We start from the raw sequence: 144,179 nt of genomic DNA, 5'->3' as shown, positions 1-144,179 counted from the left end.
ACGTAATCAAGATAATCATCCTTATAATGACCATTAACTTGAACATCTTACCTATTTTATAGGTGAAATGGAAGAACGATAAAATCTATAAAATGAAAAAGATATTCCAATTGTGAAAATTATTTATTTTATTAAATATATGTACATTTCAGCTCTAAATTTGAGAGTTCACACATCACAACTCACAATACTACATATAACAGAATGACAATATGGCAACATCAACCTACAATCAAAATATTAGACCATTGTAAGCACGGGAGAAACATAAGATACACTCAAATCAAAATATTAGACCAATAAAGTGTTAGTACTTTTGTAACCTGATGATCAGGCAGCCCATCTTCCATTAATCAGTAGGTATATTGCAATAATATATCATCAAAGTATAATTATGTTATGTATATAACCACAATTTACTAAAATTTGCCACGGATTATTAGTATTTTGCCATGAATATTGTTACATTATTAGTGTTTTGCCGCGATTATTGTTATTATTGTAGTTGTATTCGAATTTTTTCGTCTTGTTTATTATACTCCTTTCCTCCCGGTCATTTGTATATTAAAAAAAATTAATGTTGATTTTGTTCATAAGATTTATTCTAATAACAAAATCTCTAATTGTATTTGTTTTGATGTTTAATGATTATTTAATTTACTTTTAAAATGAAAAGCCAAATTTTAATGATTCTGTTTAATGGTACAAATTCTTTCAACATTTTCTCTTCTTTTTTTAAAAAATAAACAAAAAATAAATACATGATGATTTGGCTTACTAAATTTTTTTTAAGGCCCCCAATTTACACTTTCGCCTAGGACCCCAAAAAAGCTTAGGAACGGGTCTAATAACATATATATGTTGTGTAATCTTTTGCTTGTTTATTTTTGTAGGGTCATATCATTAAAAATCTCAATACTCTAAGAACCAAGAGTATCATGAAAATCCCATGTGGTTTTCGTATTATTGTGACTGGCACACCAATACAGAATGACTTACAAGAGTTATGGTCCCTTTTTCACATGTGCCATCCAGATTTATTGGGAGATAAAAAATGGTATTTTTCCCCGGCATTTTATTTTCTTGATTTTTGCAATTACAATTCTATAAAGTTTCTAATTATAGAGACCACAAGTACATAAAACAATATAAGAACCCTATTAATAGGGGAAATGATATAAATGCCTCAAAGAAGAATATACTTGACGGCTTAGCAGCTACCAGGGTAATGACGTATGCATATTTATGTACTTTTTGACTATTTATGCGATACATATTCATTTGTTTAATTATATCATGTTCTTGTAGGAGCTAACAAGTCTTATTAGGCCTTATTCCTTCGATGGATGAAGGATAAAGTGTTCTCTAATGACAAATCAGTACCTGAAAGGGTTGGATTGGAAGCGTGGATTAAGTTTACCAAACTACAGGTAAGGCTAAGGCTTCTTTGTGAGAATTTTATTAATGATTCTAGGTTCTTAGAATTGGTCGGCTTATTATCTAATGTTGTCTTTCTTCTGTTGTTTGTTGTTTGTTTCAGAAACAACTTTACGAAAAATTTCTCAACACACGTGAACTATCCAATATAGCTTGCAAATACTTTATACATTTGCCACAGTCACGTATGTATTTGCAGACTATGTACTTTTTTTTGTCTATATCTTAACTCTTTCTTTACCTGCTCTATAAGAACTTTAGGTCTTGGTACACTAAGACTCAAACCTATATATGAGGGCCTGAATGCTGGCCCGAGTTCGAATTGAGCTTGTTTCGTCTTTATATTATTTTCATTTTCTCACATTGAATCTAACTAAATATTAATATTTTTAAATAACAAATAAGATATCCCAAGTGTTTGTAAAAATAACTTGTGAATCTATCTGGGGGCTTTGTCCCTGAATAGAGAAGGTAGCCATTTAATTTCCTCTCCAAAGACAGGTTGAAGAAGAATGTCCCTCATTTCATCAACTGTCCTCGCTGAACAGTAGGGAAGTGCACAGGAGTTACCTCCGTATTACACCCTAAGATATCTTTGAAGAATACTTCAAAAGCATCATTAATTTCTTGTGCATGCTTGTGCACTTTACCATCACTGCCTGAACCACCTTATTTTTGCTTCTTCTCTGCTTAATACTATGATGAAAGTATGCAGTAAACCATTCAGCCTTATATAGAAATTGATGCTTGGCCTTTAAAATAATAAACGATAATCTTTTGAGATGGTTCTCTCAGTCTCAATCAGCACAGGATCCATAGGCTTATAAGTTTCCTCTGAATATCCTTTAATACCTCAGAAGTAATGTTTTTATTATTCTCCACGTCATCAAAGGTAGATCTATTCAAAGCTCTCAAACCCTGTTTCAGCTTCTTCAATTTTATACCACCTGGTACATTTTGGTTCCAGAAATGTTTGTGTCCCAATGCTCCCTGACTAATGCTTTAAAATTCTTATCCAAGGACCACATGTTGAATAATTTGAAAGAATACTTCTTCTCTGAACCTCCACCTCCATTTGAACAATACAAGGGCAATGATCAAAGTTGTCCTATGGCATGAAGTGAGCAAAAGCCTCAAGATAGGCTTCCAACCATTCAGCCATTATAAGCAGCCTGTCTATTCTACTATAGACCCTAGTATCCACACCATGTTTACTAATCCAGGTGAAAAAATTCCTAATTGCCTTGGTGTCTTGAACCTGACAATGATCTATACACTGCTTGAAATAGGCAATATCTGCATTGGTAACCTCGGAACCTATGCAGTGAGGACATTGTTAAAGTCTCCTCTAATCGCCGAACCTCATTTATAGCAGCATTATATGTACCAGAGAATCCCATAATTCCATTCTTTTAACAAGTTTATTAAAACCATAAACTACAGTTAACCAAAAAACCTTTTTATTTTATCAAAAACCTTTGAGTGAATAGTTTGATTGGTAATGTCTTTGATGTCTACCTCAAAAATTTTGGGATTCCTATCTCTTTTCTGTCTCGTACTATTTGTGCAAATAGACCAATTAGCACAAATATTATTTCTAATACCATTCCATCTAACACTATTAACTTTAGTTTCTACTAAACCACTAAGTCTCCTTCTGTTTATTAAGGCTATTTAACCCTCTAATATTCCAAAAACCAATATTATCCATGTTCAATTTCAGTTGTCCCCTCTGGACCTCTCCCTTTATCAACTGAATTCTCTTTGTTCAACTTTTATCTATTTCCTCCTTTAACCACAGAAACGGATTTTTATATTGCAGTGGTAAGAGCATCCATAAATGTCAGTTTGGCACCCTTTGAGAACCCTCCATAAAAATCTTGAGTATTCATCCTAGATTTAATTATGGTTGGTGTAGAAGCAACACTAGAGGCTATAGGAATAGAATCTTTAGGAGCAGCCATCTCAACTTAGACAAGCTTAACTACACCTTGCTTAGATCACCAAACCTGCTTCACAGTTGGTTTAATGACACCCTCATTCTTCTAGCAGACAAGTGTAGAGTGAACTATCCCTTTGCATTTTTTACAGATAATTAGCAACCAGTCATATAATACAGTAACATGTCGCATTTTCCCCTTCTCGTCCTTGAAATCAATGGATTCCGGGAACTTCTGATTCAGCTTAACTTTAACCATAATCTTAGTATAATTCAACAGGGTTTTATTGTTTGTGAGTTCTTCACACCGTAAAAACTCACCAACAGAGCTCACAATCTTCCTTAAAGCCCCTTGACCCCCAAACTTTAGCTCTAAACCTTTCAGCTTAATCCATATCGGAACTGATTCAACCTCATGTTTGATAAGTTCTACCTCAGGCGCCCATTCATTAACAATGACCGGTTTATTATCAAACATAATTTAATCAGAATTTATAAGTCATGTTGAACTTTCTCAAGGGATTTAAATCTCACAATGAATATTCCGTTAGGCATAAATGAGATTTTGTCAACCTCAAATTGTTTCCAAACCCTATTGATAAAACCAGATACCACCATCCATGGTGGATTAACTCTTAATATGTAAAAATAGACAAAAATTTTCCAATAGGCAATTTCACTCGCAACATCATCAGGGAAAAGTTAGAATCAATAACTTCTGTTCAGGCTTTTGTGCAGAATTGTTCACTTCCTTCCAGTTTTTGCTATGAATCACCTTCATCCACGTACCATCTTCATTCTGATAAAGATGTTAATGCATCATTCAACGAAAAATCATCTAGTATTTCTTCCTCCACAAGTTTAGGAATATTTTGTTTATTATTTGATTTATTGAAATGTTTTTTATTTCTGAGATTTAGCCCTTGCAACAATCTAACAATAAAATGTACTTATTAAAGATTATGAGAAAAATATGTAACGATCCATATTGCTTGGAAAGTGGAGGAGCAGATGAAGATGAAGAGGACTCAATCTGTGAAGAAGGTGGAGGAGCAGATGAAGATGAAGACGATCCAATCTGTGAAGAAGGCAGTGCAAAGGAAATGACAGTTAAACTAGCTAACCCGGTAGGAAATTTTCGGAAGAGAAATGATAATAATGATAAATTGTCTTGCAAGATATTATTTATATCATCTTTGTTGGTTAGTGGATATGTCTTATTTTGGCTTTGTTTATTATTTATAGACTCTTTGTTTGGGAGGGGAAATGAAACGAGAGATTGTTTATTATTTATAGACCCTTTGTTTGGAAGGGGAAATGAAGCGAGAGATTAATCCCTCCAAATCATTTTTATTTTGCCTCGACCCAAACCTTATTTTGCTTACCAAACAAAGGATCATTTTGCTTACCAAACAAAAGCTAGTTTTCTATAAAAACTCTTGTAGAAAATCTTAATTCCGAGGAAGTGCCTCGACTTGAACCTCATTTTTCTTACCAAATAAAGGAACAAAGGATCATTTTTATTTTGCCTCGACTCGAACCTCATTTTTCTTACCAAACAAATGATCATTTTGCTTACCAAACAAACACTAATTTTCTATGAAAACTCTTGTAGAAAATCTTAATTCCGAGGAAGCACACAGTTCTTGTATTTTCACAATCAGTGATTATGCTGGATCTCATCCAGGTTAGTTTTATTACAATTTAAATTTCATATGCTTGTTTTGTACAATGGTGGTAGTGTTGATGTTTATTCTTTTATCTTAGAAATCAGTTAAAGACCTTGGCTACACGTATCTCCGTATGGACGGCAAGACCAATGACACTGATAGACTAAAATTCATCAAGGTAAGTATTCAACTTTAACTCTCAATGAAAGTATGTTGGATAGAAGGAAATATTTCGTGATGGAGATAGATTGATTTGTTTGATTGATAATGAACAAGAATTTCAAGAAGGCAAGGCATCTGTCTTTCTGTTGACCTCTCAGGTTGGAGGCGTTGGGTTGACATTGACAAAAGCGGATCGTGTGATTATAGTAGACCCGTTTTGGAATCCTAGGTTAGTGTATATATACATATATTCCATAGTATTCTACAATTACCATGATTCTATTGATTGTGCCTTTCCATAATCTGATCATCGGATGAGAATGGGGCGGGTTAAATGCATGGTGAGGAGATATATTCCATAGTATTCTACAATCACCATGATTTTATTGATTGCAAATTTTTTATTATTTGTGAGAAACCTTGGCTATAATTCTTTAAAAAGATATGATAAAGATTTCTTTCAAAGAGTAGTAGCAGACTAGCAGTAATAGAACTCTTTATCCTAACAAGGATAGTACTCCATATTACAAGGATAGTACTCCGTATTAATCAGTATTTAAAAGGATGATTATTGAACTATTGTATATTTTAGTAAGTAGTTTCTAAAACTTGGAATCTTGTCCCTTCAAAAAAAATTGGAATATTTAATATCGCTCGAAATCTCTTTGTCACTAAAAGCACTCAAAGTTGTTTGCGGTTGTTCGATATTTTGTATAATCTCTCATGATAAATCACTAAGCACAAATGCTGAAATTATTTCCAAATGCATTGGACTCAAATTATGTTCTCGGTAAACTAATAATAATAATAATAATAATAATAATAATAATAATAATAATAATAATAATAATAATAATAATAATAATAATAATAATAATAATAATAATAATAATAATAATAATAATAATAAGGAGGAGGTGGGGCCCAGATTATCTTTCGGCTTCCCACCAATTTCATGTAAACTTCTATTTTTCTATCTATGAAAACTGCGCGCATCCCTTTTTTTTAAAAAAAAAAAAAAAAAAAAAAAAATAATAATAATAATAATAATAATAATAATAAAAAATAATAATAATAATAATAATTTTTTTATTTTAAAAAAATAATAATAACAATAATAAACATGATAAGATTACAAAATCCTTTAAATTAAATAAGATGGGTAAATTATCTATTTTTTTAAAAAAAATTAGTTATAACAGCTGACATGAATCATCATATGAAACCTACCGAGGCATTCAATAGGGCTCAATAAGATATGGAAATTTTGTTAGCATCAATGTATACTACAAGTTGTATGTTCATTTAATATGCTCTAACTTTAGTGTCTAGTAAGATTTGGAGTATCTAATATTACTTCAAAATTGCTCTTAAAAGTTGGGTTCTCTAATTTAACTCCTAAAACGAAGTTATTTAAAGTCGGCTAATTGATAAACTAAAACAAAGTATAAGAGTTTAGCTAAGCATGACTCGACTCTGGACGAAATTTGGTCTTGGAGAGTAGTTATCATTTAAGACTACATGCATGTAGATCTTACAAAGCCTATGTATAATCTCATAAAATTTGGTCATCATATTAAGCTCAATCGAGCCACAATAAAGCCTTGATTGACAGAATTTATATCCTTAAGGACATGTTGACTTTGAGCGGTTTTAACCCCTATTAGCTCTAACACACCAAACCAGTGCTAATTTTAGTTGCTATTGACATGGTTTAGTTGTGAACCTCAATAATGAACATAGTTTTACATTCTAACCACCAAATCTTTAAACGCGCTAAAATTCCTCGCAAACCACTCATCATAAAAGTCAAAAAAAATAAACATCTGGCTTTATTAAGCTTTTGTTATTGTTGTTCCAGTGCAAATAAGATATGTGGCTTTTGAGAGTATAACAATTAACTCGGGGGTACGAAGTAATAAGATAATTTAGGTAAAGACATGAATGTTAAAATCCCTAAAGTAAATCAAATTATCAATTTAAGCGTAATGCATAAATCAAAAGTACTACTCAATATTAGGGACACATAAATTTGAAAAATAAACTGTGACTATTTGATTGCAGTAATTACTAATTAGAGACATTATTTACACAAACCGTGAAGCATAACTATTTTCAAATCTTATCCATTTCAGTAGATGATTTTTTGTAAAATTCATTATTCTTCCTAAATTATTCTTCAAATTATTCTTCCTAAATTATTCTTCAAATTATTCTTCCTAAATTATTCTTCCCAGATGGTGTTTTGGTTGTGATGACGGTTTGTACCAAGAGGGTAGTGGCCAAGACGGGTTGGCTATAATTTTGGACTTTTGGTAGTGATAGTCGATAGGACGGTGACCAAAATAGATGGTGGGTTGGATGTAATTCTAGGTTGACAGCGAAAGGGGATTGTATGTGTAGGCTAAGCGAAATCGGGTTTTAGGTGGGTGGTCTGGCCTAAGGATCTACTCGAATAATCTAAACTATTGCATCAATTAGCTTGTATTGAACTCATAAACTGATAAGCTTAAGGTAATTAGGTTGTGAATCCCTATTTTCAAGGCAATGGAAATGAGAAAGCTCGTACTAATAATCTACATCAAAGAAGAGATAAATAGATTAAAAAAAAAAGATAAGTGACCATATGAATTTCTAGTTACCTTTTCATGCAAACTCCACGTGAATAGTTTCCATATCGCCGTTAGTCCAAAGAGCATCCTATTCTTCTATTGTTCACTTTTTAAGTGACCTTTTTTATTGACGGGGAGCACAAGAGAAAATAGATGCGCGCTTTGGAGTCCATGCCTATGTTATTATGTTAGTTTGGTTATGTTAGTTTTCATTAACGAAGGGGTAAAAAAACCAATATATAACTAGTGTAACACCCGTGAAAATTCCCGGGATTGTTTTTTAGTATTTTAAATAAAATTTATTTATTATAATTGTAAAATGAATGTATATCTAATTAAGGCAAATTTAACAAAAATAACCCAATTTTCATTTATTCTTTCGAAAATAACTCAACGATGACAGTAATAATCCGACTTTTATACTTATTTAAAATGACACATAAAACGCTGGAGGAAAAATCTTAAGTCTATTGTAAAACCGATTTAACAATAAAACCAATTTAAAAAGTACCTTAATGTCCTCCTTACCCAAGCATGATAAGTAGTGGGAGATTATTTTATTGGGGTCAATTAGGTAAATTAATCTATTATCTTACAATAACATTTGTGTGCAACCGTTTTACCTCTTCAAAGTATACTGTAGCAAATGGAACTTGCAGCAACTCTCAATACTAAAATACAGTACAAGCAGTGGTCCTTATATGAGACCGTCTCGCATGTGAGACTAATCCAAATCCATCTACATTCCTCCATCACATTATAGGGATAACGGGTATGTCTTACATGTAAAGCCATCTCATATAATACGGCAAACATTAAACTCCAGAAATTACGAGCACAAAACATTCAGAACAGTATGTCTGTCGCAAAATGAGATTCTGGTAATCGACATGGTTAAGTAAGACGGGAGTGAAGGACACGATACAAATGCTTATACGACTAACTGAAAATAAATAGGGAAATTTATTGATATATCAAACATAACTCAGAATGTATGTCTCTCGGAATATTTACAGAAGTAGCTGAGAAACCAAACCATGCAGCACAATACAGGTTGCTGAAATAAATACAAGCAGTGATCCTTATATGAGACGGTCTCACAAGCGAGACTAATCCAAATCCTTCTATATTCCTCGATTAAATTATAGGGATAATGGGTTAGTCTAACAAGTAAAGACATCTCAATTACAGAACATGTTTTTTTTTTTTTTTTACGAAAAACAAGATAAGATTGAAGAGTGTCCATGCAAATCTGAAATTCACAACAAACCGGAGTTTGCAGATACTGAAATCAATGGCAATAGTGGCCATACCAAGAGTGACCTCCTGGTCCATAACGGCATTCTTCATCATCACCTCTGCTATGAATCCACCATAGAAGATTCGAGAGGGAATTACCATCATCGAACCCCTTCAAGTTTCTAATCTTATTTAGGGCACTATCTTTATCATACAGTCCCTCCAAGGTGTAAACAAATCCCTTCCAACCTTCACCCACCCCCTCTCGGCTCAAAGCCGGCATTGTCCAATTCACAAGATCCTTGACAAATCCGGTATCAGGAAACAAGGCCTCAGTGATTGGCAATATGGGTAAAACTTGAATCCCGAGCCTACATTCTTTCCAGTCGGGTGGGGCAAACCAAAGTCCGCTATCCCTTTTGTTTCCCCAAAGAACACCCACCATCTTGTTTTGTCTACTAAAGTCATCCTCATACATACCCTCACCTTCCCTCACATGCCACCAAGTTTGGGCCGCTTGCATCTCAATTGCTGCAAGTGTTGAACCGACAGCAACTAGATGCGTATCCCCATAAGCAAGCCCCATTAAAGCGGCTGAATAGTAACCATTTACCGCCTCACTCGTACTTTCCTGATTCCTCCCATCAGCAAATTCAGTCAACCCACTAGCCCAAGAGTGAAGTTTATACATATCAAAACATCTTAACCTGGTGTAACTCGAGTTAGCCCGTTTCCCCAAATTCATGAAATCCGCCATCAATGAATAAGCCTGAGGCCTATACTTCCTCCCCCAAGCGGGATCAATCTTAGCTAGTACCGCAATGCCATACAGGAAGTAACCTAAATGGTAATGATGATCATTATAAACCCCAAACCCGAAATCAGCTCCTGAATCAGTAGCTCCTTGTTTAGTCACTATCCCACCCCATTTCCCGTCATATAAAAACCCGTTTCCATTAAAAGTCCCATCTAACCAAGGCTGAATTGCATCCCTTAAGAACTTCCTAACAACAGGAATAGCATCACTATAACAAACCTCCTCAGCAATCAAAGCCATCCTAGCAGCTCTAGCAATCAATTTCCCATAAAAATATGATGAAGTGGTAGAAATAGACGCGGCATCCAAACTCGCAACATCCTTACTCAAAGCAGACACAATTTCATCATATGCATCCTCCCTAACCCCTTTATTAGAATGCCAAGTAATTGAAACAGGATCAGTCCTCAATGACCATGAATCCCCAACAACACCCACAAGATCCCCATCAATACTCTTATACTTAAATTCATCCAAAACAACCACATTATTTCCGTCATCATTTGACAACAATTTTAAATGCAATGGATGAGCAAGCATCAACAAATCACCCCACCCTCTCTTTTCAAACTTATAATCCACACCAAATGGCTTACACAATACTGCATTACCACTAACAGGATAACATGAACTAAATCTATCAAGAATTGGCTCATAATTACCATCTGAATTGGGTATAACTGCAACCCTAATAATCCCACAAAATGCATCAGAACTAATATTAGACAAATCATGGGTAAAATTAATAGGTGAAGAAGCATAAATTACCCAAGTTTGACCATTATTTAACTTAACAACATACTTAGTATTAGTAACATTAGCAGTAATTGATAAAATTGCATGAATAGTTGAAATGGTAAAACTAGTTTTACCACATGGAACAACACAGGTAATAAAAGGGCTTCCTCTAACTAAGAAAAACCGTAAATTTACTGCAGGGAAATCAACAGTAACACTAAGATCACTAAAGTTTGAAACTTTATGCGATTTGCGATTAGGGTCATCGAAATTGGATCCAGTAATGGTGAAATCAGGGTTAAAAACTTGGTAAATGAAAGAAGAATTAGCAAATCGAGTTGGGTATGAAACCGAAAGCGAAGAATTTGAGAGACGGATGAGATATGGGTGGATGTATTCAGGTTGATCACCATTTTTGAGCACAAAGTTTTGAAAAAATGAGTTTGTTGGTAATGGTGAAGAGAGTAATTCAGGGGTAAAATGGGAAGAAGGGTCTGGTAATACTGTTGAGTTTGTTGCAGGGAAACGGAATGGGGAAGGGTATGATGGTCTCATTCTTTGTTGTTGTCGTGGATATGGTGGGTTTTGGGGTGGAAGTAGTGGAAAAAATGGAGGGATGTTGTTATTGTTGTTGTATGATGATGAAGGAGGAGGAAGAGGTTGAATTGGAAAAGTTCTTGGTTTTTGGAAGGGTCTTGTGATTAAGGAAGTGATCTTTCCTTTGGCTTTCTTAAGTACCATTATTCGAGATAAGACGATTTTATACAAATTTATTGTAAAACGATTTCTCTTAAATACTATTTTAATTAGTAATAGAGTTGTGTTTAGATCAGTTGTATATTAATATAAACCGTTTTATACAAGACTAGTTGTTGTTTGAAAGGGATTAAATTAATGATTAATGATATAATTAAATTGATGATGTGATTATTAAATTGTGTAGGGTAGGTGGGAATAAATTAATGGGTTTGGAGATTGTGGTAGTTATTATTGCCTTAGGAGGTAAGAGATGTAGGAAGGTGGTTTAGGAAGGGGAGAAAGTTGACTAATATTTTGGAGGGATGTAGAAAGGGTAGATTCAAAGTTATGTTAACATGTACATTATGGTAAAGGTTTTGTGTGTGTGAATTTGGGATATTGAGGAGTGTGAAATGGGTAAAAGGGTGTTTGAGTCCATGGTGTCAAGCAAGGTATAATGGAGGGGGATAAACTTGAAAGCAAGGTGAAGTTTGTACATGTGTTTTAACTACGATTATTTAAAGTTGGTTATGGATCATGATACGAAAATTGCGCGGAAGCGGTTTCAAAGAATAACGAACAATAATTAAAAAGGGATATTTGCTTCGAAATCTGTCTTGAAATCGAAACAATGGGATATTTGCGCGATCTAGACCTATAGATCGAACAATGGTGATTGAATCGCAAGACCTATTGCTATCAATCGGGTTAGAGTCTGAAAACGCGTCAAACAATAACAAAGCTTGGAACGAACGCGTCGATCCGAAATTCACAATTGCACGCAGCAAAGCAAAGTTCTGTTTTTTTTATTATTATTATTAATTCTCAATCTGTGTGATAAACAATACATTAGACCTCCTTATATAGGAGTTAGAAACCAACCTAGTTAACCTAAAACACAATCTGAAACTTACCTAAAACCGTCTTGCCCTATTCTGTTAACTAGTAAATAAAATAAACTAATAATAATCTCTAATTAGGAAATAAACTAGTCCTAATAATTTATGGAAAACCTTTATTTTGTATCATACTCCCTCTCTTCAAAAGAATCGTCCCGATTCTTAGAACCATGGAATCCACCGGGATCGAATACAATCCTAGCAAATTCAGATGCAAAATTGACTAAGAACATGAAGTTATTCGTGAAAATCATTGCTCTCCTTTTCAGCTTGTCATCTTCAATGCAGCCTTCAAGCTTATCCATCTTTTCCCATATGAGTTCGTGCCTTCCACCCCACCACCCTCCTTGCACGACACCAAGCTTTAATCCTTTTGAATCACCTATGTCAATTACAGGGAATCTGGTTCATAAAATAATTATGCCCATCAGCATTACCAAATAATTTTCCATTGACACACTTATTAACTAGATCTTGTTCTTGAAAAATAACATCAGCATTAACCTCAATTGTCTCTTTATCATTATAATCATCAAAAATAGGAGGCAATTTCGGATCAAACTGAACATTCTCCTCATAGAACCTTTCAAACGAGAACACCGCCGACATATTTTTTTTTCAGTTCTTTTTTTCGCGGATGAACAGTACCGCGTCGTGAACAGTAATTTATAAACTTTCGTTAATTCGCGGAAGCCAACCAACACACCTTAGCCACAATAACACCAACAACAACACAACACCAGCAGTTCCAGCAATTAACGGAACCATTAACAATGGGTTGAAGGTCGAATACGAAATTAACACGAGATGAAAACAGCAATAAGTAACACAAGAATAACGAATCAATAACAGAGAACAACGAACCGGATATTTGCTTGGATTAGACCTATAATCCAACCAATGGTGATCGATGTTGCAAGACCTATTGCTAGTCGATCTAGTTTAAGCCTGAAAACGCGCGTCGACGAAAACCGGGTTTGGAACGAACGCGTCGAACCGAGGTGTTTACACAAACTTGTAAACGTGAAAGCTTCAGCTTTTATTTCTTGAATCAAAAACGTGAATTAAAGAATACAAATAGAGTCCTATTTATAAAACAAGCAAACCGTCCTAATGGCTGCTAAACACTTCCCTAAACCTTTCCTAAACCAACTAGAACAATATTGCCTTATTCTATTATTATGAGATAAATAAACTTCCTTATTCTAAACTTAGGAAATAAACTAATAAGCTGAAATATTAAACTTGCTTATTCTAAATAATAATATTCTAGTAATAATAAAATTAGCTAAACTCGAGTTATTACGTTTCCATGAGCTGCAATGTCCCAATTTTAGCTTGGCAAGCTACTCCGTCTACTACCTCATTTAAGCTTTTTATTTTTGGATCATCCCCTCCCCCTTGGAAGAGAATTGACCTCAATTCTTGTAGCATTGCTTCTCCGGGATCAAAGTTGAACACGACAAGCAAGATAGCGAAAATGATGATGAACAAGAGTTTTCGTTGCCGTACTTTCATCATGTCCTTGTGCCATCCACCCCACCTCCCTCCGTGCACAAGCATAAGCGATTTACCACGAGTTTCTTTGCTGAACCAACGATACAAACTCGACCATGTCTGCAAAATTGCAGCATGCGATTGTACCTGTAAATCAATCAAATAGCTGCTGGATGTAACTCGTACTCCACAAGGCTTGAAAGTATTCCCACTTGGATTAACAAACCTCTCGAATTTCGGGTCAGAATCGAACGAAACACACAGGTCATTAACATTGGGACCGAAATGAAACTCACAACCCGTACCACATGCCTCCTCAACTCCATAGTTATCAAATATTGGAGGACGATTCAAGTCCAACGCATAACCGTCATTGAAGTCAGAACGTTTCTCACCTTCATATACCTCCAATCGACTCGTGTAAGCAATAGCAAACATAGACAATTTTGGACTCTTACCATGACCAGAATGCAATGCTTGGACAGCCTTTGTTGTCATAGGCTTCAACACAACCATCTTCCCATTAGAATTCAGCACATACTCATTGCTCCTTCCCCGATGCTCCACATCCCGATCATATTGCCAAGGACGCCCTAGCAATATATGACAAGCATCCATTGGAAGCACGTCACACAAAATCTCATCACTATAGGAGCCCATGGCCAATCCTACTCGAACCTGTTTCGAAACCTTAACCTTCTTACCATCATCCAACCAATGCAATGAATAAGGCTTAGGATGAGCCATTGTCTCCAGACCAAGCTTAGACACCATCTCACTTGATGCTACATTTGTGCAACTTCCACCATCAATAATCAAGCTACACCATTTGTCTTGAACTTGGCACTTAGTATGGAAGATTAGATCTCGTTGCTCCAAGTTTTCCGGTGCTGAATTAGTTTGCAAAGAGCGAATAACCAATGTATCATACATAGGTGCAATGTAAACCTCCTCGGCCTCGGCCAGTTTATTCTCCTCCTTGGCTTCATTGAGATTAAATACTCCTCCCAAAGTCTCATCTTCTTCATTAAGTAACTCGTCCCGAACAGCTACTGCTGCCCTCAACGCTATGTTACGTTTATTTGGGCAAGCATTCTGATAATGTCCAAATCCCTGACATTTAAAGCACCGGACTTTCATTACATTCTGCTCCTTAGAATTTGCAGCGGTTTTAGACACCGTAGGAGCTGTACTAGGCGTTAAAACAGGAGTAAAAACTGTGTTAGCATTAGAACTCGAACTACCTGTTTCCAACACGTCAGTTTTAGCCCAAGTTGAGGCTTTATTCGAATCATTAGACCCGTATCTAGTCCTGCCCTGAGCTTCAACTTTCAGACTTAAGCTACAAAGTGTGTCGAAATCAGAATACTGTTGTAGCTCAACTGTATCAGCTATACCCCGCTTAAGGCCACGCAAAAATCTAGCCATCTTTTGTTCTTCGGGCTCTTCTACTTCACCCATTAACGATAATTTCTCAAATTCGTCAATGTACTCGCTAACATTCAGTTTTCCTTGCATCAAATCAGAAATTTTCCGATACAAAGACAGTTTATATGTCGAAGGCACATACCTCTTTCGCAATTTGCCTTTCAAAGACTCCCAGGAAGTGATTTTTCCTTTTCCAGCCCTAGTCCTCTTTACCTTCAAACTTTCGAACCATAAGGAAGCACTCTTATTCAACCTCAAGATTGCATACTTGCAGCGTTTCTCATCGTCGAGATCCTTGAAATCAAACATGCGATCAATTTTACGCTCCCAATCCAAATAGTCTTCAGGATCAGTTCCACCAACAAATTCCGGCAACTCCGTGATTTTGAACTCATCCACGGGCTTCTGTCTCGGTCCACTTCTGGGTCCCGTTGGCCTATTACGTAGGTAATCTCGTACTTCAGCCAGTATGGTGTCATCATCGAGCTCAGCCATCGAAATAGAATCTGTAACCTATGCTCTGATTACCACTAATGATACGAAAGTTACGCGGAAGCGGTTTCAAAGAATAACGAACAATAATTAAAAAGGGATATTTTCTTCGAAATCTGTCTTGAAATCGAAACAATGGGATATTTGCGCGATCTAGACCTATAGATCGAACAATGGTGATTGAATCGCAAGACCTATTGCTATCAATCGGGTTAGAGTCTGAAAACGCGTCAAACAATAACAAAGCTTGGAACGAACGCGTCGATCCGAAATTCACAATTGCACGCAGCAAAGCAAAGTTCTGTTTTTTTTTTTATTATTAATTCTCAATCTGTGTGATAAACAATACATTAGACCTCCTTATATAGGAGTTAGAAACCAACCTAGCTAACCTAAAACACAATCTGAAACTTACCTAAAACCGTCTTGCCTTATTCTGTTAACTAGTAAATAAAATAAACTAATAATAATCTCTAATTAGGAAATAAACTAGTCCTAATAATTTATGGAAAACCTTTATTTTGTATCAGATCAGAACCGGATCATCTAATTCTAAAAAGGGGCATGTGAGGATGAGTTGATTCACGTCTGATCCTGACCTAACTTGAAGAAGGTTTAACGGTGAAGTGAGTGAGAACATAATTGTTTTAACATTTTAAAGAAAAAAAGGTAGGATTGGCAAAAAGTCAAGGCCAGATATAATGGAGGGCAAAGAGTCGTTGGTTATGTTAACATATACATTATGGTAAAGGTATTGTGGGTGTGAATTTGGAATATTGAGGAGTGTGAAATGGGTAAAAGAGTGTTTGAGTTATGGTGTCAAGCAAGGTATGATGGAGTTTGAAAGCAAGATGAAGTTTTTACATGTGTTTTAACTAAGATTATTCACAAGTTGGGGTAAAGCTGGTTATGGATCAAGACTGGATCATCTAATACTGAAAAGGAGTATCAGAGGTTGAGTTGATCCACGTCTGATTCTGACTTAACTCGAAGAAGGTTTAGCAGTGAAGTGGGTGGGAACATATTTATTTTAACCTTTTAGAGAGAAAAAAAAGTCGGATTGGCATAGAGCCGAGGTCAAGGCCGGATTTAGTGGAAGGTTAATGTGACACCCTCATTCATTGCGGAAAAGTAAACACGTAACTCTAGAATAAAACTGCATGGATATGTTTGTAATATGTTCATTTGGGTAAAAACCTGTAATTTTTAAAACCTGAACCTGTTATAAAAATATCCAAATGGGAAGGTGTCAAACATGCAAGGTCTAAAATAAATCTCATAAATAGAACATCGTTAAAGTCGCGAAACAAAGTTATACAACCCAAATATGAAAAAGGGAGACATATGTCCCTAAAAAGTATATGACATAAAAAGTGTTTAAGGGTCACAATAAAATAAAGCCAATCTAGGTCCCAAGGTTACTTTGCTCGCTAGCTCGTCCATGTACCCCATATATGCATCACCTACCTGTCAATCGCATTTTATACAAATAAGAAAGCCACAGTCAGTGGGGAGTAACTATAATACTACGGTTTTATGAGTCTCTGGGTACTCTATCGAGTAGGTCTTACTCTGTCGAGTAAGGGTGTTTTGCATTTTTTTAAAATAGTTTCTGACCTGTAGGGTACTCTATCAAGTAGCCTTAGGTACTCGATAGAGTAGCCGGGTACTCTATCGAGTAGCCTTAGGTACTCGATAGAGTAGCCGACACTCGATCGAGTATGTCAGTTACTCGATCGAGTAGCCGGTTTACGGGTGATGTTTTGTCGGGTTTTGTTAATAACACGAATTAATATATATAAATCTTTCCGTCATCTTTACAACACACTTTTACAAACCTAATCACATTGAAAAGAGATTCAAGTTACGTTCTTCGCATTCATCCGTGTTACTGACAAATCCCGGAGCTCGAGAGGTCGGATTCCATCGTTCTTTATACCTTTGTAATCCTTGTGTCGAGGTTAAGATCTACATACCAATTTTATAGTATTTCGTTAAGTTTCGTTAAACCCTAATTTTGGGATTGAGGGTTTTTGTTATGTTTCTTGATTGGTAACAATTGCATGATTATATGTTAGGAGGAGGATTCGTAGGAGAGGAATATTGATACAGATGTTGAGACCATCTGATTGTGTTGCTATTCCAGGTAGGGTTTTCCTACTCAGTATTACTTACATGATGTGTGGTGATTGTGCTGTAATTAGTGTGATTGATTGATTCAGACGGTTGTGCTTATACATTGTGGATTGATTCAGACGGTTGTTGATATTGTGATTGTGATTGTTTGTCTGTGGTTCTCGAGATGCGTTCTCGGCTGAGTGGAGTCACTTGCGGGAGTGGCTTCACGCCCTAGTTTCGCCCTCCGTGGAACCCGCTACGGGAGGGGATATGCACATTAATGGGACAGGGTTATCGCTCGGTATGATGAGCGGGGCTTAGGTGGGAACGGCTGCGGTCCCCCACTGGCAGGGCTGGTCCAGTGGACAGTCGGTGACGGAGATGGAGTGGAGTGCCTGATTGTGTATGATTGCTTGAGTTTGTGTTGGTTGTTGTCTTGTTGATATATAACTTGTTTAAATAGTCGACCCCGTTTAAATGTTTTAAAAATGTGGTGATCCATTCGGGGTGGTGAGCGATTATTGAGCGGTATGATATGATGCGTACGGGATAGCCGGGATGAGTCATCACGTTGCGCTTAGAAGTCTTCCATTTGTGTCGTCGACGATGTCTAGTAGCTTGATAGTTTTATCAGTAGACGGATTGAGTACTTTGTAATTCCTTTGACAGTTTTGGTTTGAGATATGTAATCACTTAAATTATATTTACTATTTAAATATGTTTCTTTATTGTCTTATGATTATCATTGCCTCGGGTAACCGAGATGGTAGTATCCTTATACCTGAGTGGTCCTGGTAAGGCACTTGGAGTATGGGGGTGTTACAGTAACTCCGAGTTTTCCCAACCACGAAATGTCATAATTAATATAACATGTAAACATAAGAATATGAATATGAATAACACATAGCCTTAGCATATAGAGGCTAGACAATCGTGCTTATCATGTGAACAACAATATAACAACACATAGTCCTAGCATGTGAATACTAGACCGACTCATACTACAGTATCATGTGAATCACATAACATCCAGGTATCCAAACTCTATCAATCATAGCCGGCTTGCATCTCACCTTCTATGATTCATAGAATCATCAAACAAGAAAGGAAAATATATCTAGAGACAGGCATAAGTTCTTAGGACGGTCAATAGTCACTCTGTAACTCGAATCTATACCACGAGGTAAGGTAAACACCCTAGTCCTAAACCTGCGCAGACCTAGCGACATGCGGAAAACTACCGCATCCAAGACCCATGATATCAACACATGAGTACCCCTAAGGAGTCCACCAAAGGGTTGGCTAGTACTTAAGCCGACCACATACTTCTAAGAGTACGTCAGGAGGTCATGCCCTAACTTGAATATAAACCCACCAAGCTAAGACACAAAGGCTATTAAGCCGCAAACATACACTCGTCAAAGACTATAATGGCCTATCTATGACGAAGGCCGAAATACTCACTTAGGACCTAGTCCCAGCTTGAATACTTTAGCCCACGCCACACAAGACAAGTAAATATATAATCATGTGTACTACAACAATGTGTGTCTATTATGTACAAAAATTTATACCAATTGACAATTGCAAACATTTCTTCAACATAAAACAAAATAAATATGCCTTGTACTTGTATTTCTATACCTTAATTTAAAGATCCAAAAAATACTAAGATTTCACCTTTCATTCCTTAGCATCTCGAGCAAGAAATCATTACAACTATCAATAGGCCCGGGTAAGCACCAATGTACACAATCGTTGGCCAATTTTCCATTATATTCGGCCGGTCGCCCGTATTTGCTTGGGTGCCCATCCGGCCTCATTAACATGACTCGGGTCATATCCATAAGTCGGAATTTAACACCACGTTGGTGGCCCAACTTTTGGGCCTCTTTCAATTCTTCCAATTGGGCTGTAAACATGTCCAAGTTCCACCCTTCCAATGTAACTTCACTGTTGTTACTGGGCCTTGTCCTTTGGCAATCTCCTTCTTTGTCCCAAGCCCCACCTTTAAATATAAAAAACAGGAGCAAGACTGTAATACTTTGTATTTTTATTTTAAAAAAAAAAAGATGAAAATTTAGGGGTGATACGAAGGCTCTTCGACACGAATTTTGTATAACATCACATTCATAACTATTTAATAATTGATCGCTCTTAACATAACTAAGGGTTATTCGTTCACTACATGTAACTCGTTCACTCTTCATTATAAAGCCGTTTCACGATAAATTATGTACACCGAAGCAATGTTGTTAGGATCGGGATCCTACTTTGGATCGATGGGCTTAGTAGGATCGAATCGGTAGGATCGGATCGTAGAATCGTAAGATCCTACAAATTAATTAAAATACATAATTGTATTATCAAAATATGTTCAAATCTCGTATTTAAATCTCAAAATACCATTATTTGAGCATGTGTCCATAAATTGTTCCCGTTTTTAGTAAATTTCTATCTTAAGAGTCATATATAAAATTCTGGTAACAGAAAAAATTGATATGTTAATAATGTCGATCGGATCGTATAATCGTGGGATCGTAAGATCGGGTTAAGATTCTACTTTAGACAAATTTGAGACAAGTTGAATCGTAAGATCCTACAAAATAAAGATTCTACCTAGGATCGGGATCGGTCTCCACTTTTTGCATCGTAGAATCGTAAGATCCTACGATCCGGATCGGGAGTTTAACAACAATGCACCGAAGACTTATATTACCTTCAAAATGCGAAGGAGCAAACGTTCGCAAAAACACGGTCCCTTTAAACCCTCCACTCTCCAAAATAGCCCGAAAGGCAGTCCGAAACGCGTTTCGGTACCCGAATATGAGGGAGTACTCCGTAAGATTTTCCTTGTCACAATAACGGCATCCCATGAAATGTCGGTCCATATAATATATCATGGGCCGGAAGAACCAGTGGCCTGCAGATATGATTATGTAGTCAAAATTATCAATTTGGGCCTTCCAGGCCTCATCTGCCTCGTCTAGATAAAGCCCATAGAAACTAACTCCTTTTTTTCCATTTGGATCATTATTTTGGGATTTTACCAAGTATGGACTCCATAGAATAGCTAGTGTGAAATTATAGGTCGGAAAATGCCATCGTTTGAAATCGTCGTCTTTTGCGTTCGATAAGACGTCGATCGGGTTCTCGACCTGTAATTTGTAGAGGATACAAACTTTACACAAATTGTTGTATAAGATGATTTTGTAAGTAAAACAACTTAATAATAACAATAAGCACGAATGGCCAAACTACTGATATTATATTTTCAATTTAATTATTTTCACAATCTGATATTTTACATTGATTACTGATATAGGTAGTCATCATAAATTACCAATTTTTCAAAATGAAGTTCTTCCCTAGGGTGAAATATTCTTATTGAGACAGTTATACTCGAACGGTGAAATGATCCTATAAAAAAGTTTTGGGAAGGTAAATTTAATACGATTATACTACAGATTTTATACTGTATCATTCAACTTGTTAAATGTCATCTCTGACTTTACAGTTAGCCTTGTATAAGACGGTTTTACACAAAAATAATGTAAACAAATCAAATACAACCATATTAATAGAATCCGTCTTACAATAAACTTTAATTGTGCTGTCGTGCTAACTTCAACTATTTATTGTAATAAATAACGAAATAAGTAAAACTTGCATGGTAAAAGTCGTCTCTGACTTAAACTTGAACGTGCAATCATTAATCATACAACAATCAGCACCAATTTAGGGCATGGGGGGCCCATCATATGCATTATTAGCTCGTTGTGTGACTCAATTGTGCACTAAAAAGTAACAACGACTAATCTCATGCCTTACCGACTCTAATTAGTATTAGTAAATTACCCCCAAAGTAAACGCTAAATGCCTTAAAGACTTAAAGTAACAAAAACTACAGCATATATTCTTAATTAACTTTTAATAAAGTGCATATATAAAGGAAATTATTCAATCGTCACGTACTATTTCCCTATCCGCTGTCCTCGACCATTTATTTACATTTGACAAAATAAACTTTCTTAAGGAATCACTTGTAACTATCAAGACTAAAGCTGAGTCAACATCGTCTACTAAGAACGAGCCAACAACAACAAACTGGAGTCCGTTCTTAGTAGACGATGTTGCCTCGGCTTTAGTATTGACATTAACGAACCAAACGACAAATAATCGAGACAAAAGGATTATATATTATTGGAAGATTGTGATGGGAGTAGGAGTATCATTTAAGTAAATCATCCAAGCATAGTACATTACCTACTACTACCAAATATAGTTAACCTTAATAGACTACAACTCTATTATTTACCTTTTATTGCCGACAATTAAGCTAGAGAATCATAGTACCAAACATACAAATTTAATAAGGTATATTATCATCTAGGTACTTATATAAGAAAATGAGACAGCTTAATCTATTTATACCCGATTATGCTACATATAACAAATAATGAAATTGAGATAGTGTTAATAAGTCATCTATTATATTGAGTATGGTTGTAGAAAGTGTAGTGTTAACGAGTACGATAAGTTGGTAAAATCATGAGCGCAATACACTCATGATTTGTTTCAAATCCTGTCAGCATTAAATCCGTTCTCATGAGTCCCGTTACACTAAAAAGGGATTAACGAGTAGGATAAATTGTGAACTCATCTTATTATTTCTCTATCTTTATATCACCTGTGACAACTTATCTGGTTGTGGATTAAATAGTCTCTTATATACCCACACTAAATAAAATTAACGTACGACTTACCTTAGACAAGAGACAAATCAAGGATTGCATATGATTCCTAGCCACATAATCTCGAAAAACGGGTACGGGTCAAATACGGGCAATTCACATTCATTGGGCCTCCATCTCCACTTCATGAACTCACTATCCGGTCTCTCATACTTCATGCAATTTTGGTGTTCTTGGATCAACCCACAAGTCTCATTTGTGTAATATGGACCCTCCGGATTCGGGACCCATTTACCCGTAAAAAGATCACAATTTGGACTTTTTATCGGGCCGGTTATATTTTGTTGGTCATTTATTGTATTTAAGTTAGTAATTGGCGCTTTTCTGAAGGGAGTTATTATTTTCGGTATCTGTATTAAAAATGTAGAGAAAAGAAATAATGGAACAATTATTTGTACAGCAAAATTTGCACTTATTTTCAGTTTTGATTGTTGCTCCATAGTTTTAGATTTGGAAAATGATTTGGCGACACCGGGTGTTACTCAAAGTGAGCGACACCCGGGATATTATTGTAACTTACTCATGTATTTTGTGTTCCCTCCATCAACATTCAAATTTTAAACTTATTGGTGGTAAAGGGTAGTTTAGGAAACTAACATTAGTTAGTTAATTTAAGATAATAATAATAAATTAAAAAAAAAATCCCTTCCAAAAAAAAAAAAAAAAAAATAATATTCATAACCAATTAATCGTTATTTGCGTACATGGAATACTCACGGTGCGGACCTAGGTGGGGGCGGGGAACGTGCCCCTGTAAACAATATAGAAATAAATATCTAATATAAACTTCCATAAGCAGCATTGTCTTCTTGTTCAGTTGGTAGTTGTCTCTCCTTGTGATTGAATGGTCGGCAGTTCGAATCCAGTTTGCAGCAATTTTTGATTTTTATCAAGATTTATTTGCTTTTTCAGACAAGCTCCATTTATTTACTTATTTAGAGTAAAAAAATGTTTGAAAGAAGATTTGATCCTTAGACCTCTTAGCAATATATAAAACTCTAAATCATTGAACAACTAATGTTAATTGTTAGAAAGTTTAAAAAAAGGTTATATCTTAGACTAGTATTCCACTTTTTAGAAATATTATTTGTCAATAAGTTCGTTTATTTAATTTTTTTTTTCTATTTCTTTTACTCTTTAATGTTATTTTACTTAAACAATTCTAAAATAAAAGTTTTTAACTGAAAAATAATTATTAAAAACAAATGTATCCCTGTGGTATATAAATCATAGGTCCGCTACTGGGAATACATGTTCATTATCACGTGCATAATTAGTGATCTTTCCTTGTCTTTGGCAAGACCATGACTTAACTTAAACTTAGCAATAGATGATTCAATTAAGAGCACATAAAACACATGTCATTGTGGTATTGACTTATGTTAGGTAGTGACTACTGACTAGTCAGTAGGGAGTACTTGGAGGTTCGAGACTTGTTAACTTATTATTTTGTTCTTTTAAAAAAATATTTTTGTTAAATTTTGGATATTAATATGGGTTTACGTATTTAAGTAATTGAAACCGATATTCATATTAGAGTGACTTATTGTTTTATAGGAGACAAAAAACAAAAGATTTAAAGCATACTTTATCTTATACACTCTTTGTGTGGTCATTTGTTTACATATTACTCCCTCCGTCTCGATCATTTGTATGCCTTTGTAAGGGGACAATTATTAGATAACAAGTGGACGAAATTGTCCACGTATCTTCAAATTGTTCATTAAAAACATTCCCAAAATAGAAAGTTAAACAATTCATTAAGACACTCAAAAATGAAGTAGGTGAACTGATCTGATTTGATATGAACTCAACTGAACTAAACTGAATTGAAATAAAAAAAGATAATAATAATAATAATAATAATAATAATAATAATAGTAATAATAAAATTAATACCAATAATAATACTAAATATTATAACAATATTATTCATTATTATTATTATTATTATTATTATTATTATTATTATTATTATTATTAATATATTAATATAATATTGTTCCGGGTGTAATTCCAGAGCAAGTATCGTTACCACCCGTGGCTCGTAGAATAATGTCTTGAGTTGGATTCCTCGCGTCTCTATCGTTCCTCTCGGCCTCTCCTGCAACAATGAACGAACTGAGGGCTTGGCTTTGTGCCAAGCGTACTCACTCCGACGCTCAAGTCAGTAAACTCAAAGGATTAAGCTGTGTTACTTGGCTAGATATGTTGTAGAGAGATAAGGGAGATATTACCAGATGAATAGTGTATTTAGGTTCAGTTTCTTGGATCCTTTCCTCAATGAAGGTTGAGGAGTATTTATAGACTTTCACCTTTTGTCACGTAGTGGCCAAGTGGCCAAGTGGCTAGCAGGTGGAAAGACCGATCTACCCCTCGGCCGAGGGACCTATGGCAGGTCGGCGGGCCATGTTGACTCACCGCCGAGGGGTCTTGGATATGAGTACGCGGATATGTGTCCCGGCGACTAGTTGTCACGCCGAGACCCAGGCTAACAGGCCGATGGGGTCGCATCGGCTAGGGTCAGTATAAGTCGTTGACTTGTTGTGGACATCTTTGACCTTGCTCAGTATGTTGACTTGGTCAGCGGTGCAGAATATGCCCCATCAATTTGCCCCCAACGTAGTCTATGCCGTGGTATGGGCTCCGATGTATGTTGAGCATATATTCTGCATATTTCAGAAAATTTTCCTGTATCGGCCTCTTCTTCTTCGCATCGGGCGTGGCTCTTGGTAGGCCGTACCGTATACCATATTCCCCCTCCACATGGATGCATAAAGGGTATCCGATGTGGAAAAGAACATGACGCCGGCGAGACCAGGGCCGAGAGTCTTAGGTTGATTTTGATTGCCCCGCCGATGCTTCCTAGCTTGGTTGATCGGGTGGCCGGCGGAGGCTAGATACCTAGGAATTTGTTGAGGAAGATGATCAGTCGAAGAGATGTGAATAGGCGTGTTGAAGACGCTTGGTCACTGTTGCATTGATTGACGTTCGACTGTTGCAACGATTGACATCCCACGGTTGCATGTTTGACACGTGTATGTTCGCTGATTGGTTGACGCTTCATGGGCTGTGCCCTGATTGGCCCTTCTTCATGGGCTTTTCTCTATAAATAGGTCAGTTATTCCGTGATTTTTGGCCTCCATTTTATTTTCGAAAATTTTTCCCAAAATCTTCATCTCTCCAAACTTTCAAGGGTTGTCTTCGTCTTCTTAATCTTCGGAGTATTTGATCCGGCGAGTGTTTTTCTTTAAGGTAAACAAGCAAACTTTTTTATTTTTCTTGCTAGTAATTTGTTGTGAATCATGTCCTCTGATGCCGGATTGGTACTTCGCGCGGGGTTCCCCGTCGCGTCTTGATGAGGAGGAGGGACTGGAGGCCATCCCGCTAAGGTTTGGGGGCCCTAGGTCTCCTTCTCCCGTAGGCCGATCCGCCCCTCCCGGAGGAGTTGGAGGGTGAGGATGATGCTGATGATGATGAGGGGGCTCCCGGTGATGGTGGGAGGATTACTATTCCGGATCGTGGTGAGGGGGCTCCCGTTGATGGTGGGAGGACGACTGTTCCGGATCATGGTGAGGCCTGCACGACTGGCCTCGACCGTGTCTGGACAAATAAATTCGCAAGCAGCTCCGGAGAAACTCTTTTCGGAGATCATTTCTTCCTTGGTGAGGGGTATAAAATTGTTTTCCCTGGGGAGGGTCAGGCGGTCTGCTGTCCTCCCCCGGGTCATATCGGCGTGTACATCCGGCATTTGGAGTACGGGCTCCGGTTTCCTTTGAACGAACACGTCATGGCCATCATCAAAGCTATGAATCTTGCCGTGGCCCAACTGCATCCGTTGGCCATGAGGACGATAATCGGCTTTGTGTGGCTCTGTCTCTTCAAAGGGGAGGTCCCTACGGTCAACTTATTCCGCCGACTTCATAGTCTTCGGCCGTCATTCGCCCGAAAGGTGGGGTGGTACAGCGTGCAGACGGAGCCAGGATATGTCTCCGTAAACAAGCTTACTTCCTGCAAAGACTGGCAAGAGCGATGGGTGTACGTCCAAGTGCCGGAGGACTACCCGTTGCCTCGGTCTTTTCAGAGCCCCGTTCACTTACGGTGTGAGACCCGGGAAGAGTATGAGAAACACGTCTCCCGGGGTAGCAAGGTTAAGATGGATGCTTCTTTTGTCCCCCTTACTGCGGATGAGAAGCGGGCAATGCAGCTATTTGATGCTGAGGAGGGATGGCTGCCCCCGACTCAGATTATTCTTCAAGACGAGCTGCTATGCCGCGTCGGCCTCATACCGGCCCTCAACTGGGGTGAGTGGGGTCGGTGTGAGGCCCACCTTTGCTTGTTATGTTCCTTTTCAGAGCCTTGTTTTACTTCCTTTATGTAACTCTTGTTTGATTTCTTGCAGATCGGTTTGGGCGGGGTCTGTCTGAGAAGGACTTGAAGAGGCTAGGGCTTGACAAGGACGGGAAGGTTGTCCAGCGGCGTCCTACGGTTGAGTTGAAAGATCGCCGACTGTCCCCTAACGAACTCATGGACAAACAGACGAGGGCGTTGGATCCGGAGACGGCTCAAGCACGGGTTCTTGGTGGCGTGCCGAAGAGAACAAGGAAGGCGACGTCCAAATCGGCGGTCAGATATCAATGGCAACTCCCTCTTCGACCCCGGTGGTCGAAAAGGGTCATGTGGAGGTGATCAACATTACGAGGGGGGAGGTGACCGTTGCTAAGGTCCCTTCTCCGAAGAAGAGGAAAGACCCACCGTCCGCTTCCACCGTTGCCGAGAAACCTGTTTCCACCACCCTCCAACTAAGAGGATTCGAACTGCACGGATTTAACCTCGTGGTTCGATTTAGCCGGCTCGTTGGACATTCCCGACGACAGGCTTTCGACGTGTCAATGCATGGTGACATGGATGCTCAGTGTAAATTTCTTGTAGATCCACCGTCGGCAGCCGCCGCCGTTCTCACCGATCGGCAAGTAGGGAAGCGACTGAGAAGGCGATTGAGAAGGCGGGTGGCCAAAACGTCGTCGTGGACTCTTCACCCCAGAAGGTTACTCCCGCCGAGCTCGTGGCGGAGGGCGAGAGAATATATAAGAGGCTGGGGAGATGGAGTCGTCTAGCCGCCTCCCTCATCATGGAGCAGGAAAAGGCCACGGCCCAATCTGGGCCGCTGATTGCAAGGCTCAAGCTTGATCTCTCTGCCGCGAGGGGGGAAGCCGGGAAGGCTAAGCTGGATCTTCTTGCTGCCAAGGGGCGTGCGGAGGAAGCTGAGAAGCTGCTGAGGGCCGAGAGGGCCAAAGTTGAGGATGCTGATGGCGCCACGGCCAAGATGATGGAGGAGCGGGACAGGTATAAAGGTGCCTACGACGCTGTGGTTGCCAAGAGGGACGAGTGGGAGGATCGGTTCCAGAAGCAGGCGGAGGTGCTCAGGGACGTGCAGGCTATCCTTGCTCAAAAAGAGAAGGATATTGAAATGCTTCAAGATGATCTCCTCCCCAAAATGTGCGTCCGATTCGGGACCAGGCCGAGAAGGCGGCCAGGGAGGCAATCAGAAGGGCTGTCCCCGACGATTCCTTCCCGTGGGATAAATTCGACCAGCTCCTGGATGAGATAGCCGATGCTGCAGAAGCAGCGGCTACAACGAAGGCGGAGACAGCGAAGGCGGCTCAGGTAGATGAGGCCAAGGAGTTGCTTGGAGATGGTCAGCCTTCCTCAAAGCCGGCTACCGAAGATGCTGTTGCTACCGATGGAGGGCAACAACAAGCATAGGGAGACGGGCGGTCGTCACCAGACTCACCCGGCGTCTCGGATAGCTTCAGCTGTTCGGGGGCCAATTATTGAGCCTTCTCTCCCTGCCATCCTTTTGGCGCTTCAAATCCCAAGTCTGTAATCTTTTGCTTTTTTGCTTCTTCGCTTTTTTGTAAAGCTTTGGTAGGTAGAGTTTAGGCTACCCTCACGGGGACGGCCGTCGTTTGTACTCTCCTTGCAGTCAATTTTAATGAAGTTTTATCTATTTGGTCCTCGGCTTGGCCGGGACTCTGATCACGATCCTTTACTCTTCTTGTGTTATCAACTGTCTTTGTTTTTACACTCGTCATGACCGAGGCGGTTTGAATGTATGTCTCAACTGTGTCTAACGTCTTTAGCATTCGTAACTGTGTAGGCATATTGACCGCTAGATTGGCGTCTCAATTGCACTGAGTATACGTTTCTTTTTAGCGTATCGGCCGACGTGTTCCCCGTCGCTCTCGGTTTTGGCCGAGGTAATCGGGGTTGCGGCTTCGATAGCGTTCGTAACTGTGTAGGCATATTGACCGCTAGATTGGCGTCTCAATTGCACTGAGTATACGTTTATTTTTAGCGATCGGCCGACGTGTTCCCCGTCGCTCTCGGTTTTGGCCGAGGTAATCGGGGTTGCGGCTTCGATAGCGTTCGTAACTGTGTAGGCATATTGACCGCTAGATTGGCGTCTCAATTGCACTGAGTATACGTTTATTTTTAGCGTATCGGCCGACGTGTTCCCCGTCGCTCTCGGTTTTGGCCGAGGTAATCGGGGTTGCGGCCCGATAGCGTTCGTAGAATCGTGTAGCATATTGACCGCTAGATTGGCGTCTCAATTGCACTGAGTATACGTTTCTTTTTAGCGTATCGGCCGACGTGTTCCCCGTCGCTCTCGGTTTTGGCCGAGGTAATCGGGGTTGCGGCTTCGATGGCGTTCGTAACTGTGTAGGCATATTGACCGCTAGATTGGCGTCTCAATTGCACTGAGTATACGTTTCTTTTTAGCGTATCGGCCGACGTGTTCCCCGTCGCTCTCGGTTTTGGCCGAGGTAATCGGGGTTGCGGCTTCGATAGCGATTCTTCCCTTCGAGTTTCCGTCGGTGGCGAATTGTGTAGGGGACAGACACTTTGATGGATAACTTGGACGATTCGTTTGTTTGTCATGATCGTGCGTTGGGGTGTCCACAATGGGTTTGGACACCTCCGCCGCTATACAAAGTATTTTCTCAGGTTATCGGTGTTCCAATGGCTCATCAAGGGCACACCTCCCATGTCTGTCAGCCGGTATGTACCCGGCCTTATCTCTTCGACCACTTTGTAGGGACCCTCCCAGTTAGCCGTCAGTTTGCCGTGAATATTTCCTTTGTTGGTGGCAGCCGACTTCCTTAGGACTAGGTCTCCTATTGTTAAGTCCCTTTTGTGGACTCTTCGGTTGTAGGCTCTCTTCATCCAGTTTGCCGTGAATATTTCCGTTTGCGCTCATGAGCGGACCCACTGCTCTCGTTGTCCCTGATGACGACATTGACTACTCCTACCCGCTCAGAGGCGGACTTGCTATTCGATCCGCCGGCATCTGGTTTTTGGCCTCTGGCAACATATTTGCCGAGGCTCCCCATCCGGATTAGCTCTTCAATGGCATCCTTCAGGTGTCGGCAATCGTTGGTTAAGTGTCCGGTGTGGCCGTGGTACTTACAGTACTGGCTCGTGTCACCGTCACTCCTCGGCCTAGGGAGTCTTTCCCATTTCTGGCCCTCGTTCTTGCTCAAAGCGAAGACCTCGGCGGCCGACACGACTAGGGGGGTGTGATCATCGTACCGTTTTTTATAGTACGTCCCCGAGCTCCCCCCGGCATTCGCCGAGCTTTGTTTTCTAGCAGACTTTTCTGACCGTGGCCTATTACTCTCACGGCGTCTTTCATCAGACCGTGACCCGTTGTTGTCACGGCGTTTTTCATTCGGGTTATCCTCCCGGCGGCTCTTTCCTTTCTAATTGCTCGGCCTCGGGGGCCTACCCAGTCTTGTGGTAGTCTTCTACTTTGATGGCTTGGTCGACCAACTTCCCGGCGGCGTCCAAACCTAGGCCTCCGCACTTGATGAGCTCGTTTTTAAATCTCCCCTTGGGAGGCCCTTCATCGGTCGAAGGCCGCCGATTCGGGATTGATTTCTCGAATCTGCTGGACCTTTCCGTCGAACCTCTTCACATAGTTTCGTAGAGACTCGTCTCCCTCCTGTCTGATAGTCAGGAGGTCAGATGTCTCTACGGCCCTTCTCTTATTGCAGGAGTACTGGGCTAGGAAAGCGCCCTTCAGGTCGGCGTAATAGTACACCGAGCCATCGGGAAGCCCTTTGTACCAGCTTTGAGCCATCCCATGCAAAGTTGTTGGGAAAATTCGGCACCAGACCTCATCGGGCTGCTCCCATACCGACATGTAAGACTCGAAAGCCTCAGCGTGGTCGGCTGGATCACTATCTCCCTTGTATGACAGAGGTGGCAACTTGAGCTTATGCGGCACCGGGACTTCCAGGACGTAGGCGTTGAGGGGCTGCCTAACCACGTGTCGAACGACACGCGGCGATCGGCTCCTTGCATCTCTAACCTGGCTCCTCCCCCCGCATCGGGAGGGGCTCCTTCTTCGACTCGGACTTCTTCTCCAACTCTGCTGAGTCGGACTCCTCTGGCTCCTTTGGGGTAAGCCTCTTTCGTGCGGCGGGGACGCTGTCCTCCCACGAGTGCGGGAAGGACTTAGGTCTACCGCGCCCACTTTGGGCTCCCCGGCGTCTTGGGTCGGGTCGGCTTCTCCTAGTGCCCCGTTCAAATTTCTCGAGTCACGTTTTGGGCCCTAGCCTCCCGGGACAGCTTCCGCCGCTCTTGTCGGCGTGACGGTGTGAGCGGGCGTATTGCTTGATTAGGTCCAGGAGCATTTTCGGCTTTGCTACGTCAACCACCGTCCCATGATGGTGACCTGGTTGGTCGGCACCGGTGTGTCGGGTATTATTGGCATCCCGAATTCTGGTTGGATTACTCCGCCGGTGGAGGGTTGCACGACTCCAGATTTGTGGACGGTATCATCGTGGTAAAATTCGGTTTCGTCCGTCACGAATACCTCTTGTTGTTTCGACATTTTCTTAGCTTTTTGGGCGGGTTTTTGTTGATTTGTTTTTTTTTTGGGAATGAATGTGACTAGCTTCTAGTGTCTTTCCCACAGACGGCGCCAATTGTTCCGGGTGTAATTCCAGAGCAAGTATCGTTACCACCCGTGGCTCGTAGAATAATGTCTTGAGTTGGATTCCTCGCGTCTCTATCGTTCCTCTCGGCCTCTCCTGCAACAATGAACGAACTGAGGGCTTGGCTTTGTGCCAAGCGTACTCACTCCGACGCTCAAGTCAGTAAACTCAAAGGATTAAGCTGTGTTACTTGGCTAGATATGTTGTAGAGAGATAAGGGAGATATTACCAGATGAATAGTGTATTTAGGTTCAGTTTCTTGGATCCTTTCCTCAATGAAGGTTGAGGAGTATTTATAGGCTTTCACCTTTTGTCATGTAGTGGCCAAGTGGCCAAGTGGCTAGCAGGTGGAAAGACCGATCTACCCCTCGGCCGAGGGACCTATGGCAGGTCGGCGGGCCATGTTGACTCACCGCCGAGGGGTCTTGGATATGAGTACGCGGATATGTGTCCCGGCGACTAGTTGTCACGCCGAGACCCAGGCTAACAGGTCGATGGGCTGCATCGGCTAGGCTGTATAAGTCGTTGACTTGTTGTGGACATCTTTGACCTTGCTCAGTATGTTGACTTGGTCAGCGGTGCAGAATATGCCCCATCAAATATAATAATAATCTAATAATATAAATATAAAAAATAGCAATATAATAAATACAATAATAATAACAATAATATATTAGTTTTTTTTTTGTCTAAACCATCCGGTAATCCGAACCACATTGGGTCGACTAATCCGGATTTCGGGGCGTGTCCAAGGATTACGGTATTTAAACCCCTCCCAATCGCAGTTGTGGAGGATCGATCCGCAGACCTCCCTACCAAGCGCAGCCCCATGCTACCATTGCGCCAACCAACGATTGGTAACAATAATATATTAGTAATACAAACGAGAACATTATTACTAATAATATAATATTAAATAATACAATATATTAAGTATAATAACTAAAAAAAGAAATACGATAAGTATAATATAATATAAATATTATAAATAATTTTAAAAATTAATATAATTAATAAAAATATATGTAATATAATAAAAATAAAAATAAAAATAAAAATAAAAACAATAATAAATATGTTATTAATAATATTATTCAAAATGAATATATTAATAAATAATAATAATAATAATAATAAATAATAATAATTTATACTACCTATATTGCCATTAATCATAATAATATAATAATAAATAAATATATTAAATATAAACAAAATAATTAGAAAAAAATAATAAAAACAATAGTAATATAATAAATATAATAAATATAAATTAATATAATAATAAAAAATATTAAATAGATTAATATAATAATATGATAACAGTAAGAATATAAAATAAGAATAGTATTATAAATGTTGAAATCGAATCAATCAATCAATTGAATGGAGTTGAATCAACTTAACAGAGCCGATCGATTCGATTCGATTCATTGATTGATTGATTGATTTAGTTCACTCCATTCATCGATTCACTCCATTGATTTAGTTCATTAAGTTCGATTCGATTCGATTCATCGATTCGATTCGATTCACTCCATTCGATTCGATTCGATTCAAACTCAGCTCCATTCGATTGATTCACTCCATTTCAGCTTTACTCATCTTAAATTTAATAGTTATTATTAATTTTGTTATCAATAATACTATTTTTTTAATATTATTATTTTTTATTCTTTATTATTATTATTATTATTATTATTATTATTATTATTATTATAATTAATAATATTGTTAATAATAATGTTATTAATAATTTATTTATTATAATTACTATTATTATTATTATTATTATTATGAATATTATTATTATTATTATTATTATTATTATTATTATTATTATTATTATTATTATTTTAGTTGATTTCAAATTCAATTCACTTTATTCGATTCATTTACTCAACTCTATTCGATTCGATTCATCCATTCGGCTCTCTATTGATTCGATTCGATTCACTCCATTAAGTTCGATTCACTTCACTCTCCTTCATTCGATTCACTTTCAGTTCAGCTCTAAAAAGTAAGAAAGAACAGGGCCTAAATTGAGTTTAGCTAAATTGATGAGCTACATGCCTACACATAGACAAGGCAAACTAATAGGGTTGTGTCGAGTTCGTGCTCGTATAACAAGTAAATAGTAAAGGTGGACAAGTGCGTTGGGCCGGACATGAGCGGGCTAACGTTAAATTTCTCGGTTACAGAGAAGCGAGTTTGAGGGCTTAGGACGGGTCAAGAACCCCTTCAACCTAAACCTAATCCAATTAAATAATAACAACGTTAAACTGAATTGAACTATGTTAAACTGAATTATAATTTACATTTTATTATTATTATTATTATTATTATTATTATTATTATTATTATTATTACCGACATGTTTTTTAGGGTCAAAGACCAGTAAATCTTGACTTGTGACCCGAAAGAACTTGAACCTGAAACAACCCTTTATTTTAGGCTCGAAACTCGACCCGACCTATTCGACCCGACCTTTATTTCGGCGCCAAAGTTAATTATCTGTTGAATCTTATCAGTTGAATCTTATCAGTTGAATCTTATGTTTTTGAGTGAGACTCTATCAGACTATCACTCTTCACGTTTTTTGCGGTAACAAGAAGTATTTGGCGCCAAAATCATGTAACCTAGATGATTTATTAGTCCAGCAATTTTATACGTAGATGATTTCCCCAACACACGGTACAGCCTTTCGGTTTGATTATTTCATTCGGCTTCTTCTTAACCTGGTACCTACATAGCAAAAATGCGAGAGCAGTACAAAAATAATAGCGCATAATAGGAACTAATATTATTTAAAACTAATCGACTAATATAAGATATATGACTAAAATGGGTCAATGAAGCTAACTCGAGTTATTAAATCGACTAAATTAGTGATAAAATATGGGTTAAAAATACGTAAAATACGGTGTTATCAACAGTACAATTTTTTTTTTTTTTTTGATAATTGATAAACGTATACCTAGCTTAGTTTGACATGAATACAACTATCGATGATCAAGAAGATATGAAGATATGTGTTTGTTATGATTATTGTTGTCTATTAGATAGGAGATATTAGATTTAGTTTAGTTTTAATTATTATCTTTTATATTTTATGTTATTAATATAATAAATTTGCAAATTACGGTTTTATCCCTAAGAATTTGGCGCAAAACGAAAATCATTTTTCTGTTTTTTTATTTTTTTCTATTTTTTTTATTAGGGTGTTACCGAACTCAGTAACACCCGGTGTCGCCCTAGCACTCCCCTTTAGATTTAAGGTTTAGGAATTGAAAATAAATTATATTTGAGATTTATATAAGAAATTATTAACGATCATATTTTTTTTCTTAATAGAGGTTAATGTGCTGTCACTAGTTATTTGCTCCACTATATTTTCCCTTTTTTGCAATAATCTAGCTATCACCAATTCATCATTATCTATTGGTATGAACAAGTATTTTAGATAAAATCATTGTACAATGTATATAAATTTTACTAATGTAATAATCCTTTTTTTGCAATAATCTAGCTATCACCAATACATTTTATTAAATTATAGTAATAGCATGAAGTAAGGACTAGGAGTATAATTTTATGTTAATTTGACGGAGTTATAAGAGATTATCTGATTTATATGTCGAAGGCTAGAAATAAGACATACTCTCTAATACTTTTATCTTCAAAACTTGGGAGAGACATCTCTCACTAAATTATTAAAAGTCACTCTTCTTTACTTCTTTATCTGTTTTTTATAACCAATTTATTGCTCATCGTGACCTAAACTGATTATTTAATTTCGTATCTATTTACATAATGAGGGAACCTGTTTATCTTTAATCACACCTATATCATCTATAATACCGCTTTTTCTTTAAATTGTAAAATGGTTTCCCTTGGAGACTTACTCTACTTTTGTTTGCCCTTTTATTAGGTAAGACTTAAAAGTACAATATTTTGTTAATTTAAAAGCTTTGGATGTTTCTCTTGTACTACCTACGGAGTACAATTCATTACATAAAATATTAGATTTCTCTTTTTAAATAACACGAAATACTAGATAACAAACAGAAAAAGCAAATTGAAAAGGGAACAAAAGTGAGCAAATAAATATAAGTATATGTATATAATATATGATTAAATTTGATGCATACATTTGCATAACGAGCACTTTGGTAGGATATAACACGAAACAAATATAATAAATTAACACGACACCTTAATTTTAACTCAAAACCACCCCAATTATTTAACCAATAATTTGACATAATTAATCCCTTTGGTAAAAATACAATTATACAAACATTATATATTATTCCCCGATAACATCTATCTACTTTTCGACTTCCTTTGTGTAGCAAGAAGTGCCATTTTTTCTTCTCTAGACTTAACTCCCTCCGTCCTCATCATTTCTAGAAGGAAGTCATTCCATGTATCAATAGGCCCGGGTAAGCACCAATGAACACAATCATTATACAACGTTACATTTTCATGGGGCCAATGTCCATACGTACTCGGGTGCCCATCGGGCCTCAATAAAGACGGTTGGGTCATGTCGATTAGCCTTAATTTTAGCCCTCGTTTTCGGGCTGAAATTTGGGCCGACTTGAATTCTTCTATTTGGGCCATGTATATGTCCAAATCCAATCCTTGTAAGTTAATTTCATTGCTTTTGAATGGCTTTTTTCTTATGCAATTCCCACCTTTATTCCATTCCCCACCTATAAAAAGCAAACACTTGTATTAGACAATTTTACATATCACTAACCTTTCTATAAAACCGTCTTATTATAAACCGTCCATTTAAAAGTTAATAGATTTTATTGATGTAATATTGGATTAAATAACAAAAGAAAAATAAAGGATAATCTTATGACGATTTGATGGTACCGCGGTACCATCAAATCGTGTCATAAAATTATTTTTTTATTAATAATTCTCGTTATATTATGTATATAAATGTGGAGGAAAAGGAACATACATCGGATGTACTACCTCTAACTTTTTTGTTTTTTGAGCATATATGTATTTTTTTTGAGCTTATTTACTCAAACTTTATTTGTTTTTGAGCATATTTGTATTTTTTTCGAGCATATTAAAATTTATAAGTTAGATTTTAATATTTTTTCCGTCAAAACTCAAATTTAACTAAACTTATAGTAATGTTTTTGAGTTTTATTGCAATTTTTTAGAGTTTAATGTTTAAGTGAATAAACTCAGAAACTTCATAGTAAAACTCAGGAACTTTAAAATAAAACTCAAAAACTTTATTAGAATGCTCATAAACTATAAAATTGGAGGTAGTACATCAGATGTATAATCCTCTTACTGTTGAATGTGTGTGTACGTTTTTAAGCTGTGAAATTATAAAACAATTTTACAAAAGAAGATGTACCTTCAAAATGTGAGGGAGCAAAAGTCCTCAAGTAGACAATACCCTTGAAAGTCTCTCTTTCCAAAATGGCCCGAAAAGAGGTCCGAAAAGCGGCCCGATACCCGTAGACGATAGTGTACTCTTTGATATTGGGTATTTGACAATAACGGCACCCAATGAGTTGGGCATTCTCATAGTACATCATGGTCCGAGTGAACCAATGGCCAGCTGATAATACAATGTAGTTAAATTCATCTATTTGGTCCGTCCATGATTCGTCGGGCTCGTCTAAATGAACTCCGAATATGCCTGTTCCGGTCGGGCCATTCGGGTCGCTTTCTTGTGCTTTGACAAGGAAAGGTGACCAAAATACAGCTAGTGTGAAGTTGTAAGATTGGTAATACCATCGCTTGAATTGTTCATTTTTTGTGTAGGAGGCATCTATTGGATATTCAACCTGTAAAACAATAAAAAATTATATATAAAAAAAAAAAACAAACAAAAAACACGACTTTCCACACATAATTTATTTGATAAAGAATTTGATATATTTTAAAATAATGACGTAAAATATGAAAACTAATTAATCCGTAGTTATAAAAAATAAAATTCAATATCACTCTATATTTGAATCGAGTTTATGTCATCAAACTGTTCTTTTCCTAGCAAATAATTTGGCGACGACCTTACACAAGAATATCATAAAACGAGTTAGTATTGTCCCGCTTCTTTTGGGCGATCTAGAAAATACATCGAATAATTACCCAAGATATAACGGACTTATCCGTGGCAGAGTCCGAATTTTCTCTTAGGAGGAGCGATAAATTTCAAAAGGGCGAACAAGTAAAGCAAAACTTGAAAAATGTTCAAAAATTTAATTAAAAATTTTAGAGTTTTCAAAGGAGACGAGCGCCCCTGTTAATCCCGTTGCTTCCCATTGGGCGTATCGAATAAGATATTGGACCCATGCAAAAAAGTTTATCAGTTACGTAAGCGAGTGCAGAGGCAGGGGACAGGGGCCATGGAACAAGTGGTACAAAATCCCAAAATTTTACGAATCATACAAAATATATAGTCCATAATATAGTTGTAATTTGTGATGTAATATATTGTTATGTACAGCTTTACTAAATTATCAGCTAGCTACACATATTCGTTCTACATGCTAGAAGCTACTGACCAACTAAAAGACACATGCAATTATGCAAATAATGCCGATTGAAACGAAAACTACAACCATTATATGCAATTATGCATGGATGGATGTAACCCGTTAAAGATGATCAAATAGTAAGAGTTGATTGATTAGTTAATACAAGTAATTGATTTAGGTCCATGTAGACCACACAGTTTTATCATATTGTTTTTTTTGGCGGATCAATGACAATAGAGGATTTTAGTCATGTCGGGAGGAGGCAGGTTTAGTCTCCGTTGACTTTCTAAGTCCATAAACGTTACTTGAAAAGATTACCATTTGTCCCTCTTAATTCGGTCGGCAAATTAAATTTACCGTCTATATTTACCGACCGATATTTGTCGGTGGTAAATGCCCATAAATCGGTGGGTAATGCTACTTACCGACCGAAATATAGATTTTCCGAACGTTCAAAACAGACGGTAAAGGAGCCGTTTCTTGTAGTGGAGGTCAACCAGACAACCACCCTTTTTAGTATGGAGGTGACATGCTCGAATTTTAAACGGCGTAACCAATGTATACATCAGTTCATAGACTATACAACTGGATGTACAATGCTATTGTACATCCAGGGTTATTTTAGTCTTTTTCTAATACAATTATTAAATCCTAAAATAATAAACCTAAAACAAATCAAACGTAATCCTTCCTCTCCATAACTGCTTCCCTATTCTAACTACTGATCTCCATCTTCTTCCCTTATACTTAATTATCTTCCCCCTCTAAATTATTCAATCAACTATCACAACTCTCATTCTTCAATCAAAATCATTAAGAAATTAATCAATTTTTACCATCAATGGTGGACGGAGCTTTATTGGTTGATTGCCGATGGCTCGAATTCTTTATATATCCATCTTTTTTCCATTATGCCTTACATAATCATCCTCTCCCTCTAGTTTATTTAATCTATTATAACTCTCTTTCTTCAATCGAAATCAATTTTTACTATCAATGATTGATGATGGATGGCTCGAATTCTTCATATTTAAGCTCGAGTTCTATTGTCAATAACGCATCTAGTATGTGTAATAGCTCGACTTCTTAGATAACTTGGAAAAGCCCTGGGAAATTCAATTGGCAAGTCACGCATCAGGTGGAGCTTTAATGGCTAATGATTGATGGCTCGAATTTTTTTTATATAAGCTCGAGTTCTATGTTCAATAACACATGTATTATGGGTAATAGCTCGACTTCTTAGATGACTTGCAAAAGCCTTGGGAAATATAATTGAGAAGTCATGTTTAGTTATATCATACTGTTCAGCAACAGATCAATAAGGATATAAAAGTAACTTAAAAATAGTTTGTATATAAAATTTCAACAAAAAACTCTACATTACAATTAGAACTAAAAGACTAGATATAGACTCAAAATCTCATGTAAATAATATTTTGTTGAACCATTAGTAGATGTAATGCCGAGAACTCGAAACATATACTAAAAACATGAAGAATTGTTGAAATGAGTAAACATAACCTCAAAATATATAGCTCGAGTTCTTTAAATATTAGCTCGAATTCCTCAAAATATATAGCTCGAGTTCTTTATATATTAGCTCGAATTCTAGCCAGATGTATAATGAGCATTATACAACTGGATGTAGGATCCTATTTGTGTGTATACATGATTGAATTTTCTAAGTCCAAGTTTTAATTACTAAAACTTCACAATTACGGACAATTAACGGATGGAGTTATTGATACAAATTAGACCTGTTAAAAGGGGTCTTTTGCCAAAATGACCATTCTAGTAAAACTAATTACCATAATAACCATTTTCTAAAACTATTTCCCAAATCAACCAAACTAACATGAATTATTTCCAAACTATTCATTCATTTAATCTTCTTTTACCTTAGCAACTAATACTCCTACTAAGTATAAATATTGTTACAAATTCAATAACTTGCGGTTCTCAATTTCTTTTACAGAATACTTGGTCTTGTTTTTGAACAATTTTGTATAGTCGTAAATTTATTAATTCACTACAAGTTGGAAGTCAGTATCACAACTTTCAAAGTACTTCTTGGCTGGTTGCTCTATTAATCCAACTGGACTCATGAATTTGCAATCATAAACCATATTAGTAGGATTAACTAGAAACAGAGATATTATTAATGGAGAGTCCTGAGAATTGCTAGTATTTAGTTTGACATTCAATGGTTACCTTATACTCCGTAGTATCTTAGATGTTAATTAAGTAATGAACTTATATAACTACCTCTTCATAGAGGAATAAAATAACCAAGGAATTGCAATATCGATAAGGGAGATAGAAGAAAGTTAGAACGAGATGAGTTATTTTCTAAGAGAAGAGAATGCGAAACATTAGCAAATACGAGTATTACTCTAATTATCAACCAATGTTGTCAAACACTCATGAAAACTGGAACGAAATAAGAGGGAGAGAGAGGAAGATTATTGGCACAATGTAGTTGGTAAAAGAATGTTAGGAAGTATAGTAAAATGGTTATATTAGAAAATAATTTTAAAAAATGGTTATTTTAGTAAATAGTTTTACTAGAATGGTTATTTTGGCAAAAGACCCTGTTCAAACAAGTGGGTTACGGGTTTGGTAAATGCGGATAAAATGAGTCATATGAATTTTGGATTGGGTAAAGTACAGGTAAAGTTTATACAAATTTTGGATCGGTCAGTTTTTATTTGACAGGTCTCCTACGAGTATATTAGATTCTCTCCTCATCGATCGTATTTGTCAATTACACATTATTATTGCATAAACAGTCTGATTTAGTGACAATAGGTACAATATCAGACCGACAAAGTAGTCAATTATTAAATTAGTTAGGGTGCTAATCAAATCAAAATCTATGTTAAATGCACGAGATTATGAAAGGTGACCTGTCAATATCCAATCCTAATAATAAAATGACAAATAATTCTATTTTCAGAGTATCGTGTTAGCCTAAACACTAGTTTGTTATTATTGATTGATGACATAATTTCGGCCGCATAATATTGTATATTTCGTTTAATTTAATTCATTCAAACTAATAATTCCTACTTCTGCCTTGTTCTTTTGGAGTTAAATTCAGCTCATTTCAGTTTAGTTCAATCAGCTTTATTCAGTTCAATTCAACTTATTTTCTTACAAATTAACTTTTACTTTAGTTCAGTAAACAAACATAAATTATTTAATAAGCATAGGTTCTCTAAATAAAATATCACAAATAATTACATAATTTCTTATAGGACGGTTTTATACTCAGAAGAAAAAATGGTTACAAAAATCACACCTTAAATATCCACAAATTAAATCTAATTATCACATTTCGATATAGTAGCTAGACTTTGAACTCAACTAATTTTCTGTCCGTGTTGTTTTAAAACCATTATACTATAATACGGATTATTTTTCTTCTACATTAGAAATCCCTAAAAAAACACGAATTGTTACAGAGTAAATAAGACAATCAACGCGTGATATAAAAGTTACTCCCTCCACTTTTTTATATATGACGTTTTGCATTTTACGAGGTAAGCCTTTGACTTTAATATTTACAAAAATATATTTGTTCAAAAAATATAAAAATAGTACCATTAAATTCCTTACGAAAAACTCTTTCATATGAGTATACATATCATAATATTTAGTCTTATATTTTAAGAGATATTGAAGAGAGAAGAGAGTGTCTCGAAATATGAGAAAGTCATATATAAAAAAATAGAGGGAGTATTATAGAACTTACCGTTTATTACTTACATCGATATTAATGTTACAAGTTAAACTAGAAAGATTTTTTATTTTTGAAAAAATTGTAGAACAATTTTACGTAAGAATAATTGTCGATTTGCCGGGTCATGAGGCCAATTTTTGTAAGTTGGCATTATATTGAGGTTAAGACAAAGATGCTACTGAACACTCACATGTTGTGGTGTAGATCTTTAGGTAGAGTGTATTGTGCTCTGCCCTAGATCACATAATGCGACATTTTATTTATTAATTATTTATGGTATTTTTTGGATTATTCCTCCATTTTATGTAGATTTAATTTCATGGATAATATGACATTTCTCATCCCTACAATCTTCTTTGCAAAATGCCATTTGTTTACAAGCCACAAAACGAAAACGCCACAATGTAATGTACAATGTACTACGTCCTCAGTTACCGTTATATACAAATTTTTATGTAAGACGGTCTTTATAAAAGAATTATAAATGGAATCTAATACTAACTATGTTGAAAATACTGACCATAGTGGTTGTCCAAGCTCATCGTCAAAAGAATATGATAATCCCTAGGATGATGGTGCCAGCCACTATAGTCAGTTTTTCGACAAATTAACTTTTTAATTAATGGGTCACGATACTTGTTTTAAAAGATCCGTTTTACTTAACTTTTGTGTAAAACTGCCTTACATAAGAACATCTGATCATTCTAAGTAAGTTTATGATATTAGTCTTATTGTTATCCTTTCCTATTTGGTGATGACTGTATATACGTTTCTAGATGGTTTTACACAAATTTGGTATAAAACTGTTTTTCATAGAATTGAAGATCGAATGTAAAGCAAGACTTAAAGATTTAATGCCACCTTGACTCCTTGAGTACGCAATGGTCTATCCTATTTCAAAGTGATAGTGAGCCACTCATTATCGACAAAACATTACCATATGAAAAAGGGCACTTTTTAGAACCTTGGAAATTGAAACCATTTATTTTAAGGACAAAGGACTTTTGTTAGATTCTTAAACAAGAGTAGTAAAATAAAATAAAATTTGGGGAAAAAGAAAGAAGTTTGAGTGAGCTAAATATGCATGAACATGGGATAGTAATCATAGTATCAATCACTTTGTGATCTAGAGGGGTTAGTAGGAGCGTTCGTTTTCGCTGGTGGTCGAAAATTTCAAAGTTTTCAGTTAAAATTTTCCAATTGTTTTCAAATTTCTCTTAAGCCATTACCCATTGATCCCAACTACCCATTCGCCCCCGTTGGGATCAATGTCCGACTCCGCCACTGGTAGAGGACTATTAATAAAGACTATGTTATATTCGTACAACCGTCGTACCCAAGACATTTATATATGTTGATTAAGGTAAATATATGGATAGAAGTATAAACTCGCTTGTTTTTATACCATTTTGTCTAACGTAAGATTTGTTTTAAGGAACAAGGGAGGCCGAAGCCAGATTACAAAGTTATAAATCGAGCTTGTCTAGGGCCTATCTTATTTTGTTTTATCATCATGCATAATAATATGATTGAACGTAAAATATATCACAAATTCTCATTTGTGACCCACTTTTTCTCTCTCTGCAACACTATTCATGTGGTCCCCTTTCTCCACTAACCCATTTTGTTACCATTTTATCTCACAAAATATCCGCCACAAATGATAACCCGTCACAAGGAAGACCAATTGAAAATATATAGCTAAGATCACAATAAATCATTCATACCAAAAAGTTTGCTACTTTAGCATCTTTAAACTATTTTTGATTTTGAATAGCTAGTAGTGGTTTGATATATGATTGTGACATTTTTACCTAAACCTTTACCCCTCCATATGTTTGTTCAACTAACCTTGTCCTTGACTTAGCCCCTTTTATATATCTACCCCCACATTATTGCCTTGAATATATACTAATTAAAAAAAAGATATGAATTAACTTGATATAATAAAAATTTAAGACAAAAAATGAGGTTACAAGATCTACTTATCTTTACAAGATCAAACTCTTTTCGTCTCATTCTTTTATTTACCTTTTATTAAAATAATCCTCGCAGAAACTGGAATATCAAATACGAATATGTCCACTTTATGTCGTCAAAGTAACTTTTACACTAACTCTCAAGAAATTGGAATCAATGATGGTGCAACTTAGCCTCTTGTAATATGTTGCATGAGTAACATGACGTATTGATTATTATTGTCATGTAGGTGTAGCATGGCTATTGAATGGATGCATGAAATAAAAGGGAGAATGTTAAATTAGTAATAAACGTTTGTGTCCCACCAACCTATATGAGTTAGTAATTAATCCATTTTATGCTTAAAATGAATATGGTCGTTTTAAGGAAAATCTGCTCTAAAATGAGATATTAGAGTCAAGTTCTTCCCAATATAAAAGTTTGTGTATTAATATAGTATTTGTATCAAACCATGAAATTAAACATACAACGCATAAGTTGGATGCATTACGGATCTAAAATATACTCCGTATTTATTTTATTGATTTACGGTGTATATTGTAAAATTATCTTACACAAGACTTCTAGAATTTTTTTACTGCGACTCACATAATTAAACTCATAAAAGTTTCTCTAACGACTTTTTAATGTTAATTATAGCATTCCTCATGACTTAAACACGAGATCTCTACTAAATTAGTGATTTCGTACATCTTAAATAAGTGCTCAAAACTTCGCAAAATTTTGTACTTTCTCTGTTTCATTTTATTGTTTATTGGTTGTTTAATTGTCTTTTTATTTTAAGATTATTTTACATGTGTAATTATATTTGACCTTTTTTGTGTCCATGCACAAAAGTATAACCAAACCATCTGTCATGAAAAACATAGCCACTTTCTAAAGTCTCACTCATTTCCCAAAAACTACATTCAAAAAAATAACTAGGACCATGCATGTAGGTTATAACCTTGTAGCTATCAAACTCTCGTAATTTTACGATTCTGTTTTGATCAATAGTTATCTATTTCTTTTCTTCTCGGAGAAATTTCAAACAGGAAATTAAAAAGATAACCATTCATCGGGACTGAGGGATTTTTTTTTTTATTTTCGGACGTAAAACATATTTAATATAACCATCCATGCATGAGTTAACAAGAATCTTACCCGAGACAAGAGGCAAATTAAGGATTGCATTTGATTTCTAGCCACAGAATCACCAACAAAAGCCAAAGATTTACCCCTAACAATTTCCAAAAATTGTCTAGGGTTAAACAAAGGTAAATCACAACCATCCGGTTTCCACTTCCATTTCATGAACTCACTATCCGGTCTTCCATATTTCATACAATTTTGATGTTCATGTATAGCCCAACAACTTGTATTAGTATAATATGGAGCATCCGGGTTCGGAACCCATTCGCCCGAGAAAATGTCGCATTTCGGACTCGTTGTTCGAGGCAACGGTCGATGTCTAGGTGGAGCAAGAAATTGTTGAACATTGTTATGGTCATTGATGAATGAAGATGAACTACTAGGGGAAATTATGTCTTGTTTAAGAGAATTCTTTAATGTGATTATTTTGGCTAATTTAAATGGGATTATTGTAAGAAGTATTAATGGAAATGCTATTTGTAGAATTAATTTTGTATTAATTTTGAGTTTTTGAGGTTTTGCTAAGGGTACATCCATGTCTTTTTAGTTTAAAAAATGAAGAGAGATTTTGTGAGGTGATTAGAGAATATGGTGTAGTTTTCAAGAGATTTTAAGGGGTTTTTAAAGAGTTGGTAATGTATTATTACAATTATATATTATGTTTGGTACATGGTCTAATAATGCTTGATATACATATATGGTTTACACTTGATATATCACAAGGGTAGTAAAATCTAAGGTGTAGTATGAGTCAAGCTAGTGTAGTATATACCCTAGTGGCAAATTAATTGAATTTTTAATAACATTATTGTACTAATAATTAAGAAAATTGGACTTGGGACAAAATCTATTTTTCTAGCATAAAATAGCTGAGCTCGGCCTTGTTCTTTTCGGCAAAACCACAAAACTGAAAGTGAATGGAGGTGATGAATTAAACTGAGTTGAGCTGAATTAAAAGTTAATTTGTAAAGAGATGAGGTGAACCGAACTGAATGAAGCTGAACTAAATTAAAATAAGCTTAAATTAAGTTTAAATGAACAGGGCTTTAAGATTACTTCTAATTCTAGTATAGTTACTCTGTCTTCCATAATCAATGTAAGACATTCACTCATTCACATATGACTTTTAAATGGGTTGGAAGTAATATACTTTTTACCAATGTTTTTCAGTCACTAATTATAATATTCTACGAATTACTAAAACTTTCGGTAAATCATAAGTTATTTAGCACAAACACAAAAGATAGATTAAATTGAGAAACATTTGAAAATGGGAACGCTTCACCATATTACTCTATTGTGAATTCTAGCTTAGCTATTTTATTATGTGGATTTATTTATTTCTACTAATGGTTCATGTGAAGGTATGGGGATCCATTTATCTATTTGTCGTGTTCTTCCATTTTTTCTATCTTATACGTATTGTTGTATGATTCCAATTTTCAATATTTGTTCATAAATGGAGTATGATAATTAAATTTTCTGAAAAATTATTCTGAAAATCAATATTTATCTCACTAAACTAGTTTAATTGCCCGTGAAAATTCACGGGTTCGTTTATGACATCTTACGACTGAGTGTTAGCCTTTTTTGTGTTATCACATATAGTTGATAGTGTAACGGGGGAAACACGTGATTAACGAAAATATCAATCATATATAAAAAAATTATGGTTTAGCATAGTTGTAGATATGACGTTTGCATTAAAGTAGGAATATGATTGGAAAATTAGCCAAAGTAGAAGAGGATAGGTAAGACGCTCGAAAATTATAGTGTATCTTTTATTAGTTCATTAAAAATAAGGAATAAGCTTATCATACAATTAATAAAAATAAATGAGTAGATTAATACTGTTACTTCAAACCATGAAATTTGCTGAAAATAATACCGAGAGTACAAGATGGAAATTAAATCATATATAAAAATCCTAATGTACAAAACAAATGAAGAATCAAAATATGAAACTTTAAGATCTTGTTTTCCAGATTTTGAGACTCTCTAAACTGAATTAAACCTAAACTAAATTTAAACCGAGTTGAATGTAATAGACAAAACTGATCGTTGAACTGAACTGCAACGAACTGAAATTAAGTCTGGAAGATCACCATGACTTAAGCCATGTTACATAAGTAGCATAACATTCTGGAGTTGATTAAAATCCAAAATTGTTGTTGTGTAGGATAGATCTGGCATCTATGCTAAAGGCACAATAATGATCACAATTATAAAGAATAAGTACAGTGCCCTAATTTGGAATTTTGCAAATGTATCTATGTATTCATAAAGGAATATTATAATTTCACGAGATCTGATACACTGCTCACTTATGTTTGAATTTTTCACTACTCTTTTTAAATGCTTTGTTGTACGAGTAGTCGAGTACCATTTTTAGCAAATCATAACTTTTTTATTCTTCAAACCATAATTTGGGTGATGAAAGTCATCCAAATAATAATTTTGCAATTAGTCTTATTAAAGGTGGATTTACATTAACATATTGTTAAACGGACCCAGTCATCTAAATACAGCCATATTAATACAAAAACAAATCGTAAAAAAGAACCAGGATCAATAGACGGAATTTTAATGAAGAACGGACCAAAATACACTCTAAACTAGACCTGACAAACATGTCAATCAGGTCGGTCCCAGTCAGGACAATTCGTGTTTTGGTTTGCAAGAATTCGGGCGGGCTAGGTAATTTTGGGTGAGTTATGTAGTTATTTGGGGATAAGGATCAGTATGCGGTAATAAACATTTGTGTCGAGTTTAATAGGTCGTCGGGTCAACTCGAGCTTTGGGTCAAATTCTAGTCCTCAATTCGAGGTTATTTAGGCTGAGTAATTCGGGCCGGGCCTATTTTGTCTTGTCTACTCCAAACTTCAAAATCTTATCAAAGTATTTCCACCTTTCATAATTAACATTTATAATCCAATCTCTATTATCTTTTTTATACAAAACTAGTTTTGTGACCCGTGAGAATCACGGGTTTGATTGTTTTTGTTCTATTATTTTTGCGGTATCGTTCATGAATGCGTTATTCGGCTTGTTTGTCTTCTTGCTTATTATTTTGGAGATATATTGGTAGGATACCTAAGCAAGGCAATAAAGAGGGTCCTGTCACAGTTCATGAGGTAAGATATATTATAGCACCAAAACCCATGAATTCCTCATTTTAAAGAACATACGAATGTCCATTATCTGATTTTGAAAACTGGTATTGCATATAAATTAAATGGGAAATTGTATTGCCTTGTGTTTCATTAGAGCACTTTAAACAACTTATTCTCAAAGCCTATAAGCAAAGTCAACACAAATTATGGGAAACGTAAAATTGCATTCAAACAGTGGAATATTAACTTTGAAAACTACTCTTATTTTCCTACGGTCCTCATTGTCTTTGTCCTTTTACTGAATGTTATCTTGTTGTGTTAATTACTGTTAGTCCCTTTCTGTTTTTGTTCTGTGCTTTTCTTTTTACGGTGTTTAGATTGTCTCTGGATTTCGAGGGCGCTTGGCTTTGTCATGGTGGTTATTCAGTTCACTCAACATTGACGGCTTTTGGCATTCTAGTACTTGATAAATTGTTTTTAGTGTTGTTTTGGTGCGTTCGGAGAACCTTGGTCCTATTTTATCCGACAAAGAAACAAAATATTGGACACTTGAACATCTAATTCTATTCCTTATTACCTAAGGTATTCTAATGAAAAAATAAATCTAAAGTAAAGTAAATATGTAAAATATATAAATGAATGAATGGTAATGATATTTTATAACTGAATTTTACATATTGCCTTTAGTCAATTAGAGACGATATAAATAATGCGCAGAAAGCGCTATGTTAAAATACAACTTATGTTTATCTTACTAATTAGGCTAAAATTACAAGTTTATTTTCTTAAATGCAATGGAGTTTGTTAAAATTTTAACAAATAATACATTTATAATTCTTGTCGGCTCGTCGGTCTTGCAACATCGTCCTTGTAAATTCAGTTGATTTCAAACGTATTGGGAAAAATGTTATTGAAATGGTTTTTGTATAACGAAATACCTAAGTGATATGCTTAAATTATTAGGAAGGCGTTGATGACATGTGACTTGTACAAATAAAATTTTAGACTAAATACGCATTCAATAATTTTAAAAATAAATTTCATGTGAGCAATTTTTGAGAGGATACACTAGAAAATGTATTTGTTAAACAATGGACATCATTCTAGTTTCATTTCGACTATATCTCTTGTAAATTAGAGTTATCTCTATATCTTTTGTTGTTGGTAAACTTTTATGTGAGGAGTTTTAACACCTATCCCAATGAATTTCAAAGAAATAAGGATACACAATTTGTATTATTATACTTCTTCCATTTTTTTTAATTATCACCTCATTTGCTTGTGTGCAATAATTAATATTAATAAAAGATAAAAACCAATTGAAAATAAAAGGAAAAAGTTTGCAATTGGTGGAGTAATGTGAGAATTTTACCCTTAAATGATGACATTATTTTGTAATTTTAAAAAAAAGTTATAAGAAACATTGGTAAAAAGTAAGTCCCAAAGTAAACCAAGTGGTGTTAGTCCAGTGGTAGCCGGGTTAAACCTTGAAGCTTGCAGAAATGCAGGAGTTGAGAGGTCCCGGGTTCGACTACCAGCTGGGGCAATGATCACTTGGCCACTGCAGCCCCCGAAGGGGGTGGCTTACATGGTCCATGTGGTGGTGCGGGAATGCATGGGCCCGGGGGGGATTCAACCCCCTCGTCATCAAAAAAAAAAAGTGATAATATATAAATGGACAAAAAAAAGAGAAGTGGGATGATAATTAAAAAATATTCGTAACTATTGATTATGAGAAAACAAAAATATATACAAGCAAAAAAAGTAAATATTTTTCGAAGAAATATTGAGAGTGCTAGAAGAAAATATTTGATGGAAAACAAAAAATGATTTAAAGGCTTAAAGCATTCAAAATGGAACAATGGATTGGAAAATGATCATTGGATTTCAATAAAAAAAACCATGCAAAATATTTACCTTGATCCCCATTAAAAGATCCGATTTATATCCTTGGAGCATATAACTTCAACACTTCCATTAAGACATTTGATTTATAATCTGTTTGTAGACTAATATATTTGATTTATAACCTGATTTACAAAATACAAGTTGAAGAGTACACGGAAAACTAATAAAGTGCACGAAAGGGTATAAGACAATTTAGTACAATTTATAAAATTTGTCAATTAATATTTCAAGGGTTGGAATATATAATGTAACATGTCACCAATAATTAGAGATTTATAGTACAATTTGATATTGCGCATACATCATATTAATAATAAAAAAAGGAAAACTCAATGAAACTGAAAAATATATTGAAGTCAAAAGATAATTGCAAAGAAGTTTCATAACCATTATTTCCAGATTTCATGCAATGTTTTTGATATGTGACTATGTCATCCTCTTGTAATTTTAATACAAATACAAAAATAATAATTAAATACGATTCTAACTATTAATTAATTCAAAACATAATAAGAATAAAAAAGTTAAATAATTCAATTGGTTATATATGCATACTTTACCTACGAACTTTTTGGATAAAAATGAAAAATTGGATTGTTGTAATATTTATATAAGATTAAAACTATTAATTAATTCAAAATATAATAAGAATAAAAAAATTAAATAATTCAAGTGGTTATATATGCATATTTTACCTACCAACGTTTTGGATAAAAATGAAAAATAGGATTGTTATAATATTTATATAAGAAAATTTTTGTAATTAATTTCAATAATTTATTTGAGTGAAGAAGAATGTTGTGTGAACTAAGGGGGAGATAAAAAAAATGGTGAAATAAATACAAAGTATAATAATTGTGAGGAAAAACCAAAAGACCATCTATTAAATAAAACAAAAAAAGTTAAATGAATAGGTAGATTAATACCAAATTTATGAGAGGAAAATAAAGAGTTTGTATTAATTTGTTTTTTGTGTTTGCCACCATTATTTTTTTATTTTGTTTGTGTTTTATAAGCATGTAACACATGGTATTTAGAGATTACTTTTAGTTAGATAATTACTTACTTTTAGTTAGATAATTAAGTAATTAATATAATTAAATTATTAGTAACCAATAGAAAAATTACACGTGGATTAAAAGTAAATGCATTAAGTAGGCTTTTAACTATATTGTATAGATGGATTGAAATCAAAATTGGTCAATTTATCCCTATCTCATTTTTGCTTCTCTAGCTTTAAGTCTTTACACTAGTACTTTACCCTCCAAAAGAGTACGACTTTACGAGTGCATGAAGACTTTACCTATTTACGTTACAAAAAAAATAGTAACCTACGAAACTTTTTGTGCATCTTTTTAACTTGTATTATATAATTCCTATGAATCATGTAAGATTAATGATCTTTTGTAGGACCATTAAAAAGTTAGATTATATTTATCAACTTTTGTCTTTAACAATTGCTTTGATAATTAAATCAATCAATCAAGATCTTGATTTTGTAGCTAAATTATTTGATGAATTCAAGACAAATAGTTTAATCTCATGATTATGGGTACGATTAGTTTTCTCTCTTTTCATGACATAAAAAGACAACAATAATTATAATCTTGTGGTTGATATATCATATATGTATTCGACTTATCTTTTATGCATTATTCATTACCTTTCATTATTCTTTATATTCTTATCCTTAAACGAAATACAATGATTGGAAAAATGAATAAAATTTAGATTAATTACGAGTATCCCGTATTCCCGTACTTGGTTTGTTTTCCCCTGTTCTTTTGGACTGAAATTATCTGAATTGAACTGAACTTAATATAACTGAACTGAACTTAATAGAGCTAAACTGAACTAAAGTAAGAATTAATTTGTGAATAGAAGAGCTGAATGAAACTGAACTGAAGGAAGCCGAACTGAATAAAGCTGAATTGAACTGAAATGAGCTGAATTAAGTCCAAAAGAACTTGGCCATGTCAATCGATTATTGATGCAAGAGCTACCGATAATTATCATATAGAAGTACATATTCCCTTTGTAATTCGACATTCATCTGGTTTTATTTAATTCAGATTCTAACATAACACTTCGACTTTATCTTTTTCTATTTATATACTCCGTATTTTATACTCAAAAATATAATCTTGTAAAAGAATTTAAAATAAATAATGCTTTCAAAACTCACGATTATGGAGTGTAGAAGAGTACGACTTAACAAAAAAGGTTAAAACTACCGGTATTTACTTGCCTTAATTTGGGCCATGCCATAAATCGTTTTGGTGCTAGAAGGCCAACTTAGAAATTCCTCATGAGTCATAACGATTTTAACAACGAATTTAACTAATTAACATATATTCGTATAGTCGCGATTATCACCACATCTACCATATGAAATTCTAGTGTCGCTTGTTGATTCTATGAGATAGTTTAGCCTAATTGATACGGAGTACGTCTTATTCATAGTTAATTACTCCAAATAGTTAACTTCGTGAATAAATACCCAGAAATGACTATGTATAACAAAAGCTGGAATAGCTCAGTTGGTTAGAGCGTGTGGCTGTTAACCACAAGGTCGGAGGTTCAAGCCCTCCTTCTAGCGTTTAATTTTACATATTTTTATTATATAGTGTAGTTTTTACTCCGTATTAATGTTTTTAATCTCTTTTTACTCCGTATTAATGTTTTTAATCTCTAAGGTTGATTTTCTTTTAACATTTTCACACATTTTACACTAAAAATATTAATTAAACAGAGAGAAGAAGAAACCAATACAACAAAGGCGACATCTCCTCTAATCTTCTAGTTATTTTCTCTCCATTTCACAGTAAAACATTATTACTTGATGACGAACAATGTGAAAACTCGAAAAAAGAACATCAATAATCTAAAACTATCAAAATGGTACAAAGTGAGTGATAAAAAAGTGTTTTAAGGTTTGGTTGTATAGCAAACTTTACTATAATGGTCAGCCTTGTGCTGTCGGAAAGCTCGGAAACCAATGCTAAAAACGGCAATTACAATGAAAAGAAGTGCAACAAATCCCGGAAACAGCCTTCGCCATAGCTCTGTAACCTGTGCCAAAAAGCCTCCAATGCAAACATCACAGTAATAACACATTTTATCCTTCTCCGTGCTCCAAATATGACAGTCGGGAATAGTAGCATTGTTTGGATCGTAGATGCACCACGGAGGCAGCTGACAGCATGCACCCTGTATAAAGAGGAGAAACAGTCGCGTAACTGCGTAAGGCCAATGTTGTTTACAGATGACCAATAATGAAAATTGCATCAACAATTACATCGAATGATATGCAGCTAAACATTAAAAAAAACCGCTAACAGATTTAGTGAGCCATTTTTCTATGCATGACTACGGTATCATAAATTGAGCGCCATGTAAAAATTTTCACCTTTGCAGGCTAATTATTTACTGATATGTGAATAACCTTTTGGTGGTCAAGGCAGATAATTGACCGACGTTCTATATTTTGCCCTGATATATAAATGACTCAACTGTAACTGAAAATTGGTTAAAAAAAAAACAAGCGTGACAAAGTGAAGTGAACTGATAGATGAACCGACTCAATCAAAACCTTAAGGTGATGGTCGAGACCCAACTATTATATTTATTCCTATTACGCGTCCTCACTCGAATGCCCATTGGGCTTGAAGAGTGGTTAGTGGACAGGCATGTGCTGAAATTCCAACTTCGTGAGTTATTGGAGGCTGCCAGGATTTGAACCCGAGACCTTCGGCCACAGTTGGCTCTGATACCATGATAGATGAACCATCTCAACCAAAACCTTAAGGAAAGTACGGATCATATATAGTATGCTTTTGTGGTTCGCAACCATTACCATGATCACGACCAATACTGACAAATTGTCAAGAGCATCTACAAGACATCATGTAGAAAAAAAGAAATGATGAAGGAAAGTAAAGGACCTTCAGTTTGGGAATCGAATAGAAATAACTTTTGGTACTGTCGTCCATAAGACACAAATCTCTATCCATTATACACTGCCTGATTTCAGGCCAGTCCGCCGTACCAAACACAACATCCTTAAACCAAGACGCAAACTCCTTGAACCTGTATTCTTGTCCGACATCAAGCTTAACATGGCCTTGAATCAAGACTCTAAGCCAAAGGATGGTACCAATGGTCATTGCGATTATGATGATGAAACAGAAAACCAAATATATCCACAAGAGGAATGGGGACCGGCAATAGCTCCCTAGGACACCGCACAATGAGACCACCACAATCATGCTTCCCCATTTAACACAAGACGAGACTAGGAGGGTATGACAAGATGAGATAGAAGTCACGGCCATTGTGATCCCGACTGTTAAAATACCGATGCCAACCAATAGGATGCCAAAATTTATGCATGCCGTGAGGTTATTGCTCCGACACACCATTTCTTCTTGGACGATTAGGTCCTGAAGAAATGGCACGAAGGAGCTTCACGGAGAGCACGAAGATTGAAGTTCCTTTTTATTGTTGGAGAAATTGTAAAGGCATATAACCTTGGTTTTATGCCTTAATAGATATATTTGGTCTTTTTTTTTTTTTTTTTTTTTTTTTTTCTAAATAACCATATCTTATGGCCTTATGAGGGTTGTCATCGGAATTCGTAATTTTCCTACATGCCATATTAACTATCCTATTTTTGCTAAATATTGGCAGTAGCCTTGATTTTTGCAAGACTCTAAAATTGGTTTGAAAGCTGTAATTTCCTTCTACACCCAACAAATAAAGATTAATTAAGACAAAAATAGTTATTTTAAGACATAATAACAATAAGAAATTATGCTTAATATCTAGGTAATTCATTTTAATTAGTAATAAAATCAATTATAGTCTTCTTTGGTTCATGTCGAAATGTTATGATGCAAAAGAAACATGGAACGGATTTCTTATTATATTCAGAGTGAAATGATCGAATATGCTGAAACTGTAATCTTCTGACTTCTACTCTGTGCTCAAAGGTGCATTTAGCAGAAATTATATGAATCGAAATACCGAATACAAAGTTTATACTCCGTATGTGTCAATGTGTCGTAACTCACATTGGTATTACTCATCATCTTAGATAACTCTAACTAATGGGTACTTTGAAAAGAAAACATGGAAAGAAAACAATATAAGGGTTTTTAAGAAAAGAAGAGAGTATCTACTTACAAGGTTTCGTCTCTTTAAGAGCCGATATTGGGGATTCTGGAAAGTGAATCTCGTATCCTCTCTTCGGAAAAAGATAAGTCGACCAAATTTCCTTGCAAAAACTTGTCATATGATGGAAGGTCAAAGTGACCATGTCCACACATTGCCATTAAAATGACTTTAGATTCTCCCGTCTCTTTGCAGTGGAGAGCTTCTCTGATAGCAGCAGCTATGGCATGAGTTGGTTCGGGTGCAGGGATGAGTCCTTCAGACCTTGCAAATTGGATTGCCCCTGAAGCATGTACTCAAGACTTAATCAGTCAATAAATTTGTCTGAACTCGTGTTCTATTTTTTGACGATTCTTTGGATTATTACTATTTCCTTCTAGGATAAACTTTGAGCTAATGAATCAAATGGTGTATGCTAGACAGCGGCGGATCTACTAACAACATTCCGGGGTGCGCGGACACCAGAAACAGATTTTTTTTTTGAGTATTTTGTCTAATTTTCAGGCTAAAAAAATAAATTTATAACTTTTTTATGTGTATATAGATTTTAAATATTAATCAGGACCCCAGAAAGAATTTTTTCTGGATTCGCTATTGATGCTAGACAAGCAAAAGGGGGAAGAAAAGCCGAAGTATACGTTTCACTGAAAAACAAGTTGCATGCTTATAATTTACCTTGGAAACATTCAGTTTGAGGTATAGCAAGTGCCTCCATCATCCCTAGTTCGTATACATGTGAAATCAACGGAGCCATACCATGGTAACGCAGACCACCTACAAGATTCCAAAAAAAAAAAAAAAAAATCGTTCCATCATATGTCGAAAGCATAAACGGATAAACCGCCATCTTCCTTTTATGTCCCTATTTAACTTTTGTGGTCAGAGTTGCACAACTCTATATCAGTCGTCAATGTAATCCCTTTGTCCCGGTCATTTGTTGTCCTTTTCCATAGTCCTTTCTATTTTAAGAATGAATTTGATGAACAATTTGATCATTCACACTCAATTTGTTCCACTTGGCATTTAGTAATTGGCCCCTTCTTCTTTCCTTGGTCTTTGTGCCAAAACAAAAGGACAACAATTGACCGGGACGGAGGGAGTACTAGTTTAACTCAGAGTGAGACCGTCTTATACAAGACTCATTCAAATTTGACATTGTTCGACCACCTAAATTAAAAAGACACGATCAAAGTAGGATGCATTATCATACAAAACAGATTAGAAACAAAAAAAAAGGATTAGCGATGCTAAGGAAGAATAGGAAATTACCGGCATGGATTGGATCGGGAATGAAATCATGACCAAGAGTGTGCATCTTCATCAACGGTGTCATTCCGGCAGTATCACCATAATCATACGCATACACTCCTTTTGTCAAAGAAGGGCAAGCTGAAGGCTCAACAGCTCTTATGAGAGGATTCATTTTCCCATTCAGTTTTTCCCTAATGAACGGGAAACATAGTCCTCCGAAATTGGAACCTCCACCCGTGCACCCAATGATCACATCAGGAGTCTCACCATACGCTTCCATTTGCTTTATGCATTCCTCTCCTATAACAGTTTGATGTAGAAGGACATGGTTAAGTACACTTCCTAGACAGTACTTTGCTTTGGGATCATTTAAAGCAACTTCTACTGCTTCTGATATGGCTATCCCGAGACTTCCAGGGCTAGATGGATCCATTCTAAGGATATTTCTTCCTGCCTCGGTAATTTCAGATGGTGATGGATGAACCTTAGCTCCCCAAGTTTGCATCATTAGTTTCCTGTAAGGTTTTTGGTCATATGAGGCCCGAACTTGCCATACCTGCGGATTTTAAGCATAGCAGTCAGTTTAAAGATAACAAAAACAAGCCAGATGCAACGAGAGACAGCATAGAAACATAACAAGCAAGCAACTACTTCGTACTTACTTCGCAGTCAATGTTGAATAAACTGCAAGCAAAAGCAAGGGCACTTCCCCATTGGCCAGCCCCAGTTTCAGTTACGATTCTCTTAACCCCTTCCTGTGCATTGTACCATGCCTGTGGAACTGAAGTGTTCGGTTTATGCGATCCAGCAGGGCTAACTCCTTCATACTTGTAGTAAATCCTTGCAGGTGTACCAAGAAGCTTCTCCAATCTTTTAGCTCTATATTCAAATGGGAAAATGTTACAATACATCCTCCGAGGATTTTGCAAGTTTGATTTATAAGTATGTCCGATTACAATTTTATTCTTTGCTTTTGGATTACGGTGGAATAAAGCAAAATAGATTACTAAACCGGCTGTATTTTTTTTATGTCATTCAATAGTTCTCAATGTATTCCATATTTCCAATGGAGCCAAAGATTCATTACTCTTTGGTTCTGGATTATGATGGAATAAAGCAAAATGGCTCACTAAGGTGGCTGCTCTTCTTTCTCTTGTGAAGTAGTGGTCCTTCGATGCAGTTCTCGACGCAATTTCCATCTTGGGTCATTCGGAAACAGCCTCTTTGTGTTGCTAACACAAGGGTAAGGCTGCGTACATCCGACCCCCCCTTACCCCGCAATTTGCGGGAGCCATTGAGGCACTGGGGTAATGTTGTTGTTGTTGTATTCAATAGTTCTCAATGCTTTCATTGTGGTCATTCGGAAACAGTCTCTCTACCTTAAACAGTTGTTATTAACATACTCCCTCCGTCCCGGTCAATTGCTGTCCTTTGGTTTTGGCACAAAGACCAAGGAAAGAGGAAGGGACCAATTACTAAATGACAAGTGGAACAAATTGAGTGTGAATGATCAAATTACTCATCAAGTTCATTTTTAAAATAGAAAGGACAACAATTGACTAAGACACCCCAAAATGGAAAAGGACAACAAATGACCGGGACAGAGGGAGTACTAAACAAAGAGAGATAAAAAGCAAAACCTGATCAGAGGAGTCGGTCTCCATAGTCCATAAATATCGCGAACTTCCTCAGGTATTTCAATGTATCGGTCAGTACTCACTTCTTGCTTGATCAATGCATCTGGTAAGAGAGGACTCAAATCTTCGGGAGTGACTGGCTCGAAAGTCCTAGGATTCAAAGGTGGGGGAGGTTTAACTGGAAGATCGGCTATTAAATTGTACCAATGTGTCGGGATATCTATCCCTTTGCAACCAGCATTGATTGCAGCCTGTGCTCTTACTTTGTGGCCAGACGAGACATTCATAAATGGCAAGGCCTTTGTTCTCAGTGAGAAAATCCCAACTTTACTACCATCGCCTACACCAAATGAAATTTGCTCATCATCCTAAATATTCATCACAGCTAAGGCAGGTCGAGCACACTAATCGGTTTAGTCATTAAGGCAAAAGGGTAATAATTCAAATTCAGTTTCCTGCTATATATGTTCCGATTCTGGGTAACACCCACGAGGAGAAAAATTCCGCATTTGTCTCTAAGAATAGTACTCCCTCCGTCCCGGTCAATTATTGTCCTTTGGTTTTGGCACAAAGACCAGGAAGGAGAAGGAGGCTAATTACTAAATGACAAGTGGACCAAATTGAGTGTGAATGATCAAATTGCTCATCAAGTTCATTCTTAAAATAGAAAGGACAACAATTGACAGAGACACCCCAAATGGAAAAGGACAACAAATGAACGGGACCGGGACAGAGGGAGTAACCCACTAGGCCAGATATGTCACACAGAATCTTCTTATAATCTAATATGGGACAAATCTCTCAAAACATGACCCCGTAACGAATCTCCCCTTATTGTTTGAGTCCAATTGACGGAGCAGGGGGCTAGTCGGAGCTGTCACCTCCCGACAACTCGTCAGCCATGAAAATAATGAATTTTTTAGTTAAAATCTTCGATTTTTTTGAATTTTTTCCAATTCATTCTATCATCAGTGCATGATTGCATCACATTACTAACTTGTCCCACCTCCCACCTATAATTTTCAATCATTGTTGTAATTTACCCCACTTCCTCGAATCCTGGTTCCGTCACTGGTAGGGCAGAGTACGGATCGGGTATCCGATCCAAAGTACTAGTTCAGCTCGGATATCCATATTAGAAATCCTGAAGTTAGATATCCAATATCCAAACCAAATGTTTCGGATATCCAATGTTCGGGTATCCAAAATAATCGGATCGGATGCAGATATCCATCGGATATCCATACTTTTGAATTTACTTTAAAATTAAGTTTGAAACACGATTATATTCATTATCTTACATGATAATTTTCTTTAGTATTCTTACTCCAATGTTCTCGACATAAAATTTAAGTACCACTTAGATATTTCTCTAATATTTTAAACATTAATTAAGTTGTTGTATCAAATAAAATTTAATTTTCTCGAAATTATACTAGAAAACTATAGTTTCGGATCGGATCGGATATCCAAATGTTTTAATTCTAATATCCATATCCAAACCAAAACCAAAGATTTCGGATCAGATATCCAAACCAAACTTAACTTTCGGATCGGATATCCAAAAATTCGGATCGGATCGGATAAGTTTGGATAATCGGATTTTTTGCTAGTACTCACTGGTCTCTATAGTACATGACTTATTGTACTCAAATGCTTGAACACTCTAAAATCAGACAAATTCTTGATTAAGACCGTCCTAAGTTAAGACTGCACTCATAACCGATTTAAGTAAGGCAAAAAAATAAAACGACTTAAAAACGGTCTTAAGCAAGACCTACTCCTAAAATCAAACAAAGTCCAAACCATCAATACACATTTTTGTGGTAGCTAATCTTTCCTCAATATATGCTTAAGCAATCAAATATAAATATAAAATTGGTCAACATTTGTGCCAAGCAATCTTTCTAGCATCAGTTTATGTTCATTTACAGTTAGAACTAACCCAGAAATAGATAAAAAAAAAAAAAAAAACTCCCTTTGTTTCGATCATTTATTTAGCATTTATTAAAATACATCACACAAAGAATAAAAAAATGTAAATAAATGATTGAGACGGAGGAAATCGAGAAAAGATGAATGGGAAAATATACCTTTGAGGTTGATGCTGGAGCTAAGAGTGGGAGGGAAAAGAAGAGTATGAGCAGCCATTTTTGAGTATGAGTTTGAGTTTGTAGAAGATCAGTTGATTAGACTATCTATATGTAAGGCCTACTATAGTCAACACTTTACTGCTTCCTACATCCTTTGATAAGTACAAACGTTGACTCAAAGATATTGAGTGAATGAGTGACATCTGCCAACTTTATGACATGTCATCATCCTTTTTATAATCAAAAATTCTCATTTGTGATCGTCGCAAATAAACGATCGCAAATAAACGTTTATAATAGAAAAAATAATAGGAATTGATAAATAAGAAGTAAAAAAGAAATTGGTTCCTCCATTGATATATTGTGAGACGATCTTAAAGCTGATGCTAATTCGTTGTTTTTTTTTTGTCTAACGAAGTGCGTATTTAGTCGCATTACAATAGAGGAGCGGGGGCTTAGAACCTGAGACTTATTGTCCACAATACCTCCGTCTTAACCACTTGATTAAAATATCTTCGGTAAATTTTTCAGGTAACCATGTAAACAAAGTATAGACTACAGAGTAATAATTTGTGTCAAATTAAAACTAAACAATAATTTATTTAATTTTTGTATGCAATCCAGTTTAGTCTGAATTCGAGCTATGAGGGGAGGGAAAGCTCTCCCTCATGAGTTTTAATGCTCTTGGATTGAATAATGTTTAAAATGAAAGAAAGTTGTTAGACGTCACAAGGTTGTCACCGTCACAAGACTTGCTACTTTCAAAAGATTCAAAACTCATTATACAAAATACAAGCTATTACAAACTTGTGTTGAGATACCATAACAGCATAACACCATATTAGTAGTGTAATTATTTGGACATTGGTATCAATTTCATTGGTTCTTATTGGTCGGCCGGAATACGATGACGTGATACACTCGACACACCGATGAATTGGTCTACTTCATCATGACACCAAAGTCAATCCCATCTACATTGAATTTTATGAGTATGCTTAAAATTATGCTTCATAATCAAAACACCATCCATTCTCCTAATTGAATAACTTTCCACCATAACATAACACCCAAACCTTCTCCACTCCATATGATTCCCTCTTCTTCTTCTCCTCCCAACTTCTTCAACTCTTTCTACTCTTACATCAAATTCTTGATCATTCGTCCACCCTCTTTCGACTTGTACCCCTCTCATTGCCTCGAAAACCGCCAAGCTCATCGTCAACCTCACCCTATTCCCATTGCTCAAGTTACTTGGTATAGTGAAACTTACATATCCTAACATTGGGTTCACTTCTACCACACTTTCCATGCCATACACTATAGCCTCTTCTCTTTTTACCATTGCATCAATCACAATTGAATCATCCTCGTTACTCTCGTTTTGCTTCGAGTAAATTTCTTCCCAATATTGCTCTAGAGTGATCTCATAGAACATTGATTTCTTCATATGTCTCCATAATTTTGCTTCTTCCCTGCATTTTATTAATGTAATCAAAACATACTCTAGTTATGTATGACCTATGAATCTAGGGTAGGTCTTGCTAAGACGGTCTTAAGTTAAGACCTCTCACAACCCCCTTTATATTTTAACAATATTTAAATCGGATATGAGTGTCGTCTTATTAAGACCGTATTAAACAAGAGTTTGTGACGAATCTGTGATAAAGCACTCCCTAATAATACATGTTCTCATTTTCTTTTGGTGTAACAGGAATTATGGGAGCAATTTGAGCTTGACAGGTTCTGAACCCCAATCATGAAAAATCCCCTTTAAAAAAATTACCGACTTAAGTAGCCGATATCAGCTATGTCATTGTAAATGAAAGTTATTACCTCCCATGCTATGTTACTCCGACACTTCACTTAACTGCCGTGTCGCGTGTCAGACACGTGTCAGTGTCGGACACGTGTCAGTGTCGGACACGACACGACACTTCGACACTTTAATTTAGACCACAAAACAGGAAAATTCACCCCAAATAGCCGTGTCCGACACGCCGACACGTGTCCGACACCGACACGTGTCAGCGTGTCTGAGTAACAGAGCTCCCATCCAAACCAAACTACCTCTGTCCACAGTTATGTGGTCCGAATTTTGAAAATTGGTTAGTTTGGTTTGGATGGGAGGGAAGTACATAATTCAGGAGTACACGTTCGTTACCTGAGGAATAAGAAGGGGGTGTACCATCTTCCTATGACAACGCCGGTATATCGTTGATGTAAAGGTGGAATAGGAAAGGTCGGAGGGGGAGGGAGTGAAGCTTGGACGGATTCATCAAGGCCTAAAGCGTCATGTAATTGTCCTCGAATAGAACGATGTACTCGAACTTCCCACCCTTTTTTCCGAAGGAAATTTGGAGGAACGCCATCATAAGCAACGGATTTAGCATAGAAGCCACCACCATGGTAGCGGCGGATTTCAAACTGTTGGTATATGTCTCTATAATCAAATGGCCTTGGTTTTAGGTCGTTTATAAACTCTGAGTAACAGCAACATGACCATACATCTGCTCTTTTTGAACTTGTGCATGCTTTCCTACCAATGTAAAACAGAAGAAATTAGAACAATAGGCACAGAGAGAAAAATATATCCATGATTTGAAAAACACGCAGTTTTCAGTGATAAGAAGACAGCACATGATTAATCAACAGTAATGTTATCGCTAAACGATGGCAAAAATGTTAACCTAATGCCTTGAACAATCCTGCTTATTCTGGGATAAAGAGTCATATGTATGCTTTATGCTATCTTGAATAGCAAACAAGAGGCTTTTTTTGCAGCACAACCCATAATAAAAACTTTCGCTAGAACAGAAACCGAAAATCAATTACAGCAGACTACAGCAACAACATTTCCCTAATGTCCATTACAGCAGACTACAGCAACAACATTTCCCTAATGTCTTATATAGGCTCCCGTCACTAGCAGAAAAGGGATCAGATCTGCATAGCCTTACGCATGTACTAACTATACAGAGAACCTATTTCTAGAGGATGCGTAATGAAAATTGCATCAAAAAATGTATTAACTGCTACTTCACACAATCACACCAGACAGGACTAGGGATGTCAGTGGGGCGGGTACAAGTGGGTACCGCCTCGCACCCGCCCCAGTTGGGGCGGGGATGGGTAGAGCTTTGGCGGGTGGTGGGGCGGGTGCGGGTACGAAAATTGTACCCGCCCTGGGTCATGGGGCGGGGATGGATTTTGTATCTTACCCACCTAATACCCGCCTACCCGCCAATCATTTAAAAAACTAGTAGGATTATGATAATTTTATAAATTTTATTTAGTTATAATTAAGATATAATGTTAATAATAACCACTATTTTATAAAGTTTTTTACTAACTTATTTGGTGAAAAAATAAAATTATAAAGATAAATTAAAAAAAATAGAAATTATTAATGATTAAACCAACTTTTACGAAAATATATAGAATAAAATTATGGGGTTATGGGTAAGCGGGGCGGGTACGGTTTTATATTTCCACCCGTTGGGGCGGGGATGGTTTTGGAAACTTGTACCCGCCATGGGTGGTGGGGCGGGGATGGGTACGAGTTTTTCTTGGTGGGTACGGGTACGGAGGAACCTATATCCACCACCGCCCCGCCCCAATGACATCCCTAGACAGGACCAACCAATTTAGCTAGCAATTTTACTCTATCACATCCTAAGATAGCCAATGAATAACGAGTATACAACTTCACTAAATCAACAATTCATTATGGAAACTAATGATTGTACAGTATGTTTCAAGTGCTTAAAAATTTGAAAAGAAAAAGAAATGGCATACCCTTTGTGTTGGCCTTTGGCCCTGATGATATAGTATCTATGAGCAGATAAAGGGTGTCCCAAAACCGGAAGGAACCAAACCTTAGTGAGACTGGCTTTCCTAAACTCTGACTGATGCACAATTGACAATAACTTGTTTTGAGGAAACGGTAATGTCTTAATATTCTTGTAATCACAAATTCCCCAACAATAAGCATCCTGTTCTTCCGTAGCTTCATCAGTCATTACTAATACCCCAGTGTTTGGTGCATAATCGGGGGGTCTAATCGATAGAGAACTTGGATCCTTCCTATATAGGGATAGACCCCTTGTTACATACATGGTTATTTCCGGATCCAAATGAGGCGCAAACGTCTGTACAACTTATGTAACAAGATACTCGAAGAATATCGAGTCTGGCGTTTTTATGCAGGTAATGGTTTAAATGGGATGGTACAACCAATGGAGAGGGGACTCGAATTCAGACTTGGATGTATATATAAGGAAGGTTCTTAATGTGACGGCGAGACGCAGACGCTTGTACAGTTAAAAGATAAAGAGGGCTCGAATTTGGGACCTGTTATATACACAAGTTGGTTATGTACACTAGGTCTGTTGAATGGTGAGTGATGTATATAAGTGTGGGCTTGCATATATATACTCATCTTAACTTTATATGAGTGATTTGATTTAAAGAACTTTATTTTAGAATGCAATGTGGAACATCACTCTAGAATTCCATGTAAAGATTATAAAGTAAGTTGAATTATTGAGTTAAGGGAGTTTTTGAATGTGTGAAATATGTTACGTCGACACTTCATATGAGCTCGTATTCCCGTGTCCAACACTTGACACTTGGACATTGGCATGACACTCCGACACTTCATTTTAGCCCAAAAAGTTGACAATTTTTCACAAAATAGCTGAGTCAGACACTTGGGTACACACCCGTGTCCGACCCTTCAAATCGAGTCTGAGTGCATGTATGTATGATTCCTTAAAGATGAAGATAAACAATTTAGTGCAATGTGTCTTTAAAGATGTGATAATGTTTTCATGTAGCTTAGTGGGTCATATACACATATATGTTAGCTTTATTTAATACACCTTAACATGAAAAAAAGCACAAAAAAGCAACCAAATATTCTGCATGCATATCCTAAAGCAACCATTGATTTATTGATTTATAAGACTAAAAGTTGCTCCCACCAAAAGAAAGCAGAAAAGGCAGAGTATTGGAGGGAATTAAAATGCAATATCTCATCTTTACTTTAATAAAAAACTGTGTTTGTCTGATCCTAAAAAAGGTTTAACAAGTAAAGAGTAGTATAGTTGATATACCTGTGATAAGAAGCACAATCGTCTTACGGGCGTCTCAACAATGTCTCGGTTAAAGATCGGCTTGATTGGGCTCAACTCGTGTTTGAGCTCGATATTTTACATTTTCACGTATAACCTCACTGTCCCCTAACCTTTCATGCTCAAGCGAGCAACTGCGCAAGACAAACATAGACAAGAATCGTTATCGCCGTAGTAGCAACCACCTAACCAGCAGAAAAAAAAAAAAAATTACTGCCTTATGGAAAAGGTCAGGAAGCTTGAATTACGTGCAGAATTCAGAACAATTAAATTAGAAAAATGCTCATGAAAGCATGAAAGATGCAACTTCTCAACATATTCATACAGACCAAATTGTCGTTGGAGAGTACACACAGGAACAGTAAACTTATACAATGACTCACAAGCAAAATTTTATGCTAGGAACTGACACTTGATGTATGATATATTTCTTGAGCCGGACAAGTCTGTATGAGTTCGATCATTTTTGGGTCATTGGTTACAATTTCTGTAAATCGGCTCATTTGGATCGAGATAGTTTCGAATTCAGGTCCCTACTTCAGTTCGAGTCAGGTATTATTGTCAGACCACTGTTGACTTAAACAGGTATAATATCATGGATTCAGTTGGAGAAATGCGTTGATTACACCCATCATCTCACTTCCTGGAAAACGTCCGAGGCATCCCCTTGCTGCAGCTATCTCATTGAGCTCAAAAACCGCATCACCATTAAAGGCCTTTCTTAAGCCTTCTGTTCTCTGATCAGCAGATAAACATTCTTCTGCCAGATCATCACCGGCTTCGACAGTCGGGAGAGGAAAAGATTCAAGCGAAGTTTCCATCACAACAGATTCACCACCTTTTGCAACCACAAAGTCCTTTAAGCGGCATATTGTGAAAGGAACGGGTTCAAAGCTGTGGTCCCCATATTCAACAGGTGTAGAGTGATCTCCAGTTACACATAGGAAGTATTCAAACTTTCCAGTTGATTCTGCTTGCCAAAGGAGCTTAGCTAACTGCCCTATTGCTTTGTCTACAACTTCTAATCCTTTCACTTTAAAGACAGTTGCTTTATCATGACCTGCATCATCTATCGCCTACAGAAAAAAGGGAATTAAATTGACATTAGAGCAGACGAAACGAACGAATGCCAAAGCATCCTGATCTGTGGGTCTATAAGGATGGAAATTCAAAGGGAGAAATTACTACCCTAGAAATAAACATGAGCTTTTCATACAGAACGACGACAGCACCTACCTTAAGCTACTACAGCAAATGGGGATAGGGTCAGATGTACACAACCTTTACCCCGTGTTAACAGTTCAAAGAGGTTGGTTCCAGACAACCCACTATGAAAATTGCATCAAATGATGGCTACTTCACAACTAAAACAACCTTCCTAAGTTAGTGACTAATTCTACTTTATCTCATCATGATCCACTTTTCATACAAATATACAATAATAAGGCTAAATTGATACTTGCTACCTTTTATGTACCCTTTTTTTACAATTTGCTACCTAATATAAAAAGATTTTGAACTTATACTACCTAATATGAACTTTTTTTTTTACCTATTGCTACCATAAATGTTTTTTGTTTATTTTCCAGACAAAATTTGCAATTTACCTCCAAAATAATTGTAAATTTTTTCATTCTACCAAAAATACCCTCCTTATCATTCAATTCTAAATTTTTTTCCTCCATCTTCAGCCATTTCCTCCATCATTATTCATCTTCAATCTATTCCTAATAAAAATATTAGTTAGTGAGTTTTAAAAAAATTCTTATTAGGTACTCCCTCCAATCCAATATGAAGTGACTGGTCAAGGAGAGTAAAAAGATGAAAAGGGCAAAGTTACGAAGTGAAAAAACCTTGATGTGGAGAAACCCAAAATCGTATCCATCAGACTGGCCAGGCTTGTGCTCTTCCTCACCGGGGACAAAAATATGAGGAGAAGAGTTGAGAGGAGCCGATAGTGCCTTGGCTATGGCAGTTGCTTTGGAAGTTAGCAAAGTTCGATAGTCTCCGGTTGCTCCAGGAGCTTCAAGTATGTCTATGCCAAGCGACAACCCAAGTCCTGCAATTATCTTAGTAGGTGCTACCATGCATGGCCGTAAGCCATGCTGCTGTTCAAACGGCTGAACCTGCAATCACCAATGTCTGAGAGCAGAATAGAAAAAGAACGAACCAAATCAGAAGTAAATAATTTTCCCTAGAGTGAATGAGGGAACAAACAATTGTAATTCAATACCATCTGACCCACCTGGAATCTTGAACTACCACTAAATTAAAGTAAAAATATGACGCATTTCAAAATCTAGAAATTGAGACATTTCCGAACACAAAATCTTTACGTATATGTTAGTCACACGTTTCTATTCAGTCATTGACAGTCTTACATGTAACACCTGCTCATTAACCTTGTAACTAAATGAAGAATACATAACGATATTAGGTTGGTCTCTCATATAAGACAAGACTGTCCCATACAAGACATGCTGGATGAGAAATCGACTTGATCTACAGTACAAGTTCAAATTTCAATAAGACATGTGTATGGTGTACCAGATACGCATAGCCTTAGGCATAAAAGTTACCAACTCAACGATGATTCTGAACCTAAATCATTCAAGAGTCAATTGTCATACTCATATCCCATTTACCATCTTATTTGAATTTCTCTAGTTCCCGTGTACAGCACAGTACAGTTCAATTTTACCGTAAAGGCCAAACAGAAGATCTTCCAGGTGAATAGCTTCTATGGATGACAAATTCAAGTTATCCTTTAACTAATGTGCATTTAATCTAGAAGCAACATGAAGAGGAAAAAAAATAATCTGGAGATAATAACAAGGAAACACGGACCTCAATTCGAATACCACAACCTCGTAAAAGGACAATATTAGCTATGTTTTTTCCTTCTGCCATCCTCTTGGCATTTATAGGATGTGCTACAAGTATGCAGGAAATCTCCTTGGATAATTCATTCACAACTGCGGCTGTGTGCTTTGCTTCATCTGTACCATCTAAAGGTTCAGCTTGTAGAAGTAAACGATTATCCTTCAGAGGGTCGGTTCCAGATATATTCCCACTTAATCTTGGTCCCTTCACAACTACTCCACATCTATGCTCTGTAGCATACCTGGGCCAAACAAAAATCTCATAACTGCGATGTATGGGATTTGTGTTGCATCACTCGAGGTAATGTATTGAGGCAAACTCATTGATCCCTCTATCCCAACTAATAGTTTACAGATGATAAGGAAAATGTAAACTACTCGATGGGATAGAGGGAAAACTCTCAGGCCAACACTTATATATGGGGCAAACAGCTCAAATAATATCCATATCAATGGTATCGCTAATTGCTATCCATTTAACTTGGTAAGATGTATTCATTTTTTTCCTATGTGCATACGAAACACCAGGATAGATGCAAGATTCAGATTGAGCAGGCAAAATTTAAATGAGAAGCATATGTACCTGACTCTAACTTCGTACTCGGGAAAGGATGGCAATTTCAGCCCATCAAGGGCAGCACAGAGGATTGGCCCCTCTTCTTCAAAATGGCGGTCAGCCCTTCTACTCGTAACTATGCCAGTTTTCTCATCTAAGGTCGCAAAATTAGACTGAAGCCAAACACCAGTAATTAATATGAGAGCTCCAACAGGCATCAGGTGAAGAAAATTTGAATATTCGCTATCTTTTTGTTGTGATTTCTATCTTTTTGTTGTGATTTCGATCTTTTTTATATATATAACAGCCATTGAAACACGTGATGATTCATGACAAATCATTTTGGAACAAGACTTTGCTGTTCTTGTTGAAGTAGAGTGCAATAAACCACAGATGGCAATGGAATGTGCACTAAACTAATAATCGTCATAAAACTGAAGTGATTTACAGCATGTGAGAAGCACTCGAATGTGAGTGAACATACTACATAGTAATATATTACTAAAAAGAGTGACAAAGCTAAGGTAGAATGTCTACCTTGAATGCAATATCTCCTGGTGACATGGCCAATCCAGCACCCATTGACTCAAAAGCACCTCGACCACGGTAATAAACCCTTGGATTGTAACCAAGTAAAGAAAGATGGGCAGTGTCACTCCCACATCCCAAACCAGGTTCAACAGGGTCCATGAGCCCATTAACCCCGGCTGAAGCAATAGCATCCAAATTTGGCACATTCGCCACTTCTAAAGGGGTCTTGTACCCAAATCTCGGAATCGACACATCACCCAATCCATCAATCAGCACAAATGCTACTCTTCTCTTCGGATTCCCTTCGGCCGCCATCTTTCCTTGTCTTTGGATCCCCCTCAACGAACTCTTGAACATACACATGTCCGACAACAAGATAACATATTACTCAAACAGCCATTATGAAATAATCACTTTCCCTAGTTATCATCCAAGAAAGAAAGACTCACGGGCAGAGACGGATCACATCATGAAACAATTTTTTGTACATTTTTCCCGATCTCAAGGTTGAAAAGGAAACAAAATAAACTTCTTATATAATAATACTTCTAAATTTTCAACACAACCCTATAAACAAATTTTTCTAGGTCCGCCAATGCCTACAGCATATATGATTTCTCATCATATGCCAGTAACTGTTTGATTGATGACTAAAGAACATATCTTTTTGGTAGCTAGCAAGAGAACATCAAAGTGATTGCAGTACACACTCATACAAACACAACTTCACACCAAATATCAGCATCAAATACCAATAGTCCTTTGATTTCTACATCTAAGTTTCCAATAGCCCCGACTCTTGAAGACGGGCATATTCGTCTTAAGCTTAAAACGAGTCAAATTGTATCCCACTTAGATAGATGGGACAAGCTTTTCACTAGTCCCTAGGCATTTCAATAAACCCTCCAAAAGACCAAAACCTAACCCACCAAGATCATCAAAGACAGTACTTTTCATCATTCTAGTTTTGAAATCAATCACAGCTGAATGTTTATTTTTATTTTTTTCATAAAATCCAAATTGTTCATGAATTCATGCATGATTAAGGGATCATCAATAACATTTGTAGGATTGTTTGTAAATTACTCATATAGTAACAACAATTAAAGCATGCAAATCATGAAACAATTAACTAAAAATCAAACACATACATATATATCAACAATATTTCCAATCAAATCAAACATCATTAACAAAATCAGATCAAAATAAAAATACCATCATGCTGTATGATACAACCCATCTACAAAAAAGTGAGTAATTTCAAAACTTACCCAAAAATTCCTTGAAAATTTGATGAAATTTTATTATTTTGATTGTTTTAAGTTACAATTGAAGTGTTCAATTGTATGTAGATGGTAAAGAACAAAATGCATGCTCTTTAATCAGTCATGTCTCATTTTCATTAGAGAAAGTTTTGCCAAGGAACTGATTCCAGTTTTGTTTGTAGAAAACCAAATACAAATCAGCCCATTTTAATCGGGCCATCATTCGTGGGTATATGTGGTCCAAAAGCATACTCGCTCGTAGGGTGTAATCGAGCCGATTTGAGCCCAAGCTAAAGTGGAACATGGATTTGGAATCGCCTTGAACCCGAAGCTCGAAATTAGATGGGAGTCGGATTAGGCTCGGTAAAATCATTATTTTCTTTATTTTTGTTTAACTTTTAAAATCAACTAAAAATAAATATATTTTAAGATAAATATAAAAATATAATCATAGTGCTTAACAAATCAATATTAAATATTAATTCCAGAAACCAAGGGACTTCTATGAAATTAAATAAATTTATACAAATTAATTATACTATATAGTTTTTAATCGCTAGCGCTGTGTGACGGACCTGAACAAGGGACTTCATTATAAATATTATATAGTTTTGGTTAAAAGTATAAATTTAGAGAATATTAGAATATGGCGAGTTTCCTTAAAATAAACGGATCCCACTTGTGGTATTAATTAGTATAAGTTAATTATTTAACATAAACAAATATAATATAAGTATAAGTTATATTTAGGAAACTATTAAAAGGTAAGAAAATCAATTCAGATTTACAAAAAATATAATATTGCATGATTCATTAGATTTGTAATTTAATTAGTAAATAATAATGATTGTTCTATAAATAATAATGATTGTTCTTAAATAATATTATAATCTAATATTTCAGATTTATTTAAATATACAACTAGATAATCAACTACTATGATAGTAACCACTCATGTGAGTAGTAAAAGCAATAATAATACCAACGGGAGTAATGAAAGTCATACTAGCAGCAACGAGAGTAGTGAAATTAACAATAATAACGGGAATAGTGAAAGAAAAAATAATGACGGCGTGAGTAGTGAAAGTAATAGTAGTCACAACACATTTAATGAAAGTAACAGTAGGAACAACAGAAAGAGTATGAAAAATTAACTAACAATTCGATTTTAAGAAAATATTAATTTATTTAAATATATGAGTTTTCACAAAACTAACGGGTTAACCGTAAAAATAGCAGGAGTAGTAAAATAAACAATGGTAACCGAAAAAGTAGTGAACTTAATAGTATTAAGAGGGGATGGAGTGAAAGTAATAATATTAACAACGGAAGAGGTGAATGTGTCTCATAATTTATTGATTAATTTTATCTCTCATCATAATTTCAATATATAAATTGTAAATGTATGTGTTAACCAAATTTAGAGAATTATATTTCGTAGAAAATAAAATTTAAATGGTAAATAAAGGTAGCCCGGACGTAGCCGGGCACCAAACCTAGTATTACAATAATAACAACAACAACATCAGAGCCTTAATCCCAAAATGATTTGGGGTCGGCTGACATGAATCATCTTTTCGAACCGTCTATGGGTGAACGCACGCCTCAAAATGCGAATAAAAAAAGGGAAGATGAAAAACAAAAAGGAAGAACGAAAATGTAATGGAAAGTCAAGGTGAACTTAGAGGTTTTAAAATCGAATTCCGTCTTTCTTTTATAAAAAAACTTAAAATTTAAATCGAGAGAAAAGATTAAAACGATTTTTAAAAACCGAAATAGAGTTAAGGATCCGGAATGAACCAGGTAAAATCTATAAGAAAGTGGTTGGTGAAAAGTGTAATAAAGGGGAGAAAAATAAATAAATTAATTTCTTTAAATTAAATAAAAAAACACTAAATCTGTCAAAAAACATCAAATACTAAAAATTCACATGTATCATTTCCCTTCATTGTGCCCTCTCCGTCACCATACTCTCCTCAAGCCCCAAAACTCTCATATCGTGCTCTATCACTCTCAACCATGTCTGTCTCGGTCTTTCTCTGCCTCTAGGGACCTTTTCTGTTCTCCAAGTCTCCAGCCTCCTAACTGGTGCGTCCATAGGTCTCCTTCTCACATGGCCAAACCATCTTAGTCGGTTTTCCATCATCTTGTCCTCTATTGGCGCCACCTTTACCTTTTCCCTAATCACCTCATTCCTTAACCGATCTTTCCTTGTATGTCCGCCATCCACCTCAACATGCCCATCTCCGCCACACTCATCTTTTGAATGTGACAATGCTTCACGGCCCAACACTCGGAGCCGTAAAGTAGGGAAGGCCTAATTGTCGTGCGATAAAATTTTCCCTTTAATCTTTGGGGCATATCTTTATCGCATAGAAACCCTGAAGCACTCTTCCATTTCAACCATCCCGCTTTAATTCTGTGAGCCACATCTCCGTCTAACTTCCCATCTTTTTGAATAATAGATCCTAGATATCTGAAGAAATCCGAACCCTCAACAACATTCCCATCGAAAATAATACTCCCCGCCTCTGTCGATCTCAACCCCGCCACCTTAGTGAACCGACACACTCAAATACTCGGTCTTACTCCCGCTCGGCTGAACCCACGAGTCTCTAAAGTCTGCCTCCACAATTCCAACTTTTTCTCCACCCCCTCTTTTGTCTCATCAATCAACACAATATCATCAGCAAACATCATACACCAAGGGATGTCGTCCTGAATATCCCTTGTCAACTCATCCATAACTATAGCAAAGAGAAAAGGACTAAGTGCGGAACCTTGATGCACCCCGATGGTAATAGGAAATTCTTCCGTTCTCCCAACATTAGTGCGAACACTTGCACTAGCACCCTCATACTGTCCTTTATGAGGTCAATATATTTTCGCGACACACACTATCTCGCCAAAGCCCACCAAAGTGCTTAACAAATATTATAAAAATATAATTGTAAATGCTAAAATTACATATGATTAAGAACAAAAATAACTGAAAAATAGTAATATTAAATAACTAAAAAAACGAGTCTGCTCAACTAAGCTTGGAATCGGCTCGAATTTGGTCAAACTCGGCTCATAATCCGCTTAAAATCAGTTTTGCTCCGATTTCAAGCAAGGCTTTGATCGACCTGATCCTGAGGGATCATTGCAGTTGTAAGAATGTGATATGATGCATTCATAGATTTTCACATTACCTCTCTGCTCAAAAACACGTGTTCGAAATTTTTTTATAAGGTCATTATATAGTATGTCACAGGGTCAAAATAATGAATTAACCAGAATAAAAACTAGAGGTGATCATGGGCCGGGTCGGGTTTGGGCCGGGCCCAAGCATTAAATTAAGTCCAAGTGCGCGGGTTGGGCCGGGTCGGGCTACAAGTGCGGGCCTATTTTGTCTGCCCAAACCCGGCCCATGCGGGCTTAAGCGGGCTTTCGTGCCGATTCGGGCCAATTCGGGCTAAATATTTTTCCCCTTGAAATAAGTTTAGAAATCCCCATTATGAAGTTATAATACTTTGTGTATTTGTTATCAAAAATTTCGTATAGAATTGTGTGATTTTTTTCGAGTATTGCAATTAAGAAGTAGTAACCTAATGTAGCTTTTATGAACATACTGCTTGAGGTGACTCATACAAACTAAATGCACAATTTTTAGTAGTGTAATAATATATTTTAGTGCGGTGCTCACTGTATGTTGTTGTAGTTTTGTAATTGATTTGATATTTGTTTTTCTTTAGGCTCAAAAACATTGACTTAGCACGCCGATAATGGTAAACAATTTATCGGCACTAGTATGATACAAAATCATTAGCTCATTTTTAATCATATAAATACTGGTGAAGGAAAATACTAAGCCTTATCAAACTAATACATGTAAACAAGTTATTACGGCTTATTTACAATACAACAATTGATTGGTTAATTATTTTACTTAATGCTTATTAACATTCTTAAATTGTACATATTCGTAAATTTTGCATATGTTCGGGCCGGGCCAGGCCAAAATTCGGGCCGTAAAGGCAGCCCAAACCCGGCCCTATTATATTGAATCGGGCCATGGACTTCGGGCCGTGGCTTTTCGGGCCTAAAATCGAGGCCCAAGCCCGGGGGAAAATCGGCCTGGGCCGGGTCGGGCTAGCAGGCCTAGGCCATATGATCAGCTCTAATAAAAACCTAAGAACATCCCCCCAAGTTGGGGGGAACAAAAACTACGGTCATGTTCACGTGTTTAAGGTTGAGGAGTTCCAGTGCAGTTCATTTCAATAATTTTAGTGTCGGTTAGACTGTTTGATTGAGAATAACTAAATACTATACTTATTCGTGTGTACTAATTTTACATAGATGTCTACTGTAATAATATCCTATGTCTAAAATTTGAAGAATTGAGCATGCACTTGATGGTAAATAGTTTAATTAGTAAATCATTAAGTTTGATATTTTAAATTCTTTTCTATAAAACATATTCGGGTCAAATAAAATAAATGAGACAAATTGCTTACAATAATGCAAAACAAGGTCGCGTCTATTCAAGTAAAGTGGTATTTCACTCGTTTTTCTAACAACCAGTATGCACGTTTTAAGAGAGAACAACCAGATGCTTGCTATATATGCATAGAACGGCCTAAAAAGGGATATCATGCCCCTTCACTAAAATTATAGAAATTGAGGTTGATAATCGTATTGTTTCATTTCCCAACATAAAATAAAGTAACCTAATATGAAAAATTAAAACCAAATATTGGTATTTGGTATGTAACCACCATTATGTACTATATATATTTAGTAAGATATAATGTAAGAAATTCATTCCCAATCATAAAATATGTATTTTCTATTATCTTTCCATTTAGTATTACACAAAAAATCCAGAGAGATGATCTCTCAATAGCGTTACTAAGAGACCTTTCACATTACGGGGTGAGAGACGAGAAAAAGAATTATGCATCTGAGGTAGTACCTCAGACCTTGTAGTTTTTGAGCATATACACATTTTTTTCTGAGCATATTACCATTTATAAATATAGTTTTTGAGCAATGTTATATTTTTTTTAGTGTAATGTTTTAGTAAATGTGCTCAAAAACTTTAAAATAAAACTCATAAAATAAAAAATAAGAGGTACTACCTCAGATGTATAGTCTATGAACTGGGTGAGAGACCCATTGAATTCCTTTTTTCCCTATTATGTCTCCCACTAATTAAATTAGTGGGAGACGGTTTCTCATGAGACCTACTGGTAGTATTAACACCATCAGTCATCACCATCCCCTCATGTAAAAGAGGTCAAAGGATAGAGTCGGGAAGAATAATAATTGTAGAAGGACTTGCGTTATAATTCTTCACATAGTCGTTGCATATATACATTTGATAATCTAAATACGTATAACAACTATACACCATATATGGAGTAACAACTATATACCAAAAGATATTACAATTGGTAACTTTCCATGTCGGAAAAATATCTTGGGTAAGACTTAGGTGTCGTGTAATACCTTACCCCAACCCCCAAAATTAATACCCAACATATGTTTTATCTCTGTATTTCGAACGTAGTTTCTCTAGAATTATGTTGTAACATATGCTCAATAGTTGCTGTCAAAAAAAAAAAAAAAAAAAAAAAAAAAACATATGCTCATTAGGAAGGGGCTTACTCTAAGGTATATTAGTCAGAAAAATGAGCTATACAAATTGTCTTAATTCAAAGGTAAAGGATAGAGAAAAAGATGGGCTAGATGTGCACTATTAGTAGTTGTCTACACATTGTTGAAAAACGACAATGTTTAGATCAAAGACTCATAATCAAATGTTATGGTGAGGTGGCGTGGTGTATATCCTTTCTTTTGTTTAGATTGACTAAACCAATAAATAAAAAAATATATTGTATATGGTTAACACTCAAAATTTATGCTCTTTTAAAAGTTTTTATAATCCTGGCAGAATTTATTACAAATTCATACCGTTATTCATGACATACAATAAGCATGCCTTACAATAAAAAAGGACAAAAAGCAAAGTACCTAAGAGCTAACAACAAATATGCTAACATCTCTGATTTATGATATATAATGAATAAATATAAGAATTAGTAGTCTTCAAAATCGCGACATTAGTTCATTTCATGCCGGTGGCATCCTTCACTGCATCAGCTGCCCCTCGCGCCTTGGCTTGCATTTGTGATCCGGCCTGTATTTTATGATTTTGTAAATTATTGTTACACATTGTTTATAAGACCAATAATAAGAACAACATTACCTTACCCAATGGATGCATATATGCAACGTATCACTTTACTTAATGTCTTAGTTTAGAAGCAAATTATTTACCTCTTGCATGGATTCTTTGGCAGAATGGGCAGCATTGCTGGCCTTTTCAGCCATGTTTCCGGCCTTCTCCTGTAATAAGAAGCATATTTAAACATATTATACAAATATGAATCGATAAAATTTTATGTACTCCCTCCTATTCTACATAACTTTCCCTCTTTCCTTTTTCATCTATTCACAATACCTTCCCTCTTTCCTTATTTAGTAAAGTTTTATAATTATTTTAATCACCTTACCTCACAACAATACCCCACAATACCCATACTTTATCTTATTTTAATCACCTTACCCCACAACAATACTTATTTTAATCACCTCATCCCACAATAATACCCCACAATACCTTCTCTCTTTCCAATTATCTCACCCCACCACAATACTTTAACTTATTTAATTCAAACACCCTTAATTCTCGTGCCACCAATGAATAGGGAAGATTATCGGGAATAGGAGGGAGTATAAATATATCTCTACTATTTAAAATCAAAGTCCTCTAAATTATATACAATTATTTTGATTTTAACACAATGCACATTATTGCTAAATTTTCGCTACTATACTCTGCCCCTAAAACAACTTTTTTTGATAATATTATTATCAAAAAATTAATCATTTTTACTACGTTAGTGACCGATCAATCATAAATAGAAAGTAATCATTGATAATGAAAAAGTAATAAGAAAATCATTTTATGTGAAACCAACGTGAGCAAATACGTACTTTTCATTTAACTATTTGTACATTAGTCGCCTTTTTGTAAGATCATTTCATAAACTTTTTGGTACATGATACACTACAACTTCAATTAGACATAGTAAAAGCGAGAGATGTTCACCTTGGCTTGGCCCTTGGCCTCACCAGCGTGGTAGCTAGCACTCTCGGAGTTGTTCATCTTTAGAAAATTAAATAAATTGAAAATGTATAAGAAATCGGACAATGTACGTTTTTGTTTTGAAACTCGATTGTGCACGGTGATTTCCTAATTACATTAGATAAGAGGTATATATAGGTTAGGTTTTGAATGATCAAATTAATTATGTTTGTAGCTAATTACTTGGAGATCCTAATTATGAGCTAGCCCTTCTAAAAATACACATGCCATTAATTTCATTAACTTTTGGATCTTAAATTAAGTTTTAATATGCTTTTAATCCTCATATTTGAGAGAAGAAGCTAAAAATTTGGTTCTCTACCTTAATTTATGGATCAGTCGTACAATTTAGTTACGGATGACAATAAATGTTTTCAAATTAAATCGAGAAGGTGAAAATTACACTATGCCTTTCTCTGACATTAGATATTAGGTTATCAAAATAAAAATAAAATATAGATATAATTAAATGTTAACTTAAGGTTATATACTCTCCTTTTTCCAACTTTTATACTATATAAAGGCGGTCTTATAAGAGAGTTATTGTTTTACTTTACTTCTTTTGGTTAAAAAACACATATTGGGAAATCCTTTTTATAAATCCGTTCGATAGCATGTGACAAGCTCAATATAATAAATTATCCAAGAAAATGAATTATATTTAAACCAAAATAAAAACCAAAGAACTCTCCCGGAAATTGGACAGACAAAAGCTATGACAATATTCGTGTGTTTAAAGTTGACGAGTTCTAATGCGGATAATTAATGTCACTATTCAATAATTTAAATTAATTACTAATCTACTAGCAATAACTAAATATACATGTTTGTTGATGTGTATATTGTATACAAATTTTACATAAACACTATTTATAATTTTTCAGTATTTCAAATTTGAAGAATTGGGTGAGGCATACATAAAATGGTAAATAATTAAATTAGTAAATAAATTTTGATGTCTCAAATCCTTGTTTATTTGGTCTTTTCAAAGACGTGTATATATGTCTTAAATGTAAGTAAGGTCAAACACTACATCATATAGAATTATAGATTGATGGGAATATGGGACAAGACTTTGTCATTCTCTAGGCATTGTGATTTTTGTGTGATACATCTATTTGACTTATTTAAGATGAATATGTCCGTTTTGAAGAAAAATTTAGGATTCTTGTTTGTGATGGGACATCCACTTTACGCTTAAAACGAATCAAAGAAGATAAAATAGGACGAAAATAAAATGTCTATAAACTAGCAAAAGCATGTCACATCTATCAAAATAAGGTGTTATTAACTCATCCTCTATATATTAGCTAAAACGGTTTTTCTAACCTATGTCCATTATGCATAGGATAAGAGAACAAAAAAAGAAAAAATTAATTTATGTTTTTACGGGAAATTGAAATATCCTATTACTTTTACTTTTCTTTACAATAAATACATTTTTTTTCTTATCCTATGCCTAGTAGGCATAGGTTAGAAAAACCCTTCTGTTCCGGGTGTAATTCCAGAGCAGTTATGAGTTACCACCCGTGCTTGTAGAATGACGTCTTTGGTTGAATCCTCCTTGCGGTCTCCTGAAACGATGAACAAACTGAGGGCTCGGCTTTGGGCCGAGCGAACTCACTCCGACGCTCAAGTCAGTAACTTAGAGAGGTAAGTTGTTGTTACTTGGCAAAGTACGTATTGTAGAGAGATAAGGAAGATATTACCAGGTGAATAGTGATTCTTAGGTTAAATTGTGGATCAATTGCCTCCTTTCCTCAATGAGAGTTGAGGAGTATTTATAGACTTTCACCTTTTGTCACGTAGTGCCAAGTGGCCAAGTGGCGTGGCGGAGCGGTGGAAAGTCATTCTACCCTCGGCCGAGGGACCCATGGCAGCCGGCGGGCCTTGTTGACTCGCCGCCGAGGTTCTTGGATATGAGTTCGCGGATATGTGCCTCGGTACCGGCCGGTCGCCGTGGGCCGAGGCACAAGAGACAGCCGACAGCCGCGTCGGTTAGGTTTGTCCAAGTTGTTGATTTGTTGTGGATATCTTTGACCTTGCTCAATATGTTGATCGGTCACGGGTGCGAGAATATGCCCCATCAATTTGCCCCAGCGTAGTCTATGCCGTGGTATGGGCTCCGATGTGTGTTGAGCGTATATTCTCGCGCAAGTAAAAATTTTCTGCCCCGGCTTCTTCTACCTCGGCTTGGTTCTGCTTAGGCCGTACCCTATCCCCCCTCCACATGGATGTGTAATGGACATCCGATGTGGAAAAGAGAGGGACGTTGGCCGAGACCAGGGCTGAAAGTGGACCGTTTGGCAAGTAGATACCAAGTAGCGTGTTGAAGAAGATACGTCGATTGGCATTCTGTCAAGGAGCGTGTCGCAACCGCCGCTGTAAACATGTTAGCGTATCGGTCGTTGTGGCCCCGCTGCTTCCCGGCCTTGGCCGAGGGAATCGGGGTTACGGCGCGACAGCGTTCGTATCTATAGACCATTATTGATCGCGTCCTCGTTCACGCTCGGTCTTAATTCGCCGAGGTGTCAGATTTGCGTCTCAACGGTACTTATACATTCTTAAGCTCGGTCTTAATTAGCCGAGGGCAAGTCGTGGTTCCCTCGTCACTCTCGGTCTTAGTTAGCCGAGGTGATCGAGTTTACGTTCTGACTGCCGTTGTAAATATCTAGGCATATCGGCTCGTTCCCCCGTCGCCCTCGGTTTTAATTAGCCGAGGTGATCGAGGTTTTGGCTCGATTGCATTTACCGGCTCGTTCCCCCGTCACTCCCGGCTTTGGCCGAGGTGATCGAGGTTTTGGCTCGATTGCATCTTTCGGCTCGTTCCCCCGTCACTCCCGGCTTTGGCCGAGGTGATCGAGGTTTTGGCTCGATTGCATCTTTCGGCTCGTTCCCCCGTCACTCCCGGCTTTAGCTGAGGTGATCGAGGTTTTGGCTCGATTGCATTTACCGGCTCGTTCCCCCGTCACTCCCGGCTTTGGCCGAGGTGATCGAGGTTTTGGCTCGATTGCATCTTTCTGCTCGTTCACCCGTCACTCCCGGCTTTAGCCGAGGTGATCGAGGTTTTGGCTCGATTGCATTTACTGCTCGTTCCCCGTCACTCCGGCTTTGGCCGAGGTGATCGAGGTTTTGGCTCGATTGCATCTTTCGGCTCGTTCCCCCGTCACTCCCGGCTTTGGCCGAGGTGATCGAGGTTTTGGCTCGATTGCATCTTTCGGCTCGTTCCCCCGTCACTCCCGGCTTTAGCCGAGGTGATCGAGGTTTTGGCTCGATTGCATTTACCGGCTCGTTCCCCCGTCACTCCCGGCTTTGGCCGAGGTGATCGAGGTTTTGGCTCGATTGCATCTTTCGGCTCGTTCCCCCGTCACTCCCGGCTTTGGCCGAGGTGATCGAGGTTTTGGCTCGATTGCATCTTTCGGCTCGTTCCCCCGTCACTCCCGGCTTTAGCCGAGGTGATCGAGGTTTTGGCTCGATTGCATCTTTCGGCTCGTTCCCCCGTCACTCCCGGCTTTAGCTGAGGTGATCGAGGTTTTGGCTCGATTGCATTTACCGGCTCGTTCCCCCGTCACTCCCGGCTTTAGCCGAGGTGATCGAGGTTTTGGCTCGATTGCATTTACCGGCTCGTTCCCCCGTCACTCCCGGCTTTGGCCGAGGTGATCGAGGTTTTGGCTCGATTGCATTTACCGGCTCGTTCCCCCGTCACTCCCGGCTTTGGCCGAGGTGATCGAGGTTTTGGCTCGATTGCATCTTTCGGCTCGTTCCCCCGTCACTCCCGGCTTTAGCCGAGGTGATCGAGGTTTTGGCTCGATTGCATCTTTCGGCTCGTTCCCCCGTCACTCCCGGCTTTAGCCGAGGTGATCGAGGTTTTGGCTCGATTGCATTTACCGGCTCGTTCCCCCGTCACTCCCGGCTTTAGCCGAGGTGATCGAGGTTTTGGCTCGATTGCATTTACCGCCTCGTTCCCCCGTCACTCCCGGCTTTAGCCGAGGTGATCGAGGTTTTGGCTCGATTGCATCTTTCGGCTCGTTCCCCCGTCACTCCCGGCTTTAGCCGAGGTGATCGAGGTTTTGGCTCGATTGCATTTACCGGCTCGTTCCCCCGTCACTCCCGGCTTTAGCCGAGGTGATCGAGGTTTTGGCTCGATTGCATTTACCGGCTCGTTCCCCCGTCACTCCCGGCTTTGGCCGAGGTGATCGAGGTTTTGGCTCGATTGCATCTTTCGGCTCGTTCCCCCGTCACTCCCGGCTTTGGCCGAGGTGATCGAGGTTTTGGCTCGATTGCGTCTTTCGGCTTTGGTCGCTTGGGTCACCTTCTCCTTTGTATGATATGGGCGGCAACTTTAGCTTAGTCGGCACCGGGACGTCAAGGACATAGTCATTGAGGGGTCGACGACCACGTGTCGAACGACACGCGGCGATCGGCTCCTTGTATCCTTAATCCGGCTCCCCTCCCCGTGGCGGGTCGGGCTTCTTCTCCGACTCGGTGAGTCGGGTTTCTTCTCCGACTCGGTGAGTCGGACTTCTTTCACTCCTCCTGGGGCATGCCTCGTCGGTCTTTGCGGCGACGACGTCCTCCCGCGAGTGCGGGAAGGACTAAGGTCTACCACTAACCTAGAATTCGTTTTCCACCAACACCTTCTCTGGTTCTTTCGACATCTTCTTTAGCTTTTTGGGTGGGTTTTTGTTTTGAGTTTTGTTTTTGTTTGGGAATGAATGTGACTAGCTTCTAGTATCTTTTTCCCACAGACGGCGCCAATTGTTCCGGGTGTAATTCCAGAGCAGTTATGAGTTACCACCCGTGCTTGTAGAATGACGTCTTTGGTTGAATCCTCCTTGCGGTCTCCTGAAACGATGAACAAACTGAGGGCTCGGCTTTGGGCCGAGCGAACTCACTCCGACGCTCAAGTCAGTAACTTAGAGAGGTAAGTTGTTGTTACTTGGCAAAGTACGTATTGTAGAGAGATAAGGAAGATATTACCAGGTGAATAGTGATTCTTAGGTTAAATTGTGGATCAATTGCCTCCTTTCCTCAATGAGAGTTGAGGAGTATTTATAGACTTTCACCTTTTGTCACGTAGTGGCCAAGTGGCCAAGTGGCAGAGCAGGTGGAAAGTCTGTTCTACCCTCGGCCGAGGGACCCATGGCAGGCCGGCGGGCCTTGTTGACTCGCCGCCGAGGGTTCTTGGATATGAGTTCGCGGATATGTGCCTCGGTGGTGGGCCGCCGTGGCCGAGGCACAAGAGACAGCCGACAGTCACATGTTGCGGGTTAAGTGTCCAAGTTGTTGATTTGCTGTGGATATCTTTGACCTTGCTCAATATGTTGACTGGTCAGCGGGTGCAGAATATGCCCCATCACCTTCAATAAATTGTCTAAATGGTCTCTTAATACAACTAATCTATCTCTAAATTATATTTCTATAAATGTTTCAATTATCAAAGCACATTTATTAGCTCTCTTAAATCTTAATCTTTTTACTCTTTCCAAATTCTCATTAGAGAAAAATGATACTCCGTACTCCTTAAAAAATTTATGCAGTAGTGATAAGGAATATTGCCATATAGATTGTTGTAATTTGCTTAGTTTCTAACAGTTATATTTGTGATTTGTAAGTAATTTTTTAATTTTATAATAGTGTTTGTTATATGTATATTTGATTATTTGATTGTGTTTTTTCCTAAATCCTTGCCTTTTATTGTTTTTTTTCATTCGTTTAACAAATTATTGATAACTTGAGTTGTTCTTAAGGAAGTAAATGGCAAAGAGTTGTACAGAGTAATTTATAGGGGTATATAATAATATAAACAATGCACAAATGCGGATTGGTAACAACTTGTAAGAGGGAAATAAGTAATATCGTCAAAACTTACTTCCTCCGATCCAGATAGATGGTAACACTTACCTAAAATGGATTGGTAACAACTTGTAAGAGGGAAATAAGTAATATCGTCAAAACTTACTTCCTCCGATCCAGACAGATGGTAACACTTACCTAAAATGGATGAACCACACCAATGGTAACATATCATATTTGGCATGAAAAATAACTAAATTACCCTTACATCCACTACCTATTTACAACTTTACCATCCACTCACCCACTCACCAACTACTTATTTAATCTACATACACTCATGTGGACCCAATCAATATTTTCTACTTTACCCCTCACTTTTCCACCTTTTCTTTTTTTCTTTTTCTTTTTTTTTTGAGTGAAAAGAACAATTCATTAATAGAATGCCATAAGACACATACAAAGAATAATTATAATCGAAAACAAATCTAATGGAAACCAAAGAAAAATAATTTTCTTATAAACTAGGGATCTTAAAACAGCATCTGACAATTCGGCTCGTCCTATTATCGCTATCTTCATGTAGCTTTTGAAGGAATCCTTCGTTTGATTTATGAGATAAAATTTACCTCTTACTGGTTCCAAAGATCGTTGACAAATTACTTTTACCCTATGAAAGAACACGTTGCAAACAATCAACGAACTACTCTTGACTGTATTACTGATGAAACTAACCCCACGAATAATGGAAAAACCCCGAAATAAGGGACGGAAAAACGATTCTCACCAAAAGGAAGACTATTATTGAATAGAAAATAGATATGCATACTATTGATTGAAATTTTAAATAACTAGTTTTAAACCCGTGCAAAATTGCACGGGTATGTATTTGGACCAATATTAATGTTTTTGGATGTATATTTAATTTGTTTTTGCATTTCTATTATACTTATCTAGTTGGTCTAAATCTACGATATACATAATTTGTGTTTAAATTTGTTACAAACACGTGTTCACATATACTGGTTTATAAGGAAATAATGTAATCTACTCTTGTAAATAAAAATTGCATACATAAAAAACTTTACATCCGGATAAAAGAAATATAATCTAATATAATCAACTTTAACATATGTATGTAATTCATTTGCGTTTTATGTTCGATCCCGTATATAAATGTTATTCCTTCTTGAAATTATGTAATTTTATTATTATGTAATTTTGTTTTAAAAATTATGTAATTCAATTTCATTTACTCGCATTTGTAATTCATTCTGCATATATGTTATTAATTTTATTTACACGGAATGTATAAAATTATTTCATAATATTAATTCATAAATTTTTTTCATAATATTATTTCATAGAATTTGTTGTAAAACGGAATTTATCGCATGTTTGAAAAGACAGAAATCTGAAGAAATAAATACATTGCACACTCACGGGTCCCACCATAACATGAATTTCCAAAAAAAAAAAAAAAAAACTGCATTAATGACGTGGCGCGCCGAGGATTGAGTATTGTCTTTTGTATTAATATAGATAAGATTTTGGGGCTTACTATCGATCGATTGATAATCGATGGGAGCCCCTTGTATAATATGATGGAGCCTAGGTTTCACCTTTTCTTAAATAACCACTTTTTGCTTATGTTTACATATGTCTGGATCGGTGGGAGTATATTGTTGTACTTGTCGTGGGTTTTTGCTACACCATAAACCAATTCTTGGGTCCGCCCCTGAATATTAGTAGACCATCTGTTAGTTTTCACCGAATTGAAATGTTTTTGATGCTGGGAGGAAAATGTTCAAAAGACTCTCACACAAAAACAACAATATTGAAGCAAGGGGTGGCGAATGAATATGTTTTGAGAAATAAAGTTATTTTAAATAGTCGTGAACTTTATAGTTTTGTACTATCTTATCTTTATAATTACAAGATCATTTAAAGCCATGAGATTGATCCACGTCATCATGTACAACTTCCCCACTTGCAAAAAGCATTTTTTTCTCTAAAATTCAACTGCTTTCATACTTTTATTTTTTGTTTGACAATGACGTTAGAAATGACTACATTATATTTCAAGAACTTCATTTATTACCAGGAAAAAAAATCTAAATTTCCAAATTTATCAAAATCCAATAATTTATTTATCAACAATATCCAAGAAAACAAAAAAAAAAAACTAAAAATTAAAATGTTCATCAAGTCATCAAGTAGATTTTATTAACAATGATAACAAAAATAAAATGAAGAAAGTGAGAAAGGAAGACAAAATAATCCAATATAAGGGAGGTGGGGAGATATATAGAAGATGAGTTGAAGATGGAGGAGGCTGACGATAATCATAGTGTTTAGGGTTGAGTGAAACAATTATGATTGTGGGATGGAGTATTTATTTAGCCGAGTGTGTACCGTTAATTTGGGTTAATTAATGTAGATCATTAATATAGAATATATAAGACGATCTCACGTTGTTAGATGGTCTTATTATATATAAAGATAACTCATTATTGATTATATGAATGTTTTAATAATAACGGACCGTCTCACAGTGTAAAGCCGCTATAATTTATAATAGTTGAGTAGATTTTGTTTTTTTTTTAAATGAAAATTGTCTTTTATTCCTCATTATTTTGGGTCAATTATAGTAGAGTATAATTGCAAATCTACAATTCTATATTATTACAAATAAATTGTCTATTTGCAAAAATAAGTTAAGGGAAAAAATTGACCAAAAGTAGAACATAAAGACCTTGAAAAAGAAAACGTAAACATCCTATTAAGTCGGAGGGAGTATAATGGAGTAACACGTAGCATTTTTCGGGGCCAATTTGATGAACTACCATAATGCTACAAAAGTTAAGGGAGTTGTTATAACCTTATATATAGATCGTCGATAAAATATTATGCATCGTTGGCATTTTTTCCCATTTTTCCAACTTTGTCCAGTGACTTTAAAACCTTGCTTTCTCTATTATTTTTCACTCTTTTAATAAGAAAGGCAATCAATTTAACAACGAATGTTTTCAACTAATTACAATTCTTCTAATGTAGTAATTTTTTTATATATATAATGACATAGTGAAACTCGTATTTCCGCATAAGTTGTAGAAGCACGTTCATAATGATACTAAATTTATTAATTATCAATATTAAATGGTTTAAGTATGAACAAATAAGCATTTTGATTTACGAATATGTGCTTTTATTACTAAATAAAAAAAGTAAAAACCTACCATATGTAATATGTATGTTGGATCATAAGATCCTGCTATTCGATTCTACCTATCTGATATAACCAACTCTATCGATTCGAAGTAGAATCTTAATCCTAACAACATTGGTGTATACTACCTACTCTTTGTCTCTTTATTGAATGTATATACCCAAAATTATTCATTAGAAGTACAGTAGTTTTCAAACTTTTCTTCACATATTTAGCAAATGTTGTGATTTCATTGAATTTGAGGAAACCTACAATTATACACCAAACTCTATAAGATCAAATAATAATCCTCCTTATTTTGAGAGACTATCTCTCACTAATATTAATAAAAAACCGTTTCTCTTAAGAATTTATGTTCACTTTTTAGGTTCAACGTTATAAAACTTCCACGAAAAATATTTAGAAAATCATAGTAAATAATTGTGATTGATATTAGAATATTTATATTTTATTATTAAGAAACATTTATAAAATGAATTTTTTATCAAAATAATTAATATGTGAATGCAAATAATGGGCGTTAAGATAGCACATCAGAGACCGTGTAAAACTAGAAAGAATTATCATTATAAAAGAAATTTAGTATGAAAATGAACGTGTATATTTTATTAATATTTGATTATATTAATACAAATTTCCTGAAAATATACCCGTGCAATTTTGCACGGGTTAAAACTAGTAAAGTTCTATTTAAAAATCATTCAATGTCCAACATCTTGAGATTAATAGTTACATAAGTTGATATTTTTGTGAGATGAAATCTTAAAATTGGAAAATCTAACCCAAAAGATCCTTTTAAGTCCTTGTACTTGGAGGTCAAGTTGCTTATGCAACCAGTTCAAGTCAAGTTGACCACCCTCAGTGGGGGATCCAGGTAAAAACATTGCGGGGTCCTTTTATAGCTTTTCATGTGCGAGAAATATGATTATGAACTTTTTGACCAACCTATTTTAGATAGGGCCTAAAATGGCCAAAGCCGAGCCCACTTACTACTATTGACGAGTATAGGCCGGACAAATACGTCAAGCCAATAAAATCTGCTAATTTTTTTCATAAAATAAAAAGTAAAAGTTGTGAGTTTCTGATACATTTTGTTCGCGTGTCCGATACTTAGTTTGATACAAGACACTTGACACTTTATCATGGACAATTTTTTTTTGAAGAATTTGGAGTAAATTACCGAATCCGAGTCTCTAACACTTGTTGTGTGTGATACTTTGAGTCAAATAAAATAATATAGGTGCATACAGTAAGATGAATAAATAATAGGAGTACTATGTATCAACAAAATCACAAATTGTAATTTAAAACGGGTTAAATAGTTAGAATAAAGCAAAAGTCGAATAAATAGGAAAAAAGTAATAAATTTGTCTTATATACATAAGTAGGAGATATTTGACCCGTTATAATAATAAGAGGAATTTATCCTTATTAAGGAAGAGTTACATAAACAAAATATAGGAGAAGTGAATTTGCAGTGGAGTATAAAGGCAATTTAAGTGTTCTACTGAAATCAGGCCCGTCTTTATGCATGTTCAACCTGTTCAATTGAACGGGACCCCTAATTTTTTAGGGCCCAATAATGTTTATGGGTTTTTCTAACATGTGCCCTTAGGGCACATGATAATAAGTTAAGTAAGGAAATATTGTTGAGATTATTTCACTAATTATGGTAAATATGAGTTTCAACTCCAATTTATCATGATATATTCTCAACAATGTTTCCCTAAATAGATTATTAACATGTGCCCTAAATGCCCCGCCGTTTGTTGTTGTTGTCCACACTCTGCATTTTGCACAATTATCTCTGCGTTTGTTTATTGGTTACAGTACTATTGTGTCTTTTTAGATCATTTCTAGCTACTCTAAATATGTCTTTATAAAAATAAAAAATATGAAAGTACAGTATCTATATACTTAAGTTTGGTTAAAAACGGCAAATTCATAATTAAATTTATTATTAAAATTGGTCGATAAAATGCGAAAAGTGCATTATTGGAACCAGGTTATATAAAAAAACAGTAGGTTTTATGAGAGGCCGTCTCCCACTAATTTAGTGGGAGACATAATAGAGAAAAAAGAAATTCAGTTGGTCCACCACCCATCATGTGAAAGGCCTCTCAATTCTGACACAAACATAAGACAACTTTTTGCAATTTTGACCTTTACTTTTCTGTAAAATTTTAAAAATTAGTCAACACAATAAATGAAAAACGACATACATAATACTCCCTCCATTCAACTCCACTTTGCAACTATGTTTTTTGCGCGGGTATTAAGAAACGGATTAAAAAAACTATTAAAAGTACTTAGGGAAAGAGAATGGTGGGGTTAAAGATATTAAAAAAATATAAAGGTGAGTTTTATGGTGGATTTGTGTGGGGTATGAATGACATTTTTTGTAAATATAGATTTTCAATAAGAATAGAAAGGTCTTTTACATGTCCAAATAAGGAAACCTGTAAAGTGGAGTTGAATTGACGGAAATAGAATACTTGTAAAGTGGAGTTGAATGGAGGGAGTAGAGTCGTAATCAATAGGGCCCAATATGACAAAATTTGAACAGGGCCCCCGGAATCTCCCAGACGACCTTGACTGATTTTTGGAATATTTATAATAGATTAAGCCCATAAAATAATATTTAATATTGAATATTGGATGTATGCCTCATTTTTATGTGTATTTTTATATGCACTTGGATGAATTTGGCAGACCCCATGTGCTAGAAGGCTAGAAGCCTAGAGTCTAGAGATGAATACAATAGTACACTAGTACAAAAATGACATATGGCCACGGTTAAAATGGACATAAGGCTACGGTTGTACAACCGTAGCAAATCAGGGGGTAGCCTTAAGTGGAAAAGAAAAGGCTACGGTTGTGAACCGTAGCCATAAGCGAACTTAAGGCTACGGTTAGTAGTTAATAACCGTAGCCATAAGGTTAAAAAAGGCTACGGTTCTTTTTTAACAACCGTAGCCATTTCTCAATTAAATTTAAAAAAAAAATCGAATATTTTTTCCTGTTGAATGTAAAGCTTTTTACAAAAATAATAATTAATTACAAAATCAATGTTTAACCTACAATTGCCATTACAAATCAACGTCAATATTCAAAGCTAAACAAAATTAGCATAGTCTACTCGGATAGCTAAAGCTACATCCTCCATGATCCAAGTAGCATCATTAGACTTGATTTACCCATCGATAGATTCTTAGGCGGAACTCCTAATAGTGACTTTAATGCTGCACAACACATGTTTCCCGACCTGCCAAATTTGATACAAAAGAGTCATTCGAGTGTTTATGATCATCTTTATTCAAGCTAGAGACTTTATTCTTTATATTTAAGCACATGGTCGAGATGAAAAGAAAAACATTTAAGGATCAAAATTGGAGATTGGGATTAAAAAAAAATTAGAATAAATATGTAAGAAAATAAGACGAGTATGAAAAAACATACCACGCTTAAAATTCAAGCTTATGTGCGGGACAGATGTTATTTGTTAAACGAGAATCAGATTTTGCAGCTGGAATAACCTAAAAGAAAAGAAGACAACTCATAAATCAAAATAGTCACCCAACACATTTAAGTAAAACAGTCATAAATCAACCCAAATATACATACATATCCCTCATTTAACTCTAGAGTTTTCTATAGTAGTGCTTCGTCCCTCATATAAGATGATCTCATATAAGATTTTGAGTAAATACTAACAGGAAAATCAGCCCACATGCTTGCTATTCATTCTGGTAGTAGTTCATTCCTGATGCTTCACCACACGAGGAGTGGCAAAAAGTTCATTTGGCAGCTTGTCAAGGCTCCCAGGTACCAAACTGCCAAGTCACATACCTATCCGAATTTTACGACGCAAATGAAAAAAATAAAAATAAAAGAGTACACAAAAAGGGTGAAGGGAGTAAGTCGAGAAGAACATGAGTAGAAGTAATGAGTATGATATAATTGCATACAACTAGACATGGTTCTTCATATGATAAGTAGCCTACAAATCTCTAACCTCGTTCACTTGTTCAACCCTATTGATCTTTTGTGATCCAAACCACTAACAATACATAAAAAAATAAAGTATGAACTTTAACTCATGTACTGAAATATACAACACGGAATGATAAAATTAAGACCAATAATGTCAAAAGCTAAGGAGTCTTTACAATTTCTGGATAATTTGATTTTATATGTGAACTGCACTTTGTTTCATTTGACTGAGCGTCTTGGAGACACAGACTGAAGGTCAAATTTTACAGGAGAAAATCCATAGACAAAAAACATCATAGACAGCAGCAAGTTCCCAGTTAAACCATTGAATGGAATTCTCTAACATGAAAAGTAGGGATTAAAGGAACCAAACTTAAATTCAATCGAAATAAATACTAGTGGCGTAAAATAAGTAAAAAACGAAAAAAGAAGAGGGGGCATGACATGAATGTGATCAGCTTGTGGAATGCATCATTATAATTTCAACAACAAATTTGGGATAAACATAAGTGAGAATGGGAGGAGATTATGGTCCCCAAGCTAAAGTAGTTAGTATTGACATTTTAAAAAGAAGTAGCAGAGCAATAGTTAAGCAATATAAACATGGTTAAGTAGTTCGTATAAACAAAGTTGTGAAGCTTTATGCAAGTACAAAGAACTAGGACAACAATCGAAACACAACAACTAAGATTACTGCTTTCCACTCAAGGGCAATCACTCACAAATTGAAACAACGATCAAAATGGTATTATTGACCAAACCAAACAAACTGCAAAATAAAACAATTATTGGGCAATGTACTTTACCCTCTGAAAGCACCTAAAAGAGTGGCGTCTGATTGCTTTGCCACTGAGAGGGTCTCTTCTGGCAATGGCACTCCTGCAAGATTAATATCAGAGCTACCAACGAATATCTTCTGATACTTAACCTCGATCCCTAGTTAAGTCAAAACAACATTTGCACTCATATGAGTGAGTATTCAATCGTACTGAACGCAAATTGTACAGGAAATGACAGCAACGCTAATCATATATTAATGTTATTACCTCTAGTAGTTTGTTTATGGGTTGTACTTTCCCTTTTACTCAAATCATCAGTAGAAAATGAATTATCCCCAAATTGAAATCAAATTTAATTAAAAACCCTAACCCTAATAATTAATTGTACCCTAACTGCTAAAAATAATTGCATCCCAAAACGCAAACATCATACAAAACAAAAATTTAGTGACAAATGAAAACAAATGCTCGAAAAACATATGAATTGCGATGACTTTAAAACTAATTGAAATAAAAAATCATACCTGATTGAGGATTGCGAACTGCAAGATTGACGAATTGCATCGAGGTGGTTGTGGGTCGTCGGTGAAGAGGTGGTTGTTGGCGATAACCGTGGTTGTCGGTGGGAGGTAGTTGTTGGCGGTGATAAGGTCGTTGTGGCTGTTAGTGTCGTATGTGAGAGTTGGGTTTTGGGTGTGAACAAAAATAATGATATAGGTTGGAAATTTGGAATGAATGGTAGTAGGAGTAAAGATGACCCGTGTTCTATATTTACCTTTTTCTTAATTATTAATTTCTTTTTATTTAAGGCTACGGTTTCTTCAATGACCGTTGCCTTTTACTTACTTTCATATATTTGGCTACGGTTATTTGCCAATAACCGTAGCCTTTTACAATAGGCTACGGTTATTTACAACAACCGTAGCCTTTTCTACTTGCCAAATGTCGTTTTTGTACTAGTGGTATATACTAGAGTATTACCTTAGTGAGAGAAGTTACTTTTAATATGGGGTGTCTTATTTTTAGAGGAGAGTTTCTCTCTATTTCCTAAAAAGAGATGGAGAGGCCATTTCCTTTTTGTGGTCCAGATCGTATTCTGGGTAGATATGCGTTATTAGTAGTTGTTTACACATTATTGCAAGAACGGAATTTCATAGTTTTCACTAGGATATCTCGCAATCTTAATCAAATTGTCTTCCATATCATATACTCCGTATATGATTTATCTTAGGCTCTTTACTCATCTTTTAGAGCGAGATTTTGAAATGCTTTAGCAAACTCCTAACATTGTAAATTACCTTTTTTATTTGTAATTGTCATGACACTTTTTAATTCTCTAGATCAAATATTAGTAGCGAAATGCTAATAAGATGACGTATATTTTTTTTTGTTTACATTGAACAATAAAAAAAAAGTTAACGATGAAAGATGCCGCTCTTATAAAAGAGCTTATATTCCTACCAATTCAACGATTACAAATTTATAACCTTATTGATAATGTACTATAGACGTACATTACAATAAAAATGACAAAAACAAAGTACCTAAAAGCTTACAAGGACTCTCCTAACTTCTCTAGTTTATGATATAATAAAGAAATATATAAATTATTAGTCTTCAAAATATGTAATTATTTCATTTCATGCCAGTGGCATCCTTTACTGCATCTGCCGCTCCTCGTGCCTTGGCTTGCATTTGTGATCCAGCCTATGTTTGATGATTTTGTACATTATTGTTAGCGTTATTTATAATATCAATATTAATACAAAAAAACATAATTACTTATCAATGCATGCATGTATGCAACTTATAACTTTACTTATTGTCTTAATTATTTATAAATAAATCCTTAGTAATTTTGTTTAGGAAAAAATGTAGTACCTCTTGCATGGATTCTTTTGCAGATTGGGCAGCATTGCTAGCTTTTTCAGCTATGTTTCCAGCCTTCTCCTATTGTAAGAAGCATGATTTAAAGAAAATTATACAATATAACTCGATAAATGTTATGTACAAAAAAATCTTTACTGTTTCAAATCGAAACTCCTCTCAATTATATACAAATACTTTGAATTTTACACAAAGCATATTATGTTATTTAATACATATGTTTTCATTTAACTATTTGTTAGTTAGCCACCTTACTGTAAGATTATTTCATAAATTTCTTAGAAGATGATACATCACAACTCCGATTAAGTATAGTATGCAAAAGCGGGAGATGTTCACCTTGGCTTGGCCCTTGGCCTCACCAGCGTGGTAGCTAGCATTCTCAGAGTTGTTCATTTTCAGAAAATAATTAAATTGAATATTGTTTAGAAATTACAAAATGTTTTTGTTTTAAAACTCAATTTTGGATGATGATTTCCTCATTCCATTGGGTGAAGGGTATATATAGGTTTAACTTTTTAATAATCAAATTACTTTTGTTTGTGGCTAACTGTTTGAGATCCTAATTATGAGGTTGTCCTTCCAAAAAAATATACATGCCTTTTATTTTTGTTAACTTTTGGATCTTAAATTAAGGTCCACTATGCATTTATTTGAGAGAAGAAGCTAAAAGTTTGGTTTTCCTACCTTAATTTATGGATCACTACTCAATTACTCATATATATAATCTAGTTATCTATCAATGACAATGAATTAAAATCAGTATTTTGAAAATTGCACTGCATCTTTTCTTTGAATGTGGTTCTCTATGAGTGTGTTATAACAAACTCTCTATTAACAGTTGACTAGTTTTAAACCCGTGCAAATTGCACGGGTTGCTGTTTCAAATTTTGTTATGTTCATCTGATGTCAAATAATTATGAAGTTTTCAATAAAGTCATATTTAAGATTTGCAATTTGAGTTGTAATTTCATCTAGATTTAGTGAGCTTGTACATAATTGATCACCTAGTAATGATATAGTAATGTTATCAATTAAACTTATATTCAAAATAAATCAAAACATAATATACCCGTGTAGTTTTGCAATTTAGCTCAAAATATATCAAAATAATAAATTTGGTAGGATGAATTTTTATATTAACTAATAACTATATTTCTTTTAAAGTAAATTATCTTTACAAATAAAATTTTACATTAAAGCAATAACATTTATCTACTTTTTATTAAACAACAATTTGAACCCGCGTAAATTGTTAAACCCGTTTTTCATTTTGTCAAACTCGTGTACATTTGTAGAAACCATGCAAGCGAGAAAATAAAAATTTTCACCTGTGCACGTTTTAAATGAAAATTTTAACTCGTTTTTCTTATCGTTAATTAGTCAAATAGGACAAAAAAAATAGTGACCCGTGCACATTTAAAATGATTTAATACACGCAATAATACAATTATTACCAAGCAATATTTTATCTCTTTTTGTTATCGTTTAAAATCCGTACAATTATTTATTTTTCTTTTGCATTTTAATGACTTTACTGTAATTTATAGTGCCGATTTGATGTGATTTTTTTTACTTTTACCAATTGTTAAATATGTTTCTAGGGCGCATATTTTTGTATTGTATAAAACAAAATATAAAATAACTGTTAAATCCGTCTCTTTTAATATAAAACAAAATTGTATTGTATAATTTTGTTGAGCCCGACCATATATGAGTTTGTCAAGATATACATTTTAGGTTCATGTACAATAATCCGAACATGGATCTATATACATTATCACCTAATTGTGTAAGATCCTCGTATAACTTATTTGTACAAATTAGTCCACGTAATTAATTAAATAAGTAACTAAATAAATCCCCTAAAATGGAGGTATAAATCCAACCCAACCAACACTTTTTTTCGGGGTGGTAGGGTGATATACCCCTCCGTTATAATTTAGCCCTCACTTTTAATTCTTCTTAATTTTTTTTTAACCGATGAGTTCACTCTCTCGTTCAAATTCTTTTTGAATCATTAATCCCTATTTATCCCTTACTCAAGATTGTCCTCATTCCTCAATTAAATGAAACCATTTGATCTAAGGGTAGATTATAAGGATTTCAATCATAATAATATTTATGTATTTGGCTCATCTAGATGACCGATCCCCCATTTTCAATTGATAGTTTTGTGTATGCATTATATAAACACGTTTTTCAATCATTTTTTTTTAGAAAATTAGTTTGTTTGCCTTTCTAAAATCCTAATAATTTCCTCAATCTTAGTATTTTAATATTTCGCACCTGATTCAAAAATTATTTATGTGAATGTTTTACTTATAAGCTTAACTTCCTAGATCGAACAACCGATTTACTGATATTGTCTTCCATGAGATTTTTTGTATCATTTTTTTTTCATTTTTAATCATTTTTATTAGTAGTTCTATTTTCTATTTTTCCTTTTCGGTTTTAAGTCCTTTTTTTTCTTCTTTTTTTTCTGTCAAATTAACAAAGGGGTATTTAACAAATTGATTATTTACTGATTGTTTTTATTAAGTAAATGTTATTTTTTATATCATTTTTAACTTAACAATAATATTTGTTAATATTAATCAAATTAATAATGTACAATTTACAACAATGATACGTAGCAAATTCATTTTTCTAAATGAAATGTTAGGATAGAACATGGGTGGATCCCTGGTATAAAAATAAAAATAAAAATATGCACTTTTAATCACAGGCTGACACATTAGCATTGTGGTTGTTTGTTTAATAAATAGGATATTGATAAACCGTCTTATTTTTTTTTATAAATAAGGGGGGAGTAAAAATTTGGGAAACAATAGACCCAAGCCAAAATAGAAGCCCAATTAATATAAACCCGTTGGCTTTTGTGCTTGCATATAATCCCTCTTGGGATTTTACCCTAATCTTTCTCCTAGTAGATTTCACCTTATTTATAAAAAAATAAAAGGTAGAATTCACTCTAGTATTACGGTCAATCTCCCTCAAGCTCCCTATTTTCCCTCACCCAACAAACCTGCTTCTATAGTCCATAGTCATTCCATTTTCCTCCTTCAACCACCCATTCAATCTCACCTATTTCCCCATTTGTCTCTATAAATTGGCTCTAGTGCAATCTGTCCATAAAATCATATATTGCCGCTGTATTAACTTTTAAAATTGTAGATATGCCCAATTTTTTCAAAGGTAATACAGAGTACTAAAATAATTATTTTTATGTCGCAATATCGTTTTTTAATCATATTTTTACTCTTTAATCATTACTTTTATACATTTTTTAAGTTTAAGTAAGTTTTCACTTTTTTAAATTTTTTTTATTGTTATACTCTAACTTTCTTGATTTGATACTTTCGTGTATTGAGGACATCGCTGATTTTTTTTTCTAAGCAAATTATAATTTATGTTTTTAAGCATTTTTTTCACTTTTTTAAAAATTATTAAAACTTCGTTATTTTTCAAATTGGATTTCTGTATTTATTTTGAATCTGATGATAATAATTATAATCTTTTCTAACTTAATTGATTAATTTAATTAGTAAGAAAAATTTGATGAATCGATTTGATCAGATAATTATTATCGTTATCTGCCAGAATATTAATTCATTGTAATTAATGATGATACAATATTCGTAGTAATTTGTGGTTTTAATTTGGGTATATTTGTTATCCTTAACTTATGTAATTCAATGTATATGGCATTATAAAAATACTTGTGCAGTGAATATTTGTATATTTGTTGCATACATTGCTAATTAATTACCACATAGAACGTGGTCCTTAAAATAAGGAAGAAAAAGTTATTTTTTTGACTTGTTGACTTTCAACCACAGAGCGTCACATAGGCTCTGTGGTTGTTCCTTTAATAAATAGGATTATTATAAGTTCCATTTATCTTAAATATGAATTAACAAATAAGGACAAAGTCATCAAGATGACATGGTAATAAGGGTCGGGTTTTATATCAACATATGTCTCATCCTGATAAAATTAACATTGTTCTTTAACGTTACTATTTAGAATCGTTTGACAGTTATATAGAGTATACACCTTAATACTCTTTTCAAAATTATTGGGCTTTATATTAAGTTATATCAAGATGACAAGATAACAACTAACAAGGGGCGGTTTACATATCAACCGCTTCTAATATTAAAAGCTTATGAAATGTATGCATCATAAAAAGAAGAGTAACACATATAACTAATGATAACTCTTTTGTAAGAGATAATTACAATACGCTTTGATGAGATCACTTATAAAAAAAGGTAATATGTTCGTAATTTTAAACTTATCGTCAATGATATAAAATTGCTCACTAAATAAAAACGAGCGCTACAAAATCGACAGTGTTACATAAGTACACATTTAGCAACATATTTATGAGTAAAGTGATCTTATAATAAATTATGGGAGAGAAATTAAAGAAATCATGAAATTTCAAACTAAGACAAAATTAAAGCCCAAAAAAATGCACATATGTGCGCTTCAACCACAACACTTCCAACGTATAATCGGACATTTGCACCAATGAATTTGCGTACAAGGCCACTCCTCACCAAATACTCGTTACTTTTTTTTTTTTTTTTTTTTTTTTTTTTTTTTTTTTTTTTTCAACCTTGTTTTAGCTAACCTGGCCTATGGCCAACCCCGCCTGCAAATAGTTCTATTTGTGAAATACAAATTTTCAAATTCATAGGTAAAATGATAGAGGAAAAAGATGGCTAAATGCATGCTATCTTAGAGAATATTTTTTTATTAGCTGTTTACGATTTTTTTTTATGTATTACAATTACATGTTTTCTAGATTTTGCAAAATAAAATTTATTAACGAATTTAGTGTTAAAAAGTTATTTTTACTAGTTTCAAAGGCAATTCATTTCACCTAATTATTTGTAGAGTTTTTTTTTTCAAATATTCGTTTTTATGAAATCTCCTACAACGACATATAAAAATACTTGTGTAAGGCGGTTTTACATATGTATCAGGAGGCGTTTATTTCGTGCATGAATATGAGTTTGGAGTTAGGAATCATACCTGGGTGGTATGGAGTTGGAACTTGATTACTCATACCTTGCATTTGTTTCAATTATGGGTGGTTTGGTTTGAAAATTAATCAAAGTTAAAATACGTAAAACACAATACTTTAATAATTTTTAATATTATAAAATCATGAAATATATATTTAATCAAATAAGTATATAAAAAATTTCATTTACAATATGCCATAATTTTTATTTTCACATTTTAATTTATTCTAATTTGATATTATGGGTATCAATCCCATACACATCTCCTCCTTGAGTATGAGAAAGTTTGAGACTTTGAGTGTAGGATCGGGATTCTACTTTGAATCATTCAGGTCCCGTGACATTGGATCGTTGGATCGTATGATCCTACGATTCTCGCTAATTTAGATATGATTGATGGAAAAGATCTCAGAAAAATGTTAATTAACTATAAAATAACATAAATAAAACAATAATTATATAATTATATAAAAGTTACAATAGTGTTTTTGAACGAAAGAAGTGATAATTCAACCGCTAATGTCAGCATTACTTGCTTATAGCAACTAAGGAGCAAAATGTTGAAAAAAAAGTGACAGGGACACCAACCAACATACTGATACCAACACTAGTCATCAAAGCTTATTTAGAGTTCATGGGTGACGAGTAATGATAGTAGATTGATGAATGTTAAATTGGGAGTTAGGGTTCTAGGTTTTTGGACAAAGGAAAGGGAATTAGGAAATTGGGTTTACTTGTTTAGTTGTTGGCTAATTTTTATGTCTTTTTTATTTCATTTTTCTTATTTTTGTTAGTCAAACGGGCTAACATGACTAAGTGGCCATATGAGTCAAATCAAAGAAAGAGAATTAAGAGTGTCATAAACCTTAGAAAGTTGTAAGGAGTAAGGACTAAGGACATGTGTCCAACTGGGCCATTACAAGAAAAAACCTTTATTAAAAGCAAAATAAAGACTTGTATGATTCTATGGCGATTCTGAACAATTCTACGATTCTACGGCGATTCTACTCTATGATGATCCTATGAACGACTTGGTCGTTTACCTATATTTGAATCGTAGATTCGTACGATCCTACGATTCGGATCGCGATTTTAACAATATTGGGTATGATTATGAAACCCTTGTATATGACAAACAAACACTTTTTATGAGTTTAACTCATACCTCATAGTATTTTATTGAGTGAACCAAACACACCCTTAGGGTAAACACAAGTTAATTGACTTAAATATATTCCTAATACAATATGTCTTAGAGTTTTTGCGGTGGCAAGGCAATACTTATGAAAAGGTTGTTGTTTATATATCATCTACTTAGTTAGAGGTTTTATTTTATTTAGTGACAATTCTTTTTTTTTTTGTAAGAAATTATTCTTGTTTATTAATGAGAATTTTTAATTTTTTGGGAAATAAAATAAATAATACGGAGAGCTTTTAAAAAATGAAGTTTACATTTCCGCAGTAATTTTTTTTACTCTTTAGAGTACTTTTTACACTAAAATTTTCATTTATCTATCCTTACTAAAAAAAATCAAACCTAATTCTCACTTCTTCTTCTCTATTGTTGAATCCTTCATATTCCTTTCAAATACTTCAATTATGAATGGTTATTTGACCATAGAGCAAGTATTTAACTCATTAATCCATTACTAGTGTAGATCCTCGTGCTACAACACGGTATTTTTTAGTTTTGTTTAATAAAGAAACATTCTCATTAAATTAATTGCATAAAATAACTGTACCTTTAATGCTATAATGTACTAATATAATCTTAGTGAGAGGTAGAAAATGAAAGTTTATTACAATGAAAAGACACTTTTAAGTTAAGTTATTTTTCTCTTAAACCATTTTTACTTTACTATAAAAATTAACTCTATAATTGTATATCATTGCATGAAACTAATTTATGACATTAAATTACAATTAACTGATGTAAAAATGTAAAATTTAATTAAAACACGTATAAACCTTATAACAAAAACAGATAAAAACAGTATACCATGCACTTAAAAAGTCGATTTACGAATAATTAGACTAATATTTTTTTCAATTAAAAAAATACATAAAAATTGTTACGTCCTTTAAAATATACACCATATTGATGAAGGATAATATAAGAAACAGATTTACGTAATTTTAGGGTGTAACTGATGACAATAATTATGTTAAAGACTCCATAAGAAGAAGTTTGCGTAATTTTAGAGTGTAACTGATGAAAAATAATATCTATGGAAATGGAAATAATTGCATAATAAATTATGGATTTTATTAATAAAGAAGTCATAAATATGGATTTTAATTAAAAGATTAGAGTTTAATTACAAGAATATATTAATTGAAAAGATAATAATGTAATAAAAAAATAATAATTTGTTACCTTATTTAGCTAGATGCCTTTTGGAGGGAAAACTAAGAGAATTTTTATTCTCTTAGTAGTAGGGGGATTACTATAACAACCCGACCCATGCACCATCGTCGTAACACAAACCCAATAAGATGAGATGTGTACCTTTGGACCCGTTACTTGTCTTCACTTAAACCCAAAATAAAGTACAAGGCCACTTTATTAAATGGTGGGTGTAATCCTTTATAAACTTATCAAAAGTTTCTTACTTTCCCGATGTGGGACAACTTAGTCTCATAACCCCATAGGTGTTACAATTATTAATTAAACTGATTCTTTATTATAATTTTATATCTTATTTTAATCAGGGGTTAATTGATGCGGGTTGGTTTGGGGTTTTTGGTTGTCGCCAACGGCCGTCTTCGGTGGTCGTCGGACTGTAGCACCGCTAGCACGTACGTTGAATAAATTATTAATGTACTACGTTAAAAAGGAAAAAAACTTTGAAAGTAACACTCGTAGTACACATTGCAAACTAACATTGAAGGTGGTACTCCAGTACACACAATACACGTAACATTCAACAACATTGAATATGAAACCCAACCGCATACCACCCTACCCATGCCACCCCTGACCCGAAGCCCATATGAAACTTAAACGGCCGGTGAACCCCCTCCTTCAACGTCGAGGATAGTAACCAAATTTAAGGTTTTTGTAAAATTAGAGGAGGATGAGTGTGTTTAATTAGAGAGAAATTAAGAGGGAATTTGGGAGGGGAAAATGAAAGGAATATAATTTTAATATTCAACAATGTAATGTGATGAAAAAAATGTGTATTGCGAAAATTATTACCCTTAAAAAATATTTGAGTTTTTTTTCTCAGGAGTGTATATAATAATAAACAACGTATCAATTGTAGAATATGTGATAATAGCAATTTATGGATTATACAACCAGTTGTACAGTATAAAATCTGAGCTTTGTAATAAAGTATCCGAATTTTATGTTAAAGAATGTGAGCTTTATTAGAAAGTATCTGAACTCATTCATTTACACATTAAAAATATGAACTTTAAATTAGCTCAGAAAAAAATACATATAAGCTCGGATTCTGATACATTGGTTGTACAATGCTCTATATACAACTGGATGTATAATCCTATTTGTGTGATAATAGTCGTGGCGCTATTTGGTGCTCTAGATTACGGACGCATGGCCAAATCTTAATGGGTTGTGGAGAAACCCAAACTAGATGATGAAGATGTATACAAGCATTGAAACTAAGCTTGAAGTTTTGTTATGAAGATATGAAGAATTAGATGAAAGATTATGAAAACGAATGAATGTAATGAAGTAGAGATTATAGAACTGTTGTTGATTGAATTGTAACTATAAATTTTTATTTCTCAAAGTAGTGAATACAATTATACAGGATGTTGGTATTTATAACCAATTCTCTAACAAACATAACAACCATCTAACTATGATTAACAGACGTAAACCATGGTTAGCTCAACTAACTTTTTAACTAACTTTATATATCCAATATTCCCCCCTTAAGTTGGACTGTCTTGGAAAATCAGGCCAAGCTTAGAGGAAAGAAATCTATGCTGATCAGACCCTAATGGTTTAGTCATTATGTCTGCAAGCTGCAGACCTGTTCTGACATGCTTGGTAATCAGAAAGCCTTGCTCTTGCTTGTCTCTAACAAAGTGGCAGTCTATACTTAGATGCTTCGTCCTCTCGTGGAATACTAGATTGTCTGATATGTGTATAGCTGCTTTGTTATCACAGTAAAGACTAATAGGAACGGAGACCTGCACACCCAAATCCTTTAATAATGCTGCCAACCAGACTAATTCAGAGGTGGTATAAGACAGACTCCTGTACTCAGATTCAGCAGAGCTTTTACTGACTGTAGCCTGCTTTTTAGTCTTCCAAGATACTAGGGATTGGCCAAGCAGTACACTGTAGCCACTCAGGGATTTACAGGAGAATGCACACTGTCCCCAGTCTGCATCACTGAATGCAGTAACTTGTAAATCAGACTGTCTTTTGTAAAATAGCCTTGCATTGATAGTGCCCTTCAAATATTTAACTACATGTAAGGCAGCTTGCATATGAGGGAGCCTAGGTTGGCTAACAAACTGGCTTAAATGTTGAATGCTGTATGATAAGTCAGGCCTAGACATGTTGAGATATAATAGTCTTCCAATAAGCCTCCTGTACTGTTCTGGATTATCCAGAATCTCTCCTTGATCAACAGAAAGTTTCAAACCTTGTTGCATAGGGAATTTGACAGAAGAACAATTCTCCATTTGAAGATCTTTCATGATATCCATAATGTATTTTCTTTGATTTATCATTAGACCATCTGAATTCCTTGAGATTTCTAATCCAAGAAAATATCTAAGATGACCCAAATCCTTGATGGAATATGCAGCATGCAATTCCTTCTTGACCCTTTCAATCTCAGGAATAGATGTACCAGTAAGCAGCACATCATCAACATGTACTAGAAAAACAGTAAATGAATGATCTTTGGTGTTTGTTTTTGTAAAAAGTGAATAATCCTGCCTGGATTGAACATAGCCTAGTTGTTGAAGAAATCTGGTTAACTCTTTGTTCCACTGCCTAGATGCTTGCTTTAGTCCATATAAGGACCTCTTGAGCTTGCAAACTAAGCCTTTACCAACATCAAATCCCTCAGGGAGCCTCATATAAACTTCCTCATCTAAAAATCCATGGAGGAAGGCATTATTGATATCCAGCTGAAACAAAGGCCAATCTTTAGCTGCAGCTAAGGCAAGTAATGTTCTCACTATTGTAAACTTTGCAACAGGTGAGAAGGTATGCTTGTAATCTTTATCTTTGATTTGATTAAACCCTTTTGCTACAAGCCTTGCTTTAAACCTTTCTACTGAACCATCAGGCTTGGACTGTACTTGCAGCAGATTGCTTGCCAGGTAATTTGTATTGAAATCCTCTCAGCCTTGATGTCAGCTGAGTAGTTCTTGAAGATCTTCTGATGTTAGTGCTAATCTCAGGCTGTTGAGAACCAGTACCTTGCCTAGTGTTGTTCTGGTCAGATGACTGTTCACTAACAGACTGATCACAGACTGATTGCTCAACTTGCTCATGTTGAACAATAGCCTCAGGATGAATGATGAGAGTTGTGGCAGTAGGATTTACAAGCTCACTTGGAGTAATATTGAGATCTTCATAAGGAGTATCTTTATGAAAAGGAAATATCTGCTCTTTGAAGGTAACATCTCAACTAACAAAAATTTTGTGCAGTTTTAAATCATACAATATATATCCTTTTTGGTTATGAGGATAACCAATGAATATACACTCCTTAGCCCTACTCCCAAACTTATCATTGAATGTAGGGGGCATGGTAGCATAACATAAACACCCAAACACTTTTAACTTATCATATACTGGCACAGATTTAAACAATAGTTCATATGGAGTCCTATTCTGAATCAAGGGTGTTGGCATCAAGTTAATAAGGTATGTAGCTGTTAACAAACAGTCCCCCCAGAATTTAATAGGTAAATTAGCATGAAATTTAAGAGCCCTTGCAGTCTCAAGTAAATGCCTATGCTTTCGTTCTACCCTGCCATTTTGCTGAGGTGTTCCCACTACACTAGTTTGATGCACAATGCCTTTTTCCCTAAATAAAGCTCCACAATGTAATTGTAAAAATTCTGTACCATTATCAGATCTAATAGTCTTTACTTGAGCATCAAAATGATTTAAGATATAAGCAAAGAAGTCTTTAATTAAGCCATAAACTTGATCCTTATGCTGAAATAATATTGTCCATGTATTCCTAGAAAAGTCATCTAAGATGGTTAAAAAATACTTAGCCCCAGACATAGAAGGTGTCCTATATGGACCCCAAACATCCATATGAATCAATTCAAAACAAGTAGAAGCTCTATGTGTGCTTAATGGAAATGGCAACCTATGATGTTTAGCTAAAATATAAGACTTACAATGAAAAGATCCTTTTATTGCATGAGTAAAATCAGATACAAACTTGAGCTTGTCAACAGACATATGCCCCAATCTAGCATGAACAAGATCTATTTGTCTAGAATCTAAAGCAGAATTAGCATAAGAAATAAGAAAACTAGTGTCTTTATCTTTGGATAAGAACTTATTTAATACAAGCTGATTAACAGTATGAACTAAAAGATTTAGTTGATGAGTACTATCTAAACTTCTGTGAAACCTATAAAGATCACCAATCCTCCTTCCCTTGGCTACAATAACATCATTTGAAAGGTCCTGAAACACACAATCATGAGAAGAAAACATAACAGTCATGTTATGATGATCAAGCAACTTACTCACAGATAGCAAATTTTGTTTAAAATCAGGAATGTAAAATACATTTAACAACTTTATTTTATCAGTTAGTAAGACAATACCCATTTTATAAACAAGTTTAACACTACCATCAGGTAACCCTACTTTAATTGGCCTCTTAAACACATGTATGTAAGTCAAAATAATGACATCATAAGTCATATGATCTGATGCACCAGTGTCTACAATCCAATCAGTCAAGAAACCAGAATTATTAGCAGTTAAGGCAAAAGAAGAAGGATACACCATACCTGCAAAATTAGCAGAAGACAAACCTGCTGATTAGATATTCTTTTAAGCACCTGATCAACTACTGATGTAACAAGACCATCCAGAACTTCAGAAGAAATACCATTAAATGCACCAGAAGTATTGCCAGGAACAACATTACCAGTGGTTTCAGCAGCAGCAGAAAAAGAATCCTCTAGAGGAGACTCAGACAAGACATCTGCAGTATTAGCTCCTCTTTTAGGGGGATTATCCTTGCTGTAAGATACTTTCTCTTTACCCTTATTCTTGTCACCAGGAAAGCCTCTAATAAGGAAGCAGTTTGCTGGATTGTGGCCTGTCTTGTTGCAATGTGGACATTTTGTCAAACCAAAACAAGTTGCCCTTGTATGCCCATTCTTCTTGCAGTGATCACAGTACTTGATATTTGAAGGACCAGCATCACCAGACTTCTTAGAGTCAGACTGTCTATAGCTGGCATATGCATTAGCATCTGTTGGGACTGAAACAGTGTCTGTAATTTGCTTTTGTCGTTCAATTTTCTGCAGTAGTGCTAACACCTTGTTGATAGAAGGTAATGGATCAAGTGATAAGATCTGAGTTCTGACCCCATCATAGCTATTATTCAAATTCATCAGAAATTAAATTATTTTGGCATTATTCTCTCGTTCTATCACTTTCTTCATCAAAGCACACGAACAAAGTGAAATTTTCCCACAAGAACAAACAGGTAGTGGATCAAGGGAATCAAGTGTCTCCCAAAGATTTTTAATCTTGCTGTAATATTCAACAAGAGACAGATTTTCTTGAGAGATTGCCCCCAAATCCTTAGTTAACTGATAAACCTCCAAAGCATTGGATTGTCCAAATCTTTCAATCAGTTCATTCCACAATTCTCTAGATGATGTAACAAATTTAAAATTTTCCTTTAAACTTTTGTCCAATGAATTAGAAATCCATCTCATGACCATAAAATCACATCTCTTCCACTGTTTATGACGTTTATCAGTAGAGGGAGGACATGGACATAAACCATCAATCATACCATCTTTGTTCTTGGCAGCTAATGCCATAAGAACTTCTCTTTTCCACCCCAAAAAATCATGACCCTCAAAAAGGAAAGACGATAAAGTTGCTGAAGGTTGATCACTTGTAGAAAGATAAAGTGGGTCATCATAATAATCAAAGGGTGATGAATTTTCAGAAGTATCATGATCAGGCATGATTGATAACAGAAAAAAGATGAATACCCATAAACAGAGAAGATGAAGGAATGAGGAAAAAGTGCGGAAGATGTATGAAGATACCATGAATAAACCCAAACTAGATGATGAAGATGTATACAAGCATTGAGATAAAGTGGGTCATCATAATAATCAAAGGGTGATGAATTTTCAGAAGTATCATGATCAGGCATGATTGATAACAGAAAAAAGATGAATACCCATAAACAGAGAAGATGAAGGAATGAGGAAAAAGTGCGGAAGATGTATGAAGATACCATGAATAAACCCAAACTAGATGATGAAGATGTATACAAGCATTGAAACTACTAAGCTTGAAGTTTTGTTATGAAGAATTAGATGAAAGATTATGAAAACGAATGAATGTAATGAAGTAGAGATTATAGAACTGTTGTTGATTGAATATCGAAGCACGCACAAGGTCGCATTACAATAAAGGGGAGGGGGGATTCGAACCTGGGACCTATTGTCCACAATACCTCCGTCTTAACCACTAGACTAAGACATCTCCGGTGCAATACTTAACTATGGAGTAATTAATTAATACAAAAGAGATTTATTTGAGTCATAATGAAAATTTCATCTCTTTTTAAAGATCTTAAATTTTTATCGCCAAATTCAGCAGTTACAAATTCATACCGTTATTAATGGCGTACAATAGATCTGCAAAATAGGAAGGGCGAAAATTAAACTACCATGAGCTGACAACTATGCTAGCTTCTCTAATTTATGTATATTATTTAGTAACTAAAATTTATGAATTCGTAGTGTCTTCAAAATTGCGTCATTAACACTAATTTATTTCATGCCGGTGGCGTCCTTCACTGCATCTGCTGCTCCTCGTGCTTTGGCTTGCATTTGTGATCCGGCCTATATTTTCAATCATTTTCAAGTTGGTATTAACATTCTTAATTAGTTCAATAGTAATACAATAAAATAATACTATTGTCAATGAACGCATATATGCAACTTATTAATTTACTTATTGTCAATTTATATATATTTTTTTTGGTGAAAACGGTCAATTTATATATAAATCCTAAGTGATTTTGTTATGGAAAAAAATATATGTAATACCTCTTGCATGGATTCCTTGGCAGACTGGGCAACACTGCTAGCTTTTTCAGCTATGTTTCCGGCTTTCTCCTGTATTAAAATACATGATTAAAAAATATTATACAAGGAACAATAAACTCGATAAAGGTATGTATAATACATTTTTGTTGTTTAAAATCAATGCCCCTTTAAATTATATACAGATGTTTTGAACTTGACATATGAAGCATATTATTACTAATTTTTTTTGGCTACAACGAACATTTATCCTTATCATATAAAAAATAATATTAATTATGCTAAGAATTAATTAGTTGATCGAATATTAGACCAACATGAATATGTATCTATTTTCTATTCATTTATTTATTTGTTAATCAGTTGGATTGTTCCATTTAATTTTCCGGGTATGACATGTTTACGACTCTAACTAAGAATAGTAAAAGTTGGAGATGTTAACCTTGGCTTGGCCCTTGGCCTCACCAGCGTGGTAGCTAGCATTCTCGGAATTATTCATTTTCGAAAGCTAAAATAAATTGAAATTTCTTAAGGTTTGATGATGTTTTGTTTCAAATTATGGATTTTGGACGATGGTTTCCTAACTCCATTTGCTAGGGGTATATATAGGTTTAACTTTTGAACATTCAAATTAATTACGTTTGTGGCTGATTGTTTAGAGATTCTAATTATATGATAGCCTTTCTAAAAATATTGCATTTGATCTCGTTATCTTTATTTAGACTCTAAATTTGAAGTTCAAGTATGTATATGAAGCTTATAATAGAAAACATAGCTAAAAGTTTAGTATTCTTACCTTATTTTACGGACACTCAATGTCACCTTGACATTTTCTCATACACAAAATGCATGTAGTTTTACAATTATTTTCTACGTCTCAATCATTAATTTATTTACTTTTTTTTTTAAAAAAAAACATTCCTTACAAAAAAATATAAAAGGTAAAAAAACAATTTAGACAAAGGGAGTAATAAAGACGCTAACAACGTAATTATGAATGACAAATATGGAGCTTTCCAAATCAAGTTTGAAATGGTTTAGTTACTCCTTCCATCTCAATCATTTATTCACCTTTGATTAAACTACTTCTCAGTAAGAATAACAAGGGTAAATAAATGAATGGAACAAAAGAAGTATGAATTATGACTTTTCAAATTCTCGTATTGAAGGCAAACTACGCATATAATTCGAAGCATATCCGCTTTACAAAGAATGATTAATTGTTGGTGCATTATTAGTCTTTAGTCACATGAGCAAAATACCTTTGTAACCCATTTAGAGAGTGTTTGGTTCGCGAACGAAGTCGGAATGGAATGAAATATAAACCATAGGGTTTTAGGGTTCTAAATTTATACTTCCTTAACAATATTTGGTTTGACATAATTTGTAGCATGTGGGAATGGAGTCTGAATTCTAAGTAGGAGGGTGGGTATGGGATTCAAGGGTTTGGAGTGAAGTAGAAATCTATTTGGTATCCAATGCCATTTCAAAAATCTCCAATCAAACAATAAAATGGATTAAATCCATTCCATTCCATTCTAAATTTCTAATAAAACCAAACACCCTCTTAAACTTTTTTTTTTTTTTTTACAGCAGGTAAATAACTTACATTATTGTAACCGATACAAAGTAAGCTACTCGACTGGGTAGCACTAGACACTTTATAACTAGATCTAGCACTACAAAGCCATACATAGAGATTACATAACCTTTATTCAAAAGTAAATCTACAACATTAAGGTAAGCAGGAAAAATGATGGTAGAAAGGTAGAAGACGGCAGCTTGGTCGCGAACGTTGATGTCAACTTCATTATCACGGAAGACCTCCAAAAACAGTCGATTCATACAGTTGACGGAGTGACAATGACAAGGTGCACTTACGCTCTTGCGAAAAGAACGTAGACAGAAAAGATGAGAAGCAAGACAGAGTCTGCCCTCGACGGAGATAAATCTCTTACACCTAAGACAACGCATCCATTGATCATAGAACATGCGGTCCGAGAAGGCCAACAAACAATGAGTAACACGAACCCCCAAAGACACAAACACCGCAACACTAACACCATTAAAAGGACAAGGCTTACCACTAAAGTTTATTAAAAGATAAAAAAAAAGACAGGAAAAGCAAAATGAACACCATTCCAAGACGAGAAGACCACCACCTCAGTCCCAACCAACGCCATCCCCGAAAACCCCAAATCCACTCTACCCAACACGCCTCAAACAGGAAAACGGACCACAACAAACTTGACCTAACCCCAACTACTAAGAAACAGCCGGACGCGACCAACCATCCACGAAGACACGGTCCATCCAACAAACACCAGACACTGAGACTCCAAATTCTAAAACGAACCCCCCCAAGACCATCGGCACACGTACAGCCCAACCAACCTAAAACACATCAGACCGAGAAAAGAACACCATGAACATGGACCAATCTGGTGGGCGAGAGGAAGGGGAAACACCAGATCGTCCCAAAAGGACACCCTTAACAGAAGACACCACCCAGATGAGCTATGTTCATCGACCATACACAACGACGACCGACAACTTCAAGACAACGGGACTTACCATGGGTGGGCAAAGGGGCGAGGGAGAGGGGAAACACCCCTGGAGCGCACGCGATGCTTCGATGACAGGACAGGGGAACGCTGAGCGGATCGACCTCAGCAAAACCACATCAAAACCAGTCAAACCCACCGGACGAGCAGGACGGAAACCACGAACCGAAGAAAGAGAGGGGTGAGATCAAGCCATAATGGGGCCGCCACAAAGAGGATCCGTGATTAATCACCGGAGATGGGTCAAGGAGTGACCCCATCTCCGGCGATGGGTAGAGAGAGAAGGAGGGGAAGAGATTGGTAAGGGGAGGCGGCGGGTCAGAAACAAGAGATTAAGGTTTTTTTTTTTAGAGAGAAGAGGGAGGTTCTAGAGAGAGAGAATTTTGTTTAATTTCTTAAACTTTTGACTACAATAGAATTGAAGCTTTCTAAATGGTCTAGTGCCAATAATCCTATCATAACTAGAGCTTAGCCTGACCCGACAAAACCTGAGAATGTTGCAAACGGAAACCAACCCGACTAAATGATGACCCGTATCCAGACCTATGACCGGTACCATACTCGACCCGACCCAATATTGACCGATTAAATTGAAGACCCGACAATTATTAAGCTTAAGATTGATCAAAATGAATGTGATTTAGTGTTTAGTCTAATACATTTTACTTAATAATGAAGTAAATAAACCAAATTATGCTTGAAGACTAAAATTAATGGTAAAAATTTGAAGTAATGCGATAAAGTTGCAAAACCCAATAACGATTCGAACCAAACCCGCTCCGACCCGATACATTATTCGACTTTAAATGACTCGACCCGATAACGACCCAACCCAAACCGGCTGGACCCTAAAGGGTTGACTGACCCGAACTCGATATGACCCGACCCGACTACCCAATCGCCACCTATAGATCCATAACAATATTTAATGCAAAAATTATTATGTAAGATGGTCTCATAAGTAACAAGTAAGATGAATTTCATAACAAGGAGTTGAACACTTGACACCCATATTTATTTACACAAAATCTCATTGAAGACGGGCAATATCCGTCATAAGCTTGTGACGGATACCGTTTCCTCTCATAAAATATCCATTAAGAGATGAGTGGGAAGCACATGGGGGGTGCCCACCTTGTCCCATCTCCCTTTTTGTGAGAGGTCACAAGCTTGTGACCAAATTAGCCCGTCAGAAGCAAAACTAGCTGATTTATTTATAACTTAACAATCTGAGAGTACTTTCTAATGACGACTGATAGGTTGGTTATCATAACAAGTATCTGATTCTTGAAATCAAAACCAAAGCAAAGAAATTTCAATTTCATTATCTAAAATTATCGGCATTATCCTTTTCTTTTGAATCCGCCTCAACATAAAACGATCTTTTAAAAGATATTATTAGATTTTAAAAGACGGTAATATAAATTGGAAATTATATGTAAGACTAGCTTAATAACAGTATAAAGAAAACCCAATAAAATCACTTAATAAAAATACAAAATAATAATTTTATTTTAATAACTTAATATTTTTAAGATTAAAAACCGATATTTTAATTGGATAACTTACATATTTAAATATGTTTGTTTTCGTTATAAGCTTTAAAAGTTATCAAAATATAATTAAAATCTTAATATACTTATGTCTTTTGTTTGAGTTTTTTTTTTTTTTTTTCTTATTAAATCTTCAGTTCTATGCTATAAGACGGTCTTATAGAAAGTTCGAGTCGAAAAAATTCACAAGATTTAGGCCCAATAAAAGATATTTCACTTTGAAACTATCAGAAGCGCACAAGTAGGCCCAATCAGCCCACTTAAACAATTTGTGATTCATAATTTCTATCATCTGCTTGGTTTAACGTACATACGTTAACGTTCCTAGTAAAATTAGAAATTCATGTCCTCTTCCATTCTTACTAGGATTCCTAGACTAAACAAAAGTAGGATTATTTTTTCTACTATAAATACACGGTTCACGTACCCATATTATTCATCAAAAAAATTTACAACTTCTTCCATCTCACAATAATCTTCTTACAATTTAGCAATGGACCGAGACTTGGAAAAGGCGAACCCCAAAGAGGATACGGAGGAGACAACGGAGGAGCTAGCGTTCGCTGACGTAAGAGTGCCACCATGGCGAGAACAATTAACCATTAGGGCATTTGTAGTGAGTTTTATACTCAATATTATGTTCACATTCATCGTCATGAAATTAAATCTTACCACCGGAATTATACCGTCATTAAACGTATCCGCCGGTTTATTAGGATTTTTCTTTGTCAAGACATGGACTAAGATTTTAGAATATTTTGGAATGCTTAAACAACCTTTTACCCGTCAAGAAAATACAGTTATTCAGACTTGTGTGGTAGCGTGTTCGGGTATTGCCTTTTCCGGAGGAGCTGGAAGTTATATACTTGGGATGACGGAGAGAATATCGAAAGCAGCCGGTGAAGAATATGGACCGAGTAATACCAAGACACTTGCTCTTAGTTGGATGATTGGTTTTATGTTTGTTGTTAGTTTTATGGGTTTGTTTTCGGTGGTCCCACTTCGTAAGATTATGATTATTGACTTTAAACTTAAGTATCCAAGCGGAACTGCAACTGCACATCTTATCAACAGCTTTCATACTCCATCCGGTGCCGAATTAGCCAAGAAAAAGGTCAGGGAATTAGGTAAATTCTTCTCATTTAGTTTCTTTTGGGGATTATTTCAGTGGTTTTTCTCGGCGACGGAAGATTGTGGTTTTTCAAATTTTCCGACATTTGGAATAAAAGCGTATAAAAGCCGGTTTTATTTTGATTTCTCGGCCACATATGTTGGAGTCGGAATGATATGCCCTTATATCATAAATATATCGTTGATGATTGGAGCGATTTTATCATGGGGTATTATGTGGCCTTTGATTGGAACAAAGAAGGGTGATTGGTATAGTAAAGACGTGTCGGCCTCGAGCCTTCACGGTATTCAAGGTTACCGGGTTTTTATTTCCATAGCCATTATTCTTGGTGACGGACTCTACAATTTCATGGCGGTCTTTGGTCGTACAATGTACGGACTCTATAAACAAAAAAAGGATAAAAGTACAAATTTAATGACCGAAGAACATGAATCATTTGATGACGAACGAAGAACGAAATACTTTCTCCAAGATCAAATCCCATTATGGTTCGCAATCGCCGGTTATATTGCCCTTGCTGCTGTCGCTATCGTGGTGGTCCCGCTTATCTTCCACCAAATAAAATGGTATCATGTCTTACTAATGTACTTTGTAGCTCCTGTCATGGGATTTTGCAATGCCTATGGAGCTGGCCTCACCGACTGGTCTTTAGCCTCAACTTACGGGAAACTCGCGATTTTTGTTATCGGAGGTTGGGTCGGAGCGTCCCAAGGCGGTATTGTAGCGGGACTAGCCGCCTGTGGAGTCATGATGAATATTGTTTCGACAGCATCAGACCTGTCACAAGATTTCAGAGCAGGGTACTTGACTTTGGCTTCGCCTCGATCAATGTTCATATCACAAGTCATTGGGACAGCAATGGGGTGCGTAATGTCACCATGTGTCTTCTGGATATTCTACAAGGCGTTCCCTGATCTCGGCCTCTCGGGTTCTCAATACGCCGCACCATACGGGTCAATCTACAGGAGCATGGCTAGTCTAGGAGTTGAAGGGTTTAGTGCTCTGCCAAAGTACTGCCTCCTACTCTGCATCATATTTTTCGTGGCCTCTTTTGTCGTGAACGGGATTCGAGACGTAGTAGAGAAGTGGTGGCCGAGGTGGAAGGGGTTCATACCAGTCCCAATGGCGATGGCGATACCGTTTTACTTGGGAGGGTATTTTGTAATAGATATGTGTGTAGGGAGTTTGATATTGTTTATATGGGAGTATAGGAATAAGGCTAAGGCAGATGCATTTGCACCATCAGTTGCATCTGGTTTGATTTGTGGAGACGGAATTTGGACGTTGCCAAGTTCGTTACTAGCGTTGGCCGGAGTTAAACCGCCCATGTGCTTGCAAGTTATCAGTAGGGCTCAAGCTCAAGCTCCAGCTTGATCTGGTTAAGGCTTAATTAGGGTTTTAGATTTTCATGCTTCTGTTAATTTTTTTTTTTTTTTTTTTTTTTTTTTTTTTTTTTTTAATGTAGTTCATTTTTATTAATGTTTAGCACAATTTCTTTGAATTAATATATGAAGTATATGATATGATTTTGCAATTGCTTATTTAAGAAACATGATTAGCGATTTTTAATTATTAGTGATACGATTCTTAATTCGTTAAACTACTTGATATCTGCATATTGTTAGCTATTTAGAATGTTTGTTTTGCAATTAGAATAAGACATCATTCTGAGATCGCTCTGAAATCGCGCCATGTTTGAAGTTTTATGTAATTTACATGCATGATAAAAAATTTAACAATTAACATAGGCCATTATCATTGTGATATTGATTACGGTACAAACAATAAACGCAATACAACGAGCTTAAATCATACAAGTAACTAAATATATACCCCTAATAAGAGAATAATTTCTTACAACAGAGGACACAACATTACATTTTATTTATTTACAAAAGTGATGACAAATTCCTAAGGCTGTAATCACAAGACAACCGTCCATCCTAACCTCCACTTTTCCTCACATTCCACATCTTTCTTTCACTCTTCTCTTCAATTCCATCCTACATTCAAAAAAAAACAAGGAAAAATATTAAAAGTTACATCTTATAAATGCGAGCGTACTCTAAGACACGTAAATGGAACAGAGATTTAGAGAATCCATTATTAGTCAAGTATTAAGTCAATGTTAAAGTCGATAGATAGTGTGATTGACTCATAACATAGGTTCAATTCAGCGAGTCAATTTCAAAACCGTCATTTAAATAGTTAGATAGTGATTTAACCAACCAAAGATAGAAAATTTAGCAAAGCTAAACAACGTTAGTCAAATGTCACAAGTTGCATTTTATCAATATGAAACAAAAGAACTTAATTTTCAAAGATGTGTAAGTGATGTTTACCCCATGAGTTGCCTATCAAGGCTTGAAGAAGACAGCATTCCTCTATTCTCCTCAGCTCTCCTAAGAAGGTAAGGAATGACTTCTTCAACTGGACCAAAGGTCAAGTATTTACTCACTTGAAACCCGGCATTCGCAAGACCGTATGAAAGTGCCTCCGACATCCCATATAGTTGCGCGAATTGCAACCTATCATTCTCCTTTCCGATTCCCAAATCTCTCGCCTTTGACGCCGCCAATTTCCCTATGTACCAAATTGTAGAAACATAATAAATATCCAAACTTACAAATGACATTACACGAAAAAACAGACTTAACATTGTTTTTATCTTATACTTCCTCTTTTTCATTGAATTGTTTATATATTTTAAACAGTTCAATGGAACAGAAGAAGTATTTTGTTTTTATCTTATACTTTCTCTGTTTCATTGAATTGTTTATGTTTTTTAAACTGTTCAATGGACAGAGGAAAGTATTTTGAAGTAATGGTTACTAGACGTAGTTCTTGAAACAGTTGGAAAATACCTGAATCGACATTATGGGTAGCAAGAACGACGGCCCCGGACTTATCAACAATCTTATCAAGCATGAAAGAAGCACAATCATTGTAACATTTGTGAGTATCTTGAATTGTGTTATGAATAGGAGAATCAAACCCTAAGGAGTTGGCCAATTTGCTTTCACTTGACATATAAGCTCCTCTAACAAGCTTAAACCCTAAGGGCAATCCCATCTTATCGGCCGCATTCGTTGCCAACAACAATCTCTCCTTTGCATCCTTCAAATAAGCTTGGATTGTGCCATAAACAACTGGGATTTCGCCAAATTTGTTGAACTCGATGGCCGAGTTATAAGTTAAGTAATCGATTCCCGGTTGGATATTGGTGTCCTCAGCATCAACTGTTAAAGGCACATTAAGCTCTACACATCTTTGACAAAGCTTGGTTAATCTATCATGGGTTAATCTAAGGTCTTCTTCTTCTTGTGGGGTTAATGGGTCGGGTTTCGTAAGTGTGTGGTATAACGGGCTCGAATCGGATAATATTGGTAAGGAATTTTGTTTCCATGGAAGGTGAAATGAAGGATCTTGCTTTTGCCATCTTAGCAAATCACTTAACCTTTCCAACAAAGCCATAGGACAAATTGCACTTATCTTCACAATCACAAAGCTTATCTACAAAAAAGAAAAATTAAACCATTTTCCATTAGCTAAATTTAAATACAAATTTTAAAAACAAATATAAGTTCAAAGAAATTTCATCACATGGCACACAATTTTTTGCATTTTTCATGATCTCCTCGTCTCCATGCAATTTGTCCGAGCGTCCATCCTCAGAATCAAGGGTCCTTCGGAAACAGCCTCTCTAGCTCCACCTAAAGTGCGAGCTTCGAGCAATCGAAAATTACATGATGTGGAGCCCCCATGTAATTTGTTTACACCATGATCAATCCATTACACATAGCATAGAGAGACCTGAAAATTTTATTATAGCCCCAAGATTCCATGCCAAACCAAACCAAACCAAACTACCATGCAAAACTTTTTTTTACCCTAATCATAATATTACCTAACTAATATAACATGAAACCCCACCAGGAATACGGTATATTCCAATATATCGTATAGGACAAGATTAATAATAATAGAAATAGAAATAAGATCAGCAGTTACTAAATTGGGTAACTGTTGATCTTATTATACGATATCTTGGAATATACCGTAATCTAGTTACCTCAGAACATAAAAAATTAACAAAAAAAAAAAAAAAAAATTAACGAGATCATGAAAAAAACGTACCGAAGAAGGAGGAAAGAACTTGGTGGATTCAATAGTATTAAGAAAAGTTAAATAATTCTTATCACAAGAATCATTATCATAAGCATGTTCTAATCCATAATTAAGCATGCCTCTTAAACCAGCATCCCAAATTTTTCTAACACTTTGACTAGTTTCAATCAAATCTTTTCCAGCAACAAATTGTTCATAAAAACTATGTTTAACTGATCCAAGTATCGCTTGTCGAAAACCCGGAACTTCCATTAATTTTGATCTCATTACCCACATACCCATATCAACAATTGAATCAATTGAAGCCATATTTAGATTAATTGTTGATCTTAACAATTTTGTATTTGAAAATGTTGAAAACAATTTCTTGGTATCATTAAAATTCAATATTGTTTCCTCTGTTTTCGACGGTTTTGATACCAAAGTGTCGGTTTTTTCGTCGAAATTTATGGGTAATACTGGTATTGTTGATGATGGTGCTGAGCTTAATGGCCTTGAAATTTGACGGAAACTTTGTAAAAGCTTTGGTGTTACACGGATGGCCATATAATTATCAAATTTCCTTGATTTCCCCTGTTTTTTTTTTCTTAATTTCCCCTGTTTTTTTTATTAATTTCCCCTGTTTTTTGTGTAAATTCCCCTGTTTTTGTTCTATTTTTTGTCTCTAAATTGAAGAAATATTTTTGTTGTTGTTGTTTTGAGATGAAAGCAAGAACAAAAGAGAGGGGTATTATATAGAAGAGAAATTTAATTCAGGGGTAAAAAAAGAAATTCTTTTTTTTTATTATAATAATGTTTTTACTATAGGACAGTTAAATATAAATTTGTATTTTAGTAAAAAATAGTATTAACGGTAAAGGAAAGGGAAAGAGTAAAAAGAGGGAATCGTAAGCGATTCACACGGTTTTGAAAGTGTTGTTTGTGGAATCTTTGAATTTTGTTGTATGTATGATGTAACATTGAATCTTTGTAATTTATTGCCATGTTTTAGGAGTTTTTCCTTTAAAATTAAGGCGTTTTATTTGCTAATTCATGGTTGTTGCTTTCTATTTCGAAAAGGAGTATTAAACGATTTTATTATATCAGATTGTAAAACCATATAATAAAATACTTTAATGTCCTATTGCTCTTATTCTGAAAATTGTTGATTGATAAAAGTTATTTTAGTGGGAGACTTTTAGGTAAATAATCACTTATGCCTTGTTTTTTTTGAACTGAACTGAATTGAGTAAACTGAAATGAAATAAGAGTTAATTTGTAAAGATATAAGCTGAATAGACCTGAAATTAAGTCCAAAAGAACTAAACTCACTTTTTAAGTTAATTAGGAACATCCTTTACAAACAGTTCAATCTGATAGTGAAGTCAAATTAATAAGTAAACTCCTCAATTTTAAGTTTGATTATTTTTTCACCCGTAAAGTTAGAAGTCGAACCCGATTACATGTTTAAGAGGAAAAATTATTGTGTCCTCCGGGAGGACCATCCTCCTTACACCTAAATATATCAAAAAAAAAAAAAAAAAAATCTTTAAAAGATTAGAGTATTCAATTCATTGGGAAGAGTTGTGTGGTTGTGAGTCTTGTGACTTGTGTTGTATGAAGTGTGTACAGCAAATAAGATTAATTAGACCTACTAGAAATGAGCTAGAAACTTGTCAACTTGAGGTGGAGATGACTAGATGATAATATTAATTATGATAATATGACGCATTCCTTTATCAACATTAGGAAAGAAGAACCTATCTTCCCTACAATTAAGATATACTCTTACTTGGTACGTCCGTAACATTTACTCCAACAAAATCGAATAAAATGCAAATTTGGATTTTTTTTCTCTTATAGATGCCAAAAGATATACCAATGGAACAATAATGTTTATTTATTTATTTATGTTTATGTCCAAGTTGTAAAATACTCCATATTTCAATTATTAAAAAGAACGTTTTAATTATCATGGTTTAAAAAAATAACGGGAACTAGGAAACAAACGAATCCCCCAGAAAATGAGTGTACTAATTAAAATTTTCCATCTTCAAACATGTAGATAATATTTCTAGTATAGTTAAGTGTGTGAAATTATCGCAGTGATCGGAAAAACCGCAACGAGACAATCAAAAGGAAAATGAATTATATATCTTCCTGAATGGATATATTTATAGGATTATGTACGAATTGCAATGATGAAATAAATTGCATTAATGTTGTTTTACTAGTTATATCACCCAATATATATAAACCGTTCTCACCTACATAAGTTATCAATTACGGAAGATGATACACATACACATTGTGTACAAAATTTTTGTACACAAACCAATAGCTACTTGACACGTGGCAAACCATAGTTAGTTAGGTTAGATTAATTTAGGGTTAAGTTAGTCATTTTGCAAATGTAGTTAACTAATTTATGGTTAGTTTTTTTTTATGGATAGTTTTTTTGCGTGGTTAGTTTTTTTTTATATGGTTAGTTTTTTTAAAGGTTATTTTTTTTTATATTTCATTTATTTTTCTAAATTCCCAATTTAGATTCAACGATTTTAGAGGTTGATTAAAGGAATTTAGGAATTACTTTGTTTTTCTGATTTAGTAATTTTTTTTTATAATTGATTTATTTTTCGAAAAAAACGTAATTATTTGAACCCTAGTTTTATTCGAATAATTAATTCCTAATTGAATTCTATTAATAAAATTGATGAATCCTTATACAAATAATCAAAATCGTTCAACAGAGTAAGCCGAAATTGATGAATCCTTATATAAATAATAAAATTGATGAATCCTTGTACAAATAATCAATTCCTAATTGAATTCTATTAATAAAATTGATGAACTCTAATTCAATTAATCAGCAAATCGTTCAATCAATTGATGATGAACTCTAATTCAATTCCTGAAATTGGTCTGATCTAGTGTTTAATTCGATTTTTTTTAATCATTAATTAATGATGAACCCTAATTCGTCAATTGATATCGGGTTTCGGCGCTTTAGACAAGGAGATGTGGGGAGCTGCTACTGGTGGTTAATGGCGAGTACGGTGGTGCGAATGGAGGAGCTCCGATTTGGGTTTTCGGGTTGTCGAACTTTGTGTTGAATTGGACTCGGGTTTTGATTCCGAGTGCGAAATGGGGATGGAGATGTGGTGACTGAAGCTTTGATGTATGGTGGTCTTGTGCGAAGACTGTCTGATTTGGTGCTCGATCGGTGACGGAACGATTTTGGAATTGAGCAGTGGTGCGAAAGTTTGACCACGATGGTGGTGAATTTGGTAAGTGATGATGGTGGAATGTTGGTTAATGGTGGGATTTGAATTTTGGTTAATAAAGATGATGATGAAATGGCCATGGTGATGAATTAAAGAATATGGTGGTTGGTGATGAATCCAACGAAAATCACAAGAGCAGGTTCTTTCTACGATTGGGCATCATTGGGCATCTTTAGGTTATTCAATCCACTTTCATCCGTCTTTATTTACTTGACTCGGTTTTAATCCGTCTTATTTCCGTCTCATTTTACTCGTCCTTCGCCTCATCATTCCTCCTTGCCTACACATTATTACAATAAAGTAATAGTAATACTAATATTAAACAAAAATCCGACTAATTATTAATCCTAGCTAAGACGACTAATTATTATAAATTAGTAATTAAATGATCTATTTAATCATTTAAGCATGCAAAATCGAGTCGGAGTAAGGTATATATGAGGGGTAAAACGCGACTAAAATTCTACTTATCAACGATTTCAATTAGGGTTCATCATCAATTGAATGATCGATTTTTCTGTTTAATTGAATTATGGCTAAATTAGGGCTACATTTGAAAAACTTAAATTAGGAGAAAAATGTTGAGCGAATTAGATTAATTGTATAAGGGATAATCAATTTTATTAATAGAATTAAATTAGGGGGGAAATGTTTGACGAAATTCATTATTATGATCCCTAATTCAATTTTTGGATGAACCCTAATTTAGTCGAACTTATTTAAAATTCGGGTTTCGTTAATTTGATGCAAAACTTTGATTGATGCAAAAGTTAGTCAGATGTAATTGGATATGATAATTAAATTTTGCCGAAATTGATTTAATTGAATAATAAATAATTCTATTTTTAAGTAATTGACTAAATTTAAATGGAAACAAAATAAATCAAATAAGGAAATAAAACTAACCATAAATTAATTGACTATATATGCAAAATGACTAATCTAACCCTAAATTAATCTAACCTAACTAACTATGGTTTGTCACGTGTCACGTAGCTATTGGTTTGTGTACAAAAATTCTGTACACAATGTGTATGTGTAGCCTTTTCGTATCAATTACTCCACACATCACAAGATTAATCACTCACGGAATTAATAACAAACCGTCTTATACGAAAATTTGTGATTAATACTGTAAAACCCTACCATAATGATATTGATATTCCAAGATTTATCAAGTTTATTACAAGGGACACAATTACACAACATACTCCCTCCATTCAACTCCACTTTACATATTTGCTTTATCACGTTTGCCAACGCGACTTTTACGCGGTAAATATCTTTAGCTACGTATTTCCAAAAATTATAAAAGTTATATATTTTTAATGTCCTCTTAAAGACGAATCAAATAAGATCTCACATGAATATATATTAACTTATATATCGAGAGAAAATTGAAGTTGAATGTCCGCTTGTGAATAGTGTGCAAAATGGAAACTTGCAAAGTGGAGTTGAATGGAGGGAGTAATATTTTATGTTGGTAGGTAGCATTTGCATACACCAGCTTGCAAGATTAGAGGAGAAAGTACAGTACCATTTGCAACACTGTGTGAGTGTGTGACTACGTTACCTTCAAGTTGAGAAAAGATATGGTATACAATTCTTAACATGTGCTGCTGACCAACTAGTGCTTAGGATTTTGCCTACCCATGTTTAATATTTTGACTTTGACCTGCCCCACTTGTCCAAATGAGTAATCAACGGTCTTGATTTTATGGTACTTTTATTAAATAACGGCTTAATTAACGACCGACTAATTTGACGGTCCATTTTCAAACTACCCTGGCTGGCTAATTACATGCTCTATAGTCTCTCTCTCGCTACCTTGTAGACTTGATCAATATAGGTGAAAATAGTCGGTTAGTTTTGGTGTGTCATTCAGTTATCACAAAATCTCATTGAAGACGGCAATATCCGTCACAAGCTTGTGACGGATACCGTTTCCTCTCACAAAATACCCATTGAGAGGTGAGTGGGAAGCATTTGGGGTCTTTTGCCTTGTCCTCTCTCCTTTTTTTGTGAGAGGTTTTTGAACATGACGACGGATTAGCGTCACAAGCATGACGCTTTGTTCAGTTATATGTGTCAAAAAAAATAATATTTCAACCAAAAATTTAAACTGATATGGTTAAAGTTTGAAGATCGATTTTATATTCTAGCATGCCCCGCACGGCCTTACACGAATGTCTGTTGGACTTGAAGTGTAGATGCAATTGCAGGCCTTCCCATACCTGGTGTTTAATATTCCACATGGCTGGAGTATAATACTGTAACGACAAATTTTGTATTGCGATAACTGAAATACAAAACAAGGAAACAAAATAAATTTTTTTATTAATATCAGAAAAGTTCGTGTACAATCTCTAATAATCCTCTGATTCTAACTAAACAAACAGGGTACGCGTGCACGATCCACGTAGGGGGTGCGCGTGCGTTTTGCAGGGGGTGCGCGTGTAGAGGGTGTATGCACTCTACGCGCGACGTTGACTTGTATTCTTGAGAGGGTCGGACGACTTGAGTCTCTGTTGAATGTTTGAATGTTTGAATATTCGAGTTTGAATGTTTGCATATTCGAGTTTGAATGTTTGAGTTTTCTTGCGCAGGCGGCACGAATTTGTTGTGCTTGTTGACTGCTTACGTTGAATTTCACGAGATTTTCAGAGAGAATTCCAGGGCTTTTCTTTTCTTCGAGTTTTTCTATATCTTCGAATGAAATGAACTTTGCCTCTATTTATAGAGAATAGTTGGGCTTTTCCTCGGGCTTGGTCGCATGCCCATTTCTCGGCCCGTTTGCAATTTTAGTCCAATTTGACTTCTGTTTGGACCCGAATAATTCAGAATGACCCAAATTTGATTTAAAAGGGACAAAAATAATTAAATTGAGTAATTTATTTATTATTAACTCAAATTATTTAATTTCTGTATTTTCGACATTTAAATAAAATTTTAATGCCTACAAATTGCCCCCTCGAGACCTTGTCATGCCCACTTTTGAAGTGTTTCAGCGTGGCGGGGTCTCGACACATTCTTTTGGTTTGACTTGGAAGTCGACGACCGTCCATCATGTTGCATCAATAGCATTTTTTTTTTCCGGCCATCCTGTCATTATCTGACTTGGCGGATGGTTGGCGACTCCTCTCGATATTTATATCACCCTGGTCATTTTGTAACCTTAACGGACAAATATTTTTATGTCACCCTGGCCATTTTGTAACCTTGACGGATAACATTTTTATGTCACCCTGGCCATTTTATAACCTTGACGGATAACATTTGAATTTTACATCACTTTTGGTAAATTTGTAACTTTGGACGATCAACATTCTTGGGTAGAAAATTTTCACTTGGCACCTCTAAAACCAACCTATCAAATTGCTTTTAGCTTTCTTCTTTTCTAAGGTTATTGTGAAACTTGATAAAAACACAATTTGTTTTTACCGACATTAGCAACACTAGTAAATTCTGGAAGGCAAATTTTACTGGCTCTTGGAAAGGTGAGGCGGCATAGACACAAGAATTCTATTTTTTAATCATAAAATTTCCCTATATATATGTCAAGCCATGCATCCTTCAATCCATACTTCCATATTCCTCCTGTTGAAGCTAATAAAAAATAGCAACAAGTACTCTTCATACACATTCTCTTCGTAGTTCGTACACATATATTATATTATGTTTATCATTCTCTTGTAATCATACATTTAGGATTCTTTGGCTCTTCATATTTTTTTTTTGTTTGATCTCTTCCATTGTTTTAATTTTTTGTTGCTTCGTTACTTCCTTTCGAGATGCTCTGTTCTTGTATCACAAATACTACTATGTAATAGCTTTGTTATTTTGTAGTGTCAAATTTCCATGATGTTTTATAGTGTATGGACTGTAAACCTTCTTCCGTTTCCGTTATTGATTTGAACTTATCACTTTTTCTTTTGGTAGCTGATCGGATTCCGTGAGCTGATGAGCTCAATGTGGACAGGTTGTTTATCGCATTCTCGGTTCCTCAGTCCGATCCTGACGTCGGCATGACTCATGAACTTGAATGACTTTCTCTATTTTTCTCTACCTTTGCTGCTGTTTCTTTACCCTAATCACTCATGAAATTGAACGACTTCTTATCACCATCAGCATCTTTTTAATATATTTATGTATAGGTAGCCTACTAATCAGCATGAATGTTGTAGAAATATGTTGGTCGTCTTTGTTTGCTTGACTTAGATTTTATGTATGACAAAGGCTATAATCTTAAAGCACATCGTTTTTTTTTTTTTTTTTTTTTTTTTTGTAGAGGCATCTTGTAGAAGTATAAGCATGCGAGCATGCCTAATAGACTTATACGGGTTTACTGTGCTTGATAGGTGTAAGGTCGAATCGGATGTGGCGAACTGTTTCGACTTTCTTTGGAGCCGTCTTGTTCCTCGAAAGCAGGACGACGCTGACGGTTGAGCGAGTAAAGTAATTCCTAGTTTCTTTATTGTGCATAGCAGCTGCCCATATCATCGACGTCGACGTCGAAGAACAGAGGTAGTTTCGTTCTTACTCAATTTCCCTCCAGCATATTAGCTCATAGTGTATAGTATACAATTACGATTTTTCTTTTCTTTCTCTGAGGGATGCATACTTCGTTCGAACTTTAGTTGAAGCTAACTGCCAGTATACATTTTTTTTTTGTCTTACGCGCATGCCTCCTTTTGATAATATTATGAATAACTACGACGAGAAGCATTTGTCTTCACTTAAATGAGAAGGGCCGTCTTCGTACTAAGCTTAGGCCTGCTTATTTAAACTCGATTTTTTTTTTACTTTTATACTTCCAAATGATGAGATGGATTATGGTGCTGAACAAAGATACTTTTTATTTACAATCTTAGGTAAGTTTATGGTCCATATGGTGGAATTGTGCAATTTGGGTTTACCTTTCACCCTCTCTATCAATTTGTACATTGACGTTTTTTTTTTTATTATTATTTTTTTTTTTTTTTACCCTATGTAGTAACCATATGAGATGCTTCGTGGACATGTATATTTTGCCTCATTTGCTTCTTGTATGCTTATTATTCACTTTTGACGGACAACTTTTTTTTGAAACAGGTATTCAGCTCGACATGGCGCACTTTGTTGAACGTCTCAAGGGTGATCGAAGGTACTTGTGTATCAATAATGGTGATCACGGTGAAGAGTCCGAGACCAGCCTCCATGTCTACAAATCATTGTTGCGTGTTCAGTATGAACTGGTTAATACCATTACTCCGGCGGATTTTCAAGAAAACATGTCAATTCCTGCTAGGCCGAGCGCTTATGGAACTCGTGGTCATACGCTTATCAGTACTTTACCTACACAACCTATGCAAGATGAAATATTTCCACTTTTGGGGCGTAGGATCATTTCCGGAGATACCAGATGGGGTTGTCGCGTTATTCAAATTCCCGGAGAATCAACTTACATCGCAGGATACTGGGAATGGACCGAAGATGTTCTTGCTAGATACGGAGCCGTCCTAAAAAATTGTTCAATTTATGATGCGGTGTATGCTTCATTATATTCTTATGTCCGAGAACCTTGTATTTTCCGTGCATTCCTAGAAGCTTGGTGTTCCAGTACCAACACACTTCATACTACGTTCGGAGAATTTTCTGTTTCACTATGGGATCTCCATCGTCTCAGCGGTTTGCCTATCCTTGGATCAATTTATGATGAAGCAGTTCCTAGTTTTGACAACTTACATGCTCTTGATGCTCAAGGTGTTCGGGTAATCCCCCGAGCATGTCATTTCCTACTGGTTGTTTATCATCGTCTTAAAATGCAGTCAGGTGGAAAAGGTGTCACTTCACAGCAATGGATTGAGTTTTGGTGCAAGAGGTCTCATGTATATAAAATGCCCTTGAAGCGACGGCGAGAGAGCAAGAATCCTCCTAAATTCACGGGAAACCCTTCTGGAAAAATTGACCCAAAACCGCTTGTCTGGACAGCTGAAGAGGCAAAAATATTTGTGTCGTTGGGAATAGTTCATGAAAGTCGGAAGCAAACAACATATCTGGCAGCCTTCTTATCATGCTGGTTATGTAACTTTGTACTCCCGGAATCTGAAGATCGACTTATTAGACCAGAAACTTTTGAGGTTGCAAGCTTGATGGCTCGTGGAGAAGTATTTAGTCTTGCACCACCGGTGTTAGCTAGCATTTATCGAGGGCTCAACATGATTTCTACATCTCCCAAGCCTGGTTATTCGGGTTCCGTCTTCCCTGCCCATTATTTGTATAGCTGGCTTGCTCACTATTTCAGGACGCATCACGAAGTTGAACCATGCCCCATGGGTCCAAGAATGGTGCTTTATTCTGGTGCGCAGCACGCAAAATTTTTTAGAGATGACGAAGCTCGTAGACTCATTCACGAGGGACGGTCCATCAACCTTGGTTGTATTACTAAATTCTTTGACAAGGGTGTATGTTTGCACGATGATGGAGCCTTAGATAAAGTAAACTTCAGCTATTTCATTTGTTTACGTACTGCATACTTTCCATTACGCTCCGGTGCATTATTTGTGCTCCAGCCATACACCCCGTATCGGTTTTCCAAACAATTTGGTTTCTGTCAAGGGCTTCCCAGCACTCTTACTTCAAATGCTAAACATGTATCTTGCAAAGAAGCTCTCAAAAAATGGCGAATGATTTTATTTGAAGGTAGTCGATCTCGGGTGCATTTGTTTCCTCCTCCAAGGTCAAAGTGGCGCGATTTTAAATCGGTAGCTTTTGAAAAGTGGTGGAGCAAGGTAGATGTAAAGGACTTGTTAGCAAAAGCTCATGTGCTGAATTCGGCAATAGAACCTGATCCGACTAAGAAGTTATCTAAAAGTCATGGGAAAAAGAGTGCAACACGTACGTCGCCGAATCATTCCATAACTGAAGGCTCTGGTGAGACACCATCCTTAATTCAATCTCCGAGAAACCAAAGCGGGCGTTCACAATCAAACCAAATTATTGCGGGAGGAGTGGATAGTGATGATGGGGAGTCGGACACCAACTTCAAACATAGGCGTCGAGGAGACGTTGATAAAGCCAGAGGAGAAGTTGATAAAGGCAAAGCAGCTGCTACTATCGATGTGCGAAACCTCAGTCGAGTTGACGTGGACTTCTTTGCAAACATACCAGAATTCTCTGATAATCCCTCAAAATTGATTCTAGTAGTACACCTTTAATTCTTGTTATCAACTTATTTTATTTTATTTATTTTATTATTATTATTTTATTTTATTTTTATTTTTTAAATTTCTTTTTGCAGGACGGAGAATTTAACCTCGAGAAAGAAGTGCCAAATTTGATAGGTGAACCTCTTCTTGATGTTGTTGACCGACAAAATCCACGCAAAGGCAAGGAGTTAAAAAAATTCAAACATCATGTTGACGAAGGTAAAATAGAATCATCTCATCCGAAGAACAAAACAATGGCCCAGTCAACCTCTACCAGTCAACCGTCTGTTCAAGGTCCTCACTCCTTAAAAGCAGTTGCGAGACAAGATCTTGAACTCCACAAGAGGGCGCTTGGTACATTAGTCAAGGTGCATCCAAACTTGAACATTCCCGCGCCATCTGTGATTACAATTATGCCAGAAACACCAGTAAAAGGGATTTTACATACAGGCTTGAAGTTGGCTGCTAGTAGTTTGTTGAAGACCGTAAAAGAGGCAGCTTTTGCAGATGTCGAGAAAATTGGGAAAGAAGCCACCTTGGTTTACAAATGTATAACACACTTTAAAGGAGATCCAACTCGTCTTCAAGACAAGATAGAGTCGTATGTCGCCACCGTCAAGGCTTTCCGCTTTCTAGAAGAAGCTACCAGGGACCGTCTTCATCATGAGGATTTGGGCAAAGAAATTACTGAAGAGCGCGAAGGGCTCGAAAAAGATAGTCATGTTCTTGCAGATGCCGAGGCGGCTTGTCTCACTATAGCGGAAAAGATGTCCGATGTAGGCAAGGAGATAGCTCAACTGGAATATACGTTAGAAAAAGCTCATCAAGCATATCGTCAGTTAGCTAGTGACATGGAAAATCTTGAAAGATCCCGCAAGGCTGCTCAAGACCAAATTGAAACAAGAGGGTCGAAGATCGCTAAATTGGAGGCCACCCCGCAATTGAGTGCAGAAGATGTAGCCGTTCTTGAGGAGAAGAGACGTTTAGTCCTGGAATTGCAATCATCGTTGGACCCAGATGCTTGGATGGATTTGGTACTCTAGGATAAATTTTATCATAGGTCACCATCCTTTTTTTTTTTTGTATACGTACCCATTTTTATTTTGACATGATAACGAGGTACGTTATAACTTAGTAAGTAAGAGTTGTAGTCTTCGGTATACACACATACTCTTTTTTTTGTATTCGTACTGTTTTGTTGTACGTGGTAATTTTGTGTTTAGCTGATATGTTGCGCACTTCTCTCTTTTGGATATAATATAAATGTATGTTACATTATAAATTTGCATTCGGCTGTTAGACTATATCTATGTATAAGATATAACGTAACAGACACGTGATTTTTAGATTTAGCCGTTCACAGTTTAAACTCATGCGGGCCAGGAGTGGTAAAACGTTTTTTTTTTTTTTTTTTTTTTTTTTTTTTTTTTTGTGTTTTGTGTGTGTGTGTGATAGTGTGATACATATTTTTTTTTTGTGTGAATACATATTTTTTTTTGTGGCTGCACTCAGGCTACATGTTCACCCAAGTTGCCTACGTACTTGCAAAGTAGAAACAGTACTTCACAAGATCAAGCCGACGTAGTTCATAGAGGTTTGCGCTTTTGACTCTTGCTTAGGAGCATGGCTTGCGCTTTACGCTCTTGCTTAGGAGCATGAGGTTGTTTTAAGAGTAGTAACGTTTGAGAAATTTCCCATTTATTGGGCCTATGAGCATACCGTCTTCATCCGCAATCTTGTATGCGCCATTCGTGTAAACTTCTTGTACCACATACGGGCCATCCCACTTAGAGGTGAATTTACCAACCGGCTTGTGAGAGGTGATAATTGGTCTTCGTATTGCAAGGACTAGGTCTCCTACTTGAAAAGAACGAGGACGTACTTTTTTGTTGAATGCTCGCGACATCCTTGCTTGATAACATTGGAGCTTCTGTTGGGCCTCTAGTCTTTTTTCATCGAGTGCCTCCAACTCTGCTAAACGTAACTTGTCATTTTCATCTTCTGTAAGTTCTTCTTGAATAGCAATGCGTAAGGATGGGATCTGTATTTCTAACGGCAACACGGCTTCTACTCCATACACCAACGCATACGGGGTTGCTTGAGTAGGAGTTTTGTATGTGGTACGATAGGCCCACAATGCCTCGCCAATTCTTTCATGCCAATCTCGCTTTGATTTTGCTACTACTTTTCTCAACAAGTTGCAAAGTGTCTTGTTAAAGCCTTCAGCCAAGCCATTTGCAGGAGCGTTGTACATCGATGACTTGTACTGTCTGAATTTGAACTTATCTCCTAAACTTGTCATCGATGGTTATCGAACTGTTTCCCATTATCGGTTATGATACGTTGTGGTACACCATATCTATATATTATTTGAGTTTGGATGAAATTCACAACATTTTCCTTCTTGACTTCCCGTAATGTGATGGCTTCGCCCATTTTGAGAAATAGTCGATGCAATGAGAATATACTCATGTCCATTCGAGGCTTTCGGAGTGAGAGGTCCCACAATGTCAAGTCCCCAAGCTTCAAAGGGCCATGAAGATACAGTCGGGTGTAATAGCTCTGGTGGCTGATGTATGAAGTTTGCGTAGAACTGACAAGGTTGACACTTTTTTGCGAAGTCCATGCAGTCTTGAACCATGGTTGGCCAGTAATACCCCATTCTCTTTACACGATCATAAAGTTTAGGTCCAGATTGGTGAGCGCCACAAATGCCAGAGTGAGCTTCGTGCATTGCTTCAGTGGCTTCATCTTTATTTAGACACCTCAACCAGTGTCCCAAGAAAGAACGTCTGTAGAGCGTCCCTTTGTAATGAATAAATTTTGGAGCACGTCGGCGTACCTCTACCTTGTGCCTGGGATCATCAGGTAATTTTTGGTGGTCCAAGAAATCGATGATAGGCTGGCGCCAGTCATCTTCATCAGCCGTGTAGACGCAAATCATGTTTGTTGTATCTATATCTTCTACTGTTTCAAGCAAAGATATTGCCCAAATGATTGCAGAGACCGGCACTTGCATAGATTCTTCTGCCCCCAGTGCCAAAGTGGCTGCAAGGTTAGCAAGCGCGTCAGCCAACTTGTTGGCACTCCTTGGTACATGACCAATATTGATAGAGTCAAGTTGATTAAGCAGCTGTATGCAACGCCTGTTGATGGTAGGGAATCAAGTCTTCCTTTCTTACCTCATACTCATCGAGGACTTGGTTGATCACCAATTGTGAGTCTCCGTAAATATCCATGTCCCTTACGCCTATTTCAATTGCCATTTGAAGACCTAATATCAAAGCTTGGTATTCTGCCACGTTATTTGAGCAAAATTGTGTGAGTGTAAATGAGTATGGCATTACATGGTTTTGAGGAGATATGAAAACAACTCCTGCTCCAGCTCCGTCTTGCCTTGCAGCGCCGTCAAAGTACATTTGCCATGGAGGTAAAATGTCCACGTAAAATATTTCTTCTCCTGGTAGTTCATCTGAAATTTCCCACTCTGCCGGGACTGGATGATCAGCGAAGAAATCTGCAATAACCTGACCTTTTACTGCTTTTTGAGACACAAACACTAAATCATACTGTTTAAGTAACACTGCCCATTTTGCAAGTCTTCCATTAAAACGGGTCTTGAGAGTATGTACTTGATTGGATCAGCTTTTGAGACCACGTGTATGGTATGCGCCTGCATGTAGTGCCTCAACTTCTGGATGGCGAACACCAAAGCAAGACATATCTTCTCTATGGGTGAGTAATTTAATTCAGCTCCAACCAAGGTACGACTCAAGTAGTAGAGTGCTCTCTCCTTGCGGTCTTCAATTTCTTGTGCACACATTGCCCCCAGCGATCGTTCTTGTGCGGCGATGTATAGAATGAGCGGTTTTCCTGGAATCGGTGCCCCCAACACTGGTGCACTGGCCAAGTACTTCTTGATGCTATCAAAAGCATTTTTGCATTTTTCATCCCATTGGAATGGAGCATCCTTTTTCATGAGATGGCTGAATGGCTGACAACGTCCTGCTAGGTTAGAGATGAATCTTTGAATGTATGCCAAACGTCCCTGCAATCCGCGCAGCTCCTTCAACGTCTTTGGTTCTGGCATTTCGTTGATAGCTTTGATTTTTGTCTGGTCGATTTCAATGCCTCTATGCCTTACCACGAACCCCAAGAACTTCCCGGATGTGACGCCGAATGCACACTTGAGTGGGTTCATCTTGAGTTGACATTTTCTAAGTCTCTCAAAGACGGTCTGAAGGTCTTTAACATGGTCTTTTCTTTTCTTTGATTTGACAACCACGTCGTCAACATAACACTCTATCGTTTTATGCAACATGTCATCAAAGATCTTTTGCATTGCTCGGCGATATGTGGCCCCAAAGATTTTTAGTCCAAACGGCATGACCGTGTAAAGAAGATTCCTTTTGGGGTTCGAAAACCTGTTGCTTCTTGATCTTCAGGGGCCATATGTATTTGATTGTAACCAGCAGTACAATCCATGAATGAGAGTGCTTCGTGACCAGTGGTTGCGTCAATCATCAACTCTGTAACTGGCAAAGGGAAGTCGTCCTTTGGACATGCATCATTAAGATCTCTGAAGTCGACGCATACACGTAGTTGCCCATTTTTCTTTCTGACTGGAACAATGTTGGCTATCCAGGTAGGATATCTGACTTCACGGATAAATCCAGCCTCAATGAGTTTGTTAACCTCTTTTTCGATTTCAGGTATAAGCTCCGTCCTAAAGCGACGTTGAGATTGCTTTCTAGGACTGATTCCTTTTCTGATTGCCAATCGATGAACTGCAATTTTTGGGCTTAGTCCAGGCATTTCCTTGTAGCTCCAAGCGAAGACGTCCTTGTACTCAACCAACAATTTGTAGTATTCCTCTTCTTCCTCTTTAGTCAACAGAGCACTGACGTAGATTGGACGAGGATCTTCATCAGTTCCTAGGTTTAGCTCTTTTAAATCGTCTACGGTTGACTGTACCTCATCTTCAAGTGTTTCAGGTGCCTTGTCAGCCTCTACCTCTTCGTTGTCATCAGGTATCTCTTCTGCAGTGATATGATAAGAAGTCACAATTTCCAAGTCTTTTGCATCACGGGAGTGTGAAGATGGAGGTTTAGACTCTTCAACATTGTTTGAGGAGAGACCAGTGAGAACTAATACTCGTCTTCGTGCTTTTAGTGGCTCATGCTGGATGATGTCCACCACTTGCAAACGCTTCATGCGAGAGGGTATTGCGCTTCTCAAGTCATCACTTATGCTTACTTCTTCATCGTTTTCTTCCATGGAAGTTGAGCACAAAAGAGTCTTACCACTATCATTATTGGAGGCTTCTAAACGAGTGAAGACCGTATTTGAACGAACACCTAAACGATCACTTAATGCACCTTTCTTTCTTGTACATGGCGGAGGGGTTGACGACTTAACTTCATTTGTTCCTCGTTTATCCAGTCGAGTGAAGACAGAAGGACTATTTGTTGTAGGACTCGGTCTCCCCAGCCTGTCGAATACAGAAGGACGGGCTCTCCGTGCAGGTGGACTTATCCTGTCGAAGACTGAAGATGTTGATAGTGTTTTAATGTCCTCTACTTCATTCTCCTCAGCCTCTTCCACTGTGATATGTTGTGAAGATGTAGTAGTTCTGTTCCTACGAGCACTGATCTTCACGGGTGTGGGAAACTTATAACCAAGCCCCGCTTTAGTCTCTATAAAGCTTCCTTCTTGCTTAAACAACTCTTGTTGCGTTTTGTTAAGCCCATATGGTCCAACTTCTACAACTTTCCCAAGCGGAGTTGGTTTTGTAAAGTCGTAACCTGCCTTTGCCAGTAGTTTGTATGCGTTGGAATCAAATATTCCCACATTTTGATCGCTTGATGATTGGTTTGATGAACAGACGAAACCGACTGGAGGAGGTCTCGTAAATTTTGTTTGGTTTGAAGGAAGAGGTGTGGTGACTTTCACCATCCAGTCTTGCTTGATCATTGGACTTGGTTTAATTTTGTCTTTAAGATCTCTCTTTGTTAGACATTCTGCAAAAGGACTATCTCCTTCTTTGCGGCGAGACTTGGGAATATACCGCAATACTGGCGAGGTAGACTTCTGTGGCATTTCTTGCTTCTTGGGTGATGTAACTGGAGTAGATGCTTTACTAGCGTTGTCTATATTTTGCTTATCATTTTCTTTAACATGACTCGTAACAACATCTTCTTTGGTATTCTCTTTCAGCTTACCTCCTCTTCCAGTTGAAGAAATGGTAGTTGGCATGAACTCACTAGAAGTACCATTTTCTTCAAAGAACTTTGCGTCAGCGAAGAAAGAGTCAGCCTTAGTGAAAGGCTTGGCGTCTCCATTTATCTTCCTTTCACCGCCGCGATAATATTTCAAGCATTGATGGAGGGTTGATGCAACGACTCCATTTTCATGTTTCCATGGTCGACCTAATAATAACTTGAAGGATGTCTTGGCCTCGATGACATGGAAGAGTGTTTCAGATGACAAGTCACCCATGTTAAGGCTTACACGAATCATGCCTATAGCCCGCTCTCCATTTAAATTGAAACCGTGAATTACTGTTCGACTGCTAGAAAGTTCATCAACCGTGACGCCTAGCTCTTTCATGGTTGCTTTAGGCATGAGATTTACTCCTGAGCCTCCATCTATTAAGATTCTGTTGACTTTTTGTCCTCGAATGTAGCCTGACACATAAAGCGGCCTATTGTGAGGCTTGGAACCAAGAAGCAGATCTTCATCTGAAAAGGTCAAGGCTGCATTGCAAGAGACACATTGTGTTGACGGCTCTGCATGCTCTCCTACATCTTTCATCTTGCCAGCGTATAGTTCTGGTTTATCAAGTCCTTGGAGTATTATATGACGCTTCTCTTTCGGCAGGTGAAAGATTTGTCTCCACCCCATATTTGCGGGAAGAGCGTTGAGAGCCTTTACAACTTCATTTTCCTTTTGAGGGTAAGGTTCCAATTGTTGTGATGGTACCGCATCATCTGCTTCGTTTTCCTTTACTTTTTCTTTATCATCATGACCTACTGCAGAAATGGTACATACGGTAACATTGTTCAAGAAATCTCTTGGAAGGAATTCCTCTAAAGCAATATGACTCAACGATTTTTGCTTAGGCATATTGATAGGCAAGACACATGGTTTGACCACTTTGTTTCGAGACTTCTTCTCCCCACCAGACATGCAGGATTTCATCTTCTTTGATTGCTTTCGTCGATGATGGACATGTTCGACTGCCTGCCATACTTGTTTCTTTGTCTTCTTGCGAGTGACTAAGGTCCACCCTTCGTCATCATCATCTACATTCTCCTCATCTTGAGGACCTAATCTTGTTTTTGGGGATATCGATGAAGATGGCTTTTGAAACCATATAGCAACAGGTTCAAGGCTTCCAAATTGCAACATGCATACATCCCACCCACGATGCATCGTTGGCTCCTCATGTTCCTCATGCTTTGCTCCAATATTGCGTAGTTTGATTTGTAGCTACTTGTTTCATCCAAGTCAAGGATAATCTTTCCGTCTCGAAGAGCCGCATAATTTTCTCTTTCGGTGTTATGCATTTTTCAAGGGGATGACTTACCGATCTGTGATAGCGACAATAGTTGGGATCACTTGTCTTGTTAGCCTGGTCAGGTCTCTTGGACTCGCAATTGTATAACCTTTTTCTCCGGAAGGTCGTCTAGCATTCCGGATAAGTCGAGTCCTGGGAAAGGGTACGTCTTAGCTTGTAACTCTTTTAACGTGGGCTTGTTCTCACGATAATTGTAAGCATATGACTCCTTCTTCTTTTCAAACTTAGGCCTTGATGAGATCTTAACGGGCGAGCATTGGTTTCGACGACCATTGCCTCTTTTCCCATCGACTTGAAGCCTTTATCTGTCTTTCTGAACTCCTTCTTTTCACTTGGCGCCTTAGAAGAGGTTGATCGAGCTTTGCCACGCCCTTTGATTGTAATTTCCATGTCGTGAGCAAGGGTTGCCAATTACGGAAAGCTTTTCGGCTTGATCCCTTTCATTATATAAAGAATATCCCAGATCATCCCGTTAATGCACATTTCCACTGCCGAGGATTCACTTAAGCGATCTTTGCATTGCAGACTCAATGCACGCCATCGATCGATGTAGTCGACGACAGTTCATCTTCCCACCGCACGGTGTTTGTTAGTTCGCTCATGCGACGATACGCCTAGTCTTTGTAGAACCCGTTAAAGAAATTCGTCTTCCATGCGACCCCAACTATTAATTGACTCAGAGTCCAAGTCCGTGTACCAATCAAAAGCAATTCCTTTAAGAGAACGTCTAACCGCTTGACTAGACGATCACCATCAGTCCCAGCATTGTTGCATGTTTCCACGAAGTGGGCGATGTGTTGTTTTGGATTTCCCTTCCCGTCGAACTGTTGAAACTTTGGAGGCTGATAACCAAGAGGCATGCGCAGACTTTCAATCCTCTTAGTGTAAGGCTTGATGTAGCGTCCACTGCTTGTCGAACTTTCACCTAGCTGACTTTTAATTGTCTTAGCTATCAACTCTTGGAGCTTCTCTTCGATGAAAGCGCCAATTTCATTGCCAAGTCTTTCCAAGATCATCTTTGTCATCGTCCTTATCGATCATCGTCCTTGTCGAGTCACCGTGCTCACTTGAGATCTTTTTCTCGCGAAGCTCCACCACCTCCTTTTGTAGTTCATCAATCTTCTTGTTCTTTTCTTCATTCTCCTTCATCATCTTTTCAAGGAGTTTATTCATGCTTTGGACTTGCTCCTCAAGTGTAGAACCTGCAATCACCATGACTGAAGCGCTGATAGGAGTGGAAGCATCCTTCTTTTTTGGTGACGCCCTAGGTTTGCAAGGGGAAGCGTTTTTGTCGACCTTAGAACTTCGAGTCCCTTCGCGCGAAGGAGTAGAGGCAGCAAGGATAGCTATAGCAGCAGGCGACTATGGAGGCAAATCGAGATCTTGCGTGGCCTGGTAGGGACATGTGCGGAGCGTAGGCTAGTAGCGGCGGCGTTGATAGCGGCTTTCTTTGCCATTCCTCTAGTGCAGATGCCAACTGATTGCACGGCTGGGGAGGTAGCAGCAGTGGGAGTGCCTTGCAGGATAGCTGCGTAGGTCTTCTTGGAAGCGTCAGGTGACGTGTCCTGCTTGGTAGACATCCTTTTTAAGTAGACTTGGCTTGTAATGTAGTAGAGATGAGAGGTAGAGAGTTTCACGTCGGGTTCACCAAATTTGTAACGACAAATTTTGTATTGCGATAACTGAAATACAAAACAAGGAAACAAAATAAATTTTTTTATTAATATCAGAAAAGTTCGTGTACAATCTCTAATAATCCTCTGATTCTAACTAAACAAACAGGGTACGCGTGCACGATCCACGTAGGGGGTGCGCGTGCGTTTTGCAGGGGGTGCGCGTGTAGAGGGTGTATGCACTCTACGCGCGACGTTGACTTGTATTCTTGAGAGGGTCGGACGACTTGAGTCTCTGTTGAATGTTTGAATGTTTGAATATTCGAGTTTGAATGTTTGAATATTCGAGTTTGAATGTTTGAGTTTTCTTGCGCAGGCGGCACGAATTTGTTGTGCTTGTTGACTGCTTACGTTGAATTTCACGAGATTTTCAGAGAGAATTCCAGGGCTTTTCTTTTCTTCGAGTTTTTCTATATCTTCGAATGAAATGAACTTTGCCTCTATTTATAGAGAATAGTTGGGCTTTTCCTCGGGCTTGGTCGCATGCCCATTTCTCGGCCCGTTTGCAATTTTAGTCCAATTTGACTTCTGTTTGGACCCGAATAATTCAGAATGACCCAAATTTGATTTAAAAGGGACAAAAATAATTAAATTGAGTAATTTATTTATTATTAACTCAAATTAATTAATTTCTGTATTTTCGACATTTAAATAAAATTTTAATGCCTACAAATACTATGTCAGAAGAAATCATCTCAACCAAAAGTTTAAGCCGATGGTTGGAGTCACAAGACGATCGATTTTATACTCTAACCATACGATGTATAATTGTGCCAGGCCGGTTTTTCTTTGGCTGTGGAGGATCTTATTTATACTAGTTTTTCATATTTCAGTGTAAATTATCACCGGGTCCCCGTTGACTACATGATCAATCTTAAATAATCATATATGGAGTACAAAATTAGTAGTTTAAACATTGGCTCTCATACCATTTACTTCAAGATTCGCCATTAAAAATTTTCAGATTTCAGTCTATGTAGGGTTTGTTGTTTTGTAGCATTTTTTAGATTGGTGATTAGGAGAGTTTAATTAGTTGATTTGGAAGAAGAAAAGTATATTTTGAAGAACCACCTGATTATTAATTAGGTTTGATTGTCTCGGGATATTTTTAAATCAGATGGTTTTAAATCAAGTCACTTCAGGTCTAGTCCATTGGTATTAAGGAAAGCTCAGATCTAATTTGGATCGAGTTAAGTCCATTCAGGTTTAGGGTTGGTTCATTACCTGTTAGGATAGCATCACAAGAGTAACACATTTGAAATAAACGCTACAAGAGGTATCGACATTGGAACACTTAATTTTGTGTTTTAGTACTTTGTACTTATACTCAATCACGAAATCAAGAGACCCAAATGATAAATAACTTGTTCACTAAATTATATTTCATATGAATTTTAATAATTAGCGAGGATCAAGCTCTCTCACAGCTTAACTAAGTTTCTTACTACCTCAAAAGTAATAAAGCCTAAGTAGTAGCATAACACCCCAAAGATCTTTTCATGATTTCATATCTATGGGGGTAGCATTGTATCAACTAGCAAGTACTCCGTACAATAATAAGGTAATTAAGAACAAAACACCCTAAGAAAGATAATAATAGAGCCAAGAAACAAGTAGTACCAAAAATGCATAAGAAACAATATGCAAATAATGCTAAATAGATTGGTAACAACTAAAACAAGTGCATTGAAAGGGACATGAACTAATAAAGAAGCATAAAATACATGTGAAATGAGTAGTCGATGACTAGGATTGCCTAATTAAAACGTGTCTTTATCAAGCCTACTTGAACTTGAATCAATGTTTAGGAAGTTAGGAACGAGTTCCATGCGTTTCCAGCTGTGTTTCACTACACTACATTTAACACTATAAGGATGTATTACCTCCAATTCTATAGTTTTTGAGTATTCTAATCAAGTTTTTGAGTTTTATTTTAAAAATTTTGAGTTTTACTATAAAGTTTCTGAGTTTATTCACTTAAAAATTAAGCTCTAAAAAATTACAATAAAACTCAAAAATATTACATACTCCCTCATATTCGCTATTTTCTTTCCCTTTGATCTGGGCACAAGATTTTAGGAGAATGATTAAAGAATGAATAAAGGAAGATGGTGGGGTTTGTGAATTGGAGAAAGAAATGAATAATTAGCGATTAAATAAGGAATTGTGAGTAAGGTGGGGTTTGCTGATAGGAGAGAGGGATGAATAAAATAAGAGTAAAAGTTATGTGGGGTTTGGTGATAGGAGAGAGGGATGAATAAAATAAGAGTAAAAGTTTCCAAAATAAGAAAGGGTATGAAAACCTGAATAATCCGTTTAAGGAAATAGAGAAGAAAATAGTGAATAGAAGGGAGTATTAGTTTAGTTAAATTTGAGTTTTGACGAAAAAAATATTAAAATCTAACTTATAAACTTTAATATGCTCAAAGAAATATACATATGCTCAAAAACAAATAAATTAAAGTTTGAGGCAATAAGCTCAAAAAAAATACATATATGCTCAAAAAATAAAAAAGTTGGACGTAGTACATCCGATGTATGTTCCTTTTTCTCCTACATTTAAGGCTTTAAGCTAATTATAAATTCTAATTTGTAACGGGTCAAATAAAATCCACATGGTAGATAAAGACAAGACGAGATTATGTAACAATTTTGCAGTCAAATATGATCACTATTGAAAAACAAGTTATCATAAGTTGTAACAGTTGTACTATTGTGGTTACATTTAACTATAAAATAATCACATATGTCTATTTGAAGCCTTTTACATTTTACCGTATTAATTAATGTGAGACCCCCATGTAAATATGTAATACACTCAGACCCTAACTAGACGAGTCTGGATCCTCTGTCCCAGTGAAAAGTCATTAACGGTCCAAAAGACGTCTTAACTCAAGTAAGCTAGTTGATTCAAGTTGTGATTAAAAGTGATGTAGGCTGAACAAATAAAAATGTACTCCTTGTGGCTTTTAATTTTCTTCCCGTTTTTCTAATATATGTGAGGAGTATTATAATGAAATGGTAAGAAAACATGAAGCCAGAGGGAGCAGCACTTTGTGTTTTATGAAATAATGGAACAAATAATTTTGATTTGATTTGTGATCAAATTCTTCAAGATCAGATACCATCTAGTTGAGTTTTGGACGTTTCTGATCAAGGTTTAATTATTGGTTATGACTTATTTTATTAGCTGGATTACTTTTCAACAAATCTACCTAAGTATAAAAGCTAGATTTTTTAAAACTTTTTTATTGGCCAATAATTTTTAGGATTTGAAAAACTTTTATTTAAGTAGGACCCTCCATGTTCATCACCATCTTTAATTACTCCCTCTCCTTTTCTTTCACTAATTAAACTTTATGAAAAAAAAAAAAAAAAAAGTGAAATCCTCAGTTCCTCACATATTCATAAAAACACTTCACATTAACAGTAAAAAAAATAACTTATAAACATGCAAGTAGCAGATCTCAATCTTTTCACTCATTAAAATCTAATAATAAAAAAGTATTCTAAAAACAAATATTACTAACCATTGAAAGAGAAGGTTGGGCACAATTATATTTTTTTTCACGTGCTTCAATTTGTTTTATAAAGAAATTTTTGTAAAACAAGAAAAAAATGAAAAAGAAAACATCCATAAAAAATATACTCCGTAACATAATTAGTAAGCAACATTAAATCTGGACAAAGTATTAAGTCCTTTTTAGAATCGGTATTATGAGAATTTTTTTTTTATAATGAAGCAAGTTAAATTGGGTCAAAAGAATTAAGAAATGGACTAAGGATGATAATAATAGCAGTGAAATGAAGGGCAATAAGATGATCAAGAGTGGTATAAGTTTTTTTTTTCTATTATCAAAACAATTGAAATGAGTGTGTTTTATTGGTTATCTATAATGTGGATCAACTAGGTTTTATAGTGGGTAAGTGCTGGCAGATTCGACCCATTGTTTAAGTGATGTTTCATTGTTTCGATTCTAGCCCATAGACTTATCCGACTTAATTAACCCATTGTTTATTTTTAGAATGGATAAGTACATATGTTAGTGTTTTACCTAAACACATAATTATTGCCTTAAATAAATGACGTTATATAGGTCGGGTGAAAGTATAAGTAAGATTATACGAGTTACAAGTCGAGTTAGGATCAGTGTACGGGTCGAAATGAGTTTTTGATACTATTTTTTGGATTGAATTTTTTTAAAAGAAAAATTGCACTAAATCTAATATTAATAATTAAATCAGATTTATCGCTTACGTTTCTTTTAGTGAAACAAATATAAAAATTAAGTTTTTCTTATTTTCATTTATAAGATACATACTTATTTTGATTATCTCATAATAACCGCATTGAGTATATGGGGTTGGGAATTTTATTTTCGGGAATTGTTTGATTAGTCGGTACTCTTATTAATTAAGAGAAATATACCGCCGAGTAATGTGAAAAAATTATTATTTTCTAGCATTGTTTGATTAATCAGTACTCTTATTAATTTGATTTTTTAGAATTATCATAAAACTGAATTTTTAATTGTATAATTTAAAGTATTATTATTAATATTTAATTATTATATCAATTAGATTATATAAAAATTAGCTTTTTAAAAATTATATTAGTGACTTATATGTTTTACATTCACATTTAAGATACATTTATCTTTGATCCAGGGAGTCGGTGGTGTTTCAACCTAAATTAAGGTATTATTTCGGCCTAATTGGGTCCTAAGTCAAGATTTGTCGGAGGTGACCTTCAAAATGACTGGTTGGGCTAGGTCAAACTTTAACAGGTATACACGGTTCAGCGTTTTCCAAATTTCAAATTTATTTTATTAACTTACTCGGTATTTATCTTTCGTACATATAACCCGTATTAAATGCATTAAATTTTATATTAATAGTGATAGATTTAGGGACTCGCGTAGTTAGGTGTATAGTTTTAACTGGAGCCATGACTGATGACAGTGATAAACTGCTTTTTGCCCGCACTACACTTATTCTTTAGATTCCAGTGAATTTTAAGTCCACTTCAATAGAAGGCAATCCCCATCACTATTTATTTTGCGATGACAATAAGCAAAAGTCATGGCCAATTCTTTCCTAAAGTGAGCATTTATATTCCAAAACCGGTCTTCAGCCATGGACACTTTTATGTGCCTATCTCCAAGGTTACAAACAAACAAGGCCTGAAGATATTGATTTGCGACAATAATAAGCGTACAGCAAGTACGACAACCATCGTAGTTTACAATGAAATTTCTGAGTATTTAATAAAGTTTTAAATTATTTATACATTTGTAGTACATAATTTGCATTGCATGGTAGTGATTAGAAAATAGTAACTGAAATTATATGTACGTCGAATTTCCAATAGTGAATTATTTATATTGTCACGACATTGCACATTTGATCACGCTCATTTTTATGCGCATATATTTAATAATAGCAATTGCTATACGACCCGTGCATTTTTTGCACGGGTTTAAAACTAGTTCATATACATTTATTAGTGGTTAATTAATGTTTATCTACTTGCACCAAGTTGATAGTGTGCTATGCGATCAATAGCGAATTTAGGGGGTTTAGTAGAGTAACAGAAGCGCTCGCTCCCGCTGAAAATTGGGAGTCTCGAATTTCTTAGCTAAAATTATTTCAAAATTCTTATCAACCAGATCATGAAGAAAGATTTGTAAGTAAAGTTACGAATCACACATCTTTACTTCGATCTTATTAATAATCTACATCGTCGTAGAAGGCAACTATTCTCTAGATTGTTTAATTTCTAGAGGTCGTATATAATTGTTTAAGCATTTCATTACAATTTACAATTACACATAACTAATAACATCAATAAAATTGCGTAAGATCATTTTATCGTGTGCCATTGTAAAACGATCTTAATCGATAATTTAGTGTTATATTTACACAATTACACACCATTGGCAAATGACAAAAGTTGCAATCAATTAGATTAAGACTTTTCATGATGTGAGAATCTTCCGTATTAGATTCTGTTTCCCCTAATACAATCGATTTGAAAACGACTTTTTCTCCAGTTGAATAGTACTCCGTAACCATTTTTATTCGAGAAGTAAGCGAAAATGATTTTGGCAATTTGTTTACATCTCAATTCCAACAGTTTTTCCTTACTCATTAAAGCTCAAACTCGTATCGACTAAATCGGGATAATAAACTAGTCAAATTAATTGCGTAAATAGGGGATTTTTAACGGCTCATAATAAAATTTGTTGTTTTAATAGGAGTTTTTTTTCCAAAATGGGGTTCAACAAGAAACAAATTAACGAAATGGGGTGACTTTGAAAGTTATTACTCAAAATGGGTCCACGTAGGCTCGGTTTTGCCCAAGCTAGGTTCCGGATTAAAGTCGCTCAGCCGGACGACGACTTGAGGTCAAATCGCTTAGCCATTGAGCGACTTGGGGATAAGTAGAAAATATTAAAAAAAAATTGAATTTGAGACAAGTCGCTTAGGGGCAAAGCGATTTTATAGCAAATTTTTTTTTCCGGCATAAAAATAAATAAATAATGTAGCTAGGGGGAATTGATCACAGGATCTCATGCCTTTCATTACCATGCGCTAACCACCATGCCAAATTAATGCTTGTTAATTAACTACTCCCTCCATTCAACTCCACATTACAAGTTTACTTTTTCACGTTTGTCAACGCGTGTTTTACGCGATAAATATCTTTAGCTACGTATTTACAAAAATTATAAAAGTTAGATATTCTTAATGTGCTCCTAAAGACGAATCAAATAAGATCTCACATGAATATATTTTCACTTATATATCGAGAGAAAATTAACATTGAATGTTCACTTGTGAATAGTGTACAAAAGAGAAACTTGTAATGTGGAGTTGAATGGAGGGAGTATGAAATTAGTGTCAAATATTTAATAATCAGGGGAGTACTTAAATGCTTCCTGAATGTTACTTATAAATTTAAGCGCTAATCTTATACATAGAATCTTGATTAGTCTGGTGGTTAAGGTGTCTGCGCAAGTCCTGGGTTCGACTCCTTGCTGCTACATCATTTGTTTTTCTTATCATTTGTTTTTCTTTTAATAGCTTTCGTAGTCACCATCGCTGTGTTGCCTGTGTATACGCATGTTGTTTCCCATGTGTATAGATGTCGATATCCATGGGGTTTTCCACCGTTGTTATCTTCCCTTTTTTATGCTCTCTTTTGGTTTGGGACGTTTGCCAAAAACTTCCATGATTTTGAAACAATATAACATTGTTTGTTTCAGACAAACTTTGTTGATTGATATCTAGCACAAAAACTTATGTCGGACAGTATCTCAGTTAGACGAATCAATCAGCCAAATACGAACAATTCAATGAACAACACGTGTGAGACTGTCTCGTACAAGACTCAGAACAATTCCATTATATCTTCTCTCGACACAGCTTCACCACCTGTGCA

The 144,179-nt window shown here is 35.8% G+C and overlaps 13 protein-coding genes, 3 long non-coding RNA genes, 1 other non-coding gene and 1 pseudogene across 17 annotated transcripts; 4 read left to right on the top strand and 14 right to left on the bottom strand.

Annotated features, from left to right (window-relative positions):
- The first annotated feature begins 4,338 nt into the window (after positions 1–4,338).
- On the top strand, positions 4,339–7,094 carry LOC141614760 (protein CHROMATIN REMODELING 24-like). The gene is made up of 5 exons (XM_074433505.1): positions 4,339–4,578; positions 4,992–5,063; positions 5,144–5,224; positions 5,367–5,437; positions 7,070–7,094. Exons 1-5 carry the CDS (start codon positions 4,339–4,341, stop codon positions 7,092–7,094), a joined length of 489 nt encoding a protein of 162 aa, XP_074289606.1.
- A 1,661-nt stretch (positions 7,095–8,755) lies between these two features.
- Positions 8,756–11,782, bottom strand: LOC141612463 (glucan endo-1,3-beta-D-glucosidase). Its single transcript, XM_074431243.1, has one exon. It carries the CDS (start codon positions 11,353–11,355, stop codon positions 9,112–9,114), a length of 2,244 nt encoding a protein of 747 aa, XP_074287344.1. The 5' UTR covers positions 11,356–11,782; the 3' UTR covers positions 8,756–9,111.
- A 7,680-nt stretch (positions 11,783–19,462) lies between these two features.
- Positions 19,463–22,980, bottom strand: LOC141614759 (protein trichome birefringence-like 19; annotated as a pseudogene).
- A 12,658-nt stretch (positions 22,981–35,638) lies between these two features.
- On the bottom strand, positions 35,639–45,605 carry LOC141612461 (protein trichome birefringence-like 19). Its single transcript, XM_074431241.1, has 3 exons — positions 44,932–45,605; positions 36,935–37,370; positions 35,639–36,260 (listed from the first exon to the last, which is right to left on the bottom strand). Exons 1-3 carry the CDS (start codon positions 45,454–45,456, stop codon positions 35,869–35,871), a joined length of 1,353 nt encoding a protein of 450 aa, XP_074287342.1. The 5' UTR covers positions 45,457–45,605; the 3' UTR covers positions 35,639–35,868.
- A 6,860-nt stretch (positions 45,606–52,465) lies between these two features.
- On the top strand, positions 52,466–52,539 carry TRNAN-GUU (transfer RNA asparagine (anticodon GUU)). The gene has a single exon. It is a non-coding gene; the product is annotated as a tRNA-Asn (tRNA).
- Positions 52,540–52,709: 170 nt separating this feature from the next.
- On the bottom strand, positions 52,710–60,234 carry LOC141612462 (uncharacterized). Its single transcript, XM_074431242.1, has 7 exons — positions 60,094–60,234; positions 58,004–58,340; positions 57,026–57,242; positions 56,382–56,919; positions 55,788–55,886; positions 55,125–55,395; positions 52,710–53,150 (listed from the first exon to the last, which is right to left on the bottom strand). The coding sequence occupies exons 1-6, from the start codon at positions 60,149–60,151 to the stop codon at positions 55,139–55,141; spliced, it is 1,506 nt and encodes a 501-aa protein (XP_074287343.1). The 5' UTR covers positions 60,152–60,234; the 3' UTR covers positions 52,710–53,150; positions 55,125–55,138.
- Positions 52,869–54,106, bottom strand: LOC141614758 (tetraspanin-8-like). Its single transcript, XM_074433504.1, has 3 exons — positions 53,923–54,106; positions 53,797–53,834; positions 52,869–53,150 (listed from the first exon to the last, which is right to left on the bottom strand). The coding sequence occupies exons 1-3, from the start codon at positions 54,104–54,106 to the stop codon at positions 52,869–52,871; spliced, it is 504 nt and encodes a 167-aa protein (XP_074289605.1).
- A 593-nt stretch (positions 60,235–60,827) lies between the features above and the next one.
- Positions 60,828–64,497, bottom strand: LOC141612460 (uncharacterized). The gene is made up of 3 exons (XM_074431240.1): positions 63,892–64,497; positions 62,258–62,632; positions 60,828–61,568 (listed from the first exon to the last, which is right to left on the bottom strand). The coding sequence occupies exons 1-3, from the start codon at positions 64,209–64,211 to the stop codon at positions 61,058–61,060; spliced, it is 1,206 nt and encodes a 401-aa protein (XP_074287341.1). The 5' UTR covers positions 64,212–64,497; the 3' UTR covers positions 60,828–61,057.
- Positions 64,498–65,472: 975 nt separating this feature from the next.
- Positions 65,473–70,633, bottom strand: LOC141612459 (uncharacterized). Its single transcript, XM_074431239.1, has 6 exons — positions 70,472–70,633; positions 69,204–69,545; positions 68,694–68,839; positions 68,076–68,352; positions 67,082–67,354; positions 65,473–66,304 (listed from the first exon to the last, which is right to left on the bottom strand). The coding sequence occupies exons 2-6, from the start codon at positions 69,510–69,512 to the stop codon at positions 65,822–65,824; spliced, it is 1,488 nt and encodes a 495-aa protein (XP_074287340.1). The 5' UTR covers positions 69,513–69,545; positions 70,472–70,633; the 3' UTR covers positions 65,473–65,821.
- Positions 70,634–76,367: 5,734 nt separating this feature from the next.
- On the bottom strand, positions 76,368–77,759 carry LOC141615391 (uncharacterized). Its single transcript, XM_074433767.1, has 3 exons — positions 77,625–77,759; positions 76,790–76,858; positions 76,368–76,649 (listed from the first exon to the last, which is right to left on the bottom strand). Exons 1-3 carry the CDS (start codon positions 77,679–77,681, stop codon positions 76,578–76,580), a joined length of 198 nt encoding a protein of 65 aa, XP_074289868.1. The 5' UTR covers positions 77,682–77,759; the 3' UTR covers positions 76,368–76,577.
- An 11,965-nt stretch (positions 77,760–89,724) lies between these two features.
- Positions 89,725–92,188, bottom strand: LOC141615390 (uncharacterized). Its single transcript, XR_012529835.1, has 4 exons — positions 91,982–92,188; positions 91,485–91,614; positions 90,145–90,221; positions 89,725–89,950 (listed from the first exon to the last, which is right to left on the bottom strand). It is a non-coding gene; the product is annotated as an uncharacterized LOC141615390 (long non-coding RNA).
- A 684-nt stretch (positions 92,189–92,872) lies between these two features.
- LOC141615389 (uncharacterized) lies at positions 92,873–93,819 on the bottom strand. The gene is made up of 3 exons (XR_012529834.1): positions 93,684–93,819; positions 93,339–93,407; positions 92,873–93,164 (listed from the first exon to the last, which is right to left on the bottom strand). It is a non-coding gene; the product is annotated as an uncharacterized LOC141615389 (long non-coding RNA).
- A 12,160-nt stretch (positions 93,820–105,979) lies between these two features.
- Positions 105,980–106,561, bottom strand: LOC141614757 (uncharacterized). The gene has a single exon (XM_074433503.1). It carries the CDS (start codon positions 106,559–106,561, stop codon positions 105,980–105,982), a length of 582 nt encoding a protein of 193 aa, XP_074289604.1.
- Positions 106,562–106,964: 403 nt separating this feature from the next.
- Positions 106,965–108,231, bottom strand: LOC141615388 (uncharacterized). The gene is made up of 3 exons (XR_012529833.1): positions 108,099–108,231; positions 107,660–107,728; positions 106,965–107,452 (listed from the first exon to the last, which is right to left on the bottom strand). It is a non-coding gene; the product is annotated as an uncharacterized LOC141615388 (long non-coding RNA).
- Positions 108,232–112,220: 3,989 nt separating this feature from the next.
- LOC141612458 (putative metal-nicotianamine transporter YSL7) lies at positions 112,221–114,318 on the top strand. The gene has a single exon (XM_074431237.1). It carries the CDS (start codon positions 112,267–112,269, stop codon positions 114,277–114,279), a length of 2,013 nt encoding a protein of 670 aa, XP_074287338.1. The 5' UTR covers positions 112,221–112,266; the 3' UTR covers positions 114,280–114,318.
- Positions 114,319–114,636: 318 nt separating this feature from the next.
- Positions 114,637–117,824, bottom strand: LOC141612457 (proline dehydrogenase 2, mitochondrial-like). Its single transcript, XM_074431236.1, has 4 exons — positions 117,043–117,824; positions 115,770–116,418; positions 115,248–115,488; positions 114,637–114,908 (listed from the first exon to the last, which is right to left on the bottom strand). The coding sequence occupies exons 1-4, from the start codon at positions 117,577–117,579 to the stop codon at positions 114,866–114,868; spliced, it is 1,470 nt and encodes a 489-aa protein (XP_074287337.1). The 5' UTR covers positions 117,580–117,824; the 3' UTR covers positions 114,637–114,865.
- Positions 117,825–124,653: 6,829 nt separating this feature from the next.
- Positions 124,654–128,765, top strand: LOC141612456 (uncharacterized). The gene is made up of 3 exons (XM_074431235.1): positions 124,654–124,820; positions 125,388–127,477; positions 127,576–128,765. Exons 2-3 carry the CDS (start codon positions 125,402–125,404, stop codon positions 128,524–128,526), a joined length of 3,027 nt encoding a protein of 1,008 aa, XP_074287336.1. The 5' UTR covers positions 124,654–124,820; positions 125,388–125,401; the 3' UTR covers positions 128,527–128,765.
- A 384-nt stretch (positions 128,766–129,149) lies between these two features.
- On the bottom strand, positions 129,150–129,785 carry LOC141614756 (uncharacterized). The gene has a single exon (XM_074433501.1). It carries the CDS (start codon positions 129,783–129,785, stop codon positions 129,150–129,152), a length of 636 nt encoding a protein of 211 aa, XP_074289602.1.
- Positions 129,786–144,179: the final 14,394 nt, after the last annotated feature.

The sequence above is a fragment of the Silene latifolia genome, chromosome 11 (assembly GCF_048544455.1).
Source record: "Silene latifolia isolate original U9 population chromosome 11, ASM4854445v1, whole genome shotgun sequence".
In the NCBI taxonomy this organism is placed as follows: Eukaryota; Viridiplantae; Streptophyta; class Magnoliopsida; order Caryophyllales; family Caryophyllaceae; genus Silene; species Silene latifolia.
The sequence above is the reverse complement of the archived record's forward strand: the minus strand, read 5'-3'. Positions and strand labels throughout refer to the sequence as shown.

What these genes read in the sequence shown, in the direction of transcription:
- LOC141612463 (XM_074431243.1), bottom strand. Translation starts at nt 11,355, where the DNA reads ATGGTACTTAAGAAAGCCAAAGGAAAGATCACTTCCTTAATCACAAGA.
- LOC141614760 (XM_074433505.1), top strand. Translation starts at nt 4,339, where the DNA reads ATGAGAAAAATATGTAACGATCCATATTGCTTGGAAAGTGGAGGAGCA. An exon ending in TATTTATATCATCTTTGTTG is followed by an intron (nt 4,579 to 4,991) that starts GTTAGTGGATAT and finishes AAACTCTTGTAG; the next exon opens with AAAATCTTAATTCCGAGGAA. An exon ending in ATAGACTAAAATTCATCAAG is followed by an intron (nt 5,225 to 5,366) that starts GTAAGTATTCAA and finishes TTGACCTCTCAG; the next exon opens with GTTGGAGGCGTTGGGTTGAC.
- LOC141612460 (XM_074431240.1), bottom strand. Translation starts at nt 64,211, where the DNA reads ATGTATGTAACAAGGGGTCTATCCCTATATAGGAAGGATCCAAGTTCT. An exon ending in GCCAAAGGCCAACACAAAGG is followed by an intron (nt 62,633 to 63,891) that starts GTATGCCATTTC and finishes TTACATTGGTAG; the next exon opens with GAAAGCATGCACAAGTTCAA. An exon ending in ACCCCCTTCTTATTCCTCAG is followed by an intron (nt 61,569 to 62,257) that starts GTAACGAACGTG and finishes AATAAAATGCAG; the next exon opens with GGAAGAAGCAAAATTATGGA.
- LOC141614756 (XM_074433501.1), bottom strand. Translation starts at nt 129,785, where the DNA reads ATGACAAGTTTAGGAGATAAGTTCAAATTCAGACAGTACAAGTCATCG.
- LOC141612461 (XM_074431241.1), bottom strand. Translation starts at nt 45,456, where the DNA reads ATGGATGTACCCTTAGCAAAACCTCAAAAACTCAAAATTAATACAAAA. An exon ending in TAATTTGCCTCTTGTCTCGG is followed by an intron (nt 37,371 to 44,931) that starts GTAAGATTCTTG and finishes ATTGTTTTACAG; the next exon opens with GTTGAATATCCAATAGATGC. An exon ending in TGCTCCCTCACATTTTGAAG is followed by an intron (nt 36,261 to 36,934) that starts GTACATCTTCTT and finishes TGCTTTTTATAG; the next exon opens with GTGGGGAATGGAATAAAGGT.
- LOC141612458 (XM_074431237.1), top strand. Translation starts at nt 112,267, where the DNA reads ATGGACCGAGACTTGGAAAAGGCGAACCCCAAAGAGGATACGGAGGAG.
- LOC141614757 (XM_074433503.1), bottom strand. Translation starts at nt 106,561, where the DNA reads ATGCCTGATCATGATACTTCTGAAAATTCATCACCCTTTGATTATTAT.
- LOC141612459 (XM_074431239.1), bottom strand. Translation starts at nt 69,512, where the DNA reads ATGGCGGCCGAAGGGAATCCGAAGAGAAGAGTAGCATTTGTGCTGATT. An exon ending in CAGGAGATATTGCATTCAAG is followed by an intron (nt 68,840 to 69,203) that starts GTAGACATTCTA and finishes GTTTGGCTTCAG; the next exon opens with TCTAATTTTGCGACCTTAGA. An exon ending in GAGTACGAAGTTAGAGTCAG is followed by an intron (nt 68,353 to 68,693) that starts GTACATATGCTT and finishes TGTTTGGCCCAG; the next exon opens with GTATGCTACAGAGCATAGAT.
- LOC141615391 (XM_074433767.1), bottom strand. Translation starts at nt 77,681, where the DNA reads ATGAACAACTCCGAGAGTGCTAGCTACCACGCTGGTGAGGCCAAGGGC. An exon ending in AGGCCAAGGGCCAAGCCAAG is followed by an intron (nt 76,859 to 77,624) that starts GTGAACATCTCT and finishes TTCTTATTACAG; the next exon opens with GAGAAGGCCGGAAACATGGC. An exon ending in CCAAAGAATCCATGCAAGAG is followed by an intron (nt 76,650 to 76,789) that starts GTAAATAATTTG and finishes CATAAAATACAG; the next exon opens with GCCGGATCACAAATGCAAGC.
- LOC141612457 (XM_074431236.1), bottom strand. Translation starts at nt 117,579, where the DNA reads ATGGCCATCCGTGTAACACCAAAGCTTTTACAAAGTTTCCGTCAAATT. An exon ending in TACCCATAATGTCGATTCAG is followed by an intron (nt 115,489 to 115,769) that starts GTATTTTCCAAC and finishes TTTGGTACATAG; the next exon opens with GGAAATTGGCGGCGTCAAAG. An exon ending in CTTGATAGGCAACTCATGGG is followed by an intron (nt 114,909 to 115,247) that starts GTAAACATCACT and finishes TTTTGAATGTAG; the next exon opens with GATGGAATTGAAGAGAAGAG.
- LOC141612456 (XM_074431235.1), top strand. Translation starts at nt 125,402, where the DNA reads ATGGCGCACTTTGTTGAACGTCTCAAGGGTGATCGAAGGTACTTGTGT. An exon ending in ATCCCTCAAAATTGATTCTA is followed by an intron (nt 127,478 to 127,575) that starts GTAGTACACCTT and finishes TTCTTTTTGCAG; the next exon opens with GACGGAGAATTTAACCTCGA.
- LOC141612462 (XM_074431242.1), bottom strand. Translation starts at nt 60,151, where the DNA reads ATGGCTGCTCATACTCTTCTTTTCCCTCCCACTCTTAGCTCCAGCATC. An exon ending in TATTCAACATTGACTGCGAA is followed by an intron (nt 56,920 to 57,025) that starts GTAAGTACGAAG and finishes TAAAATCCGCAG; the next exon opens with GTATGGCAAGTTCGGGCCTC. An exon ending in TCCCGATCCAATCCATGCCG is followed by an intron (nt 55,887 to 56,381) that starts GTAATTTCCTAT and finishes GGAATCTTGTAG; the next exon opens with GTGGTCTGCGTTACCATGGT.
- LOC141614758 (XM_074433504.1), bottom strand. Translation starts at nt 54,106, where the DNA reads ATGACCATTGGTACCATCCTTTGGCTTAGAGTCTTGATTCAAGGCCAT. An exon ending in TTTGTGTCTTATGGACGACA is followed by an intron (nt 53,835 to 53,922) that starts GTACCAAAAGTT and finishes GATGTCTTGTAG; the next exon opens with ATGCTCTTGACAATTTGTCA. An exon ending in CAGTATTGGTCGTGATCATG is followed by an intron (nt 53,151 to 53,796) that starts GTAATGGTTGCG and finishes CTCTTTATACAG; the next exon opens with GGTGCATGCTGTCAGCTGCC.